Raw genomic sequence first — 144,179 nt, 5'->3', positions numbered from 1 at the left:
GCGTCGCTGTTTCGCTGGCGGTGTTGAAACTGCTGACACCTCGTGTTTGACTCAGGGCGAGCCTCGAAGCCGCTTGCCAGAGTGCTCAGAGCGAGTCATAACACTCTCCCCCTGGTTGGATTAAGAGGCTGTCCTCAGCCTAGTTCAAGAGGACACTGGTAACTGCATCTTGGAGCGGGACGTAGGTGTCTTGATGCATCGGCCGCGGACCCGATCTTCCTGTAGGTGCCTTCACGCTCGGAGCGCCGCGTGTCCTTTCTTCTCTCGCGGTCGGTTACGCGGATCGACTCGCATTCCTGACGTGGTGTGACAGCGAGACTTTCTATAGTTGTTATAACATTTCTATTTAGTATTCTGAGGGTACCGATTTGTGATTACATTGATTTTTTTTTTATATACAACCGATATAACATAACAAGACACAAATTAATATAATCAACGTGTTAACAACTTGATACATGTGAGTTGTATTATAAATATATCAATACAATTCATATGAACATACTCTGACTATATGTGTGGTAACCAGATTTTTTTTTTTTTTTTTTTTTTTTTTGTAATTTTACTCTATCATTGACTTATTTATTTATCCAATGTTACATTCACAGCAACACTCAAAGTGAGTCTAAACGTTGTGCACGACATACAAGACAACTACTACATACAAAATATATAAAATAAGGTGAAATAAATTATAAATACAAAAACAAAATTAAGACAAACTTATAACAAAATATACAAATTACAATACAAACCGCTTTGGACAACAAAATATACAGACACATTGATAAAGGAATGATAATAATTATATCATCTAAAAGGAACATATCTTTGACACAAATGGAATATAAAATTAAGTTTTGTATGGAGACATAAAAACAATTTCCATATAATTATGTTCTTATTTTATATATATACATACATATCCTTTTCTTTCGTATATCTAATTAATAACATTACCCTACTATCTATAGCATATGTCATCCTCCTATATTATAAGCTGTAAGTTATAATTTATTGTATTAACTATTACTAATATCATAATTTATTTTATTAAACTACTCCTCATATCCGAAATCTCAGTAAGTTATTGACATGGACACTTATCTACAATATTTATACCATTATTTTATTTTACAAAAACGGGTCGACCCTTAACTCTTGTCCACTGTAGCGCTACATAACGTGAACTCCCGGGAGTGAAAATTGGTACCATGGGGAGGGAATTTTATAGGATAAGGATTTATTAACTATTTTACTATTTTACCTGCACCTATATAGGTGCTTTTTTCTTCATATATACTTGTACCTTGGCTGCTGGTTGGAACGGGTTTGCGGCCGTCTTGTTGTATTCTTATACTTACCTACTCTTATATATATATATTTTTCCGAATACACACACGCTTAAGTACAAAAGCTAGGCATATTGTTACTGACGACACTGACTGCAAACATGCTGAGTATGAATAGATGCCAAATTCCCTGAAAGAACTCCATGATTGGCTCCTCCCCCTGTAATAAAACACATGCCATAAGGTTCATACATACTCTACTATGCTATATCAGTATCCTATATATTTGTCTTGCCTTACTGTCTCATTGTTATCGTTATTCTTATTACTAGGCCGAGCATTATCACTCTGATAACAGTACGAATTGTCGGTTTATGTATGCTCGCTTTAAATGACGTGTTGACACTGTGTCGTTGATCATTTTATTACCTTTCTTCATTCTCAACACTACTGTCGCTGGCCCCAACACCTTGACAACCTGGAAAGGACCTATGTATTTAAATGATAGCGACTTATGCCGAGCTTTACGTCGAAGCCAAACGGAATCACCTTCCTTGTATGTATTGACTTTAAATTTCTTATTAAAATTGGTTTCCTGTGTTTTTTGACTGTGCATGATATTTATTTTTGCCTGCTCTCTATCACTACGCAAGTGTTTTTCCCAATCTACCGGCCGACGTGGAAATTTCCCAAGCACAGCGTGTGATGGTTGCATGGCCTCAACCCCGTGTACAAGGAAAAAGGGTGTGTATTTACTGCTGGAATTTACTGTCGTGTTATAATTAAAAATTATGTATTGGAGATATTCATCCCATCCGCGGGGGTCTTCAGCTGCCCATATTGTCAGCTGTTCTCCAATTACACGGTTAATAGATTCCACCAATCCATTACAACAGGGATTGAAACTTGTTGTCTGGAGCTTCTTGATCTGCAGTTTTTGTAAAAGTTTTGTTACTAACTCGTTATTAAATGACGTTCCTCTGTCCGTCAGCAGCCTGTCTGGACATCCAAAACGTAGAATAACGTCCTTGATAAATTCTGCACAAGTCTCGGCGTCGATTCTTGGTACTGCCTTAGCAACTACAAATCTTGACGCATATTCTGTCATAACAAGAATATACTTGTTCCCATTCCTGGTACAAGTAAGTGGACCTTTGGCATCCAGTGCCCACTGTTTAAATATTGGTAGCGGTTCAATTGGTTGCAATTGACCCGATGGTTTTTCACGCCCTTGTTTAGCTCTTTGACAAATTTCACATGATTTGACATAATTTTGTACGTCCTTACTCATTGTATCCCAATAATATGCCTGGCGTATTTTTGCAATTGTCTTAAATATGCCGAAATGGCTGCCTCCTAAAAGTGCATCATGGTGGGCTTGTATAATTTCCCGTTGAAAATTTTTAGGGACTAATGTCAGTTGAATTTCTCCTCCCGGTGTATTTAATTTATAATATATTTCCCCATTATTTTTCATTCCATAACGCCGAGCTAATTTGATGTATTTCCCCTCCGCATGTTCCGGGTCTGTAAGGGCTACTTTTAATTTTTGAATATGAGGGTCTTCACTATATTCTCCTTGGAAGGGTGATGTGTTTACAATGTCGTTCACTGAAAATAGTAAATCTTCATCTCGTTCAATACCTATATCGTACCTGGAGTTCAACACTACTGTTTCGAATACTTGTTTATTATGTTTGTTATGTTTGAGCAGCACTATTGTGTGAGTAGGCATTTTAGTTTCGAATGTTTTTTCTTGACCTGTTTCTATATCAATTATCTTAATATTTATCTGATAAATTTCCACGGCTGCGTGTAATATAGGCTCACTTAATACCTCGTCCTTACTCATGTTTATTAGTATAATTTTTTCTTTGTTCAATATAGGGCTACCCAGGTTTTCGTAAAATGTTTTGTAATCACCCCAGTTTTTGTGGATGTGTTTAGCAATGGTTGTTTGTATCTCACTTTCCTTATTCTCTTCCGGAAATATTGCGTCAGCAAGAGAGTGAAAAATTGAGTTACCTCGAGCGTGACATGCTCTTACTATATATTCCTTGTTTCCTACGCGCTTATTTATGTATTGCTCATCTGTCGTTGGCACACGTGATAGAGCGTCTGGAATTTTATTGTTCGCACCTTTCACTATTTTTGCTTCGAAGTCGAACTCAGCAACTGATGTGGCAAATTTTTGTATTCGCGTATTGTGTTCCGCCATGCTTCTTAAGTATCTCAAGCTAGCATGGTCTGTCTCAATAATAAAATGTCTGCCATATAAATATTGCTTAAACAGATGGCAGAAATATTTTATGGCGCCTAATTCTCGTTCTGTTTTTGACCAACGAGTTTCATTGGATGTCAGTTTCCTTGATGCGTAAGCTATAATGTGACGGTTTCTGCGTTCATCCTTTTGCATTAAGGTTGCACCTATTGCCGTTTGTGATGCGTCACATGCTAAAATTGTTTCTCGGTTTTCAACAAATTTTTCTAGTAGTGGTACTTCCGAGACTGCCTGTTTTAACTGTTGGAAAGCAGTTTGCTGTTTTACCCCCCAATGGACGTTCGTTTGTTTTTTTGTAAGCTCTATTAATGGTTCTGCCACTGTTGCGTAGTTTTTTTATGTATCTCCTTAAGTATGAAGTCATGCCCAGAAATGACCGTAACTGCTTAATGTTTTTTGGTTGTGTCATACGGTTTATGGCTTCCACCTTGTCTGTATCTGGTTTTATTCCATTCGGTGTTATACAATGTCCCAATATTTTTATTTCATCCTGTGCAAATTTGCACTTTGCAGGGTTGACTTTTACGTGAAACTGCCGTAACCTGTTAAATACATCCTGTAAATTTTGTAGATGTTCCTCGAATGAGTCTCCCATAACAAAAATGTGGTCCGCGTATGCTATCACAGAGTGCCACCTCAGTGGTCCTAATAAAATATCAATAAACTCTTGAAAATAACCTGGTGAGTTTGAAAGTCCCATTGGCATTCTATTGTAGTGGTATAACCCTATTTTGTCAATAGTGAAAGCTAACTTATGTCTGTCTTCCTTCCTTACGGGTATAGCGTAAAATCCTGAAAATAGGTCCAGTGATGTTATGTATCGCGAGTTCTGTAACGTCTGTAATATATCGTCCGTTCGTGGTGAAGGATATGACATTCTCTTGACGTAGTTATTTAAGAGACGAAAGTCTGTTAAGAAGCGTATTCCTCCGTTCTTCTTCTGTATCACCAGTGATGGTGCTGCGTACGCACTGTCCGACCTCTCGATAATTCCGGCTGCCTCCATTTGCTGCACCTGTGCCATCAAAGCTTCTCTAACTTTTGGCGCGATTCTGTATGGTCTTGTGTGGATCGGTTTGTCTGTTGTCAGTTCGATTTTTATGTGATAATTTTTAGTTTCTGTGATATCTTGTATTTTAAATGCAAAGCGATCTTCGTTTTCTTTAATAAGTCGTCGTAACTTTGCTTGTTCCTGCTGAGATAACTTTTTATTTATTCCTTCATATGGTGACTTCGCTTGTTCGTCCTGCATTTCCTCTACTTTACGAGTACATTCTTGAATCGAACCTGCATATGTTTGGAAGTTTTCATTTATCATTTCTATTTGAATCATTTTCTGGGATTTTGCTGTTTCCATGACAATTATACCTTCTTTCATAAATGGGACCACGTTGTAATTTTGTAGAAAGTCACACCCAAGTATTATATCTAAACTTAAATGTTCGATTACCAGGAATGTATGTGTGTATGAATATCCTTGTATACTAAATTTTAATTTCACCTGGTGTGTCGGAGTCGGGAGTGATTCTGTGGCTCCCACAAGTGTGATTTTTTCCTTCAATGGTTCTAGTGGTTGGTTGGTGACGATAGTAGACGCAATGCAACTGCGCGTACTTCCTGTGTCTATTAATGCAATTCTAGTGGCCTCTCCTATCTTGACAGCGACCTTGGGCGTTCTTCGTGTCTTGTTATTTTTTTCCCGCATGTGGTCAGCTGATTCTCTTCCTTCCTCGTCACGACCTTGTTTGTCAGCGACGCCACCTCCCCGCTTACTCTGCATTTGTAGCGGTGCACGCGCGCCTGCTGTCGCCGCGTCATCAAGTTTGCTGCGATACTTCCTGTGTGTATTGTTCTCTCTCCACGGCAAGTTGGGTTGTTTATTTTGCAAACCAAACTTACGTTGAAATTCCTTGAACCTTTCTGACACATTTGTGTGCCACTCAAAATCTTGATTGGTAAATAATGGGCATTTATCTAAATGATGTCCTGTGTAAAAACACATTGCGCATGTATCCTGGAATTTGTTTGGTCCTCTTACCTGTGCTACTTTCTTAAATCTGTCGTTCTCTGTTACATTTATTCCGACTTCTTGTTCTGTGTCTCGGTTATAAGATCCTATTTGCGCTTGACCATTAATTTCTTGACCTTCCTTATCCTTTGACTTTCTCCTTGTTGCACGTTCACAGTGTTGTTTCTCTTGTGCTGTTGACGTTCTTGAAATTTTTATTTCACACCTTGGCTCTTCGTGTTCTTTATTTTTAGGCCTCTTTTTAATAATTGCTCTATATTGGTTTCTATACAGCGAAATGCATTTATTATCAGGCATAGCATTTCGCTTGCTAACTTCGGCGTAACTACTTTTTATTCTTGATTGATTTCCGTTTATTTTTTTCTGCTTTGGGAGCGCGGGAATCACTGTTTTCACTCCCTGCAATATTCGTTTTTTGAATGTTGCTCATACGACCTGTTCTTATTTCTGTATTGCCAGTTATCCCTGTTTATGTCTCTGCTCTTGCTCCTATCATCTTCATTGTTATTCCTACATTGTCTGTCTTCGTACTGTCTTCGTTCATTGAACGTTCTCCCATTCAAACCTTCATGTCTCTTTTCAGTTCTTCGTATATTCTCAGCTTTGTCATAATTCGCACGCTGCTCTCTTCTATGACTGTTATGTTGGCTCGGCGACTGCCTGTAATGTGTCTGTCGCATAAAGTTTTGAGCATGCTGACACTGTGCGCAACTATTACTAAGAGCATACTGTGGAGGTTTGCTTCTATATCCCGATCTATTGTTTATAAATGTCCTGTCCCTGTATCTTACTTCCGTTGGCCTGTACTGTGGTTTTCTTGTTTTTTCGTGGGTGTCTTGATGCTGTATGTTTTGTTTCGTGCTAGCTTTGTTGACTGTTAAATTATGTATTTCTTCTCTTAAATTACTTATTTCCTTTTCTAATGATTCTGTATTAAGTGTTGTGTTTTCAATGTTGGCTTTGTACCTACTATTTCCTATTTCTATTTTTCTCAAGCATGATTTCATGTCATCTAACGTATGAATGTTTTGCAAAATCAACTTGTCCACGACAGATGGTAAAAGTGACTTCCACAAAATGACCAAAATCTCTTCATCCTTCATATCTGCCTTATAGCGTTTTGCTAGGTACACTATATTTTCTACATGCAAGAGACTGCTTTCGTCTGTCTGTTGTCTTCGAGAGAGCAATTCTTGTCTGCGTCTATTAATTTTGTCTGGCGGCGTAAACAAGTCTTTTAATCTTTCGACCGTCTGTTGCCACGTCCTGTTTGAGTCCTGTACTGTCTGTAAGTTTTCATACGCCCTCTTGGCTGTACCTCGCAGATATAGTCCTAACCGCTGTAGTCGGTCCTGGTCTGTCCATCCGTTGATTTCTCCAATTGTATTGTAATTGTGTAGGAACTCTTCTATATCTTCGAACGCTTTGCCTTCGAATGTACCTATAGGTATTTGTGACTCTAGGAAAACTTTAATTGGTTGCTGTGCCATGTTATTATCGTATGTGTGTGTTTCCATGTGTTTGTCCTTTATGTCTACAGTGATCCTACCGTTGTCTTCCCCAGTTGACTTTCCTGAATCTATCTGGTTAAGAACGTCGTCATACTCTATGTCAGTGTTTTGTGTTGGTTCTACTCCTTGTGAAACAAGTTTACTGAGGAATGCTCGAGTAATACGTCTCCCTGTGTGATCCAACTGTTGTACCACCTCTGGATTAGTGGTAACAAGCTGCTGTGCTCATGCGACTAACGAGTTAAAATCCTGTGTGGCATTTGTGTTTGTATCCTGACTCAGCCGTACTTGCGAGGCGCTAGCCTTGGAGCCGGGGCTTGCTGACAGTGTTTCAAACAATCGCTTGGCTGCACTTTTAATAGGTCGTGGTCCCTCGTCATTCGCCATATATTAACATTACTAACAAATTACACTCTTAATACTAGAGTTAGTATAAGCAAAGCAGCATAAAAGAGGTTAGTTTGCATGCAAATTTTATATAAGCACTATGTCTATTTAATAGGTGTGATAGGTCTGGCTACACCCGAAAAACAAAATATGACAGAAAAGGGTGGGTGGTGGGATGATAAACTCGTAGCTCGCAGCAAGAGGTGGGAAACTTAAGGTGCCTCCACCATTGTTATGATACAACCTTAAGATGATCTCAATTATTTACTATTCTAAGACAGGGTGATAGGGGGCTCAAGACTAACAATGAAAGACAGTTCAATATAGAGACTTGATTTAATGTCACGTACTATTATAGAGTTAGCGGTCACCCATTTAGACAATTATCGGGGAGCCTCGCTACCACACCTCGGCAGGTTCCTTACCCACGCTGTGCTGGGTCGCGCTCGCGGCAGGAATTCGACGACGGACTGCGGCGGCCGAGGACACGGCGCTCCGTGGTTCCGGCGTCACGACTTCAGCCGTCCAGTCGCCGGTGACCAGAAGAAGCCCCTTCTCGACGGTGGCTGTCGTTTTTATTCTTCCGTCCGCGTCCGTGTTGATGTTCCGTGTTGTCCTCTTTTCTCTCGCAGCGGCGGTCGGCCTTCGGAGACTCGCGTCGCTGTTTCGCTGGCGGTGTTGAAACTGCTGACACCTCGTGTTTGACTCAGGGCGAGCCTCGAAGCCGCTTGCCAGAGTGCTCAGAGCGAGTCATAACAGTATGAACCTAATTGCATGTTTTGTATTACAGGGGGAGGAGCCAATCTTGGAAGTGATAGCAAGGTAATAGAGGAATGGGAGAAAAAGACTTGTTCCATGATACAAACATTTATGTAGCAATACACAAGTATTAAAAACATTTATTAAGGGAAGAAATTCGACGTTAAGCCCAACTGTAATTACATATCCGTAACTAACAGACACCCGCAAAAAGAGAAAAAAATATATATAACAGTAAGTATAAGGATACAACACGACGGCCGCAAACCTGTTCCAACCTTCTAGGAAACAAGCAGCCAAGGTACAAGTCTATATTGAAGAAAAAAAAGCACCCATAGGTGCAGGTAAAATAGTTAATATCAACCTTATCCTATAAAATTCCCTCGCCATGGTACCAATTTTCACTCCCGGGAGTTCACGTTATGTAGCGCCTGTTTTGTATAATAAAATAATGGTATAAATCTTGTAGATAAGTGTCCATGTAAATAATTTTTTTTTCCCTAACCTAACTAAAACTAAGCGTATTTTGTTTGGGAGGGGTATGGGTGTCGTAGTCCCGGATATCACCCCCGTGTTGCGGGTTGCGTCGTATTCTCAGGGAGGGTTCAGGTCTCGTGGCGGGGGAAATTAACACTATCCGAGCTACAATGATGTTTCGACCGTTTGACCACAAGTATTTATTGAGCCCTTCATGTAATCTAGGTACATGGGCAATCCGCGGCACAACACCCGTCCCTCCGCGGAGTGAGGCTCGGCTGCACGTGTTTGGGTGGGGCAGGCGCCAAGTGCGGACTGCAATCCCCTGGTTCCGTGTGCGCTTGATGAACTGTCTCTGCCCCTTCCCTATGATAGCGAGAAACCAATTAATTTGGAACGCCGTCGCCGGCGACGTAAAGTCCGTCCCGTTGTGGCACGCACGTGTCCGCCGATGCGTGCAATGTCCCGCCTCAAAGAAACAAGAAAATACTTATACACAATTAAATTAGTTACAATGGCGACCGACAGCGTAACGCACGTGAACGTGAGAGTCCCGATCCCTCGGATCTAATCTCACCAGTCATGGCTCTCGTCTCACTGCCGCACTCGTCTCGCCGTGCGACCGCCTCGCTCAGCCGCCAGATGCCTACTCCGTCGTTGCCCGGCGAATCTCGTCCCAAGACACGTCTGTCCTCTCCGGCCGCCTGCCGCGCGTCGCGCCTCTCCGCCCGACCTCCCCCCCACTCCGCGACACGTGCAGCGCTCGGAGAGATTCCGGGTTTTGGCCTCGGCTTCGTCGCCCGGTGACAGTAATTAAAATAAATGTCACATAATATTTAGAAAGACATATAACAATAATGAAATTACAAAATTGACGGATAAATACTACATAAAATAATACATGACCCATTATTACATATAAAAGTACGTTCTTAATATATACAAATTAAAGTGTCACACTGCACGGCAGGGGTGGTTCAGGAGTTGGCGCAGCATAACGGACTTTATGAGCAGGGGAGACACTTGGGTCGACGTCATGGGTTAGGGAAGACTCTAGGTGCGTTCCAGGCAGAAGCCCTTACGCCTATTCATGCTGGGTTTAAGCCATGCAGAAAGGGAGGCATGCTTCGTGTGCTTTGCTCGGGGATTGGCCAGCCATGGCCGCAATTGGCGCCATGGCTAACTCCCCTATCTTAACTCTAGACTAATTACTAGATAAGTTGGGCCCAGGTAAAACCTCCATAGACAGAGGGAAAACCCTGGGCTCTTTCATGCGGGATGAAAAAAATATCATGCATTAATAACAGGCAGGTTGAGTACAGGAAAAGAAGGATGGTCCTGGAAGAAGAGTTGGACAGATAGAAAAAATTCTACTAAGCAATTTGGGAGCTTGGACCTTTTGTCCGCATTAGGTTTGGTTGGTACTGATATTTAGGGGCAAAATGTTGTTTCCACCAAGCTGCCAGTCAGCTCGCGTACCTAAACTAAAGGAAGAATGTAATATGTAGTGTACGCACGATGTTGTTAATTGCATTAATTAATCGCGAGAATTGGCACTGGGTAGTACTCTGGAACAGACATAGCTTCAGGTCGCCTGTCGCCAGCAAAAGGCAGTCGGCAGTTAGAGAAATTGCCTTATCCGTCATTGCAAAACCCTAGCCGCAACATCTACGCTATGAAGCTACGAATAATTAATTTAAATTGTGTTACCCGCAAGTTGATGAGTCGGGACACACTCTGGAGAGGACATAGCTTCAGGTCGCCTGTCGCCAGCAAAAGGCTGTCAGCAGTTATCCATGTAAATAAGTTACTGAGATATAGGATATAAGGAGTAGTTTCATAAAATAAATTATGATATTAGTAATAGCTAATACAATAAATTATAACTTATAGCTTATAATATAGGAGGATGGCATATGCTATAGATAGTAAGGAAATGTTATTAATTAGATATAAGATACAGACATATTACATATGTATGTGTATACGAATTAAAGATATATATTGTAAATACAATTAATTAAAAAGTACTAAATTATTAACTAATAAAATGCAAGTCTCTAAGAAAAAAATACTTAAAATATCTCATAATTGAAAGCCTTATGTATGCATGAGTGGGTCATTTTGAAGACTAATTTTATTGTAAACAAATGTAAGGTGATGTAGTTATTGTTTTGTTTATCCTTTACCTTGTTTTCATGTATTTCTTAAAACTCGTTTATTATAACATTTACATGTCACATACATAACTTAGTTCCTCCTTCATCAGTGTCCATCTTGAAACTGCTGTCTCCCTCAACTGTCTCTTATTACCAACCTCACAACATACACAACACCTTACCTTTACTGATATCTCATTGGTTTACAAATTTTGCGACCTACTCTGGTAACATACTCATTCAGAGGAGTGGCATGAACATTCAAATCATTATCAATGTTGTTTGGTACATTTCCTGATAACGAACTGTTATCAAAACCTTTAAAGTCTGGGGAGCTAATTTGTCCCTTTACCTTTTTCACTTTTTCCGCAAACTCACTTTTGTCAGAATTACTAATCACACACATGTCCCTGTCATCTTCAACACATTCTCTGCTTCTACTATTTGCATTATTAATCACACACATGTCCCTGTCGTCTTCCACATATTCACTGCTTCTACGATTTTCATTTACATCGCCCTTACTGAAACGATCACCACTTGGACTAGCACACTGGTCCTCTGGCAATACCTTTTGACAGGATGGCCTGAGATACTTAGTATTTCTACGCAACAGCTTGCCTGACTTGTCACTTATTATGTACGACCTGGGTGTTTCATGTTTTTTCACAATGGTGGCTGGCTCCCACACTTTATCTTTTTGAACCACGACAGGCTGACCCCTGGCATATTCTAGGGTCTTTCTCTGTGCCCTTTTATCATATTCCTGCTTGGTCTGTAACTGCTTGGAAAGTAATTTTGTCTTCACTTTTGGAAATACCTTTGGAACTAGGTTATTGGTTGCTATAGGAATTCGTGTTCTAACAAGACGACTCATTAATATCTGTGCAGGTGCATACTCTAGACCAGCAAGAGGAGTGTTACGGCATTCCATTAGAGCAAGCCAATATTCAATTCCTGCTTCTTTGCTCTTGCGTAATATGGTTTTAGCAATTCCAACACCTTTTTCAGCCATGCCATTTGACTGATGATAATGGGGACTGGATGTGCAAAACTCGAACTCATATTCACGAGCAAAGCATTTACATTAATAAGATTGAAACGGCATGTTGTCACAAACTATAGTTCTAGGTATCCCATGAGTGCAGAAGATACCTTTCAGAGCACTAATTACACTATGTGACTGCTTACTGGATAATAGCACAATTTCCAACCACTTCGAGAAATAATCATATACAACAAGGTAACTCTTGCCTTCGAACTCCAGAATATCAACTCCCACTTTTTCAAATGGTAATGTAGGGACTGGGTGTGGGATAAGTGATTCTTTCCTATTAGAGATCCTGTACTTTTCACAGACCTTGCACTCTGACATAAACCTCTCTATGTCCACACTCATACCAGGCCAATAAAACAAAGAGCGTGCTCTGGATTTGGTTTGACCAATGCCAAAGTGACCTTCATGAAGCATGTGTAACATTTTCCCTCGTAATTTTTTAGGGACAACAATTTGGTCCTCATAAAACAAGAGATTATCTTCTACATACAAGTCATTCTGAATTGGCCAATATTGATGACAACTTACAGGAGCATGCGTTTTTTTGTAAGGCCATCCCGTTTTCACTAGTTTGACTACATCCTTTAGCGCAGGGTCTTCTGCTAGTTCACGTCGAAATTCAGTTTTTTGTGTCTCACTCATTGGTAGATGTTTACTCACACTATGTACCACTTCACTCATGTCTTCATCATCTTCATCTACTCCATCCTTGATGTAACTTCGTGACAGCAGATCCGCAATGTGCATCATTTTCCCTGGTAAATAATGTACATCCAGGTGGTACTTCAGCAATTTGAGCTTCAGCCATTGGAGTCAAGAGGACATGATTTTAACCACAGATTTTTTCATTATAGGTACCAGTGGCTTGTGATCAGTTAGAATTTCCACAGTACGGCCATAAATAAAGTAATGGAATTTTGTAGTAGCAAACACAATTGCCAATAACTCTTTTTCGATTTGAGCCCAATTTTTCTCACTCTCAGTTAGGCTTCGTGACCCATATGCAATAGGCTGTCCATTTTGAAGTAGGCAGCACCCAAGGCCATTCTGCGTCGCATCACACTGTATCGTAAGAGGTTTTGCTGGATCAAATATTCCTAAGGCTGGCGCACTACTTACAGCAGATTTGATGTCAGTAACACAATCAGAGTGGCCTTTAAGCCACTGCCAGGTGACGTCAGCCTTTAGCAGTTCTCTCAGAGGTTCAGTAAGTGTTGCCATGTTTGAAATGAATGGCCGCAAGTAATTAACCATTCCGAGAAACTTCTGTAGCTCCTTCCGATTTTGTGGATCTGGTAGGTGTTGAATAGCTACAACTCTATTAGGGTCAGGTTTAATCTGGTTTGCAGAAAACACATGTCCCAGAAAACTTACTTCTGGTATCTTATATTGAAGTTTCTCAGGGTTAAATTTTATATTCATTTCTCTTGCTCTGTTTACAAGTTGCATCACAATTTTGTCATGTTCTTCTTCAGTTTCTTTTGCAACAAGAATGTCATCAAAGTAAACAACAATGCCTTTAATGTGCCAAATGCACGCTCATTTAATTTCTGAAACTTCTCAGGTGCCCACGATATTCCAAATGGTAAACGTAAGAATTTGTAACATCCCCACGGAGTCCAGAAAGCGCACAGGTCACACGAGGTCACGTCTAGTGGTATTTGCCAGAACCCATCTTTAAGATCAAAGACTGAAAACAACCTTTTTCCTGAAAGCTTTTCTGTTAGTTGCTCCAGTGTTGGTATTGGTAATACTCTCACTTTATTTCCAAGTTAAGATCTTGGGGATCAAGGCATACCCTTAAAGTTCCATCAGATTTCTCAACTATGACAAGATTGCTAACCCATGAATTTGTCTCGGCCACTTTCTGTATGATTCCTTTCTTCTCTAACACAGCTAGTGTTTCCTTCAGTTTAACTGCAATAGTTTGAGGAGGACGTCGTGGTGGGTACATTTTTGGCACTGCATTGGCTGGCACATTGATCTTACAGTCATAGGGAAATTTTCCAAGCCCTGTAAAAATGTCCTCATTATCTTTGATGAAAGTTTTCTTACTCTGTACTTCTTTCTCAGTTAATGGTAATTTTATAGATGTTTTGATGATGTTCTTCTCCATTGTATGAACCCTTTTAACTATGTTTAGTTGAGCACATGCCTGTAACCCCAATATAGGAGTTCTGTCTGCATCAGTTATTCTGAAATCCATATACTGAACTGCATGTTTGGTTTCACATCGTAGTTTAACAACTCCTATGGGTTTGACTTTGAACCCCCCATAGCACTCAAGAACTTCACTGGTATTTCTTATCTTAAATTGTTTATTGATCTTTCTGAAAATGTTTTCAGGAATGATGTTCACCTCAGAGCCTGAGTCTAGCTTAAATTTGACCTTCAAATCTTCAAGTAAAACAACTTCAAACCACATTGTTGTACCTTGTTTACCTACTTTAGCATTTTGTACATTGTCTACATTTCTTAACTCCAGACATCTCTCTATGCCGCTCACAAGATAGTATTCTTCATTTTCATCAGCAGTCATCCCTTCTTGATGACGCCTCACTATGTTTACACCATTAGTTCTACACATATTGGCAAAATGATTCAGTTTGCCACACTTAAAACATTGTTTTCCGAATGCAAAGCATTTATTTATTTCAGGCTGGAAGTTGGATTGTTTACATTTCAAGTTGCTCCCGTGCAATTGTTTACTGGTCTGTGGGGAATACTTCGGCGACTCTTTGTTCCATTTAGCCTTATTTTGCACTGTGTTAACTGCTACAGAAGCACCCCACTCGGGCGGCACAGACGAGTTTTACGTTTCTGTAGACTGAAGGCACTGAAGTTGTTGATCGCTGATTTCTGCTAGCTTCGCTAAATCACATGCTTTCTCTAAGGTTAAATGTTTGGTTCGCAGCATTTTCTTCTGCAAAGTCTTGTCCCGCACACCCATGAAAACACAGTCTCTAATAATTATTTCATCTGTTTGGGACCCAAACTCACAGCTGCGCACCAACTTCTCCAAGTCCGTGATGAACTGCTGAAATGGCTCACCTTCCTTTTGTTTTCGCGAATAGAGCACAAAACGCTCATACGGAACATTTCTTTTCTCACTAGCATACGTTTCAAATGCTGCTATCACCGCGTCGAACTGTTTTCGATCATCATCACTTAGGTTAAAAGTATTGAAGACTTCCACCGCATCTTCAACGACGAGGTTAAGAAGTATTGCAGCTTTCACTTCCGAAGGTTTTTCCGACTTCCCCGACGCCAACATATAAATATCAAAGTTCTGCCTGAACTTCCGCCAGTTTTCGCTAACATTGCCCGATAAATCCAACGCACTCGATTTATATGTGTCCGACATTGTCACTGGAATGCCACGTGGCACACTGGAATGCCACGTGAGCGAATTAGCACTGTATCCTTACCGATTATGCGGGAAATGTTAGGTCCGAGTCACTCGACTGCACCATGTTTTGTTTATCCTTTACCTTGTTTTCATGTATTTCTTAAAACACGTTTATTATAACATTTACATGTCACATACATAACTTAGTTCCTCCTTCACCAGTGTCCATCTTGAAACTGCTCTCTCCCTCAACTGTCTCTTATTACCAACCTCAAAACATACACAACAGTTATAAAATAAAGACAAATAAAGATTGAGATACTGTAGACAAAAAATCTAGTTACAATACATATAGTTCATATAAATTGTATTGATATAGTTATAATACAACTAACATGTATCAAGTTGTTAACACGTTGCTTATATTAAATTGTGTTGTGTTATGTTATGTCGGTTGTAAAGAAACAATGTAATCATAAATTGTTACCCTCAGAGTACAAAATAGAAAAGTTATAACAACTATAGAAAGTCTCGTCACACCACGTCAGGAAAGCGAGTCGATCCATGTAACCGACCGCGAGAGAAGAAATGACACGCGGCGCTCCGAGCGTAAAGGCACCTACAGGAAGATTGGGTCCGAGGCCGATGCATCAAGACACCTACATTCCCACTCCAAGATGTAGTTACCAGTGTCCTCTTGAACTAGGCTGAGGACAGCCTCTTAATCCAACCAGGGGGGGAGTGTTATGACTCGCTCTGAACACTCTGGCAAGCGGCTTCGAGGCTCACCCTGAGTCAAACACGAGGTGTCAGAAATTTCAACACCGCCAGCAAAACAGCGACGCGGGTCGCCGAAGGCCGACCGCCGCTGAGAGAGAAAAGAGGGACAACACGGAACATCAACACGGACGCGGACAGAAGGATAAAAACGACAGCCACCGTCGAGAAGGGGCTTCTTCTGGTCACCGGCGACTGGATGGCTGAAGTCGTGACATCGGAACCACGGAGTGCCGTGGTCCTCGGCCGCCGCATTCCGTCGTCGAGAATCTGCCACGAGCGCGACCCAGCACAGCGTGGGTAAGGAACCTGCCGAGGTGTGGTAGCGAGGCACCCTGATCATTGTCAGAATTAGGTGACAATTAACACTGTAATAGTACGTGACAGTAAATCAAGTCTCTATATTGAATTGTCTTTCATTCTTAGTCTTGAGCCTCCTATCACCCTGTCTTAGAATAGTCAGAATTGAGATCATCTTATAGTTGAATCATAACAATACTCATAGCTTTTAGATCAAATATGGATGCAGCTGGACCCGAGTCAACAGGCAATGCAAATCTCATGAGGTCAAACATGGCAGGTGGTACAGTCGAATGGGAACCTATAGATGCTTCATACAAACCTGTCAAAATTTATGTGGCTATGGTGTGTATTACAAGATAAAAAATATAAGGTTTAATGTGTTGAATATGCTACACCTATACCCTAACACTATTCCTAGGTCTGTAGTACTGAGACCAAGTACTTCCTCTTCTCTTCAGGTGGCGCCTGCAGCCACAGCCATCGGTTATCGGTCAGTCATTAGTCTTAGTGCCCACGTATGCCATCTGCTGGCAGTCTTGGGAACAATTGGAAAGCGCGGCTCAGGTCTATTTTTTTGTGGGTCCATACTACCTAAGGACCTATGGACAATCAGAGACTACTTCCTCTTATCTCCTAGGCATAGCACCGCCCCTTTCCCCTCCCCCCTTTCGGCATCATGAAAGGCACCTTAACTAATATAAATGATACCCAGCTGTCTCGCGGCTGTTACTTTCCATTGCGCGATCGAGCCAGTCACCGACTCTCGAACCGCGACACGGAATTCATGGTTGCGCCGAGATAGAAGCCGATCACTGCATGTGGCGAAATATAGTGGCTTTTGTGTGGTACTACTAGTCCTTTGTTGTCTTGTTTTCTTTTCTGTCTCTTATCAATTTAGCAATACCTCTCCAAGTAGTACTTATTTTCGGGCGCGTCAGCCTCGGCCATGCTAACTTATCTTATATTCTGTACTACCCACCAAATGGTAAGTGGTAAGCCTAGTTTTTTTTTTTTTTTTTTGCTTTTCTTGCATCTTTCGGCTTCTTTCTCTTTTCTTTGCCGTCTGTACTCACTATGCTTGGTGTGTCCTTTTGCATAGTGTGGGTCCAACTGTAATTCCCCCCCCCCCCCCAGCCGTGCCATGGATAAAATATTCTTGAAGAGACCGGCAGTCTTATGCGGCTGCTGATGCAGGTGCCCTCACAGCATAATTCGGACAGAGCCTCATCTTGGTGTAGCTTGCCGGCTTGGTCGATCTTCACTACGCACTTTTTCGATCATAAATTTCACAGCTGGCAAGGAGACAATTTTATAAGAAAAACTAAGACATTCTAGCTCCTATGACCACCTATGTATTTGGTTTAGATAATATTATAAAAATGAAGACTTAATGTCACTGCAGCCAGCCGACAGCTTTATTTAACACAATAGTTCTAGCTTTTTGTAAATTTCACTTCGTAGCTCACGTGTGTAATGTCAAGTTTAATTTTATCGCCAACTCATGGCAATATTTCTGTTCAAGATAATTTGAACTCATATATGATGTACTTGCTGTAAAACTGCCACAAGAAAAAAAGAATAATATTGGTAATAATCAATAATATAATAAACCTTTGATTATATCTAAACATTTGGTTGTTGTCACATAATTACCTCTCCCAATGGGTTACACCTAAAGAAGTTTATTCCTGTATTCTATTTCCTCTTAAAAAAGCATATACCAAACCAGTTAGTCTAAGATCCACGGTAACTCTGCAGCTAATGCTTGTAGGAATTGAGGTAAATTTATTTGTCACTCACTCCACTCTGGCTCTAGGTTTTCTGCACATAAGCTTCCAGGCCTTGTTTGTTGTCAACGATAAGTTAGATTTAATTACACCCAGTGCGGATGGTTAAGGCCAAGTAAATGTATAAATGGCTTACAACATCCACTAAAATGCATTGAAATCAGTTCTTAGCCTCATGTAGGGCACAGTTAATAAAATGGTTGCTTTTTCGTTACCTAACAGGATTTGGGTTTGGACATGTTCTCGAATACAGTTTGCGAGTTAGGTTACATTTGTATTCCAACAATGTAGTGCATATTCGCTACTACACCCGAATGTCTTAGAATAAGTGCTCTCACAGAGAAACGAAAAGAGCAAGACACCAGAATGCAATAAAATACAAAGCTACAATTTGAAATTAATTCCAAGCCACAGAAAGTCGCAAATGCAATCATACCTGCGAGTGTGATTCGCCTCGACGGGACATGGTATGGCACACAAATTAATATTATGGTGCAGCACAGCAACATGTTATGCACATGAATTTAAATGGTGATGGCTGAAAATAATAATTTAGAATAAGGCTGAGTGGGCGGACGGACGAACGGACGGACTATGTATTCCATCACGAACTTGACATTAAAATCATTCCGTAACAACGTACCACCACTGGCAGGCCTTCACTCCGCGGCATCATTTAATTGCTAACTTCACTTTTCAAGTCATAACCGACACACTCAAGTTACATCAGTGTGTAGGGCCGTGTTCCAGCATGGTAAAATAAAGCGCTGGGTGCTGTTGCAGTATCATGTAGAGTGACTGTTATATAATTAACCCATACTGTGTTACATCTATTCTGTTCACATTTAATTGCCATCTTCAGCTGTGTAGCCAAGAACCCCCGTGAGAGCTTGTGGGGCATAACTTTCACATATTCTTATCTAGAGACAGGCCTGATAGCGATTTAAAGCACCCAACTAGTGTGGCTAGCAATTCGCAAAATACAATTTTTCAAAATTCAGTGGCAAATTTCAAAATTTGCATAATTTTCCAAGTTCGAAAAATCGCGCAAAGAAGGGTGCAGTGCAAGAGCGAAAGTCAGAGCGCCACACTCTCACACACTTAAGGCCAGATGACCACATCTTCATTCAGACTGATGCCAGTCATGATTGCACGAGAGCAGTCGTGGAATATGCTAGCACAAAATTCGGGCCTGACGAGTGATGATACCACATCAACAAGCGGTGCGGAGTACTGGAGTGCTGGAGGTTCTCACTTCAAACCGACAACCAGTGTTTGATGTAGCTAGACTCGGCACAAGGGCAAAAATACAAAATCACAAGGTGTTCTCTCACCCTCCATAGCTTTTACTTTAATGAAGAGCACATGCCAGGCAAAAGAACCAGTTAGCCATTGAAATGTCACACCATCTACACTCGACAGTTGCCTACCATGACGAACACAGCTTGGGAGAATCTACTATCTTCGTCGGGTTACACCACCCTATGTCCTCATGTCCAGCCCCGGCCAAGTTGCAAAAGCTGTGCAGCGGGGCTACCCCTGGCGACACAACTGTCCCTGACATCCTGTCCGGACTTATTCAGGAGGTACGACATACCCAATTGTCAGATGAGGTGAAGCCAACCGAAGTAAAGACCTGCAGTAAGCGGGTACAGACATACCAGCGCTTATTGAATGGGGTACTCCAAACTAAGGTTCCAGGAGCCAGGGAAACCTGACACACCTATGAGCTCTCTGGGGTGCAGCACGCAGTCCTTCATTTCTATCATGACTGCGAACTGGTCGATCACCCAAGGGCAAACCAGACTCATAGAGACCTCTGCCGGGCATTCCACTGGCCAGGGATTATCTAAGATGTGCGGGATTACGTCATGCAATGCCCTCAGTGCCAACAGAGGAAGTCACAGAAGGCAGATGGAGTGGAGCAACAGTCCTATCGTCGGCCTCGCAACCCATTACACTTTTTAGCACTAGACAGCATGAGGCTATACGCCCAGATGACACTGGGAAAATCTTTTTGTAGTTGTCACAGACATTTTCACATGCTGGCCTTCCTGGTGCCCAATGTCTGGACCGGTACGACTTCTGCACTGCTGGATTGGGAGGTAGACTTTAGTTTTGGGTATCCCTGGTTACTCTTGATGGATAACAGTTGTCAGTTCTCGGGCAAGCTAAGGGGTCCCAGTGGGGTGTCGACCATCACACCACACCCACATTCTATCCAAAAACAAATCCTCCTGAGCAGAGGAACCAGGAGAATAAGGTTCAGCTCCGACTCTGCTTGGGAGAAGATCATACAAAATGGAACATCCATATCTCCAAAATTACTGTAAGTTTTGAGGTGCTGGACCAATGTTGTTGTAGACCATGCCCTTGCTGAGTTATTACTCGCGCAGGACCAGGACCTGCTAGGAGAGTGCCAGGCTTGCTTAGGGGTCACTGGTGCCTTTGGGGGCCAATTGCTAGACCCATGCTCCCAGATGCGCGAGCAAGTTAAGCAGTGGCAGACTCAATTATTGACTAACCGTATGCCACAAACTGATCACCCATCCCTTCCCTTGGAACCAGGTCAGTTCGTCCGTGTGAGTCTACAGCAACTCTACCAAAGCCTGAAACATCTCCACAGGCCTAGTGCCCATGTGGTTGCCACCACGGGAGGTTCTGTGGAAATTGGGGCCTATGTTCTATGCCGTGCAGCTGCCTATAGCCAGTCAGCCAAAGTACACAGGGATGACTTACGCCTCACATCGATTTACGTTAAGGGCACCAATTAATTAGCTCAGGCTCAATCACCACTTTTCTATTAGCCTCTGATTGCAAATGCCACTCACGAGGACACTGACCCCAAGGTTGGGCCAGATCCCGACTCAACAGACCTGCCCGGACAGACACCAGCCAACTCACGAACCGCAGGACAAAAACATTGATCATGGGGATGAATCAGCCCTTCACCCAACAGGGAAACAACAGGGGAAGGGATTTAGTAGTGCCTGCATTGCTAGCACCACTCTGGACATGGGACATTAGTCTGACGGACAGCAATTTATGGTAACCATGAAATAGCCAGAGGACGAGTGAACAAAACCATAGGTACCCGCCTTGGCCGAACCTTTGTGGCCCCTTGACATCAGCCTGGAGAATGACAGATTTAAAACTATAATAGAAAAGTCAAGAGATGTGCGAAGAATAGGGGGTAGGGATTGGAGCTAACCTTATCTGCAAGCAGCGTGCATCCAAGTGCTTAGGTAATTAAGATGTGCAGAGAGCCTAGTTTGAAACCACTGTCGACAGACACAGGGAGACTGAACCCAACCAATGAAGGGAGATCTTTTCAAATAATACTTCCTTTGGGTCTGTACTGATGATGTCATTGTTAGTAGATGCATTAACAGGGACAGTGGTCTCTGACCATCCAGGCCCTCCGAGCCGAATGCACAGGGCCCGCAACCACCTCACGCTCTTTGTGCGGTACACCATTCAGCTTTGGTGACAGAACCTGGACCCCAGGCTGCATTGCAAAGCATTATGGCTGTGGCTGTATTTTTCCTGGTCCAACCATGTTCAGGCATCACCCAGACACCATACCCATTGTTCACAGGCTACCAGGTGATGCAGGAAGTTCACAGAATCATTCATATCAGCCTTGAGAAAAAAGGCATTTGATGCTGACCACTGGTTATTCTTCTGGTCGCACAGGTCACTGCACCTATTTCACTCCGCAAACAACATGACACAGGGCAGCCTTGTGCAGCATAGTGCAGCGAGGAGAACGACCACGAGATCAAAGAGTCGATAGCCATACGGGTGGCTGTCTGTGTCGATGTGTTCCTCCATCATGCCAGGTGGATATCAATCCACTAAATATAGTTTCCACACTTTTTAATGTTTTGCTTTAATTGTTAATTATTAGGAAATTAAAAGCTCACCATTACTTGTCTTTCTTAGTATAATTAAAGATTATATTAACTGTGCGATTAGGTCACATAGTTCAGCCCGGATTATTTCTGAGCACTTGTGCTTCGCCCATGCATCTTTGGCGGCGCGGAGCCACCAGAGGCACACCAGTCATCACTTCGCCGAGATCAGAGACCGGATGTGTCATGTTCTCCATGAGATCCTCAATATTTTGCATTCACCGTCTTTCTCAGTCTTAGCATAAGTTTTATGAGTCTGTATCTGGCCTCACCTAGGTGCTGCTTTAAAGAACTTACCGTTTAACCTAATAATTTTCTTTCGCAACCACACGTTCGCGAGTTTTAGCTTAACTACCCTTGTAGTCGATGGGCCACATGCAAGCACATCTCGGGCAGAAAGCTGCATTTGTGAACTGTTTGACTTTCGCTGGCTCTGGGCTGTCCACAGACGAAATGTGCAGATGCTTTCCTAAAATAATTTAATTTGCTTTTATTCTTTTTGTTGGAATTTTGCTGTAGGCTGCGTCTCCACATGAGGAACGTGAATGTAGGAGTCTTTGCCCATGCCATACCTTCTACATGCTTAGTATTCTAAATAACATCGTCACAGTGGAGATTCATATGTAAACGAACTGAATTCTATTCTCTGCGAGATGCAGCAGACATCCGGTTTCCGAGCATATTCTTAGGTACACTGTACATATGTTCTTTTATTGTTTGAAATATTACATCATTTGTGTTGTTTCATCTTAAATGCTCTGCCATGTAAAAGTGTTCACCATGTATTCTGTCATAAACTTGACATGCAAATTCATCCATAACCATGCATCGCCACGGGTGTGCCTTCACTTTGTGGCATCGATGAACTGCTAACTTCGCATACCGAATCATAACTGACACTCTCGTGTTTCACCTGTGCTCTGCCACCGACGCTTCAACCCAACGCACGGGTCGGACAGCCGCGGATCGCGCATGGACAAGAGGCCGGACATAGCCATCACCATGGAGAGCTATTGCGTTGGGTGCGGCAAGCCGCACACCACCAGCCACAGCACCGGTGAGTACCCCCACCTGTACTGCACCTGCGAAACGGTACGCGTCAAGACGGAGGGGCAGCCCAGAACCCAAGCAGGTCCCCAGTGCGCCGCTGTCCACTGTCCCGGTTACCGAGGTGAGGTAGCGAAATGCCAGCAGTGCGGAACAATTAAACACTGCGCATGTGCAGACGCGCTGGAATGCGTATATTTCCCGGGACGGACATTTTCTGTGTGGGGGGTGCGAGCGACACGCACGAGGGCACCCAGGGTGTCAGCTAGCTACCACGTCCTGGCTCCCCCCCCCCCCCGGGCCTATTACCCTCCCGGAGTTCGCGGGCCTCAACCACGAGGATCCGCGCGTGTTTTTGCGAGCATGCGAGGTGAGGCTCGTGCGACACCAGATACCACGGGAAGAGCGGGCAGAACGCGTGAGTGCGTAGCTGCGCAGGGAGGCGCGCGAGTGCTGGGCCCAGGCGGGCAGCTACGACGCAGACTGGGAGAACTTCAACCGCCAGCTGGAGGCGCGCTTCAATGACACCCGAGCCCTGAACACATGTCGGAGTGAGACGTTCAGCCAATGCCAAGGGGACGGGGAGGCGGTGGAGACGTTTGTTTATAACAAACTCAGACTATACCGCCGCCTAACACCTGGGGGTAAAAACCAGCGACATACTTCCCTTCATAGTGGAGCTAGTGTCCCCCGAACTTCACCCATTCTTGCGTGAAGCAGTGACTCGCGGGCTGGACATTTTTCTCGCACGAGCACAAGCTGTAGAGCAAGAGCTCAAATCAGCTCGCACCGCCAAGGGCGTCGCGACGCCCCGGTCAGCCCTGTCCACCAATAGGGCACGCGCGCAGAGGACGAACGAGCTGTAGTGCCGTACACGGGCCCACCGCCGCCGAGGGGCAACTACACTACCGGCCCACAGACCCATCCACGATGGGGGAGGGGATGCTCCTACCGGGCCCTCCACACCGTGTCGCGGTACAGACGCGTCGCGACGATCACCACGGGGGAACACAGGGCGCCCAGGACAGCCAGCCACCCTGCTGCCGCTACTGCGCGACAGAGCAGTACCACTGGCACACAGTGTGCCCGACCCGCCAGGCAGTCAGGCGAATGCGAGAGGGCGAGGTGAAGCTCCCGGGAAACTCCGTCTAGAAAGCGGAGATGCAGCTGGCCACCACCCCCCAATTAGCCGCCCAGCTCCGTCGATAGACACACACCGGCGCCGTGGAACCACCCAGCCGCCGCCCCGCCCACCTATCACAGTTGGGGGGGGCACGCCTCACCTGTTCGCAATGTTCGCGGCCAGCCCCAAGTCGCCGGCGAACGACGCCGTTCACCTGACGTCGGCGCCACCCCCGAACGCTGCTGCGAGGGCCAAGCAGTTGCCAACCCACCCACCTGGCACGGGTGGGGGCGGCCCACTTCACCCGTTCGCGGCCTGCCCCAGGTCGCCGGCGAGCAATACCGCCCACCTGGTGTTGGCGCCGCCTACCACACGCTGCTGCGGGGGCCGCTCAGCAGCCGTCTCACCCACCTGGCGCGGGTGGGGGCAGCCCGCCTCACCCATTCCTGGCCTGCCCAGATCGCCTGCGAGCAATGTCTCCAACATGACGTCGACGCCGCCCCTGCCCACTGCTGCGGGGGCCACGCAGCTGCCGCCTCACCCACCCGGCGCGGGTGGGGGCGGCTCGCCTCACACGTTCGTGGTCTGCCCCAGGTCGCTGGCGAGCAACACCGCCCACCTGGTGATGGCGCTGCCCCCGCACACTACTGCAGGGACTTCCCATCCGTCGACCTACCCACTTGATGCTGGTGGGGGCGGCTCGCCTCACCCGTTCGCGGCCTTCCTCAGGTCGCCGGCGAGCGACGCCGCCTACCTGGCGATGGTGCCGCCCCCGCACGCTGCTGCAGGGGCCACCCAGGGGTGTTGGCCCAAGCTGGGCCGAGTGAGGCCCCAGGCTGTTGCGCTGATCCACATCCTGGTGGAGCTGAACGGCCAGCCCATCACTGGGCTGGTGGACACCGCAGCCACGCATACCTACATCGCTGCCCAACTCATCCCTGAGGCGGACCTGGTGCGGGAAATCGACATCATCCAGCTGGCCACGACTGGGGCCAGCACTTTCACGACGGGGCGTGCCCAGGTAAGGGTCGGCATAAGGGATTTTGTGAGTAGCACTAGTGCCCTAGTGGCGCACGATCTTCGCGACGACCTGATCCTGGGGCTGCCCTGGTTGGAGCAGGAGGATGCCATGGTCGAGGTCCGGGGGAAGCGGGTCCATGTGGGGATCAGGGACCGATGGACAGTATATGGACTCAACTACAGGACCCCGCAACCGCGGGACGAGCCCCTCCACCTGGTGGACCTCCGCCATGGTGTACCCCCCGTACATGTGCCCATGTTTGATGCGGTCTTGGGGCAGCAGCCCCAGGTGTTTGCCGCCGCGGACCTACTGCGCTGCACCACTATCACAATACATTGCATACCAACCATACCACTCCGGCCCCCTTTCGAGAAGCCATTTGGGTTTGGACCTTGCAAGCGGCTCGCTATCCGGGATCAAATCAAAGAGATGTTAGAGGATGGCATCATCGAGCCAACAGAATCCCCATACAACTGCCGGATCGTCATGGCTAGCAAAAAGGACGAATCTCTCTGTTTTTGCATTAACTTCAAGCCCTTCAACGACATAACCATCCCAGCACCACCACCCCTCATTAACATCACTGAGACACTCGCCGGACTGGGGGACGCCCGCATCTTTTCGTCTCTTGAACTCAAGTTGGGGTACTGGCAAGTCCCAGTACGTCACGAGGACCGCCCCAAGACAGCGTTCACGGCCCCCGATGGGCGGTGCATCCAGTTCTGTGCAATGCCGTTCGGGCTGATGGACGCCCCCGCGACATTCCAGACCATGATGGTCCGCGTCCTGGACGGGTACATCGGCGAGTTTGCCACCGCGTACCTGGACGATGTGATCATCTGGTCACGGACATGGGAGGACCATGCCCACCATCTCGCGCTGGTCCTCGAACGGCTCGCCACACACAGACTCACGTGCTCGCCGCCCAAGTGTCACATCAGTGCCGCTGAGCTGGAAATCTTGGGGCATATTGTCAGCGCCGAGGGATGCCGGCCCATTCCTGCCCAGCTGGACCTCATCGACAGCAAACAGGCACCTCGCACCAGGAAGCAGCTCAAGAAACTGATGGGGCTGCTCAACTGGTTGCAGTCGTTCATACCCCATTTCGCCACTATCATAGCACCCATGACCGACCTCCTATCGCCCAAGTCAAAGTTCCAGTGGACGACCGCCGCCGAGCAGGTCCTGACCGCGGTCAAGCAGCGATTCAGAGAGTGCCACACCCTATCGCGCCTGGACCCAGATGAACCCATCTTCGTCCAGATGGACGCCAGCCAATAGGGCATGGAGGCAGTGCTCTACCAGGAAGGGGGATACGGGGAGCGGCGAGTGGCCGAGTATGCCAGCGCCAAGTTCGGCCCTGCAGAACGCCGCTATCATGCAAACGAGCAGGAGTGCCTTGCGGTGGTGTGGGCCCTAGGGCGCTATCGGCACCACCTCGTGGGGAGGCCGTTCACCCTGCGCACTGATAGCCAGTGTCTGCAGTGGCTGGACTCCGCCTGGGGGGCGGAAGTCTAAATTTACCCGCTGGGCGCTCATGCTCCAGGGCTTCGCATTCTGCGTAGAACATGTCCCTGGGTGGGAGAACCAGCTAAGAGACCAGCTGTCCCGTCACCCTGACCCCACTACTGTCTTCCAGGACCCCCAGGGCTGGGAGGAACTCCTGCCACCACCTCACCCGCCAGCCAGCGGCACCATGGCATCCGCGCCAGCGGCCCTCTACGCCATCCAGTGGGTGAACCATACCACCCAACCAGACACACCAGCCACCCTACTCGCCTTAATGGAGCATGTGAGGCAGGCCCAGGTCGACGACCCCGACACGCAGCGCGACCTGGCCGCGTGTGGAGAAGGGGTTCACCCCCATCATCGTAGTCTGGACCAGGTTTTGCAGAATCGAGCCTCAGGTGATATGGACAGCTGGCAGATCCATGTGCCCCCTGCGGCGAGGCAAAGGGTCCTTCAATTTTTTCACGACCATGATCTGGCTGGCCACCCAGGGGCTGAAAAGACCAAACATGCACTCCGAAAGCTGTTCCACTGGTCAGGGGTAGAGCCGGATGCCCGCTTGCATGTGCGCAGCTGCCAACCGTGTCAGCAATTCAAGGCGCGCCTTTGGGGACAGGATAGAAAAGCAGCGCCCCCGACGACCGAAGGAGCCCTTCCATACTGTGGCCCTCGACGTCATGGGGCCCTACCCCCACACAACCCGGGGAAAGCGCTTCCTCGTTGTGACCACCGACGTATTCACGCGATGGTCAGAGGCATTCGCTGTGTCCAACACACACGCAGGGACGATAGTGGCCCTCCTGGACAGCGAGGTGTTCCCCCGCTACGAGTACCCAAAGATGCTACTCACAGGCAACGGTACCCAGTTCACAGGGAGACGCTGGGAGGCAGACTGCCGCCGCTGGGGAGTTGAGCATCACACTACCCCGACATACCACCCGAGGGCGAACCCAATGGAGCAACGCAACCAGGACATCAAAGTTCAGTTGCACGTCTGCCTGGGGGATGATTACTCGAAATGGGATATACACCTGCCCAAGTTGCTCTATTGCCTGCGCCGGCAAGTCAATGCCGTTACCGGCCATTCCCCCGCAGAACTGCTCCATGGTCAGAACCTCGCCCTATCGGGCGAGCTGTGGGTCGCCGAGGCAGCAGGGGCAGTCACCCACCCACCAGCCATTGACCTAAGGGAAGAGGAACGACGGCACCATGACCAGTTCCTGGACACCCGAACCCTGCAGTCAGCCACTCCCCAAACACCACTGGAGCCAGGGCAGATGGTCTATGCCCGGTGTCACCACCTGTCGTCCAGCGGGAAGAACTACTGTGCGGGGCTGAGCCCCAAGTGGGCGGCCCCCCGGAAGGTCTTGCAACGCCTAGGCCCCACCACATACCTCATCAGACTCCCAAATGGTAGGGCCACAAAAATCCACAGGGACGACCTGCGTCTCGTTTCCACCGCCGAGGATCCCTCTGAGGGTAGGGAGTGCCCAAGGGCCCCCCCCCTCCAAATGCACCAGCCTCACGTGCCATGTCACTAGTCGGCCAATCACCCTACCAGCAACCCACCACCATGGACACCACATCGCCGACATCACCACCCCCGTCACCAGCTCCCCATCCTACGCCACCAGCCATGCCACCAGCCACACCACCACCCACCACCTCACCCGCCGACACGCAGGACGTGTGCCGCACACCATCATAGCTGATGCACCATCACCGCTGTCACCGTTCGCATCACCAATCACATGCCCCACGTCACTGACCATGTCACCTGTCACGACTTCCCGCCATCTTAGCCAAAGTGCGAGGAGCGAGCTAAGGAGCATTGGGCGTCTAATTGACAGGTTGGACCCAGGGGGCGAATGCCCCAGCGGGCCAACTACCATGACCACTCAGCCATGCCCTGAGGTATTTTACCCCCCCGATCAGCCTGAGGTCAGGCAGTCCCACCGAGCGCGCAGGGCGCCGACGAGAGGATGCTGCGAGGCCAGCAGCCAAGAGGTACCCATTGCTCCTCCCGGCAGGGGGGAGGGTGGTGACCAGACAGCCCCCGGAGTGGGAGGGGGAACGTTAGTGCCGAGGGACCACGACAGTCCACCCGAGTCCGCCAAAATCCGGGGCACCTCAGGGAGTTAATTTGGCGCCCATTACGTCCACCAGTAGACCGGAAACCACACCCCGACGTACCCCGCCTCTGTGTCATGTCTCTGCTTCCTCCGTTCGCCTAAAACCCAGCAGCCCCGGGACCAATTCCCCAAAGCAGTGTCGACCTCAATGCAACGAGGCAATAAGTGTGATCGGGGCGTCGATGACCATAGCGGCCTTTGACGCCAACCATTAGTACTCCTCGAATCCGCACCGACCGCTATGGCGCATCGCCGCCTCGCCCCGAGCGTGTGCGATGTGAACGCACCTGGGTGCAGGGTGGTGCAACGCCTCGAACATAAGCTGCCCCGCCTAATCAACTGTCGCCCGCGCGAAAGTCGACCATGGGGGTACTTTTAGGTGACCTGATTATCTGAACTTTGAAATTAACTTTCAGCGCTCTTAAAAACAATATTATTTGAGTAATGGCTATGTTTAAATATTATTTGTAATTCTGGACTTTAGCGCGATCAGGCGGCGTGCATGGCCCGGGATTACTTTTGCACACGACACGTTTTCGCGGGAGCGAGGCTGGGGAGTCGTGCGGATGTCACAGCCATCGCCTTTTGATCACCGCCCTCCAAGGAGACTAGTCGCTAGTCGCCCGCGGAGCCTCTCGACCTCCGCCCTTGCCATCTCTACCGGAATTGCGTGAGTTTTCAACCCATCAGAAACGTGGCTTGTAGAGCGCGGCTCCCAGTAAGCGGGCCATGCACGACACAGCCCATTAATAGCGTGCCTGACAATAAAACACTTTAAATTGAGCCTCCGTGTATCTGTTACAACGTCCGTAGCATAGCGTCCCTGGTGGCTAAAACAGCCGGGGGTAACTCTGTCGGAACGACCCTTACAGCCTGCCGGCCACGTGGCGACGTCACGCCCTGAGTCAAGAGTCTCGGCTACGCACTAGCATGTAGTTAATATTGCTAGTTGGCGCCCAAAAGCAACTCCACACCCTTAACATCACCTCGGCAGAAGACAGAAGGCATCAATGTAATAGGCTGGGTGCTGTGTCATCACCATGTACTGCCGTCGTCTGGGTTCTCGTGTTCGAGATCCGGCGTAGTTCCTAGCGGGAAGGCTGGTTTTTTACTGAAAATGTGTCCGGGAGGGCGCCAGGCTAGCTCTGTGGCTAACCACGAGGTGGGTCGTTGGGTGCGAATGCCCCTGCGTGGCCCGCTAGGAACGGCTGTGGTGGTCGTGGTGTGAGGGATCCCTGGTTATTGATACACTACTAGCCCTACACAGCATAGCACACTGATCTCTAACTTGATTGGGGAAGTTCACAAAAAAACATACACGAGTCTGGTTTGCACTGTCGTATACACGTCGCGCACAGAGTGTGCGGAGTGGACGTTTAATTGAAATTGGCAGTTACACTTGCAGTTACAGTTACACTATTTTTCCCTACACAAATTACACTATGTTGGCACTGGGCGCTCTGATGCGCCGTCACTAATATTAAGTCCTCACGCCAGTCGAGGTTGAAGGGGGAAGTTCGATTGGAGTCGGTCAATCCCGTAAATTGTGAACGGTGACGTCCGGGCCCACCTATGTGGACCGCGGCTCGCTATGAAATTCGTTAAAAGTCTTTAAGTCACTGTGGCCGGTGCCTGTGCACTTCGGCGATTAACCAAACATCTGTGATTGCGGAAGTCGGCCCGCGCTGTATGCTGCACTGCCCCGCGTAATGCCTTGTTCGGGGAGTTTACGTTTAAGCGGCTGGGATAGGCCCTACACCGTAAAAGGACCGGGTGCACACGGGGAGTTAATTATAAAAAGGTTTTGGAGAGTGACTATAATTACCCGGAATGAAATCGGTGAAGACGATGGTTGAAGGTTCCCCGTGGGACGCACGTCCGTCTAGGTCCGCGAGTCGCTCGGTACTAGTGTCTGGCCCTGTCGCGAGGGGAGGGCTCAGCATCGTCTCGCGCTCAAAGTTTTTAAAGGTCCGTTATTCGGAAATTATTAAATTAATAAGAGATTGAAAGTGGCTCTAAATTCACACATTAAATAATAAGAATTAATCTAATACACAGATACGATTTAAGAATTGGATTCAACAAGTTTACATTAATTACGTTTAATTAATGTGAGTCACACTGGAGACTGTTCGTCACTTGTTGACTGCTCCAGTGGCGAATGATACACAAAAATTGGGGCGGTTATAATTAAGTCACACACTTCTTTATTTAATTTTGGCTAAAGGCCGCAAGGGTAGCACTCACAAATGTATTAATAAAAATCCACACATTAGTGACCCGGGCACTCCTACGTCGCAATACCCTTGTACGGTTTTTTTTATTTAAAAGTAATGTTACCATTAAATTATGTTGAATTATTAATGTACGGGAATCGTGGTGTCTGGTTGATTAGGGCATGGTCTTTAAATCTACCTTTTGTTCCGGTGCTCGCCTGACTCGTGTTGGACATGGATAGGGGTGCGTTCTGTTAGCGGGGTCGGATACTGGCGGTTGCATATCGGGCTTTAGGGAGGCATGCGGTCGGACGACGTCAGTACCAGTGACTTTTATGTAATAAATACATAACATTTTGCAGTCCATCCTGTTCTTATTTAATGCCCGCCTTCAGCCACATGACCGAAAAAACCCCTGAGAGATCGCAGGCCATAAAATTCGCGAATCCTTATCTAAATACAGCTCAAACGTCGATAACACTATGCATGTGTAACCATAAGAAATGTGCATCTGCACTGACATGACCTGGGTTGGGTGCTGCAGTTGCACCAATTATATTGCAAGTCCATTTTGTATTAAACCAGAACCTCTTCAGAATTAAGTTTATTAATTTTTAATGAGTAGGTATCTATAGACTCAAGCCACGAGGCATAATTCCCCTTCAGAATTCACTGGGTATTGACATATGCTAGTCTCTACTTAGAAACATCCCACATGGTGGCAAAGTCTTTAAAGTTTGTCAATCTATTGTTGCCAATTTACTGTCATTTTATTAGTGTTTCATGTATTCGTATATGAACAACCGCTATACACACAGCTGTCTCCTAGATAACACCAAACTGCCTGTGTAATGCTGTTACCACATCAGTGCTCCTGGCATGTTTGACTCCTGTAGTAATCATATGCCAATTAGCAAGTTATAGTGCGACGGGATTAGCTCACAGCTCCCATACGAGGAAGCTATGCATGAAGACGATTCATGTATAGGGCTATATCTGTAATAATAATGATTTATTCTTCATTTTATGACTAAACAGCATCGCGAGGGTCTATGCTGAGCTTCTCATCTGCTGCATTTTAGCCACGTGGCCTGGTATCCTCCTCAGAGAACCTTATCACACAAATAAACTTGCTAGTTAGCACTCAGGTCAAAGCACATCATCAGCTCATCGGTTTAAGCTTCCGGGATGAGGGATGACATCAATTGTATTTAAAAAACTATGGCTGACAGTATTTTTGATAAATACTAAGTAATTATTCATAATTTGCCCTTGTAATTAATTGAGTCTGTCTTGAGCAGTATGGTCTTTCAAAACAAACGTAAAGAAAGCACTAAGGGACAGCTGTTGTCCGCACAAGTGATCGCATCAAGTTCTCTCCGACAGCTGCTTCGTGCGGGGAACAGTTCTTGGACCCGACTACTGTTACCGTGATTCAACTACTGCTGAATGCAGTATGACGCCTCCAATTTTTTTTAAATTTTGTATTACTTTCGGTACTGATACAAAATACTGGAAAGTGGTATTTCACAATAACTATTTTTTTTTTTTTAAATGGCGACGGTTACTTGAGTGTTTTTTTTTTTTTTTTTTTTAGGTAAGGAACTTTAGTGGACTAAAAATGTTAGTTTGTGGTGTTGAATAATTCACAGTATTAGAAAAGTTTTAATTGGTTAGTGGGAAAGAACAGTCATGCATATACTATTTGTGTTCGATAGTAATTTAAGGTGTTGCTGGAATGCTAACTTAAATAAAATGTTGACAGAGTTTTACTTACGGATGACAGTGAAGCTTCCTGTGTGCGTGTGTGTTATTATGTGAAGTAAATTGTCAGAGTAGAATGCATCCCGTGAGGCGACGCAAGAAAAGGCCCAACTATGGCATCCGGACGGTGGAGGTGAGTCGCGGTTCTAACGGGTTCGGGTTCACGATCTCGGGCCAGCAGCCGTGCATCCTTAGCTGCATCGTGGCGGGTAGCCCTGCGGAGCGCGCGGGGCTCAGACCGGGGGACTGCCTGGTGTCTGTCAACAGCCAGAGCGTGAGTAAGGTCCCGCACGACGATGTGGTACGCCTGATCGGGGCCTCGAGCAGTGCGCTGCGCCTGCAGATCGCCGACAACTACTACTCTGACAGTTCTGAAGACGACGCCCCCGCGGCGCGCGCCAAACCGCGCTGTCTGCACCGCCTCAGAGTGCATGCCCAGCAGGGCCGTGCTGCCAAGGTGGTGCGCGACTTGCGCACGGGCGCCATGTTTGAGGAGCCACCGTGCGAAGACAGCCCCGCCCCCAGCCCCCCGCCGCCCCGCCCTGCCCCCGTCCTAGCTCCCTCCCCCGCCCCAGCTCCTGTTCCCGAGCATCGAGCGCTCGTCGGCTACCTGGGCACCATAGAGATGCCGCGAGAGCTGCAGCCAGGCTCACGCCTGCAGGTGGTGCGAGGTTGTATCCGCAGACTGCGAGCCGAGAAGCGCGCGCACACACTGGTGCTGATGAGCGTACGCAGCCGCAGTCTGCTGCTATCCAACTGTCACGGTGCTGTGCTGGCAGAGTACCCTGCCGAGCGTGTGGCCTTCTGCGGGCCCGGTCTGGATGACGAACGTCGCTTCTTCGGGCTGGTGACCATGGCCGTGCCGCACGCGGACGAGGCGCCCAGCAGCTCGTGCCACGTGTTTGCGGTGGAGCCCAGCCTCCATGGAGCACATGCCACCCACGCATTCAAGGCGGAGGCCTTCAAGCTGCGTTGCAGCCTAGATCCGGTGCATGGCTCGTGTCGAGAGTTCCCTGGGCGCGCGGATGAGCCCGTGGCCGCGGTGAGGCGGCTGTATGACGACCAGCCCCCCCTGGCCCACTCCCCTCGCCCGAGCAGCACACCTACCACCGCCTCCAGCAACAGCGACTCTGGGATCGGCTTCCGTGATGACTGCGGCAACCAGTCTGATGGGATCCTGGTGGTGGACTTGCAAGAGCGGCGGCCGCACGTGCTCGCGGAGAACCCAGCCGGGCGGCTGACAGTGCGCGCCATGCCTGACCCGGTGGTGAGCAGTCGTAGCCGGTCACCACTGTGTGGCTCATCGAGTGACGGGCCATGCGGGGGCAGTTCCCAGGACGCACTGCTGTCCTACAAGCTGAGTCCCAAGGTGTTTGGTGTTGCACGACCCGTCACACACAGCCTGGAAGACCTGCCAGGGGGCGGGACCTCGCATGTTCACCAGTGGGGCAGCCTGCAGGAGTTGCGCAGCTTCGAGAACACGCCTCAAGCTCAGGTGAGTCTTCTGTCATGTGGTACGTGCTCGTGTGCCAGTTGAACGAGAGTAGTGGTGGTAGTGCTTGTTGCAGAATACTGATTTTTGCAAATTCGGTACAGTTTTTTGATGCATAAATAAAAATCCATCTCAAGCTAGAAAGAATTCATTTTTAATTGTTTAGAATATTTACATAATATACTAAAAAGGAGTTCTAAAATTTCTGTATTTTAAATGTTTTTTTTTTTAACTTTTTCCTTGAGTGTGTTACTGAGTTCTCCCTACATCCTAAGAATTTATGGTGTGGTAGGTCATAGTGTAATTTAATTATATTTGTTGAAAAAAATTACATAAATTGTGTTTCTGATCTTTACTAATGTTGTATAGTTGTTTCAAAAATGTGTATTGATTCATTCTTTTTTAAAAATTTGTTTTTCATTTTTAATTGAAACTCTACGTCATTCTGTTACTGGGATTATAGCTAGTGCAGAGAGAGCACGCATCTACATGCAGGGTTTTATTCTGTAATTCAAATAAATAATTGTCTGTGAACACAGTAATGAAATGGATGTGCACTACAAACATAGGTACTCAAGGAAGCAAAATGGTAGGAGTAAATCCGATAAACTCGCAATTGGGCAAGGCCATTGAAGTCAAGATGAATTGTGAGGTAAATGTCATTAAAACATGAAAATTTATTAATTATAAAAATTTTAAAATTGTTGTAACAAGAAATTTACAGCAAAAGTAAAAAATTTTACATCATATTTACTTATTTTTTACTTACCAAACCAAACAATCTTTGTTTTTGAATGGCTGTTCTCCACTACCAAGTCTTCTAGTATTTATTTGAAACAAAAACACTATCTTCAGGCAGTTTTTCCTTTTATTTAAAATTTAAAAGGTTTTTCAATGTTGCTGTTCTAACCTTACCAACTTTTATTTATTTTTATTACCTCAACCAGCAGAGACCTGAGAAAGAAAGTTATAATCTATCTTTGAAATAATTTTTCCTGTCTTCTAAAACTTTACATGTACAAAAATCCTTTCTCTTATGGCAGTAAATGAAATACAAAAACCTTAATTCCCATCATCAAAACCCTTAAAATAAACTAATCACAACACTTATACTGGCTGTATTATTACAGTTATTATGAATTTTTCAAATGTTTTATATTCATTTGCTTGTGGGCTTTCACCCGGTGGCATAAGTCCTCCCCGCGTCACTCCCTCCCCTTAAGCACCTTAATACAGTTGTAGAAAATATGAGACTAGCAAACTGTACCTTGCACCTCTAAAGCAGACTAAGCAAACCACTCCATTTTACTTGCCTCGTTTTAACTACATTTAACCTGGTACATAGTTTCACCAGTATGCTTCTTCTTTGATGGCAACAAAACCTCTCACCGTCATGTCCTATTTCTGTAGTCGATTACAGTTATTACAAGTTACTTCTGAGTTAGTATGCCGGTATCCAGTAAATACTACAATAAATCACAGAAATAATTGTCATTGAGCTTTGCAAACTCACAAGTATCTAATGAACAGCCTCTGCTTAGTAGACTACTTCTTGACCTTGAAGCCATACCAAAACCAAATAATTAACACAAGGAAAGTCTTCTCATTAAGAACTAAACACAAGAAATAAACAGTCATAGGTACTGCATATGTACCCAATTGGACCAGAGTTTGCATCAATCAAAAAGGCTGTAAATAAATAAGTTATATTTATTACTTCTACTACATTTCCACACAGTTTGCACGACTGCTTTTTGAATTTAACTTAAGAAAACTTACTGCTATTTATTTATTGCTTTCAATATGACACCTACCAAAAACAAACTTAAACATTGCCTTTGTACAAGCAGTCACATTGAGGTGAATAAATACAGCAATACTGTATTACGAATCATGGATGGTAACATCTTAGTCTTGGAGGGAGCAATTTCGTGAATGTGATGGAAGTCGAGGCACTGTAATGTGTAACAACCTCGGTGCTGCCATATGTGACGGATGGTGGGGACCAAAGTTCACAAAGACAAAGCAAAAATTTATATAGTATTAACTGGTTAATGAATTTTAACAAGATGGGCAGTATTTTCATTAAAATTCCTTGTCAGAAATCAAATCTGAAGGTGGGGTTTAGTATTTTATCAGGTCTTTTATGCTTTTATTGAAGTTGTTTTATTATAATAGTTTAAAATTTCGATCTGCTTAACAAATGATTCAATACCGGTAGTCAACATAGATGCTCCAGCAGTGAATTCTAGCTGCATGTGCGAACTCTGTGTGATTCGTGTTCAGAAATCTGGTTGAAAATACAATTTGGATATATTTATCAAGCTTGATATTATTTTTAAAGGCTTGTATTACATTAAATTGTGTGTTTTTGCAATGTTATAACACATGAATTTGCTCATTAAGTACCAAGGTTTTGATATTACACATCACTTGTGAGTACTGAAAGTCTCACTCTCATTTTTTTGAGAAGTCTGTCTCCTTCAGTATTTAGAATGTAGCCTTCTTGCCTTCTGAGTGAAGCCAAGTCCTTGTTGATGATGTGCCGACACTTGGGCAAGCCTTGTTGCAGCCGCTCTCAGGGGCTACTTGTGTCGGGCCATCATCCACAAGAACATGGACTCAACCCAGAAGCCTGAATGTAGGTGGTCATTTAGTATCATCAAACTAACTTTTGCAGGGCATTGAAAACCCAAGTTGCAGTTCTTAATGCAATTTTCAGTTTTTTTTGTATATTATATTGATTAAGCTATGTCCTGGGTGCAATAAGTTCCTTCTAGAAAATGGTATAAAAATAAATGTTTCTGGTGTATACAGAAAGGTGTAGGAACAAACAAAGTGGGTTACAAGTAGTACAACTGGCACAAGGAAGGGGAGATGATCTCTAATGTTCAAGGAATAACTGTAATAGTTAATCATATTATAATATACAGCCAATCCATTTGTAACGGATGCTACATTCCCACTACTTGTAACAGTGATATATTATGAAAAATTAAAATATTGTGTAATTGTGAAGACTTTAATTTTACGGAATATATTCTTTTTTAAAGAGCTGTAACGGATGCTACCTCCACACAATTCAGAATAGCAGTTTGAGACACATTCCTCTAAAGTTTAGCTTCTGCATCAGAGACAGCAGTGTAACTTTATTTCTCCTGATAAAAGAAGGATATAAGATTGTTCTTGTTATATTTAAATACTAGTATCACAATTATAAAGTTTATTGTAATGATTACAAAAACATAACGGATTCTACACAGTTCCTGTAACGGATTCTACAAGTGAATGTAACATGTATTCCTAAACTTCTACGTTACTGTAAAAAAACAGTCACTGGTGTAATGAATGTAACAAATTTTATTTTACAAGTTTAACATTTTTACAAACAAGTAGGCTCTGCTTATTCAAGAATAGTTTGATGAAATTATTAGTTGCCTTTGGTTACAAAACATCTTAAACAGTAACAACATACTTTCAAAACACTTACCCATTTACTTACATGGTGATAAACTATTAAGATATTATAGGCATAATTTTTTGTTTTACATAAACACAGTTACTATAGTTCTTGATAAACATTTACTTGAAAGTGTACTCATACATTTGAGGCTGATTTTAAAATAATCCATTTGGAAACACAACTAATTAACATCAAGTGCATTTTGAAACTGATATACCAGCCTGAGTCCTTGAAATGTAACACTAGGAACGTGTAAAATTTTGCTAACTTGCTCAAAGCGTATATATTTTTCATCACTTTCATCGGTAATGAATAGTTTGTTATTTCCATATTGTTTCAAAAACATTACCCGCAATTCCTCTTCTTCATCACAAGCGGTCTGACATATTGCTGCATATTTGAAATGGTGGTTTTTTGTAGATTCAAAATTTACTATTACGAAGGTGCCGGGTTTAATGTTCTTCTTCCTTATTTCACTTTCAGTTTGAGAATTTGATTGTGATTCATTAGAAGGTTGCAAAAATGATGCGCAGTGTCGCGGTTGGTCCAGTGGTTGAGGCTGATCGTCTAATGACTCATCAGAGTAGACTTCATTGAATTTCAAAAGTTTCTTTTCACACAGTTCATCTTTTGGAGATATGTCAATCACTTTCTTCTCTGAATAAGCAGTCAGACCTACTAATATACTAGTTCTATTCAACATTTTGAAGAAATGATAATCCCTTATTCCTGGAACTTCTCTAATGTTCTCCCAGCGTTTAGCCAGAAGATTTTGAGCAGTCTCGTCAACATCTTGTTTGGAAACATACAGAACTTGTGTTTTGTTACAGGTTTTTTCTGCACTTAGATAGAAGTCATAGGACGAAGTGATCTCAGTGGCTCTAGATTTCACACTCAGCCACACATTTCTCTTAATTTTTCCACCTATTGCATCTACTGCACCCTTTCCATGTCCAGGTGCAAATGTATTCCATTCTACAGTAGACACATTCAGGTCATCAGCAAGGTGCAGCATATTGAAAGCAGTATACCTGCTTCTGAACTGCCCTGAACAGTTGTCTGAAAATATATAAATGTTGTCTAAACCTTTACAAAACCTGTCTTCAAAATCTGACACAATACTTTTCAAAAATACCCATGCAGATTGTTTTGAATGTGAAAGATCATCACTCACTACAACATATGACTTAACCTGATCATTTCCATACCAAATACAGCATGTGAATACAGTTGTTTGTGAGTGCTGCCAGTGTGCACTCTGAATTTCATCTTGCGGAGTGTGGCTATAGTTTTCCGCATAGTCCACCTGAATAACAGCCTCACATTTTCCAAGATTCTGTTTCTTTTTATCAAAGTACTCAAACTGTTGAGATTTTACAAACGTGTGTTTCTTGAAGGATTTAAGTGTGTCGTTCATTTCCTGAACAACAACAGCAAGAGTGGAAATGTTCTTCAAGACTTTCAAACTACCATCTTCAGATTTTCCCCATTTCTTCCATGTTACTTTCTGCTGGGAGTCACATTATAGTTTTAGAAGTACAGACACATCATAATGACAATTTTCACACTTACTAGTCATGCATTTTTCACTGTTAGGATCACAGCACATGGCATCAATAATGGATTTGTGGGTAAAGGATTCAGTTGAGAAACTGGAAAATACTTCAGTCAGAAAAATAAAGTTTGCGTGTACTATACACAAACAAACATTGTGTGGGGTCTCTTTGAAAGGAAGGATGTTCTGTGGACGTAGTTGATAAAATTTAGATCTACTTACAGCATCATTGCACTTTTCTTTAAAAAGTGCATGAGCCTCATCTACTTTCATCAGCATGTAGCGCTTCTGTTCTTGCACTTTTTCTCCTGTTTCTACATTTTTTATTAATTTGTAGTCTCTTTTACCAGGTGCTTGCCAACTTATTCCATCACTGTTATAAAAGTCTCTAACCTTTTTCTCTGTCTCTGGTTTTAGTGCTCTCAATGTTGGAGATTTCTCAGTTGCACACAATGTTTGACCGGCTTTACTGAAAATGTCCTTCACTAACTGACGAACTACAGCTCTTTTCTTGGTAGGACTGGAAGGAAGAGCTGACTGTAATTTCTTAACTGCTTTTCTTAATGTACTTGTGCATTTGTAGGAACCTAAAGCTGTTTCCGGTTTTTTCCCGTTTGTACTGCACTTCTCTGCTTTCTTTGTTCTGTATCTTCTCATAGCTTCACGTTTCTTCTGTTTTAAATTAGCATCAATTACACTATCCTTCTTTCGTTTCATTTTAAGCTCATCTCGTTTCTTCTTATTTCGTTCTTTATCTTTTTTTAAGTACTCCTTCCACCATTCTGGATCTTGTTTTTTCTTCTCTCGGCATTTGGCCATTCGATTTTTACTGCTTACTGGAGCCATGGTTCTGGAACAAGTAAAGAAAAACATAAAGAATTAAATTATGATCACAAATATAATACTGGTAAACTTGTATTTTTTTTTAATATTTTTAACATGCTAAAATGTATTAAGGCTTTCAAGTATTTTTACTAAGATTCAAGTTACTTATAGTAACATAATTTTTGTAAAACAGAAATATATGCCTGCAGTCATTTTTTAAACTTTATTGAATGGTTAGTGTTTTGAGGTTAGGCTATCATAAACTGAATAATGACAATTGTTTGTAACATTTGTGTTCATCAAAAGTTATAAAACCATTTAATATATACTGTCACTCTAAATGATAATAAATTCAAAGTTTACATTCATTAATTACTGAAAAAAAAAGAAATTGTACAGGTTATGTATATTTTTAAAACAAAACAAAAATTTAGTTTTAAGAATTTTACATGTAGAACACATTCACAGAAATGTGGCATCCTTTACAGTGTAGCAGCCGTTACATTTTATTTTAATAATATTAAGTTAATAGAATGTTTTAATAATGACAACAACCTGGTAATAGGTCAGACATCACTTTTGAATACTTATTTATTGTTTCCCAAAACTACAACAGTTTACAAAACAAAGAAATTAGTTATATTTGTAACGGATGCTACACAACAAACATCACTTACGAAATAGTATTATAAATGTAATTCAGTGCTTACCTTTTACACCGAAAGTATGTTCAGCAATTACACACATTTCAGCCATGTTCTGCACCAAATATGGTTGCTATTTAATGCTTAGATAAGTTATTCCAGGGTTGCCAATTTGTGTCAGTTCAAGCCAGATTTGTGTGTATGCTACTGACTGACCAAAAAAATGTTAAAAACTTTGTTTGGAAGTAACAACAAAAATTTTTTTTAAGTAATTTCTGTAAGTATAATGTTTGTACAATACACCAAAAACTAACATAACTTAATTACTAATGTTTTACAATATATCAAAACATTCCCACTTTTCATGGATTGGCTGTATAGGAATATGTAATACATTATTGTGAATAATTATTTTAATTTTATGATCAGATTATATATTTGGTTATGTTTCTGGTATAATGTAAATCGCAGCTGTTGATCCATTTGAGAGGTATCACACAAATTTGTGTGTAAGTAGTTCTGAAAGTTTACTTAATTAAATTTTGTGAAGCTGTTGAAAGAAATTTGTATGCATTTTTTGCTTGTTGGTTAAGTTTGAATGTAGGTATATTCATATATTTTCTAGGCATCATTTGGAATTTTTTTTTCTGGAAGCAGGCTGAGAGAAATGTTTCTTTAACCCTTTAACTCCGGTCGACTTGTGTAGCAGTTGGGAAGTTCCATGAGTAACGGAATGACAGTTTTGAATCATCTTTACATTGTAAACACCGATTTGAACCACTAGAAAATTAAAGTGAGGATAGTTATTTACTAGTTTCTCAACGGAAGTGGAAAACTTAATTATTAAGCATTTTACAATTTAGCCTATTAGTTATTAGCAGAACTGTGGATATATACAAAACAGTCACAGGTAACTGAATGTCATCATTTTGGACATGCATTTTGTTCTCCCATACAATACAGTAATAATTCAGCTCACTAACTGGATAAAAACTCATACAATAATTAAATAATAGAAATAAAAGAAAGAGGAACAAAATTACATATTCATTAAATGTTTCACACCCTTATTCACAGTATACAAAAAAAAACAGTACCTAACGGAAGGACACTATTTGGTAACGGAATGGCAACTTCATTCTGCTGTAGTGACAGGGCAAGCAAAATGGTATTTATTATTCTGATCGATAGTAGGTGACAGAAGTTTTATAACAATTTGGTCTGCTTTTACCCAAAATTTATCTTCTTTAGCTGTAAATGCAAAGATGTTCCCAAATTCATCACTTTTTCTTAGAAATGAGATTTCATATATTTCTGTATAAGTATCAGTAACTTGGCCCACAAAAAAACAAGTGCTTCATTTTCCAGCATAGGATACCAAAGCAAAATCTCCTTGAAATAGCTCTGGATGTTTTTCAGGTTCCTGTGCAATATTCCGATTTGTTAAAGATTTCTTTTTGAAATGATGAATCAATTTCTGGGTTGATAATGAATAGTGCGGATGTGTAATTATGTATGGAGCAATGGGTATCACAGCATGGATATTTTTGGTCTGTTCTACTGGAATTATTTCAGTCCACATATGATCCAAGTCATTATTATGCGCAGATATTTTAGGGCTAGAAACATACAATTATATGTATTCCATGACATCGTTCACGTGCAATGCTTGCAAAGTACTCTGCATTCTTGACTGCATATTGACCAGCTTTGCAGGCTGTCCATACTGCACGTTTAATGGTTCCACCAATCCCTTCGACAACTCCTTTGCCATGGGAGATGGCAAAGAAGTGCCAAGAGACTGTTAACCCATCGTGTTCTCTAAAAAATGTCAAATTGCATAATAGGAAACACTGCTTAAATTGACTGGCAGCGCCATCACTCATGAATCACTAACAACAACAATGGAGTATCCACTATTTTCTGAGTTCCAAAGATATGCTGTAAAGATTGTGATTTCTGCCTTTTACCAATGAGCACTCTGAACTTCATTCTGCTGCTGACAGTGTAGTTTTCTGCAATGTCCACTTGCACTAAAATGTCCCTTTCACTTGCCGAATTCTTCTTTTGCTAAAAATATTTTGACTGCTGTTGTTTAATTAACGTATATTGTAAGAAATGGGGTAGCAAATTGGAGAGAACATCAAGACTCTGATCAACCGTTCTAGTTTTTCAATTAAAGTTACGTGTTGATTCATGATCTTTCAGTGATCCCACTTAACCACTTGCTGTAGCAATTCTTCATCTAAAGAGTACTTATCTTTAAGAAGTATATTTGCACATTTCTCACACTTCGACAACATACAGTCTTATTCTCCTGACTACACACTACAGTGTTTATTAAATCATGATATGTAATACCAACTTGTGGAAGTTTCTCACTTATTGCTCTTAAAAGCAACTTCACATTCTCGTGATAACGGCACAGACAAACATTTTGTGGTGTTTCTTGTACGGTACACACAAACTGGGGTCGCAAAGCACAAAACTTAGCCCGTTGCACTGGCATCTTTGGAAACTCTCCTTCATATAAGGCATAATGTCATGATCATGAACCTCTTCTGAACTTTACTTTTTTCACCAGTTTTAGGTTTAACAATCATATAAGTAATCTTTCATTCCTGGAGATTGCCATGAAATGTCATTTCAAACATAAAATGCAGTAACAGATTCTTCTGTACCTGGTTGTAAACGCTCAATTTTATTTCTTCCGTAAGATGTGTTAATCAAAAGTCCATGAGCAACTGCAAGCTCGGAGACAACTTTTTTGCACTTACTTGGACTATAAGGTAAATGAGTAGACACACGTTTATTAGCTTTCTGTAATGTTGCCCGTGATTTATAAGGACTGGTAGCACTACTGTTGTAGGGATCATTAATAGTTTCTTGAACTATGTTTCCCAGCTGGCTTCTACATTTCTTCTGATAAATTCTCTTTTTTTCTTTCCTTATCTTTTATCTTCATTTCATCACCCAAGCCTTTCTCCTTCAACCATTGCCGGTACCGCTTCATCTTCTCAGCTGCTGTGAGAGGCATGGCACCCTCTGAAACAAGGAAATAAAGTTTATTAGGCTACTTGAAAATAAATATTGAGGTTATGTGGCAATTACCAGTAAACGAAAAGAATTTCCTGCTTTCAGAATAAGTAAATGAGCTTTATATTTGCTTATTCATTGAAATGAAAGTAAATACTTACTTGCTTCCTCTGAATTCTCTCTAGGTTCAGAGTGCTAAAGCTGGGTTTACGATTGATTTCCTTAAGAATTAAAACTTATCATCGAGTACACAATTAAGTCAAAACTACATTTTCCAGTTTATGATTGACATAGAAGTCGTTAATTCCAACCAATCACAGCACAAAACACATGGTCGGCCATTTTTCGAAATGGAGAAGCAGTTTTGAAATAGGTTATTGACAAATGGGATATCTATTTTTCTTCTATCATTACATCATCTACTGAAATGTAAAATTCTGTTGCATTAGAATGTTCACTCATGTCTAAATTAATTCGTAATTACAAATATACGAATTCTAATCAAAAATACTGCCTCGCTCGGTTCAATACCAAGACATAAACTTCCGGCTGAAAGGTTCTGGTTTGTTGTGATTGGTCGCTTAACTTAAGTCTTAACGAAAAATATAAAATATAACCATTTCTGTTAAGTCTTAAGTCATCATATGGTTCGCACACGACCCGTCAAAATTCACACACGACAATCATAAACCATTCCACTAGTTTACATAGAGTCATATGGTAAGTACACGACTAAGTCTTATTTCTTAATTATTAATTTTCAATCGTAAACCCACCTTAAGTACCTAGCTAATTGTTTGTAAAGTTTTCTTGTTAAAACTGTTTTCTTGCCTTTTCTTTGAACATTAGGTATATTTACCGTATCTAACATTGGTACCAGTAGAGAAACAAATACTTCTCAAACAATTAACTATATAACAAACAACAAAATAAAATTATAACAAAGTAGTAGACCTATGGTCATTTCGTTACCATTTTATGTCATTGTTACCATTTTATGACATTCCGTTACCATATTAAAAATGTGCTTTTGAAATGAATATCTAAGTAGGTATTTGCTATAGGTATGTTTCTTTATACACTAAACTAAGTATATGTACTTGCCTATTTTTAACTTTGCAAAAAAATTCTGTTGGTTTTCATGGGTAAAAAAATGTTTTTTTCTGGTAACGGAACGACAGAATGCAGTCATTTTAAATATAAGTATTTTAGAAACATTATTCATTAAAAAAAATTTGTTTTCATCCATTGGCTTGTGTTGAATTAAGATAATTGTAATGTTTCTCATAAATATTTAATCTTTGTATGGACCTTTAATTAATTATTTTGAATAGTTAAAAATCTGCATGTTTCAGACTTAAAAATTTTTTTTTTCTGTGATTCTATATGAATTTTTTTTTAATTCCAGCATTTTTATAAAAATAAAAGTGATGTTGAATTTAAAAGTACAGAGTTTTAGTTTTCAAAATTGGTTATAAGTTTGTTAGTAACTACATTTTTAATTTTTTTCCACCATTTCCACATTCTAGTGGAACTTCCCAATTGAGACCTGGCTGGTCCTGTTGACCGGTGAACTGCTGTAGCGATCTGTGCTCGCCCGGCGGGTGACTGCTACAGCAGTCGGGCCACGGAGAAGAGCTTGATACTATCTAGTAGTGGATGTCTCATGAGTCTTTTGTAACTACTGGAGCCACTAGATAGCAGTGGTTTACAGTTTTACTACTGCCTTTTCTGAGCATATTTTACGAGCTGGCACATCACAGGTTCTTGAAAAACCACTTTGGCAATTGCCTGTGCTACCCTTTTTCGCATTCCTTTCCATTACCCTTACATCCAGTTATTCTAGTTTCTTGGGTGTTTTGAAACTCGTCTTTTCTGTGTGTTTTGAGAGCTGTGCGGTTGTATGTGTAAGTGCATCGCAGATAATAAAAATATATTAATATTTATTTTTTAATCTTTATTTAAAATATAAAAAAAAATACCTTGTAGATGAGGCTCTTGAACTGATCCTTAATAGGTAGTGATTTTGATAGTGTAACCAGTAAAGATGAATCACCATCAGAATCTGAAGAAACTTCTGCAGCACAGTCTACTGCAGACATACCGACTTCTTTAGACAGTCATGCTACTTCAGCAAAAATGTCTTCCAGCATTTCCTTCCACATCAGGTACATCTTTTGCAACAGCTACACGTTCTGCCTCAGTAATAGATGAATCCTCAGTGGAAAGCACCAGGAAATCATTAAAGTGGTACTGAAAGCTGTTTTTTCATATTATTGATATAACTATTTTGAGACTGTTTTGTTTATACAATAAATTTTCCAAAAACGTTGTATGCTAATTTTCAATTGAAAATAATATAATTTTTTTTTTTGTAAAAGTACAACATAGAAGGAAGAAAATTGGACGGAGGAAGATTAGACTTTACATCGAGACTGACAGCAGGACCTCATCTTCCCGATGAAGTGCATACAGGAAATGTGTTGTGTGCGAAGAGCACAATAAGAGAAAGCAAACTAAAGTTTGTTGCAAAGAATGCAATGAACACTAAGAGCCATTCCATGCTTCAAAATTTATCACACTAAAAACGGTTTTTAAAATAGTCTACGATCTAAAATAGTGATGGTATAATAACTGTATTCATTATGTATTTCATGTAAATTATATTGTTACGACCTATGTGGGAAGAACTGGGTCCGTAAGTGATAGCCCAATTCAGATTTATTTCTGTTCTATTAATTACTAATGTTTACATTAATAATAAATAATTGTACTTAAAAATGTCCTATTACAAATCACTGGCACTTAAAAATATTTATTCTCAAGTCACTCAATGTCTGTCAATTTCCACAGCTCGTACTCCTCACTGGAGCAAATCTCAACAGTGGTTCGCCCCTTATCTCGTGCCTGTCCATACACACAATCTTGTGAGCCATTCCATTTCAATTCAGGCAGGATAATATCAGGTCTCCATCTCGGATTTGCTTTAAAAAAATTCCAGCAGTTACAACCAGTGGAGGCAAGAAGTGTGCTAAAAGGATTTTGCCCCAAAATTTTTTTTACCCATTTTTACCCTTTTGAAGTTGGTTCAGATAAAAAAAAGGTGGAAAAAAGTGTAATTTTAAATGAGGCATTTCAAAACTATGTAACGGATTCCATGTATTTTTTTCTTATTTTGTAGCTATTATATTGAACTACAGATTGGTATAGTTCCAATGAGTCCCATGACTATATCTTTAGGGGGGGGGGGGGGGGGGGGGGAAACTCAAAAATTTGACAAAAAATTTTATTTTTTTCGGATTTTCAAAAAAAAATTTATTGCTGATAATTTTAGTCTAATAATTTCTAGTTTGTTTAAAAAAAATAAACATACAAAGTGGTTTACTTTATAGGTAATAAAATGTGGTTTTGTAAGAGCTAATGTTTATTTTAATATTAATTTTGCCTTATGAATAGTTGGTAACACTTATCTGATATACCTACATTTGTACGGTAAGTTTTGTGATCTGGACATTTTTAAAATTAGTTTATGTAGTTACCTTTTGAAGTAAATTGCAGGTTTATTAATTAGGTATGTAGGTATATATGCATGAACTAACTCATTACTGCCCCAAATGTAAGTATTGGTCCACACCTAAGGTTCAAAACTGGTAAAGTACATGTAATCAATCTAATGTAAAATGGTTATGTTATTTAACTAATAATATTTTGTATTGCAAATAGAATTCATTTTAATTTGAGATCTGTTAGTTTTATGTGATTTCTTTCGTTAAATCATTTAATTAGTTCAGAGTTAGTTTTGTACTTAAACTGAAGCTTAAGCTAGTTTTTAAAAAATAGCTAAAACAAGGGTACAATGAGAAGGCTTTAATACCAGCAGCTGAATGAACTTGAATTTAATGGTTATTACATCACATTCATGGTGTCAAATATTTAACTTCATTTGTCTTTGTTGCAAATAGTTTTATTTGTGTCATCTATGGGGTGGACTGCTGTTGTAAGCAGTATGAGAGGAGCAAACACACAAACTGATGCTATATCAGTCAGCAATCTTTAGTTTCAGCTAGTGTAGAATAACATAATTTATTGGATTTCATCTACTTTTGACATAATTGTGTGATTTTTTTTTTTTAAAAGTTTTTATGAGTTGTTACTTTAGTAATACAGATCATTCCAGCTGATGTGTTTTAGAGATATAAAATTTCCAGGTATTTAAAAAAGTCTATGCACTTTTTTATAATTTTTTTTTGTATAAATACTACAAGAAATGCTTGTGAATTGGGCAGGAAATCATGTAAATAGTATGGAAAATTGAGAATGAATTTTCTAAGAACTTGGAAATAGCCAGAAAATCTAACTTATTGTTATGAGCATACTTGGGGCGATGAGGGGGGTTAGCAGTCAGCTGACCCAAGGGCACCCGAGTGAGGCGCAGCGCATTACGTAGCGCAAACCTCGTCAGCCCAGCCTTGGTACGCTCCTTCCCCTGCTGGCTCCGTCCTCGGCGCTTTGCCATCGATACCTCAGCCTCTGGAGGATTCTGTGGGCTCCCGGACAGCATAGCATGGATCGTGGTATCTTGAAGTGGCGTGCCTTTGTTCTGGGAGCTTTGGGTGTCAAGTCGACCCTGATGCTGCGACACAAAGGGATGCGAGACCATTCCAGAAGGGGGCTGAAGGGTATAAAATCGGCGACGCCAGCCTCCTAGGCGGTGAAGTGAAGAGGGCGAATGACCTGTTGGTGAGCGATAACCGGATGTCAAGTGACGGGCTTTGTGTGCGGAGACTGGTGTGTTGGGACTGTGTCTTGGCGCAGACGAGTGAGAAGTGCACGACACTGTTGTTGCGAACTACTACCCTAAGTAGCTCCACAAAGTTTTCAAGGGTGCAGGCAAGACCTAAATGACTTCCTACTCAACCCACATACTACGGCTTATTATCTTTGCAAATATTAACGAATAGGTTATCCTTGATTATTAAGAATTCTGTGCACAAAATATCTTCTCAATACTAAGAAACATTAAAACAAAAATAATCAGTTACTGTTACTCTCTTGGTTCACTTAAAAATATGAAGTTTATCTCGTTCACTCATGACTCAAACAGTAAGCAAATGTGCTTATGTTCACGTAATAATCAATACTCGACATCGCCTACTAGTGCACCTGATGGGTCAGGTCCCTGTATGGAGAGACCAATGTAAATAGATTCCGCCCGAGACATTGGCAGTTGTGTGTGGTGTTTTCGTCGTGGGATGTCCCTGCTGCGTCTCCACGGCACGCTCGTCCTGGTGACGTCAGGATCCCGGGGGCGTGTCCCCACGAGCCCCTCAGATGTCTAGCCCTCCAGTCCACTCCGCTATTGGGGCCAACTCGCTGTCCGGACCTCCGTGCACTCGCTCGCCGCTGATGCTCTCAGCAGATCCTGGGTGGTAGCTGCGCCTCGCCCCAGTCAGATGCAACTTGTTCCTGCTCGTCGCTGCTTGGTCGCTTCGGCGATGGTGCTGACGTTCACATACGTCGTTACATAACCACGTAACGTATGCTCGTAGTGTCGTGATGTCACACTGATGCAAAGTAGATGGTCGTCTTGCAGCGGGCGGTCGATGACAGCGTAACTGCGTGCGTGTCCGTGTGAGCGCCTGCCCCACTATACAAACCCTGGCTGGCTCACTGTTCCATTCCGATCTAAACAAAAAAGAAGGTTCTTTACATGCATGGGTAGGTGCCACAGTCACATACCCTCACTCAGACACACAGTGGTCAGACCACGGTCATATAGATAGGTCTGGCAACTTCATATCCTTTGCCTTGGCGTATCTTGTCTTTTTATCGAAGTTCGCGGCGGCCTGGGAACTGACGGCGCTAGTATTAGTGGAACACATCGATTAACACTGTGTTAAGCCCGCCGCACACGGTACAATATTCCTTACAATATTGTAAGCTAGGAGTCGTACTGGCTCTACTACTAGTTTCTTCACTCAAATTAAAACTGGATACTAGTAGCTGTACGAGCTGGGCTACTGGTTTTGCGTAATAGACTGCGTCCTATTTTCGTTGCTTGGTGTGTTTCAATATTTAAGGAGTGGCCAATCAGAACTCACGAAAACAGCATGAGGGGTTGTTTACACTTTTAAGCGCGCATGTTGTGATAAACATGGACGGAAAGAAGTGGAATAGTGACCAACTCCTCGTTTTAATCAATGTATACAAAGAAGAGCCTTGTTTGTGTGCAGTAAAAAATGTGAATTATCATAATAAAAATTTGTTGTGGAGAATATTCTCTTAAAAAAACTAGTAAGGCAGCTAGAATCGTGTGCAGCAGAAACTTGTAGCGCACCTAGTGTTTCAGCTTGAAGCCTACACAGTACAGAAACCAGTAAGCATTCTAGTAAGCAAACTGGTAGAAAATATTGTACCGTGTGCGGTGGGCTTCAAATGGGAGTTTCATTTAAGGTATGATATTATTCCTGATTCCGTCTCAGTTTTTGAAATTCTTTCCAAGATTACTTTTTTTTTTCTTTGCTTCATCTATTCCAGTGGCTTAAATTTTTTTTTGCTCTCGTATTGCACTTAGCTGTAATGAAGGTTAACGGCTTAAATCTGTAAAAAATTTTCGTTCATGTACCTACCCGGCTAAAAGAAGAAGAAAAATGGCAAGTCATGTTTCTTGTGATAATATAGAAAAAACAGAGTAGTTAATTATTTGCTAGAATTTTCGTAATTTTTTTTATTTAAAACCTCACCTAATTGTGTAATTTATCCATTTAGACTTATTTAAAAACCTTTAATTAATAGTTAAATATTGTGAGAAATAAAAAATAAATAAAGGTAAAAAAAAACTACCAGTGGGTGTCAAACACGAGCTGGCAGATGATTGGCAGGCCAAGCATTTGACCACTGCGCCATGCCGCTTTCTTGAAATTCATTGGAAAAAACATTGGGTGAAGTGAAGTGCTACAGTGTGGAAACAGTTTTAAATGACTTTTTTTTTTATGAACGGGACTGTTTTTAATGACGGAGATTCTAATTCATACTTACTAACCATCATCAGACATGGTCAAGCGCCATTTCCGAAATGTTTTGGGCATATACAATATGGTGATGGCGAGGTTAAAAAGTGACTTCACCTACGTCACAGCATGCCGTCTTCTGGCAATTTCTAACTCCATGTCAGACGTAACGTTGAACAAAACCGTTGCAGTGTGTTGGGACGGAGGAGCCCAGTAAGACACAAGTAATGAGAGCTCCAGTCGAGTCGAGCTCCAGTGGGGAGAGTAAACTTTGGAATTGACGAAGGAGTAATTAATTTGTGGACAGACATTTTAAGTGTTGTAATTTAATTAAATTAAAGTATAGTTTATTAACTCGGCTCACTTTTCAAACCTGTTTTCTGTCTTCTATCAGTTGTTGTGAGAAGTATGGAGGGACCCAAATAATAGATTAAGTATTTACTATTAAAATTAAAAATATACTTAAGGAAATTCAGCTAATCAAAAATTAAAATTAGTGTTAAGAACTAGTTAGTTTTGAGTGTGATAAAGTTAGTATTAGTTTTTCTATAAGTTAGCTAGGTAATAGGTTAAAATTGTGTATAGTTAATAGAACATAAGTGACAGTCATTGTGTATGTGGACGAGGAAGATGGCTGCCGACGAACTTAAGAATTAAATGGCTTTTTTTAGCCGAGATGAAAAATAAATGGAATGGAGAGCAGCCTAAGGGAAATGAATAAAATGGAAAGTAACCAGTAGGATATGAATAAACTTGAGTGTCACCAGAATGAATTGAGTGGCCAGAAAGATATGAATGAAATGAAGAGTTTCGGACCAGAAGAACTATGCTGTACTAGTTGAAGCAGTTGAGCTTAGGTATGGCGACCGGCAAATGGGCAGGCTTAGAAGACACGCCAACAGCGATCCTCAGAAACCCTTCAGGAGTTCGAGGCTGACATGGAGCGGTTCATGCACCTCGCCTACCCAGAGGCTTCTGCAGAATTTCGACAGCAGCTAGCTACTAGCGTATTTAAAGATGGACTCAGGGATGCTGAGGTCCAGCAAACCCTCGTCTGGCCCGCCACAAGAAGAGCTGCGATGCTCTTGTTCAAGTCCTGGGAACTGAATGTTCCAAGAAACATAAGTATCAGGGCGAGGCAGCCTACCTCGAAGGGAATGCCAGTTTCAGTACGAACAAAGGACATTCTCGGGGCATTAAGAGAGCTGCCGACTGGTTCACAGCCTCGGATGCCTAATTCGGTGCTTCGCCTGTCAAGAACAAGGGCATGTCCAACGTGACCGCCCGAATCCTGGGAGGAAGCCCGAGAAAGTGTGCTAACAAGATTGAACTCGTAACATTATCATGTGAATATACATCCTAATTACACTACAGGAGGGTTGTGATGGTATAATACAAGATGATGATCATATAATTCAATATGGTGTACTACAAGATAGTAATAATGACATCATAAAAGATGGTGGCGATGAATCATAGTTCAAAGGTATATAATACAAAATGCTGATGAAAATTAGAAGGTCAAAGTGAGGATGTCAGAGGTCCCATCTCGGAAGTCCTGAAAACAATTGGTTCAGACTTGCTAAAACTAAACTTATCTACTAATTGGAGGACTGTATTTTTTTTTAGTTTAATGTTTATTGTACTGCCATAATAGTTTTTGTTTCTTCGTCGTTAAATATTATTTTTGACATTCTACAAAGGAAATTTACTGTGTTTTTTTTTTTTTTTTTTTCATTTTGTCTTTATAGAGTTCAACCGATTTTAATGATTTGAGTCGTTCCAATATTGTTCGCACATAGGTACATACTGTATTTCTCAGAGATACCGCGACCAGAGTTTTTTTTTTTTTTTTTTACATTTTCAATTGGTTTATTTTTTAGTGAACTTAATAGTATTTTCATTTTTGTACGTACCAAAAATACGAGATTTTACTTTAATAAAGTGCTTTATAAAATGCTTTATAAAATGACTGGCCCGATACTTGGGCGGTACTGCAAAGCTAGCAGCCAGCAGCTAGCAGCCAGCAGTGTAGCGACCCTGTTGCCCTCATCAACATGACCTTGTCGCTTCGTCAGCGCTGTTAGCTGGCCCCATCACACCGTCACACACGCACGCACGCGCATATCAATCCTTATTTTACTGTGGAACTCAGATTCTTACACTGAAAATTCTCGTTTGACTGATTAATCAAACAGTATCGGCATTCATCGATAAATAATAACCGCTTCCGAAACTCCTGGAGTTTGTAACATACTATATTTTAAAAGCAGACCCCATTTTCTTGTTCTTGTTCATCCAGTTTGTACGGCCCACTAAGTCCAGCTCTGTATGGCTCCTGTCTCCCTGGGAATGCTTCTGTAAGGCGAAACACAGTTTTGCCACGTCGGTACAAACGAACTAGCTCGGTGTCTAGATAATACTAGCCTCTGTTGTTCGTGGTATTGCTGCATTGTCAGCAATATCTTGTAAGTTGTTGATTAAATTTTTCTCTTTAAACTAGGTTTTTTTTACATCGCCCTATCCATTAAACCTGTAGGTGGATATTCATCGCAGACACTCAAGTTAACACTAAATCACTGTCCAAATAGCTTATTGCCAATATTTTACACACATATTGAAATTGGTTAATGAAGTGGCCGAATATTACTGAATTTCTGTTTCTGGCACTATTATTTGCGCAGTCAAATGCAGCAATATAGATGTCTAATATGAAACGTATTGTAGATCAATGATGTATATTTTATTGATTCTACCTCAAGCTCGTGGTTAAATACTGGCTTAGAGTTAAATACTGACCACTCGCTGGCTGAACAAGGGCAGGTGTGATCTTGAAGGTAGCAAGCCCACAGCTCAGTGGAAGCACTTACCACTCAGTAGGCTTAATAAGGGTTTTTCTGTTTCTTGAAATTCAATAACCTATCGGCTTTTTAAAATCCCCAGCGTGAATATATTAGGCCGTCCAGCAAACAGCAACATACCTAGAAGAATATTCATTATATGTAGTCCATGTTTTTGAAATTTTATGAAAACTTTACATAAGCATTAAAAATATTTTATTCAACATATAGGAATAATTGGTTCCTATGTATAAAATTAATATTTTCTTGATAACTTGATTGCTGTGTACGCCAACTTGTCTCGAGGAGTAGCGTATTTCGCCGTGACTCGTGCTAGTCTGTGTAAGTACGTTGTTCCAGCGAGCAGGCTTACGTTACGAAGTAGCAAGGTCATGCAGTGCATCACCTACATGCACTATTATCAAGTCCAACTATTGTTCTTATCTTAGGTTTCTGTCCCAGAGGCAGATGGTAGGAGCTATTAGGGAGTTTCATTCCCTCATGAGTCCCTCTGCCTCACGGTGGAGCAAATGACCTATTCTCCTGGACGAAACCTAAAAAATTAAAGTAAATATTCTCACTAACAGGGTTTGTACGCTTCCTTAATATATTTAAAAAGTCCTTAATTAGTCCTTAATTTGTCTTTAAATGAATAAGGGCTCTTAGTGTCCTTTAATTTCACTTAGAATCCATAAGAACTCCTCAACATAGACTGATTGCAAGTAATGGATAGATTCGGGCATTTAAATGTTATTTTGTTTCTGACTTGGCAGGAAAAATCGTTTGCGCATGAGCAGTACAATTGGCGAATTTCGGGCTACACGATTAGAAGTTATAGATAAAAAATGTTTTGAATCAATTTTGTGTATTTTCTATTTCACCTTTAAACTAAAAATGTGTATTTTTACTACCTTTAATTTGAACTTTTTAAGTAAATGTAATAAGTGATCAAATTAAGTGGTAAGGCTGCAAATTGAACTAACCAACAAAATTATTTTCATTTGCATGGACTATTCAACATTGATTTATTCTTGAGGGATTTTGTGCTATACAAACAGTTTTCTACCTTTGATGGTGGTGAGGGCGGTGAAGTAAAGGGGTCCTGGGAAACTCCTTAGTTGTTGATTGGACGTGAGGTCACGAACCATGTTTAAATTGTAAATGTTGGTGGTATGTAATCTCCAGGGAAACGGAACATGCTTACCTGTGAAGTCCCAAAGTGGCTCTATTATGGGATTCCATACTTTTGCCTTTATAATCATATTCCCACGCTTGTTAGCGGCGCAAAACTACAATGATAATATTTGGGCACTAAACAACTGTTTATTCTGATGTAGATGATACATTTATATATAAATTGGGCTACAAATGTTATTTTCTATGTAAGGTCGAGTTATGCATACATATTCGTACGTTCTTATACGTACAAAATTTTCCTCACTTGGCCCAACTTTATTTTTGGTACTGACATATTCAGAAATCATTTCTTTATAACAACCTCGTGCCACTTCGGCGGGATAGAGCGTCTCTCAGCGAAGCACATGGCGAACAGGAGGTTCGACCTGTTTGGACATGTTGTTCTAGAGAAAGCAGTGCTGCTAGTAGCAAATGGCAGGTATTCAAGGCAGGGTACGTTGCATGTAGTGGACTACAAGGGGACCACCAAGTATGGTACAAACGGATTTTAATGGGTCTTATATATGTTGTGGAGGGAGGCCCCCAGAGCACTAAGGTAAAAGGGTTTTGTCCAATGCGCCTTAGTTTTCGCGAAAATGGCGGTTAAAGTTTTGTACGAACGTTTAGACCGGTACATTTTCCGTCGCACCAGGCGAGCCAGCCTAGCCTAGTTGGTAAGGCTCTTGCCTAGCAGCCGGCCGGTCAGGGTTCGCTTCCTGCTTATAGAAAATTTACTTTTTGATTATGTCATAATTTTATAATAATTCTTATTTTAACGCTAGCGACGATGTATTAAATTCGTACTAGAAGTGTATTAAAATCACATTGAATAGCATTAAATATAACAATGAGTAAATGATGTGTTATAGTTCATTACTTCCTGACCATTTATTTCGTTCCCCTTTAAAAGATTAGAAACCTTAATTACAGCATAATAGCGATTATTAAAAGAAAGGTTGGGAACGGCAAAATCAGGTAGCAATCGTTGCCCAAGTATGATTGAAAAAAATACATCACGCAAAAATACAATATTTTTTGACTATTTATTTTAGTGTTAAAATAAAATTATTATAAAATTATGAAATGATCAAAAAATTAAATTTCTATGAGCAGGAAGCGAACCCTGACCGACTGCTAGGCAATAGCCTTATCAACTAGACTAGGCTGGCTCGCCTGGCGTCACGGAAAAAGTACCGGTCTAAAACGTTCGTACAAAACCCTTTTAGCTTAGTACTCTGGGGGCCTCCTTCCACAAAATATAAAAGTTTGTACCATACTTGGTGGTCCCCTTGTTAGTTTCGCAGATATGTCGGTCACATTCACTTATTGTAAGAGATACAATTTTCTCTTGGAGAAAGAAAGTGATACGTGAAAGCAGGGGCGTAACCAGGGGGGGGGGGTTAGGGGTTCTAACACCCGCCCCCCCTTAGCCCCTATTTTTTTTCTTATCTGAAAGCAGGTTAGCTAAAAGCCTGGGTGTCTTACTGCTATCACCGGCCACAGGAAAAAATAAAAAAAAAAATAAAAAAATGCACTGGAAGGGAAGAGTAAGCGAGCGCTACCGATTCTCCTTCCCTTCCCCTACCCCTGTCACGAGCAGAAGCTATAAGGTTGTGACGCCGTGACGAGTCCCAAGTTTTCAAACATCTTACACCTATTGTATTTAACCAGCGCGGTAATTATAAGCAGGTGGTGACTGGGTAATTCTTCAAGATAAAGCTAATTGTTTCCAGGAATAGGCCAGTTCTGCCGAAACCCAACCATTTTTATTCTTTTTTTTTTTTTTGTATTGTCGAGCTTCGAGCATGATTTATGATTTTGAGTGGACGTGGACAAGGCATTTGGATTGATTAAAATATCTTTAATAATTTTCTTACTTCATCACTCAAACAGTATTTTTATTTAAAAAATAATATTATTTTTACCATTACAATATTTAAAGTTAAGTACCGAAAACTGCTCAAATAGCACTATTTTACACCTTAAAATCCAAATTTTTCCGGGGGAGAGCCCCCGTACCCCCCGCTTTATTAGGGGTACGACGACCAACCTTCTTGACCCCCCCCCCCCCCCCCATACACAAATCCTGGCTACGCCACTGCGTGAAAGCCCCGCTCAGCTCGAGTCATGTTCTGCCGTAGTTCATGCACGCTGCTGTCTTCCTCTAGACTACACGTCACCACACTGCACCCTGTCCGCTAGCAGGACAGCCTGGATGCGACACAGTTCAAACAAAAAACACTTCCCTTTTAGCTACAGTTGTATTCACAAAACCTAGCAAACAACATTTTACAATTATGACACTGTCATTTACATATATTGGTTTTCAAAGTAATTACCGTGTATTTTTTTAATTTTTAGCAAAATTCAAAAGTAAAAATATTGCAGTTGGTTCCTGTTTACATACCTAGCTGCAATAGATCTTTAAAGTGGTCGACATAAGCATATTTAACCCATTGTGGATTTTCGTTACGTTACACTTCCAAGAAGATGAGCCTCCGTGCACTAGTAAACACGGGAAGGAGGGAGGGGAGTGGTGACGTCATGGTGTTGGCGTGACGGGCAGCGCCGCTAGCGCCAGGCGGTAGTGCGGGAGTGCGAGAAGACAGCTGGAGGCCGATGGGCGTGTTCCCCTGGCGGACAGTGAGTACCTGTCTCTTGTGCAGCATGCGAGGGCAGTTGTTTGATGGCTATACCAGCTGTAGAGCCCCTCTCCGTGGCAAGTAGACCACCGTGCCGTGACGTCACTTCCGTTAAGGTGCTCTCTCACTTTCACGTCTTCCATCAGATTAGACTTGTACACTGAAACGTCATTACTTCTTCACTGGATCAATCAAATTCATTTAATGTTTGGATTTAGAACATGCATGAAATAATTTTTTATGTCGTGGGTTCAACCAATTATGCTATTTCAGCTGCTTCACATTTGTTTGAAACTAATTTACAATGAAAATACATAGCTATTTCAACATGAAATTGATATTTTACATGGGAATCTTGCATTTCAAGTTGATATGTATTGCTACGCATACATATCAATATTCTTACAGAATACTGATTAATATATTTATAAATACCAAATGTATTCTTTAATAGTAAGTATGCTTTTAAAAGTTTACAAATTTAAGTTTATGTGGTGTTATAAAGTAATGAAAATTTGAGTGAAAATACATTTATATAATGCTGAGCTCATTGGGAGTAGTCTATATCGCGGTACCGTAACAACATTTATGACGTTATTAACATGGTGGTACTCACTCAATACCACCTCTACATTCTTACTGGATAAGCGTGGCAATATGGGGTTTCAGGCGAGGAACATTCACATGTTTATTTTGTGCAAAATGTGTTTCTCAATAAAATTATCTTTTGGGTCGCATTATGTACTACAGCCCTACCCACTGATACTTTTTGCCCTGAGTTGCTCGGATGCAAACGTCTGCAGGCTGGGTGAGGTGTAGCAACTTGAGTGTTATCCAAAATTGATCTGGTGGATGACCAGAACTGAGCTGTGTGGTGGGGACACCACCAACCACAATCTCTTCCCGCCACCAGACCTCAGCTTCCTGCAGCGTTGTAGCACTGCGTGCTATTGGGTCACTAGAGGTGGCAACACGACCCAGACACTGGTCTGTGTTTATGAACATCCCAGCATTTGCTTGGAGGGCAGCCCGGCTGTTCTGGAATGCTTGCCCAGTGTCTTAACCCTGCATCACCTTGTATGTGTATATATACGTGCATATATCTCTAAAGCCAGCCCCACATGATACCTATGTTTTGTTTCCACAACAACAACGCTTAAATCATCAGAGGGCAGTGTACTGTGTGCCAGTCACTTTTTTTTAAAAGGCCATTATTTTTTATAACAAAACTTTGAATAACATTTCTTATTGACTACTTTGGCGTATCACTTTTAAGCGTGGCCAGCTTCTTAGCCTGGAACAAAACCAATCAATATTGATTATGCACTGTTTTACAACAAACACTAAAAGAATGGTGACTAAACAGCTGCTAACCCAAGACCGCTAACACACCCATTGACTGGCGTGGTAATCTTTCAGAGTTGCTGGCATCATCGTGCACTGAATTGTTTTACGATGACATGCTTCTGACGACGACTAGCAATGGCGACTTCTTCCAAGCTGTAGCAGACTACTAGACAGTACCTGTAGTGTTGGATGCTGCGATGTACCCATAAGTCGCTGGCAATATGGCGTTCTCGCGTGTGTGGCTGCATACACCTGTATATGTTCTAGTTTCTGAACATTAGGAAAAATACCAAAAGTATTGGTGTGACAAATAAAACTTTTTCATAGTGAAATTATCTTGGAATATGTTTTGGAAACTTAAATAATTCTAACACAAAAAAAAAAAACATAACTTTAAGAATTCGTGATTAAACTAGCTTTATTAGATTTATGAGGTAATGTCTCAAAATTTCAGGTTATTTGTTTTTTGTAACAACAGTAAAGTGCATGGTGCCAATAAACGAAACATGAAGGCCAACAATTTGTGTTTCAAACCCTGTCATTGCATTTTATATTTTAATTTTTATATACTTTATTATTGTATTTATATATTTTACCTTAAGCAAAAATGTTATTAGTTGTATTTATTTCTTTAATTGTTGTAATAAATTTTAATTCATATTTCTGCCCATTTGTTCTATTATTTGATACTAGTTATACCCACAGAAATGTTAAAAATTTCATTTTAAAATAATAAAAACAAAAGTAGTTTTTAAAAATTTATAATTTTATATAAATTTTCTAACTGAAAGAAATTTACAAAGAAGTGAATGCCCATATATTATTTATGTTCAAATGAACAATTGATAGGAATGCAAGGTGGTTTTCTTTCACTTAGGATTTGTTTGATGAGGACTTCACTTATCTTTAACTTTCTTGTTTCTAGGTTATAACTTTTAAAAATAATGGTTTATTACAATTACTCAAAAAGCTTAATAAGTTATAATACAACATATAAATAAACTAACAAAATAACATTTAAAGGTTATGACTTTTTGGTAATTTGAACTTTTAAGGTGAACACATTTTTTATTTTGGACGTGGACTATCTATATGAATTAAATGTATGTTATTTTACAATTAGGTATATATCACAAATTTCCTACATTAAATATAACCCAAATTCTCTTGGATACTCCTTTATATAATATTAGATAAATATATTTTTAAATTAGCCCATCAAGAAGGAAACTTGTATCTAATTTATTCCAGAACTAGACAGAATGTTTTTCAATCAATGACATATAAGTTGTATTATTTTTTTGCAAGTGATGTACAAAAAATATATATATAAAAAAAATCAGTTCTGTCAGTAACATTCTTTTAAAAACAATGGCTTAATAATTTTTGTGTATTTTGAGTATTTTGTTAAATTGACAGCAATTTCTATACCCAGATATACAGCCACTATACAGCAAGTTTACCAAGGGGGAAAAAATGTATATAAACATCAAACATTATTTTTTCTCACTTTGGCTTTGGTTTCATAATAACTTCAGTGCAAGTAAAATTATAATTTCTGTGACAAAGTGAGGTTTTATGTAAATATATATATATATATATATATATATATATATATATATATATATGAGTAAGGTTTTATATATATATATATAAAAATAAATATATATATATGTATATATAAAAGATTTTATCCTTGTGAAGCTCAACACGTGGTACAATATTAATGAATGAAATGTTGCAGTGCACACTTCAGCAATGATGTCTTCATTGTTTTAAGAACTAAATAAAATATTTCGTAATTTAAACTAATTAGATTTATTATTTTACAAATTATTTCATTTGTGCTATACTACCTATGCAAAAATTAATTACACAAAGTAAAATAAGTCTAATAAAAGGAATTACTCACCATATTCCATAAGCATATATCATTTTTTTATTTAAGTTAAGCTGCCTTACACTATGTTTAATTTGTCATATTGTCTGTCATCCCCATAGGTATAGAATTCGGCATGACAATTTGTACATCATTAGAGAAGAATGAATTCGGTTCTTCACACACACAATACATAATGTGCCAACAGAAAAACAGCCTCCATAGATGCCAATCGAAGCATATACGAGTAGAAATAAACACATTGCTGTAATTTGACCAAATACTGAATGGACGCGAACATTTGAGTTGTGGAATTTAAAATTATGTAACCTAGGGAATGGATGTTTATTTTTTTTTTCTATAACTCACTTGCTTAAAATGCAACAAAGATGGCATAATGTATAAAAAATATTCTTGCCATTTTTGACTTAATTAAATTGAATTTTTCTGTTAATGAAATTGAATTTTTCTGTATATTGTGAAAATCTAATAAAATTAAATACAAAGAATATTATGGAAATGGGGTCTGATTTATTGTACTTTTTTTAGTTATAAATTTAACATTACACACAGTTAGTAACTTTATCGAGATAATTTTCAGTAATGTTTGTGCTCATTTAACATTATGAGTTCAAAATGCTACCAGTTTTTTTTATTATTATTAAATACGTACTTATCAAATTAGTTTGAGAAATTATAAAAAATGTATCCCACCAACCGAGACAACGGATTCAGTACATTTGAACATAATAGTAACACCCATTATTATTAAATTCTTAGTGAAATAAAACCAGCTCGCTTTTTCATTTATCAGGGGCGCAGTTCTTAAAAATAATTTGTTTATCATGAATAATTAATGAAAACTTATTTACAGATGTAGGTGTGTTCAATTGTAATGTTGCTTTTTTGTTCAATGTTGTTGTGCCTATGTTATTTATTTTTACTATAAGTAAAAAAAAAAATTTACGTAGTATGAAATAACTGGACCAACAGACTGAGCTATGTATTAAAAGTTATTACAGCAATGAGATACAGGAAAAAAAATAATAAATAATTTTTGCTTGCAGTAGAATTTATATATACTGTAATATTCATTTATATAAAAAAACTTTTCCGGTGATGGCATTTGACTGCATTCAAAAGGAACTCATTATAATTAGTAGTCGCACACTTTACCACTGCACTATGAAAGAACGGTGTGAATTGCAAAGAGATTGTTGGTAATTAATATATAAGTGTTAGATTTAAAATGTAATTTTAAAGTATTTGGCACAGCAATACGATTGGTGCATCCCCCAATTTTTACTAATTGAGATATACATAAGTTTATGTGGCAAAACTTGGGTCGACTTCGCTTCAGCGGTAGCGATGACTGGTTCTCCCGCCTGTGGGCTTCATTGTGGTATTCTCAAATACTGACACAATGTACTGGCGGGAGTTCCACCGCAGCTTGTCGCTCATAACAGCAGTTTTCATTTCCAAGCTCCTGTGCATGAGGTTACAATTACTGGCTACATGATTGAACTAGTCGACCGCAGGCACTGTCATTAATGTGGGCATAGCCTCGCAACTGGGGAGCTTGTAAGCTCTCTGTCTGTATAGAGCACCCGTGGCTTTTCGTTAGTATTTTAGAATGCCACGACCCGCCCCGCAGGCGGGGAGCCCGACAACAGTTACGCCTGCCGCCTACTCGTAGTGCACATTTCAGAACCGAGCCTCAGGTCACTCCACTGTTCTGTATAGTGATGCATGTTGGGTAGCAAAGCACACCAATGGAGCTGTAATAAGTCAGCTCTCTCCACCCAAGTGGACCAAAACCATCTTTTGTTTTTCATCAGCATCCAGATATACAAACACTACTGTAGTTTCAGTAAAACCTGGCCTCCAACAGAGTGTGTGTGTACACTGAGTGACAGTTACACTTGAGGTCTTCAATTCTTTATTCAGAAAAAAAAATAATAAAAGGAGGTAAGTGAATGTAATTGCATTTGATAATTTATTTAACCTAAGGGATTTAATATCAAGTAATCAAATAAAAGTTTGTAATTTTTAGATAAAAACATTAGGTAGTGTAATAGTGTGACTTTGGTGTTCTATGTGGTGAATTCTTACATTATTATATTATGAATTGCCTTTATAATATAAAATTTTGATTCATTCCATGTTCGAGTGAAATGATGTTTGATAAAACTTAAAAATATGAAAACTTAATTTTTTGATAAAATAATACTGCTTTATTGCTACACCAATGTTTGTTCACCAAATATTGTGATCATTACCGTGACAATTAAAATAAAATTTATGTTCATAATTTTTATATTTTCATGAAGTTTTTAATGTTAGAAAATTCTCCAAATGATAATTTTTTCAAGCAATTTCTGTAGTTATAAATTAATTTAAACCACGTGGAAGTTAGCATGTTGTTTGTTTTACAGTTATTTTAATTTTACAATTTTCTTGTATTGTAATGTTTAATTTACATATTTTTTAAAATATTATGGACAAATTTAAATTGTGTTTTTTTTTATTTTAATAAAAAAATTTTTATAACCTTTTTGAAATGGTTTTCTTTTGCCAAGTTACACATGTAACATATCACGATGTAGCTCTTTTCAAAAGATTTTAATTTAATTCTTCTGGAGCTTTCTAGGTGTAATGGTTGGAAAAAAAGTGAACCAATAATGACCAAAAAATAGCAGAATTATCTAATTCTAAATAATTTATTAAATAACCATCCACTCAAAAAATTAAGAATATACATAGTACCAAAAATCATTGAAATATAAAATATTGAGGTTAAAAATTTATATATATATATATATATATTTTTTTTTTGTTGAAAAATTGGCAACACTTATCAGGAAATCAGTGTGTGTGTATGTGTGTGTGTATGTATGTATGTATAATATATATATGTATATATATATAAACTGGCAGGTAATTATCACCAGTATTAGGCAACTTATAAATGACTAAAAACATGAAAACCTTCAATCAGTCAAAGTGCTGAAATTGACCAATTTATCACCATAGCCAACATCCTCCAATACAAGAAACGATACATTCAAGAAGCAAAGACCTTAACCAACCAAAAGAAAAGAGGCTACTGATTGACTCCAACCAATCACTGAAGCCCATCTTGGATTGGCCAAACCACCTAGCTAACTGAGATCTGTTTTTAAAATAGCTCCCTTGCTTGTTGATGTTTTTCTGCTTACAACTGTCCTCCAACACTCTTGTCACTGCTACTTCCTGCACGCTGTATCACAAACATTGTGTCAGGTCTTCGTCTCTTCAGCTGCTGAGCCTCCCTGACACCCACACAATCTTTTCTTTGCCTCGGAATCACGGTCATCGTCAGCATTCACACTCGGGTATCGCTGAACCAAGTTGGCTAACATTATTTTGTAGCAGGTAGATTTGGATGATGATGTATCTCCTAGTTTTCAGACTGAGTTGTAAACAAATTTCCTTTAGTTGCAGCCTTGTAATTGTTAGAGAGTTTTTGATGTTGAATTTTATTGCATTTAAGGTTATGTGCCCAGGCTGGAAGCAGCCAGTAATGAGGGTACACACAGCAGGGTACAGCATTTCAGACACATATGGCTTTACGCATGGCGGGTACTTAATGCAAGGTCTGCCTGTAGAGTAGGCTGGTTATATCTGGAAATTTAATTTGGAAAAAAATGTAAATCAGAGTTAATATAAATGGAATAAGTTTTAGTAAATATACAGCCCTACAGGTGCAAAATCTTTTTCAATGTACATACAATCATTGATAAATGGCAGTAGTTAACCCGTCATTGGTCGCATTGTTAAATGTTACACCAGAGGTCGCGCATGAGCATTTTGCTCACAGACTTAATTTTATGATTAGAGTCGTGCTTACCCACTTTTAAAAGGCCAAATATTTTTACTTATTGCAAATGAAACAACTCTGCTTGTTTAAATAATAATTAATATTATTATCACTTTTTTTTTTTTAACATAAATAATAATCACAATAAACTATTTGGCTGTACACTGAGTTTCCTTTGTCCAGCCTACGAATACATCAACAATAAATGCAGCAGTATTGGAAGCAACAGAAAATCACACATTATTCACAACTTCATTATTTTCTAGCACAAAAATTATTAAATCTACTGAGTCTTTTGAGGGCACACTAATTTATGTTATACGTTTGAGACTATGACTAATAGAACACACATTATGCAATAGAGAATTTCTACATCAAAATTAACAGCTTTCATGGAAATTTACATTTTATAACACCTAACTTTATTAGGATTTTTCAACATTATCTTGGTCAAAATTTTGATCATTGGCGGCTGCTTGGTTTTCAGGTGGTAAACTCTCGAGCAACCATGGTGGAACTTCTGTAATTACAAAGCACAGAATATATATATTACATTACTGAAAATTCTAGTCAAAAATAAAATAGAAACATAAAACTATGGAAAGACTACAATTACATATCTTCCTCTGGAATTCCTAAGTGCTTTTCCAAAATTATAAAATCTTGTCTTACTTCTATCCAAATTCAGCTTTTCAGCTTCTGTATTCAAAAGTAATTTCTTATTTTGATACGAAAATCAACAATTTTGTGACAAAATGTTAATGTTTACTATCATTGATGTTAATTGATGTTTTATGTAATATATGTATTTATTTTATTTTTTTGTATTTTCATTCAAAATATTGACAATTATAAGATAACTTACATGTTCTGGAACATTCAGCGATTTCTTGAAGAGCCAAAGCCACAATTTTCTTCCCCCGATTCATTTCAATAAGTAATACCATGAATCATTAGATTTATATTAAACAAAATGTGTGCATGCCTGTAAGCGATATCTTATATCCAGTGTTGTTAAAAGTACTCGGAAAAAGTAATTGGGCTCAATTACAATTACTGTGGTGATAATGTAACTAATTACAAGTAAAAATTACTTTACACAGAAGTAATCAGTAAAATTACAATTACAATTACAATTACTTTCCGCTGCCATTTTAAAACTGACCTACGATTCAATTTTTTTACACTTTGTTACATTAATATACATACATATATGTTTTGTTAAAAAATTGATTTCATGTAATTATTAAATTTATTATCTTTAATTAAATTAATAATAGTTGAGGACAAACCTGCTTGCGTAACATCAAAAGACTTTATACAAGTAGTGGAATTGACCTTACAAAACAATTGCATTTTAAAGTTCTCATCAGACAGATTCCCTCTCTTGATGGCAAAAACATATTTGTCCAACACTAAAAAGACGCTCAACGGGAGCACTTGACAGCAGCGATGTGTTAAATTTTTAAAATGCAGATTTTAGGAAAGGGTAATTTTGGAGACACTGCAAGTCACTATGGCTCTTCATTTTTGATCATAGATTTTGTGCATACGATCGTAGCACTACAAGCGTAAAATTATAAACTTTACTAATACAAAAGTGTATCATCTTCTTGCTCTTAATTGTATTCATTATACGTTCCGAGAATAAAAGTAACGGCAAGTAAATATAAAGTATCTATTACCTTAATGTATCGATTACAATTAATGTTACGTATTCCGATTACAAGTACGAATTACATTTTTTAAATGTAATTCGTTACAAGTATAAATTACTTGAAAAGTAATCGTTACAAGTAATCCGATTACTTGTAATTCGTTACTTAACAACACTGCTTATATCAAGGCCAAGTATCGGTTACATCCTGTCAGCCACCTAGTGACTTGATAAGGAAGGTTCAAAACTCAGCTAGAAAAAAGGACACCTCCACGCAGCAATAAAAAAAATAACAGTAAAACAATATTTCTGAGGGTGAGCAAAATGCTCATAGCGTGACCAATGACGAGTTAAGCACTATCTATTGTACATACTGATTGAGCAGACATGTCATTTCATTAATAGTTTACATATTGCATGTTAATTTATCCTCGTCCACTCTGTTCATTAAGAATTAGTTAGAGAATTAATTAGGATAAAATAGAAATTAGCCTTAATATTCACAAAATTAACAAAAAGGCACAAAACAAAAGCAAAGTAAAAAATATTTTTTAAAGTGTTGTGTCTGGAATACAACACTAGAATCTGGAGACGAGCAGATAAGACATGATATGTTAAGGTATAGAGATATTAATACAGGTGACATAATTGTATAAGGCTTTTATAATTTTTTTAACATTAACTGTTAATTCTGTTGAAACTTAATTGTTATCATCTATTTTGGATGGAATGCTAATACAAAGAAAATGTTTGAATGGCCATTGTGGGTAAATGTGCCGGGAAGTGCATGTTTTCTAATGACTCTGTGTAAGAGTATGTCACCTAAGTGTAGATGTTGACACAATAAGTGTGGATATCAGAAACTAACGCTCGATTCTATCTCAAATAATAGAGCTGAAATTGTTCGACATTCATATACATAATGAATATTTCAGTGGTCATTTACTAGCAATATAACTGAACTTTCTTTTTTTCAGTTAAATAAGGATCCTAAATTATATGCGGTTGATTCTAACCGTTGCTCGTTTATGACCAGATCTGAAAGTGTGTTGTTATTCGATAAAATTCAAAATGTAAGATTCAAATGAACTGTTATATGTTTATGTTTAACATTCTAATATTTATCCTCTACTAGAACTCAGTATAGCCAGAGCGGTACTTCTGATTTTAAAACTTAAGTTTAATTAGCACAAAACCTTAGCAAGTGTGTATCCAATTTACTGTGTGAATATTATTTTGCAATGAAGTTCAAATATGTACTTAACTTACCATTAGAATATTCATTTGGAATAAAGCTCAAATAATCACTTAACTTTGGAGCAACAGTATGAATCAAACATATCTTGATCTAATCTAAGGTTTACCAAAAGCATAATTATTTGATTATAAAATATTCTCGATAATTTAGTTCAATGCAGAGCGACTGATACAAAATATAAATGACACAATTAAGTAGTTCTGTCGAGGACAGTAACACAAATCCCTTGTATTCTCACTTGATTTTCACTAACGTAATTTAGTATACGTGACTGGTTCTCGTTCTGCGGTAACTCGTGGATGAATCTTGGGAAGAGTCGTGGTCGTTTGCTTGGTCCGATACCTTGAGTCTGCCAAGAGAAGACTCTGGGTAGTAATCGGTGTGGCTGAACTGCAACTATGGTATTGGCAGCACATAACTTCCTTCCATTCATGACGATTGGTTTTAAAATACTGGTGTATGTACGTAGACACGTAGTTATCCCTTGGTATTATTGCTTCTAGTCTTTGGAAGGTTTGACTCACACTCTTTGTTCCATTCGAAGCTTTTTTCTGTTGATAGTCTTCGATGAACAAAACTTATTACCTTCAGTAAAACTTAAGTAGATTGTTTTATGCTTAGCACTATTTGCTTTTGACCAATTACCATTTAAGTTACTATTTTTTATCAGTTTTACAATATTTGATTTAGCAATGATAAAACATTTATATGAGCTCTAAAAAAACAAAACCATTGAATTAGCAAACACTTAATACATACCTTCATGTTCCATAGACAATATAATAAGTATATTAATTTCATAAACTGAATAATTGTTCTGTGGATGCGTTGTTTTATTATTTGTAGTGCGGACGTCAAGGTACTGATATAACAGCAGCCATGTACATAACAAGCTTGTACAGTACAATGCGCTGTACAAACTGATGGATGAAACTGTGTGTACGTTCCCAAAACTGTGGAAGCTTCTAGAAGCCAAAGTGCCTTGAAATCCAAGCATGTGACTTGCGGAACTTTGATTGGGCTAGCGAAGGGAAGCCAAGAGGACTATTGTCAAGCCCTTGTAAATGAATACCTCTTTTTCTTTTTTTGTTCCGCACGTACAATGCACATATACACACTTTTATCTATTCACTAAAATGTTTTAACCGGTTTAGTTTTATAAAAACCTTGTAATCATTTAAGATAGGAATAAATTTTATTTGTAGAATATCATGAAAATGTGTGTGTTTGGACTTGTAAATATTGTATGTAATTTAGTGAATAGTGTTTGGAAACATTTGAATTTTGAACTTCCCGCGCTGCTTGCTAGCAGCGCCAAGTTTTTCAAGTTGGCTACCTGTCAAGGTGGATAGCCCTGCAGCTTCCGGCAACGAAGCAACAGTTGTTGTTGAACCATCATGGCGGTAAGTTGTGCTATCGTGCACGCTTGCTGCCAATCGAGTTGTTTGCGAGTGCATCATAATTAATTGTGTTGTTTTTATCTGGATTTTACAGTGTTGTACATCTCTAGACAAAACATTTGTAACTGCCCGCCTTGAAATGTCCCATTTCAACAATCGTACGTTAGCGGGCAGAGCTTCACCACAGGACGCTTCAAAGTTTCACTAGAAGTCTGGATAGTAGCCACTCTGGCAATACCATCTTTCCCAGGATAGAGCTCCACGATGCGCCCCAAGCGCCACTGTAGAGGTGGGAATCTGTCTTCTTTCAGAAGCACAAGTTGGTTGGCAGTGGGACTAACTCCCTGCTCATGCCATTTCTGCCGCTGCTGGAGCGTTTGTAGGTAATCCCTGTGCCAACGATGCCAAATGTCCTGTTGGAGGCGTTCCACAAGTTGCCAACATTGAAGGCGGTTTAGCTGTACATCCCTCAAATTAGTCTCTGGTAATGTGACCAGTGGCTCCAGGGTTAAGAAATGGCCAGGGGTTAGAGCACTGATGTCATTGGAATCAGAACTCAAAGGGCACAGGGGTCTCGAGTTTAACGTAGCTTCCACCTGCACTAGAAGGGTGTAAAGCTCTTCAAATGTGAGCACGTGTTCACCAATAGCTTTACTTAAGTGAGTCTTGAAAGACTTTACCCCGGCCTCCCACAAACCACCAAAATGGGGAGCAGCAGGAGGGTTGAAGTGCCACCTGACACCGGGCTGGGACAACGCATCAGTGACAGCCTGCTGGTGTGGTGCCGACGACAGAAGTTGCTGAAGTTCCTTAAGACTATTGTGATTTCCGACAAAGTTGGTCCCACAATCACTGTAGATATAAGATGTTCTCCCACGCCTGGCAAGAAAACATTTGTAGGCTCCAATAAAGGTCTCAGTGGACAAGTCTGAAGCTAGTTCTGCATGAACGGCCTTTGTCGTACAGCAGACGAAAATACAAAGGTAAGCCTTCAAAACCTTTGCCCCACGGACCCGACCAAGTTTAACCATAAAAGGACCAGCATAGTCAACTCCTACCTTGGCAAATGGTTGAACCTGTTGCACTCTCATAGCGGGACGTTCGCCCATTAGAGGCGTGCTTGCTATTGGTCTTTGCTTGAAATATGGAACACAGTGACGTAAGCAGCGAGAGATAGCACCCTTATCTGCAAGAATCCAGAATTGTTCTCTAAGAATTCCTCTAAGAGTTTGAACTCCAGGATGATGATTCTTTTCATGATAGTGGTTAATAATGAGATCAGTCAAATGGTGATATTTTGGAAGCAGCACCGGGTGCTTCTGCTCAAAAGGAACATTGGAGTGAGCTAAACGACCACCTACCCTTATCAGGCCACTTTCATCAAGAAAGGGTACTAGTTTGCGAATCTGAGGGGAAATGCACTGTCCCTTCTTCAAAGCACTTATATCCTCTTTGAAATGATGTGATTGTACCCATGTAGCCTCTTGTGTTAAACACTCGAGGGGAACAAGGAGTAGGAATGGAACAGAGTGTGGCGAAAAGTCATCTAAAGAAATTACAACTGTAGGGTAACAACGCATTTATTATTGATTATACATGAAATTATTCATAATGACAAAAACGTAAACAGTTGATATTTGCGGCGTGGCTCTGATTCAAAAGTCTGCGAACAGAAACATTTAAGAATTATTGCAACATGAGACACGTGAATACAGCTTAACAAATCCACTTCACAATTGCCCGTGCTCTCATACTTGGCACGCCGCTTGGCGCTGGGTACACCGTCAAAAGAAAAGCTAAGTTACAAACAATTAACGTACATAAATTCCCAGAGTGCAAATGAAAATAACTAACAAAACCTCTCAACTTATGGAATATTATTGACCTCTGTCAGCATAATCATTACTATCAATTAACTAAAATACTACTATTTATACACAAGATGGCTAATACATAAAGCACCACTATACATGTTTTTACGAGGGTACGCAGACCTCTAATTATTAATATAACAGGACGTCGACTTCGATTACTCTTGTCGACACGTATTTCTGCGGGCAAGTTCTTATTCGTCGATGCAGGGGTTACCATTGACTATCTCTCCAAACTATCATAGCAGGAGAAATGCTCATCGGTGTGGGCACTGGCATTATTCTTCACGTGTCACTGCCGGGTATCGCACCTAAGTGTTGTATGTCCAGTCAGTTGTCAAGTCTTTCATCGGGATTCACAAGCTCACACCGCCGTCTCCAAGCCTTGCCTCCGTCACCACTGCCCCTCTTCTCACTCTAAGTTTTCTACCCACTCGGTCTATAAGTGTCTACGACGAAACAGTACTTTACCAAGTGGTAGCTTCTTCCAACGGGCAGCGTGACGGCAGACCGGCGAGACGTGTTGATGGTGTAGCTTCCTTCGGCAGGGATGGCCAGCAGGGCCTCCGGCTGTTGTCGCTGGTGGTCGCGACGAGTCTCCTCCCTCAACGCAAAATGGGACCCCTTTTATACTCTGCGAACTGCTCGTATCAAACATGGCAGATTGTTCTCGGTCGGGGCAACCGGAACCGGCGCCTGCGGCGATGTCCGGTTGGCAGCCCGCCAAAACGAGCCTCGCCGAGGGCTCCCGAGCGGCTCCGAACGTCATGCGCGCAGCGCGCGAACACTTGGCTTGTGCTGGTTGCATCGGCGCGCAGTTAGGCGCCGCACAACATATCTTGATGTCCGTATGCGGAGCACACGCAACACCCAGAAGAGCCAAAAATGTAAAGCCTTATTCAGCTCATTAGGAGACATATTGTCAGTCTTGCGCTCTTTCAGTGACACGTGACAATTGTGGGCAAAGCGCAATAAACAGCACGTGACATGCAGAAGCCTGGTTAGTCGACTGAATCGCATTGCCAACTGGCCAAGATCATCAGAGGACATTACAGTGGTCAAAGTGACAGTCTTCTTCTCCATCACGGCGGGATCCACTTCCGCTGCATCTGGTGACTGGGAAGGCCACTGTCCAGGTGACTATTAACCACGGTGGGCCAGTCCACCACAAGTGATGATCCAATAGTTGAAGAGGGAAGAGACCTCGAGAGGCACAGTCAGCAGGATTGAACTCAGACGGTACGTGTTTCCACCAACTGGGACGGGTAAACTCTTGGAGTTCGCTTACCTGGTTAGCTACAAAAGTCTTTAACTGATGAGGAGATGAGTTAATCCATGCTAAAACCACTTGTGAGTCTGTCCAGGCTGTGATGGAAGATACAGGCAAAACTTCTTGGTAAGTCTCAATCACATGGTTGAGCACACGAGCCAACAGTAGTGCTCCACAAAGCTCCAGACGAGGTAAGGTTTGGCTTTTGACAGGTGCAACCTTGGATTTACTTATCAGCAGACGAATGATGGTTCGATCATCCGGGAACACTATGCGCAAGTACACCACGGCCGCGTAACCAATCTCAGAACAATCTCAGAAACCATGCAGTTGATAGGTAGAGCCTTCTGGACCCTTAATGAACCGAGCGACAGCAATGGAGGACAAACGAGGGAGCTCCCGGCTAAAATGATCCCACTGAGAAACAAGATCAGGGGGTAGGTGATCATCCCAGTCAATGGACCGGACCCACAACAGTTGCAATAGATGCTTTGCAAACATTAACAGTGGAGTAAGCCATCCTAGAGAATCAAATATTCTGGCTACGTTGGCAAGGATGCTCCTCTTCGTAACAAGACTCGAGTGGCCTCGGATTACATAGGAGAAGGTGTCCGAGACTGGGTTCCATTGAAGTCCTAAGACCTTGACCACAACTTGACTCTCAGGATCCAGATCAAATGATTGGGGCATATCAACATCTTCAGGCAGAAGCCAGTCTATGAGCGCTGAATGGTTGCTCATGAACTTCCTCAACTTGAAGCCCCCTTTGGCAAGAAGAGCTCGATGGTCATTTTGGATGGCCAGAGCAGATTCAAGAGAGTGAGAACCGGTAACCACATCATCGACATACACACCGGATTGCAAAACTCTCGAGGCAGCTGGTCTTTCTCATCGACTGCCAGTTGTTGAAGAGTTCGAAGTGCCAAGAACGGAGCTGAGGAAACGCCATACGTCACTGTCTTCAATCTATAATCCTGCACAGGTTCCGAATCACAGAAGCGCCAAACAATGCGTTGGTAGACCTGGTGCTGGGGCAGAACAGATATTTGACGGTACATTTGTTATCTGCCGTAAACACAAAGGGATGTAGCCGAAAGTTCAACAGTAGGTCAAAAATGTCTCTCTGCAGCTTGGGGCCGGTTAGCAATGTGTCATTCAATGAGACACCGGATGAGCTCTTAGCAGACCCTTCAAACACTACCCGCAGCTTTGTGGTTGAGCTCTCTGGCTTCACGACACAATGGTGGGGGATATAATATGCTGGAGTCACATTAATCTGATCATCTGGAACCTTTTCCATGTGACCCTTGGCAAGATAGTCTTCCATAAACTCTTGAGTACATCAGTTTGAACTTTGAGTCACCTTTCAAGCATCTCTCTAGGCGCATCAACCTATTTATAGCTTGGGGTCTAGAGGTGCCCAACTCAGGTCTTGAGTAGCGAAATGGCAGGGACACACTATATCGGCCTTCTTCATTTCGGACATGAGTTTCGGCAAACATGGTTTCGCAACAAACATCCTCAGGAGACTTGTGTTCTACACGTGGGAATTCTTCAATTTCCCAGAACTTTCGTACATCATCTAATGGAGGGTAAGAAGAAAACAATGTGACACAATGCGATTCCAGGCGGGATGGTGGAAGTTTGGCGTCCACCTTTCCCATGAGAATCCATCCCAAAACAGAGTCGAGAGCCACTGGAGACCCTTCAATCTTGCCTCCAGTTAGGAGAAGAGGAAATAGGTCAGCACCAATAAGCAGGTTAACAGGACCAGGGGTGTCGAAAGAAGGATCAGCAAGCTTCAGATGAGCCACTGATCAACGCACATCCGATGAAAGTTTACTTTACTTTTATCCTTTTTTGTCAAAGTATCACTAAACTGTCCGAACAAGGTATCCTTGTTCTCTTTAATTTTTTTTCATTATGTACTGCCAATTTCAAATCTTTTGCTACTCGTGCACTCTCCATTTTTCATGTAAACAACTTGTGAATAAAACAGGTGACTTGTGAAAATTTGATACAAGCTAACCAACTTCTACAAGTTACGAGACTTTTTTTATGAAACACATTTCCCAGAACTTGTGACTTGTGAACTTGTGACTTGTAGCTTGTAAGTTTGTAACATGTAATGTTTATGAAATAGGGCCCAGTAGATGTTTACCATGTAGCTGCAAAATTGCATGATGCAGCAGGGATGCCTCAAGTCGTAGGCATAGTTGATGGAACATTAATTGAAATTGATGCACCTTATGAAAATGAAGCAGCATTTGTGGACAGACATGGAAGACATTCCATAAATTGCATGGTGGTCTATGGACCAGATCTCATGTTTTACTACGTAAGTGCCAACTGGCCTGGTAGTGTACATGATGCAAGGGATTTGAGAAACAGCACATTTTGTCACCGAATGGATGGTGGAGATTCAAGATACCCTTTGAAGGAATGGCTTATTACTCCTTTTGCAAACGTCACAAATGATCCCATAATTAATCGCTTCAATAGGGCTCACAAATCAACTAGAAGGTATGTAGAATGTTCCTTGGGCATACTAAAAGAAAAATTTCCTTGCCTTAATTACTTACGAGTTAGTCCAACATTTGCAGCCAACATTTTTAAGTGTTGTACTACATTGTGCAATGTATCAAGCAAACACTGATGAAGGAGCAGGCAATCAGTTACAAGATGAAGATGAAGTTGAATATGGTGCTAATGAAGAACATCCTGCTCCACGAATTGGGGCACAGTTAAGGTTACAACAGTTAATAAAACAATTTCCCTAGATGGCTATGGGAGCTTTTTGGAAGGAAAATTTTTTTTTCATCTGTTTCATGGAAAGGTATTTAAAAAATGGTAACAGGCTGAGATACATTTGAATGCAGATAAACTATACAGACTTAATAAATGCAGAACAATTTTGGTATGATTATTCATTCATAAGATTCGACAGTTTGTAAATCAAATTTCCATATTTTGCAACACTAATTTTTATATGGTGAAGTAAAGTTGCTTACAATTACAAGTAAAAAGATTGTGTTTACAGATAAACAAAAGTATGATTCACACATTTTCATCAACAACAGTGTTCCCATTAATTATAACTGCATTTTCCAACAACTCTGCAAGTTATTGGTAATGCGTGGTAACACAAATACATGCAGGGCAAACTGATTATCTGGATTGCCCACTGGGGAGATGACAACTGATGTGGAGGATTTAGCCACATTCACAGGTGTACTGGACAAACCATGTATTGGAAGATGGGCCTGTCTGCGAACCAGCCGGAGCTTTTGTAGGCACTGTTCGGTGATAAAGCTGACTTGACTGGCAGTGTCTAGCAAAGCACGTACAACACAAGGCACACCAGAACAATCAAAAATCTGTACTTTAGCAGTTGACAACAATATTGTTGTTGTTGAAGTAGGTTTAGCAGCAGTTACTGCAACAGTGGCAGGATTAGAGCCAGATGATGGTGGTTCCTTGTCTGAGTTTGATGGGATGGAGTCTTCATCTGATCGCTGACCCCCAAAATGCAGCATGGAATGGTGACGTTCCTTACAATGATGACATGATGACTTAGATGGACACCAATTTGATGGATGTGATGGGGAAAGACAATTCAGACACAACTTATGCTCCTTTACTATTGCATATCGTCTCTTGGGACTACCCTGCGAGAAGATAGGGCATGACCTAACCACATGAATGTCACTACACAAGAGACAACTTTGTGACTGTGGAGAACGTACTAATGTGTGTACAGACTGACCTCGAGACTGCCTCCAGCTGTTTTGGTACCCTTGAGCCATCTGTTTGGGAACCTGATTTCCCGAACTCCTAGAACGGGAAGCTATCACAGCCTCATGAGCACGACAATGTTTTTCAAGAAACGAAGTGAAACTACTAAGAGTGGGAAACTCGTCTGTTAATGTCATTTCCCATTGTATTTGTAAGGCAGTATCCAAACGTTTGCATAGAATGGGCAGCAGCATCAGATCCCACTGGTCTACAGGGACAGACAGGGCCTTAAGAGCAGACACATTCTCTGTAACAGTGTTCAACAGTTGGTGCAATGCCTTGGGAGAGTCAGCTGATGCAGAGGGTGCTTGAAGTAAAGCCTCCACATGCACAGACACAATGAGCCTCTTGTTCTCGTACCTACCAACAAGTAGTTTCCAAGCCACATCAAAGTTTACTTCAGACATGGGCAAGGCCTGAATCATGCTGAGGGGTTCACCACTGAGAGCAGTTTTCAGATAAGTCAGTTTCTCAACAGATGAAAGGTCACTATTGTTAGCAACGAGAGTGCAAAATAGGTTGGAGAAGTTAGGCCAATCTTTAATGCTACCCTCAAAACTTGGAAGCGTAATTTTTGGTAAAGCCACCCTAGAATTGCTCACCTTGGGCCTTGACGATGTTGAGCTCTCCATCGAACACCCCTCCAGGGCACTTACCGTCGCCATGACTTCAAAATATTTCTCTTCGAAATCGTCCATACGTGCCGTCAGTTCTGAGAGATTGATGTCAGAATTTTGTGTTGCCCCAAGAACCACAAAATCCGCCTCAAACTTATCACGGACTTGGGGTAGATCACGATCTGTGGCCCGAAACAATCCTTGCTTAGAAGCATTGTCAACAACACTTTGAGACAGGTCGACAGCACGTTTTAGCCGAGCCTCTGCTAGTTGGATACGCACGAGTGCCGAGCCTATATCTGCCATGGTCACACACAGAAGCAAAGGACGAAATAACCAAAAAGGCACAACAAAGAAATAAACACAACGAAGACCAATATAACCAAGGTTAGACGCAGCAAATCAAAATTTATATCCAGCAAAAACACCTAACGCAACTAAAAACATGAGCAGACGCCGATAAATAATACAACATTACCCCAACACGAAATATATTCCACGAAAACAAAGAAAATATACCAGTTTCTTAGATTGCTAAATCTCTGCGAATTTCTTCTAAAACACGTTGCCGAAGAGATATTGACCATGAAAATACTCTAAATAACGAAAGTATAGTGCACGAAATAACATGAACCAAGTGTGATTGTTTACCACGTGCACACGAATCACGTTTCAAACAACACCAGAAAAAACCGGAACTTACCGGCCCGGAGGACCAAATGTTTTGTCTAGCGACGTACAAGACTGTAAAATCCAGATAAAAATGACACAATTAATTATGATGCACTCGCAAACAACTCGATTGGCATCAAGCGTGCACGATAGCACAACTTACCGCCATGATGGTTCAACATCAACTGTTGCTTCGTTGCCGGAAGCTGCAGGGCTACCCACCTTGGCAGGCAGCCAACTTGAAAAACTTGGCGCTGCTAGTAAGCAGCGCGGGAAGTTCAAAATTCAAATGTTTCCAAACACTATTCACTAAATTACACACAATATTTACAAGTCCAAACAGTGTGGTTAGGTAATTTTTGTGTCAACATTATTTTCACTAATTCAAAAGTTGAAGTCTGTAAAGTAACGTAAATGTGAAATGCATTTAGGAATTACATTTAATAATTTCTGCCAAAAAATGAGTATGGTATAATGTGTGTATGTTCAAAAGCATAGCTAAGAATATGTTTTGGGTGAAAGAACTATAAAGTTTAAATTTGTAATAGTATTTATTCTTGCTTAAGTTGTGTCCTCAAAATTACACACTTTTTGGGTTGTTGGTAGCTAAGAGAGAGTGTAATCAGATTGCTGTGTACTGAGGGTGGTTGTGCGTGGTGTTGTAGCACACGGACCAACATCAGCCCCGGGCAGCAGGAGAGGACGATGCCAGCAACCGGCAGCCCACGGATGGGGGTGTTGCCGGCTGGGCCAGCTCCTTGGAGAGGCTGCTGGACGACCCAGCGGGACTTCACACCTTTGCGGTAACTTTGGCCATTTACCTCCTGTTACTCACAGTGCAGGGACCAAGCTGTTGTTTGCAACATAAATTATTTGCTGTGGTCTCTTGTGTGTGTTCATATAAAAGCATTTACTATTTTTACCAATCTAAAAAACATACTTTTATAAAATCTGTGAGATAGTGTCATATGGAAATGATATTCCAGTTATATAAATATCTGTTTATTAACTTACTTAATTTTTAAACATTATTTTGTAAATTGTGACCAGTTTAGTGTCCAAGTACAGAAACTAATTTTATCACCATGTACACCCAGCACTGGAGCTCGTCTACATAGTGACTCACTCTACCAATATTCTCTTTCCTCGCATTTCAGTTCTCAAACACACCTTCGACCTCGTACCTGCATGACGTGCTGTAACACTATTGCGAATTCCTTTATACATTGCCCAACTGGCTTGCTATTAGCTCTCAAGGGTATCGCTACCAAAGAGACGCGTCCTTGCTTGCCCACTGATTCTCTGCTACTCCGACTGCCCTCGCCCAGACCCTCGCTTGTCCAAACTTTCACTGTCGTGATCTCGACTCGCTGGCATCGTCCACTGTCTCGTCCTCTCGCTTGTTCGCCCCATCTTCTCAGCTGGACTCATCTCTATTAACTTTAATTTTCGATGCAGGTTGGCTTCGCCTTGTATACCTGCAAAGGGTGGCTTGAGAATGTTCTCACAACCTTCATCTTAGTCGGGAAGCTTCCAAGGTTACAGCTCTTTCAGGATTCTCTCAAAGAGTTACCTACTGAGGTTATTACAAGTTCTCCTGCTTTTTTAATACTCTTGCCTGAGAGGGGATTGTTTCCTCGATTGGCTGCAGCGTGAGTCAATCACAGCCTTCCTTTCATCTGGTTGGCCTGTTGGTTTGGCCAATTGGAGCTGAGCTTCTTTGATTGGCTGGGGGTGCTGGCAAATCAGTGGCCAACCAGGGCCCTGTTGCATAAAATATACAAGTCTACAATTTACAAGTCAATCACTTGTAGCTTGTGAAAATTACTATAATTCTGTTTCATAAAAGTAGAAGTTACAAACTACAAAGTACAAGTGTTTTTAACAATTTACAAGTGTTTTCTACAAGCGAAAAATTTATAGCATTTCATAAACCAAATTTCACAAGTAAATACTTGTAGCAAACCCCTAAGTTTCTACAAGCATTCTGAGTTTTGTAAATCTAACTTCGAGTTGAAAGTAGAGGTTAAAAACCTTTCTGCTGAATGTGAATCTCTTTTGAATTATGTAGTACTTTTGTTAGTACAAACAATGGACATTGTTTTTACTGACTCAGATGAAGAAATAGAAGTTGAGGTTAGAAGGCAAAGGACTTTCAAGGAGAGAATAAATATGAACTTTGTCACATACTATGAATACAATGAATGTTTTAGGATGAGTTTACAAAAATTAGAAGAACTTCTGCAAGAAATTGGTCATTTATTGCAGCATCCGACAAAAAGAAATAAAGCATTAACTTTTTATACATTAATTAAACTAACCTGGCCCAGCTAACCTAAAAAGGCAAACCACAATTTACTAAAATTAATTTCCACAAAGTTTCGACAATTTATATACTGTAAAAACCTACTCAACCTAACTTAATTGGGGTAGGGAATTTGTTTAACAAAACTAACCTAACCTAAATGAGCATTGACCAACGTAAGCTAAACTATCATAAATAAACTAATTTTTTTACCTAATGTACCTCCCACATATAAAAAAACATATTTCATTAACAAATATTCCATCTAAGCCTAACAGTTCTGTCATTCTGCATGAGTAACTTATATCCACAATTACCATCCTATGTTGTGTGCGAGGTATGCTAGGTTTTAAAAAAGAGGTTGGTTAGGTTAGGTTTGTTTAAAAACGTCCTTTCCTGGGTATGTTTGATTAGGTTATGTTTTGACAATTTTAAAGTGTTTAAATTTTGGTAAATAGTTTGCAATACATTATGTTTTTTCATAAGTTATTTTGGGTTAGTTAAATCCAAAAGTAGTGATTCTCTACATTAAATAATAATAGTATTAAATATTTAGTTATACAATTAATTTTTTTTATTATTTAATCTACTTACAGATGCCTTTTTCCATTTTTTTTTAGAGATTTGTGTTATTGAAGTATGTATGACAATCATCGCCACACTGTTCATCTCCTTGAGCAGTGAAACTTTTTCCTCTGATACATTTGTGAATGCATTGCTCCATGTTTCAGGTACACCCAAACTTGTTATAGTTGGCGAGTCTTTCCCAATTATGTCAAGAACAATGTCAATGTCATTGTACTTGGCATGTGTTCCACCTGCTGCCCCAGTTTGTTTCGCATTATCTACTTTGTTCTGGAAATAAAATATTTTAAACAAATGATATATAAATATGGCAAGAATTTACTGTAACTCACCATAGTTGCTCGTCTCAAATTTGGCCAAAACGTGTCTCTTAAATATTCCTAACCCTTTTCTTTTTTTTACTGTTCCAATACTAACCGCAAAATCAAATATTTGCTTCCACGCATTACTTTTATCCTTTTTTGTCAAAGTATCACTAAACTGTCCGAACAAGGTATCCTTGTTCTCTTTAATTTTTTTTCATTATGTACTGCCAATTTCAAATCTTTTGCTACTCGTGCACTCTCCATTTTTCATGTAAACAACTTGTGAATAAAACAGGTGACTTGTGAAAATTTGATACAAGCTAACCAACTTCTACAAGTTACGAGACTTTTTTTATGAAACACATTTCCCAGAACTTGTGACTTGTGAACTTGTGACTTGTAGCTTGTAAGTTTATAACATGTAATGTTTATGAAATAGGGCCCAGTAGATGTTTACCATTTAGCTGCAAAATTGCATGATGCAGCAGGGATGCCTCAAGTCGTAGGCATAGTTGATGGAACATTAATTGAAATTGATGCACCTCATGAAAATGAAGCAGCATTTGTGGACAGACATGGAAGACATTCCATAAATTGCATGGTGGTCTATGGACCAGATCTCATGTTTTACTACGTAAGTGCCAACTGGCCTGGTAGTGTACATGATGCAAGGGATTTGAGAAACGGCACATTTTGTCACCGAATGGATGGTGGAGATTCAAGATACCCTTTGAAGGAATGGCTTATTACTCCTTTTGCAAACGTCACAAATGATCCCATAATTAATCGCTTCAATAGGGCTCACAAATCAACTAGAAGGTATGTAGAATGTTCCTTGGGCATACTAAAAGAAAAATTTCCTTGCCTTAATTACTTACGAGTTAGTCCAACATTTGCAGCCAACATTTTTAAGTGTTGTACTACATTGTGCAATGTATCAAGCAAACACTGATGAAGGAGCAGGCAATCAGTTACAAGATGAAGATGAAGTTGAATATGGTGCTAATGAAGAACATCCTGCTCCACGAATTGGGGCACAGTTAAGGTTACAACAGTTAATAAAACAATTTCCCTAGATGGCTATGGGAGCTTTTTGGAAGGAAAATTTTTTTTTCATCTGTTTCATGGAAAGGTATTTAAAAAATGGTAACAGGCTGAGATACATTTGAATGCAGATAAACTATACAGACTTAATAAATGCAGAACAATTTTGGTATGATTATTCATTCATAAGATTCGACAGTTTGTAAATCAAATTTCCATATTTTGCAACACTAATTTTTATATGGTGAAGTAAAGTTGCTTACAATTACAAGTAAAAAGATTGTGTTTACAGATAAACAAAAGTATGATTCACACATTTTCATCAACAACAGTGTTCCCATTAATTATAACTGCATTTTCCAACAACTTCGCACAATGTGTAATTTGGAAGAATACCAAGTTTTTTTTTTTTCAAGTTTTAGTATCTCCACTTTCAGTTTTTCATTTAACAATTTCATGTTCTGAACTTGCTGTTCATACTTCTCGTTCATGTTTGTAGTGGGCTGCAACTGAAAGAAAAAAAGTGTAACTGCAGCAGAAAAATAATTATATTTGTGTTCATTGTTAGTAAACTTCTTTGTCTTAAGAATATTGTACTAGTAGATTTTAAATACCTAAAGATATTTCAATAGTAGGCCTGACATTTAATTATTTAATGAAGTTTTTCATTAGTTTACTTGTTTATGTTATGTGCTATGTAAAAGTCATATCAATGTCAGCAAATGGCATGACTACTCAACAACTTTAAATTGCAAAAACATTTAGAGATAGTAAAACAAAATGTTATGAAAATGATCTCCGCCTAATTTTTTCTCTCATGCCCTCAATATTTTACTTACATTCAAATAATCAATTTATTTTATCAAACACAGGGGCTATTGAAATGTTCAGACATTGTTTGCATGTTTCTAAAATACCATGTGTGCATTTTCTTAAACTGTACTGAAATTTAACCTAATCAATAGATCACTAAAAAAAAACTTGCAAAGGAAGTCAATAATAGCACTAATTCTGGTATTTAGGTACTTATGGACTTATAACTGTTATACATTAATTAAACTAACCTGGCCCAGCTAACCTAAAAAGGCAAACCACATATTACTAAAATTAATTTCCACAAAGTTTCGACAATTTATATACTGTAAAAACCTACTCAACCTAACTTAATTGGGGTAGGGAATTTGTTTAACAAAACTAACCTAACCTAAATGGGCATTTACCAACGTAAGCTAAACTATCATAAATAAACTAATTTTTTTACGTAATGTACCTCCCACATATAAAAACATATTTCATTAACAAATCTTTCATCTAAGCCTAACAGTTCTGTCATTCTGCATGAGTAACTTATATCCACAATTACCGTCCTATGTTGTGTGCGAGGTACACTAGGTTTAAAAAAAAGAGGTTTGTTAGGTTAGGTTTGTTTAAAAACATCCTTTCCTGAGTATGTTTGATTAGGTTATGTTTTGACAATTTTAAAGTGTTTAAATTTTAGTTAAATAGTTTGCAATACATTATGTTTTTCCATAGGTTATTTTGGGTTAGTTGAATCCAAAAGTAGTGATTCTCTACATTACCCATAATAGTTTCAAAAATTTAGTTATACAATTAAATTTTTTTATTATATAATGTTGTACTTACAGATGCCTTTTTCAGTTTTTTTTGAGAATTGTGTTATTGAAGTATGACAATCATCATCACACTATTCATCTCCTTGAGCAGTTGAAACGTTTTTCCTCTGATACATTTGTGGATGCATTGCTCCATGTTTCAGGTACACCCAAACTTGTTATAGTTGGCGAGTCTTTCCCAATTATGTCAAGAACAATGTCAATGTCATTGTACTTGGCATGTATTCCACCTGCTGCCCCAGTTTGTTTCGCATTATCTACTTTGTTCTGGAAATAAAATATTTTAAACAAATGATAGTAATTTAAATCTCTTCAGTTTTCATTTCACTGTATAAATATGGCAAGAATTTACTGTAACTCACCATAGTTGCTTGTCTCAAAGTTGGCCAAAAGTTTCTCTCAAATATTCCCAACCCTTTTCTTTTTTTACTGCTCCAATACTAACCGCAAAATCAAATATTTGCTTCCACGCATCACTTTTATCCTTTTTTGTCAAAGTATCACTAAACTGTCCGTACAAGGTATCCTTGTTCTCTTTAATTTTTTTTCATTATGTACTGCCAATTTCAAATCTTTTGCTACTCATGCACTCTCCATTTTCATGTAAACAACTTGTGAATAAAACAGGTGACTTGTGAAAATTTGATACAAGCAAACCAACTTCTACAAGTTACGAGACTTTTTTTTATGAATCACATTTCCCAGAACTTGTGACTTGTGAACTTGTGACTTGTAACTTGTAAGTTTGTAACTTGTAATGTTTATGAAATAGTTGCCCAGTGGCGACCTGTCTTTTGTTAGATGCAGAGCTAGGTTTTGAGGTTTTACTAAGAGTGGATTTCCATATTTTGCTTAATTTGTAGCCATCTTCTCTATTTATGTTTACTGGGTGTTTTAATATTTCTAATGATTCTGGAATGTATCTTTTCTCATATTGTCTGATGTTGGCTATGGTGTGGAATTGGTCGAAATCATTGCAGTATCTGCTATCCTGTGAGAAAGAATACATCAGACCAGAAGAAATTTGCATTTTAATTCAAAGGAGCTTTTCAACCTGCACCTGATACTTGCCAGTCAACTATCACCTGCAACTTTGGATACTCTGGACAGAATAACAGCACAACAAGCCTATACTGTACAACCCTGTGCCATTCCACAACACACTCTGTAAAAAGATTTCACTTGCTTTGGACAAAAACAGAGTTGCTGTCTATCTCTGAAACAAACATCTGGATTAAGCTTGTGTTTCTCGTTTAGCCAAAGGCATGAACTTCGCAGACGCGCCTAAGGCAATTCCCACAGAAGATATTATTTCTGGAGTAGAAGATGCCATCAGTTGCCTGCCTCCAGCCACAGCAGGCAAGACACGCTCAGAGACAACAAGAGTACTACGCAGTGCCAAGCCTCCCACACAACACATCAGCAGGGAAGAATGAAGGGCACTGAAAGGACTCCGCAGTGACAAAGATGTTGTGATTCTGAAGGCAGACAAAGGAAATGCGACAGTGGTCATGAATACTTCAGACTATGAAGCAAAGATCCACAGCCTTCTTGCCGAACCTACATATGCAACAGTCAAGAAAAATCCACTAAAACAAATAAAATCAGTCACAAAGAAATTGGTGATAGAGTTTCACCTTGAGTAACTCCTGAGTTAGCTTTATAATATGCAGAATTACAATTGTCAATAAATATTGCCCAAGCAAGCATGATGTAATGCTACTTAACATGGCAAAAGTGCAAAGCACAGAGATGCTCAAAGAGAAAACTCTGTTACTAAACAACACATAACCAGTGTTATGCCAAACAAACATTTAAGCAGTGATTTAAACATTAAGAATGAGTTCCAATAATTACGCAATGCTGAACTTTACATTAATAGGTAGGCCACTCCTACAACACTATTACAAACAATCATCACTTAATGTTGCCATGCGTTGTTGTTCAATCACATCGCCTATCCCTAACCAGACATAACTCTGAGTCCTAAAACACAAATGAATGCTAAAATGTGAATGAGACCTACAGCAGGGGGTGATGTTCATTTATGCTCTGCACGCACACACCGCGCACAGGCACATTGGCGCAAGAGGGGAAAGCTGAAAACCCTAACATAGCGGGGAAGGATTGGGAGGGGGAAAGAGGGGTGATAAACAGTACACCTGGGAACTTCAAAATGTGAGTTGATGAAGTCCCTTCATAGGGATGAATATGTGAATAGGTGTTTGTTCTTTAGTGGTCATAGTTAATTTCCATTGGCATAAATGACATACGTAACATGGCAGAGTATTATAATTATGTTAGTTTTTTTTGCTTTGTTTCCAGTATTTTCCTATATAATTCTCCTGCTGGATGTAAAATTCTAGTTCTTGCTGCTAGTAATATAGTTTTTGCTTACTGCGTACTTTATAAATGCTTTTGAAAACATTTTGAACTGTATTTGTGCAACATTGCACCAGATCCCGGGGCTGAGCAAAAAGCATTAAATATAACCAAACATGAAAAACTGTTAAATTAGCTTTAGAGACCCAGCGAGTCCATTTGAAAAAACTAATCTCAAACAAAAGTTGAGCAGGGGAAATTCAAGGTTAAAGTAAAAAAAGTATATGCAAGTCATCATAAACTGCAAAAAATACAATCAGGTGCATCATTAATAAATAAATAATCATCCATGGTTACATGTGTGTGCTCAGCATGGAACAGGAGAAATATAAATTAATTAAGAATGCAAACACACCAAATAAGCACAAAATTGCAGTTGACTATTTGCACCAGACCCAAACTATTGGTGAACAAACTCCAGTTGAAATAAAGAAATACTGTTTCCACCTTGTTCGCAAGTGCTAGGAAATCCTTAAAATAGGTGAATATATCAAAATTGACATTGTAAGTAAAATACTGATACAGTATTGCAGTGCCTTCTAAAAGGTAAGACCCCAATTAATGAACTGCACATGCTATGAAATTCTCTGTACACACAATTTCATATTCACAATAAATTATGCAAGCACCAGAAATATTCTTGTACAAAAAAAGATTTCTCTGCCAATGTACTAATAAGTTCTCAAGAAAATGTACTTACCCAAATTAATAACTCATACAAAAATATTTTTTGTGCATTTTTTACATTGAATAACCATGGCCACTTGGTTGTTGATGGGTGGTGAGTTATGGATGTGTGAAACGACTGTGGGTTGGTGCCAGATCAGTGAGAGCATGTTTGACTGACAGGAGTTCCTGAAGAAGGAGTTCAGTCACGAGAACATCTACTTCTGGGTGGCGTGCGAGCGCTATCGTGGCTTGAATGACCCTCTGATGCGCAAGAAGGTAGCACACCAGATATTCGACCAACACATGTGCCTGGGTGCGCTGGAGCCTGTAAATGTCGACTCTCATGCCAGGCAAGTGCTGCATGTGGCTCCATTTTTTCACTTTTCTCATGTTGTTATCATTATTTTATTGGTTATCATAAGTAAAAATTAATTTACTTTTAGTTGTAAACTAGAACAAGATATTAATATGAATTGCATTAAAGAAGTAGCAGCCTGCTTGAATCCAAAGTTCAAACAGACTACAAATTCACGAAAAGTAGTGTGCAAGATGGGCGTGCACAAAATAAATAAGTATTCCCCTTCAATTAGGGAAAATGACAGAGAGCTAAAGTGTTTTTGAGATATTAATCATGTAAGCAAAAGTATCCTTTTATTTATATAAAGCAAAGTTCAACAAGCATGCCAGTAAACAGGGCAGTATCTTATAGCTGATGACAACCAAACGCTTAAAACAAATGCTTGAGTATACATAAATAAATGATAAGGCGGGACATAAACACCGTGACAAAAAACTTAAATAAGGTAATCAAGCCACAAGGCAGCATAGTTTACCAAGGTTTACAAATACCAAATTAGGCATAGAAGTTTTTTTATAATCTAAATTTTGACGCCCTAAAATATCGGTACAACGATTATGCGATAAAACAGGGTAAGTGAACAAACAGACGCGGATAGTGACTTTGTTTTACACAATCTAGGGATAGGAAAAAATTTCAGAAAGTTTAAATTTTAATTTTTTTTTCTCAAAAAAAGAGGCTTTTTCATCAGACATACCATTTATTTTTACAATTGAGTTTTTAGGGTAAAGAATGCAAAATTTAAGGACATTAAAGACAAAAAATCATTTGATACTTAATTTTAGAGCCAACGTCAATTTTTACACAGATTTTTCGCAATGTGTTACGTTTTATTACAAACGTTTTGCAACATTTTTGCCTTATTTTAACACTGCTTTTCGTAAGTTTTATGTACCGTTTTTTGGGGTCCCTAGTAATGAGAAATGTGGAAATACATTTCCTTGTATTTAATCTTGAGCATCATCTGATCTGATCGACATCATCTTGTTTGTACCAAAATTTTTATTTAATTTTACATTAAAAATGTTGCTCCGTTTGACCCTAGCACATAATTAATGGAATGCTTTGTCATTAATAGTGACTGACTGCTACAAATAGTTTTTCTGTGAAATAATGATTTGTTGAGTAAATAATTTTTTTATTTTAGAATGTATAAAATAGAGTTAGTCCATTGAAATGTTACAATTGAAGGACCGAATATTGCATTTTTTAGAGGATGCAATTTTATTTTTGGGACATGTGTTGGGGGTCAATATAAGCTTAACCTCAAATTTGTGGGGTCGCCACCCTTGTCCTCCGGCCGCCATCTTCGAAAAAGGGGTGAAAACACTTTTTTCGCGATATCTCGGAAACTATACGTCTTACAAAAAATTTGTAAAGTCATAATTTGTAGCAAATTGTTACATCCACCAATGTTTAAAGCACAAGACCATTTACCATATAGCCACATGAAGTCACAAGGACGAGGAACAATCTTTTTGGCTGGTGATGTGATATTTTCGATTAATGAAACATTTATTTTACCCAATCCAATTGTTTTGCCTTTTGAGTAGGACGCAAGAGGAACTAACCCTAAAGTAGATTTAGCTGAAGCTGGTATTCTTTTGGAGACACGTGGTAAACTGGTATCAGCTTCAATACTATCATACGGTGTAATACTTTGAATTCCACCCATCGCATGGAAAGTATTTTTACCATCAATTGTGTTGCTGTTAAAATCGGCATTGTCAAAAACAAATTGCGAGAAGGCATGAGGTAAAATATTACGCGCTGGACGAAATGCACAGGAATCTTCGTACAATGAAATAGAATTATAAGACGCAGAGAAACCTAATGTTGAAAGAACATTGATGAGATTACTGGAACCATATTTTTTATATAAAAAAGATCCAACCCCAAGTAGTAGCGGTGAAATAATGAAGCAGGTCGAGTTTCTCCAATGATGGAGTGAGCAATTGATGTACATTTTCTTTGTGCTGCAACCAACGACTTACGTTTTGATTGACAGATGATTCCAGAAAGTAGAACTGGTAAAGATTCAGGAATTAAAGAATTAACTTCTTTTAAAAAATTATCTGAAGGTGGATACTGATTCGTTTCATAGCGCCGTGAACGGATGTCTCCCAAAATAATTGCAGCTGCATCTCTGACTTTCTGCAATTTCTCCTCTTGAGGATCATTTTTTTTATGAGATGATCTTTTCGATATAACTTTGTATATAAAACCTTTAAAGCAGATAATGATGTCTTGTTTACCTTCGTTAAAGATTACAATGGCATCCTTGTACTTTGCTTTTAATCGTTCAATGACCGTACGCTTCTCTGGAATGTAGTCTCCTTTAATGGATTTCATTAAATTCGCAAGTCAAAATTGGCATTCTTCACTATTCTCATGCAAGTAAGCAAAAACATCCTCCATAGCATTGTCAATGTTATTTTTGCGCTCATCATGTCTTATTTCGTCACTCCATTTTTTGGAGTACAATTGCTTGCTGCAATCCTTGTTATACCTAGTTCCAACATTGACTAAGCTAGAAACATTAGCTATGCGATCAGCTATGCTCTTTGCCTTGTCATCAGAACGTTTGAGAACAAGGTCCAAAATGCTTTTTTTTGTACCTTCATGACATACATTACATATTTTCCTCTGACGGCTTTGACGCAAGTCACTCTGATCCTGGAATAATTTGCCGCAAATAAAGCAATAGTTTGAGAAATCTAAATCAGTATCTAGGTTTTCTGATACTGAAGATGATGAACTGCTACAGCTGAGACGACGAACAACATTATCTGTTCGACTATCACTATAATAATGATAGCAGGGAATATGAACAGTTACTTCAGAAACACTTTGTAAAAATAATTCATTATCCACATTGTTTTTGAATTTTGCTAGCTCAAGCAAAGTTTTCACTCCTCTAGCTTTTACAGTTCAAACTTTAATGTCCCCAAAAGGTTTTTACATATAAAACAATCACTCATGATTCACACTTTAAAAAAGTCGCAATGTTTATAACTATATGAAAATTTCACCACACAAAACTCACAGTTTGATTGAACTGAAAATAATATCCACAATTTTCAATACGTCTACACGTGGCAAAATATGTAGCACAACTAAGAGAATAAAATGAGGTAGAAGAAACAGCTGGTAAGTTCTATGGTAAAGAAAAGAGATAGGAATGAATAAGTAAAGTTGTACCAATTTAACAAAAATTTTGTAAGAAATTATTTACAATAAAAAAAATAATCAAAAATAAGTTAAACATTTTGTTTTCACCGGATTCTCATGAGCATTGACGAACCCGGTCAATTTTGGAGCACTGTAACAGCGTTTTAAATGAATGAAATAAAAAAAAATTATAGGGAAAAAATTTCCTCAAAAGATCATCTATAAGATTGGTCTGAGCTAATTTTTTTGTAAAATGTATAAAAAAAAGTTATAGAGCAAAAACAAAAATCTTTATAAACATTTTCTCACTTTTTTGCTTATAACTTCTTTAATTTTTCATTTAGGACAAAAAGTTATATAAACATATTTGTAGGAAAAACAATTTGCTACAAATTATGACTTTACAAATTTTTTGTAAGACGCTTAGTTTCCGAGATATCGCGAAAAAAGTGTTTTCACACCTTTTTCCAAGATGGCGGCCGGGTGACAAGGGTGGCGACCCCACAAACTTGAGGTTAAGCTTCTATTGACCCCCCACACATGTCCTAAAAATAAAATTGCATCCTCTAAAAAATGCAAAGCTCATGTAACATTTAAATGGACTAAGTTAAAATATTCTATTTTATGGTCTTAAAAAAAAGGGTAAAATTAAAAATTATTGAAACTTATAATTTTTGAAAGTAAACAAAATAATAATTTTAATGTTTACAAGCCGGGTAGTATAAATCTGTCAACGTTGGATCCCAACCTCAATATAAACATGAGACACTTCAGCAGTACAGCATCCAGTCCTCTACCTGTGTTATGATATGGAGAGTACAATGTGATGGTCGCCGAGATTGGCTCTGGTGGCCTGCACACGGGTGGCGGCGGCCGGCACGTGGGTGGTGGTGACTTTTCAAAGTTCTCTCACGTGGGCGTGCTGGGTGTTTTGTGTGTGTGCAGGCAGGAGACACAGGAGGGTCTCGACGAGGCAGCCCCCTCGCTGTTCCTTCAGGCGCAGAAGCAAATATTCAACCTAATGAAGTTTGACTCATATCCTCGTTTCATCAAGTCTGAGCTGTACAAGGAGGTTCTTATGCGGGACTTGTCTGGCGAGGTCCTGCCGTACCGCGGCCTGGACTTGGCTCTGGAGGCCATTGACGCGCCCGAACCCTCTCGACCCACTCACAAGGTGTGTATTTCATTTTCTAATTTTTTAAAAGTAAAGTCAAAGCTTTTTTTGCATGTTATTGTAGACCATTTTCTGATGACTTAATTAGGACATAAATGGAATTTTTTTTTGTCGCAGAATTCAGACCGTGATGGTGGGAATGGCCATGTTGGTGACAGTCAGTTAAATGTAGACACTTGGAAACTTAGTGTGGATCTTTTTTTTGGGACCAAATCAAACATATTAAAACACATGTTCTTCTATTTATTTTTGTTTAAAAAATGGGGAATATTTTATAGAATTTTTGAATTTAGTCTTCTTTTTTTTCTGAAATACTATTGAATAACTTACTTGGCTACTTCCACCTTTAAAGGGTCTGGTAAACTGTGGCCAAATCTGTTGATGGGGTGGAAATTTTTTAGTGTTGCACATTCCTTTGCTACACATACAGCATGTTTACAAAATTGGCCATTGCCATTCATATTATCTACAAACTTTTATATTCGGACCAGAAATAAACAGTAAGGGTGCTATTGAATGTGTAGCTTTTTATTTTGTTAAGTTTGTGAAGAAATTGTTGTAAAAATAAAATAAAAATTTTTTCTTGGATTGAATTTTGTTGCTAAAGAAAATAATTCGAAAGATTGTGTGTATAGTTTTGCTTAAATTTTTTTTACATCATGACATTAACTTACGTAATTGTGTAAACACTGTGTATTACTTTCATATCATTTCTGTTTGGTTTTATGGCTCATTTTGCTGTTATTTCAGTTTTATCAAAATTCACTGTAAAATCTGGTCTCTTATAAAATTTACAGAAATGTTAGTTTCTATAGAGCGTTCCACTCTTAAATTGCAGTGTGAAAGTAAATTAACTCTTTCTCTCTCTTTCTAAGACATGCGGACTGCTGTTGTGCTTTCCTTGTTTCTGCATGTGCTGTTGTCATATATCATACAAATTTAAAATAGTATTTTTTGGACAAAACGTTTTTGCATTATATAGCATTTCAAAATGCATCTGTCAATATATATTTTTGCATTCTTAATGGTATTTCAAGGGGCCAAAAAAAATTTTAAAACATAACTTCTTACTGGGAACTATTTTGAAGTATTCTAAAAAGTATCACATCAAAAAAAAAATCTACAGGTGAGTTCAGTTCAGATTGTTTGTGTTAATATATTAATGTTTTAGAATGCCACCGAATTAATCTCAAGACAAAAACTCTTCATGTTTCCTTATATAATTTTTTTTAATCTTAAAAGGTATTTCTTCAAAAACTGATACAGCAATAACTGGATAAGTGGCAAACTTTTTGCTGTTAAATTTAGATAGGGGTCGAAAGCGTGAAAGATGTTCACAATTAATGGAATTTATTTTTAAAAGCAACACCATCTCAATTACTCCTTTAAGTGTTATTTGTAAATATTTAAACATAACTGTGTAGCTTATATAACCATATGTTGTCATGTGATTCTTCTATGAATTCTTGATTTTAACTTGAACCTGTCTTTTCATTTATATGCTGTATATCAAAAGGGCTCTTTCAATTTTCTCTTGGGTCCTAAGTTTCGGTTAAACCATAAATTTTAGATTACATAATACCTAGTAATAAATGGGAATCTTTTTGTAATAAATCTATGTTATGACCCTTATATAAATCCATCCGTAAAGTAATCACCACATGTGTTAATTTCATTACTACCATTACTTGGGAAAAACTTTCACAGCAATCATATGTGAAAGTGAAAAAATATCTGATATCTGAAGTGAGTGAGGTGTGTTTCGGTCAGCAGCTGAAGAAGAGTCGCAGCGATGCAGAGGACCGGCGCCGCAAGTCCCTGCTCCCCTGGCACCGCAGGAATCGCTCCCAGTCGAAGGACCGTGGTGACTGGGAAAACGGCGTACAAGATGCAGATGTGGCATCGATGCGCAGCGATTTCACCAGCAGCAGGTCGTCTCTGGCATCCTGGGACAGAGCGCTACGAGGTTCTTTCTCACGCCAGTCCTTGTCATCGTCAAGTGGGGAGTGCGCGTTATGCCGGGTGTGTCTGCCCGATGGGGCCACGACGGTGGTACAGATCCGCCCCAGAGAGACTGTGTGCAACCTGGTTCTGCGTCAGTTGGACAAGCGTGGCCTACGCTTCTCTGCCTTCGACGTGTTCTACGCTCCTTCCCACCAGGTACATCTGTGGCCTAATTCATGACTAAATATTATTTTTAGATCACCCACTTAATGAGTGCTCACTATAAAGTAATAGAACATGTTCAATTACATTTGCTAAATAATTACAAATTGGCTTGTAAAGAAAATTTATTGATATACGGGTTGTGAAATACAAGAGGAGAGGCGTGTAATGTGAAGTGAGACTGAGGCGATTGTTACAGTTGGTGGGCCTGGATGAAGACAGCTCTGTGCTAGCAAGGTGTGAAGTGCAAGTGGAGAGGCGTGTGGTGTTCCGACTAGACCTACCAAACAGGAAGACTGTAGGTGTGAAGGCGCGACCGGATAAGGCTCTTGCTTGTGTGCTGCGACCTATTCTACACAAGTACAACTACCGCCTTCAGTGTGTCACCCTATGCTTGGTATGGTGCTTCTCATGTGGTTTTCGTGTTACAATCTACTTAAGTTTTATCTTTTATTAGCTTTTTTTCTTCTAGTTTTTTTTCGTAATAATAGAGTTTTGATCTATCATACTGATTTTACATATTTATGTTTGTTTGATAAGTTTAGTAAAACATGTATATTTCATTATCTAATAGTGGGACCAAAAACATCATGCGACAATTACGCGAGAGGTATTTTTATCCAAATTTTGACGCCCTAAAATATAGGTGCGACGATTATGCGAGTGCGTAGATTATGCGATAAAAGAGGGTACATACCTACATACCAACACCCAATATATATATATGATCAGAAAAATATATTTAAAATAAGACATAGTTAAAAATGTATAAAAAACCACTTTAAATTTAACTCTATTATTAATTTTAATTTCAAATATTCTATGTATTTTGTTCAGCCATTATACAGTTTTTATAAATATGATGTGAATCTTGAATGCTTTGAATCTTAAACTTTATTTGGTTCATATATATATATATATATATATATATGTAAAATTAAAAGTACATTTTATTTCCTTAACTGTTTTTGAAATTCATATCTAGAAACACGTAAACTCAATTGAAATTAATGGATGGGATGCCTACCGTAAAATCATTTGAAATCTGGAGAACCAGAGGATACAAACGAACTAGAGGATAAATGTAGAACTGGAGGATACACATAGAACCGGTGGTATGGAGAACTCACTATATCACACAAAAATGCAGTGTTACTCACAAATAAAAAAAACACATTATTGCAGCACTGAGTTTTTACGTTAAGAGGAGTTAGAATTTAAATAATGATGGATTTCACTTACCCATTATGTGGGCTTGGATTATATTCTCAAGACATAGAAGAAAAGTTGAAAAGAAAAATAGGAAAACACAAAGCTGCCATGTTGGTGCATAGCACAAAAGAAACACGCAGGGAGGGAAATTAGCTAGCCGACCGATAATAACACTATTGTTGAGTTCGAAGGATTCTTTTGGAAATAAAATATCTTCTTAGTTGACTACATCGTACATAAAAATTGTTCAACAGACTGCTGAAAACTTGAAACAACAACGAGCACAGAGTGTTTGACTGACTGCAGCGATGGCAAAACAGTTTTCATGGCGTCTTTGCAGGAGCCAGAGGATTCGGAACATGAAAAAAGTCTTCCCACTGGGGAATGGAAGTAGGGCTGAATGTTGTGCGATTAAAAATCTGTAGTTTAAGGCCAGAGGGGGTTAAAATGCCCAGTAGGAAATAAATATGTCAAAAATGAGTAGAGCACTACAAGTGGCTAAGCCGGGACGCTGCCAAATTGCGGTAAAGTATGTAGGCACGGGAAGAACACAGTCCAATCTGCGTTGACGTTAAATTCGCGGGATTGTGGCATGATGCTGAGGCCAGGGGATGACTGAAGATGCTAATGCAATGCAGTAACGAGCAACAAAGCTGCCAACACCTAGCAAGGGTGCACAAGAATTTTCAGGCTGGATAATAATGGAATACCCTAAAACTAAAATCCCATAAAATAATTTCAAAATTGATAAAAAATCTCTAAATACCATAAACATTACAAATAAGTAACTCATAATGTGGCTACTGTATGCTGATGGCAGTATGCTCTGAAGTGGCAGCAAGCATGGAGTCAGTTGCAGCTCAGGGAAGAGTAGAGAGGGTTTAGCTGTATGTAATGCAACTTATTTATGCATGATAACAGTACGCTATAGAGTGGCAGCTGGGAGAATTTGGGTTGAATCTTAGTGGAAGGTAAGAATGGGTTTAGCGGGTTGTAATTTTAATAATTATTATTGTTATTGTTGTTGTTGTGAAATGCACACCATCATTGAAGAGACTGAAGGGGTTGAATGACATAACAAAGAACAGTAGCATAACTAAATAAGAGTACTAAACACAATGGACAAGGACACAAATGAACATTAAAATCTTCAGGAAAAGATAATTGAGAATAACATAAATTATTTAGTATATAAGTGACTACATACATACCTATTGAGTAAGTATTAATGTATTAAGATAAAAATATTTTGGTAAAAAGATAAAATCGCTATTGTAACGAATAAATAAGTTACTGGAAACAGAACAAAGACTATTAATTAACTTTATTTATAAGTAAATGTGGGCTAACACTCCCAAGGAGTGAAAGACCACCTTACTAACACTTGCTCTGATATAAAATTAAAGGGCGAAGTATTCAGAATCACTAAAATAAACTTTGCATGCAAATTACCAAGAGTAAACAAAATTAATGGGCTCCATTAAAAGTGTTGGGCTAAACATAAAAGTTATAAAAAAGTAGAGTTGATAAATATCATACAAACAAAACACCTGAAGCTTCGGTAATTAGACATTTTTATTAAATGTTGCAAAATACAGCACAGTATGAGAAATCTCAAATAATACATAGTATTATGGCGGTTGCTTGCACACTATTTGTTTTACCTTATTAACTTCACTCTTATATAATTAAACAACAAATGCTCATTTCTGAAAGATGCCTAAAACATTTATAAATAAATATATATCCTGAAATGTACATTACCTAACACAGTGGCAAACTATACGTAAACCTAAGCACTTGAGACTAGAAAAAATCCACTAAGCCTTAACAATCCACTAATGGGCCCAAGTAGTTTGTAGCTTGGGGATGCATTAAAAGTTGCCATCATTATAAACATTGTCTTCTTAACATTGGTGAAATGTCAATACGTAAAATGTTATGTTAACCTTAAGTTTGGCAGACACGTGAACTATCATGACGACGCAATTTTTTGTTGTACTCAGTCAAATAACCTCGTTACTACTATCACATTGTACTCCAACGACTCACCAACAGCTTGCCAAGTTACAGAAATGTCATAAAATGGCAAAAGAGGGTAATGAAAGCAATTATCCGTATAGACGTAACATATATCCGATAACTTTTGGTGACAACACAAAATGCACTAACTCTAAATGTCTAAAAGGGCAGAAGTAAACTGATAATTCCGCCCAAATGTCTAACGGACATTACAAATGCTTACGTTATGTAAATGTCCCCCTCGTTATTCACACAGCACTTGTGTGTTACCGAAGGCATCTTTCACGTTGGCCACTGCAGGTAATATGAACAAAATATTACCTTGCAATATTTATACGACCAACAGCACTCCAGGTCTGTTCGTAAATGCACAACACCTAAACCTCCAGGAATTTTGGCATGCCTCAAGCATACCCACCCTCTTCCGGGTAGAAGCCAATACGTCATGTGCGGGTGGCTAGCAGCTCCGTCAGCGCACAATCACTCACGTCTTCTTCCACCTCGCTGCGCTCGAGCGCTGTCCTTGGTTTCTTACGTCTATGCGAAGCACTCCGCGCCCGCGCGGCCACCGCATGCAAAAATAGTTCGTCGAGAGATTAAAACTAAAAATAACTAAACTAAAAGGTAAACAACTGAATTAACATTAATTAGCCAAATTAAATAAAATTAGTCACCATACCAACTGTTACCAAAAATTACTAGTGTTAAAGTGGCCTAATGGCCACATTCATCAAATCTATTGTAGTTATTTGTTAGTCTAAAAATAATATCATTGTTTCTGTTAAGGGACGTTAGCTAGATGTTAAATGACTATGGAATTGTGTAACTCTTAAACCAATATAATCCAGAACATATTTACAATTAATTTTGGAACTCTAACAGTTTTGAATAGAGTGAGTCTAGATAGACCTGCCGGTCAGAGAGAGAAGTTAATTTAAGGGAAGGAAATTGTTTTAAAATAAAAATTTTTATATTTTTAATATTCTCAATTTTGTCATTATCAGAAGTATTAATATTATTCCACATTGCTGGACCATATTTCAACCTAATTAGAGATAAAAAAAAGAGATAAAATAGAATCAAAATTTATAGCATAATACCTGATGTATATAATTAGGGATGGTGTTCTTAGGGAACTAGAGGTTAAATAATCTACATGTAATTGGTAAAATAATTAAGAATCTAAAATTGTGCTATGGATTAGGAGAGGGATGATATGGGTTGCAGCGCTTTAGAAGGGTGAAGATGGTTTAGCTAGTCTTGCAACGTAATGTGTTCTTGATAACGGAGTGGCAGAGGGATGATGTGGGTACATTTGCGGATGGGTGGAGAGTTGTAGGTACTGGAGTATGGAGTGTAGATGTTATGAGGCAGACTAGATGATGGTGTTTTCTTGTTAATGCAGATGAGCGAGAGCGAAGTGGTGGAGATGGAGACTCCTGCAAGTGCTGTCGACAACAAGAGGTTGCAGGTTTTGACGCGCAACACCGACGGTTAGTTGGCCTCTCTCTCTCTCTCTCTCTCTCTCTGTCTCTGTCTCTGTCTCTCTGTCTCTTTCTCTGTCTCTCTCTCTCTGTCTGTTTCTGTCTGTCTCTCTCTGTCTCTCTCTCTGTCTCTCTCTCTTTCTCTCTTTCTCTGTCTCTGTCTCTCTCTTGTCTGTCTATGTCTCTCTCTCTCTCTATATATATATATATATATATATATATATATATATATATATATATATATATATATATATATATATATATATATATATATATATATATATATATATATATATATATATATATATATACACACACACACACACACACACACACACACACACACACACACACACATACATACACACATATAATTATATACGTACATATACATACAGATACATATGTTTCGTTGACTAACATTCTTATGAATTTTTTTGTTTTATTATTAATTTCTGAATAAAAATTGAAATTATATTTAAACTTGGTTTTTCTCACATTTAATTCCAATTTTTTTTTTTTTCAGTGCTTGTGTTATATTATTGTGTTAATTTTAATTATTAGCTGTACAAGCAAGTTATTAATTTCCTAGATATAAACTTGCACATTAATCTGAGTTATTACATTAGGAACGCCTTTACACTAGTTTCTATGTAGATCTGGGCCAATTGCACCTACAAATCTCTATGTAAGTCTGAGAAAACTGAAAATTCCATGCAGCGAGATTTGATCCAGTGTTTATGTGTTTTTTAAACAATTATGCTGCTGAGTGAGCTATGAGTTTGTTTGAGTAGAGAATAACATTCTGTATAAATATTGGTACAAAGTACTGAAACATTGTTTATTTATGTTTTTACTGCTGCTAAATTACCATTTTGGGAAAAAATATTTTTGTTTGTTTACATTTTGATAACATATCCACAGTGATACTTTTTGTTTTTGACCTTATTTATTTATTGTTTTAAGACTCTTGAGAACAACTTTTTTGCATTACATAACATGGTGTTATGTATTTTCGGACGATTTAGAACTCTAACAGCATTTTCAGTCGGCATGATGTGATTTGAGTGCTGCCTCAGTGGCACGACATTCAACAATTTAAATAATTTGATTGTTTGGTTCTTTTGAGTGTCCTTCCCTTTGCATCATAGGAATCGGAAAGCTGGAGAGAGTTTGGTTCATGTCTGGTATGTTTAATCATCACCTGTGCCAGATGTGATTCTACCTGGCCTGAATTACAGTGGAAAAGTTGCAATGGCATTAATTAATGTGCAAACGATGTACTGTGTAGCTATGTCAAGTCATTTTGTGCTGCAAAACTACGTGAGTACCGTATATACTCGTGTATAGCGCATCCTTTTTTCCCCTCAAGTAAAGGAAAAAAAATAAGGATGCGCGCTATACACGGGGAAAAAAAAGTGAGGGGTGACGGGGAGGAGGAGTGGAAGTCGTTAACTGCCGGTGACAGGTGACATTTCTGGCCAGCCCCCACACATACGCACAAGCAACGAGGCCTCTCTTTCACACACACACAACCTGGTCTCTCACACACACGCTCACAGCACACACAGACACACACGCTCACAGCACACACACACACACACACACACACGCTCACAGCACACACACACACACACACACACACACACACACACACACACACACACACACGTGCGCGCGCAAGCTCGCAATCATGGTCTCTTGTTTATTTTTAGACCTCCCCCTATACAGAAAGCCAGCGCAGCAGCTAGTAAAATAAAAGAGAGAGAGAGAGAGAGAGAGAATGTTGTCACCAGTCCCCCTCCCACTTCCTTCGCTTCCTCGTCCCAGCGGCTACTGGTGAGTCATCTAGTCCTCCGCGCCAGCTTAGCAACGTAGCGTGGCACGCTTCATTTTGCGGGTCCCTAAAAATGTGTTAACTATCAGTTGAAATATCTATGTAGAAGCTACGTGACGGGAGTGGTGGTGTTTAGTCCTGTCAACTGTCAACGTTACTTGATGGTCATAGTCCCGTTCCTTCCTGCCCTCCGACCACGTACCAGTTGTGACGATACAGAGCTTCATTATCTTCCGTCCACACAGCAGAGTTTAAGTATTTTTCTGATGCATCACCACACATCAATTTAAATTATCATTTGTTTCATAAGTAATTACTTAACAGGTACCACAAAATGTTAGTAACATTTATTTATGGAAAAAAAAATTTTAGGAAAAAAAATTTTAATTTTTTTTCTTTGGAATTTGTTTGCAAAAATCGTGGTGCGCGCTATACACGAGGGCGCGCTATACACAAGTAAATACGGTAATTAGATGGTCCATATCAGCAGCATCTTCAGGTAGGTCATGTTGAAAATTCATTCTACTCTGTCAGTTCACAAAATTCAGTGAAGCCAATGCGATTTTGTGTATGTATTATGTATTAAGTGTTTTTAATCTTAATTCTGCGTGTAATAAATACATCATGTTTTTATTTTATATTACTAATTATAATATTCACTTGAAATTATTACACCGTATTTACCTGCAGAAGGGTTGCCCCTGCATATGGGTCGCACCTTTAATTTTTTGATTTTGGGGGGCGTGGGGGGGGGGGGGGGTTGCACCATATAGCTTTGTGTTCCATCTCAGCAGGAGGGTGGGCTCTGTTGCAGGCACGAAGGGTACACTTGTAAATGAAGGATATGAGCGGAAGTGAGGATTCGGACAGAGTGAACAGGAGGGTGGGCTGTGTTGCAGGCATGAAGGGCAAGGCGACGCCCTCACTGGAGGAGATTGCTAACCGCGTGTTCGAGGAGGTCCTGCAGGGCAAGTGTGACTCTCTGCCCTCGGACCGGGGCTCAGACGACTGGGGCTCCGAACACTCGTACGGACTGTTCGGGCGCGCAGGTGCGCACGGCTCCGCAAGTGCCACCAGCACTGCCAGCTGCCAGGTTTCTGTCCTTTGTCCACTCCTTTTGGTCGGTTATGAAGAACCATATAAACTAGTGATGGGTCGATTCCGATTCCGGAATTGGCCGGTTCCACCGATTCCAACATAATCGCGGGATTCAGAATACAGTGGTTTTGGAATCGACCATGACCAATTCCTGTATTGTTTTTGTAAGTTTGCAAAATACATCTCCTACGCAACGTAAGAAAATATTAAAATGTATGCAAATTTAATTTTTAAACTACATAATAAAATCTTTTTTACGGAACTGAGATTTACGAATTTCGGTGATTAACGTATTTATTTACTTGCACCGCCATTTTCCCTACAGTACAAATGCAGTATCTACTTTCCCGCTTTAAGCGAAAGCATTTTTCGGAAATTACGTTACAGCAGCACTGCATTTAATAGAATAGTAAACCTTCAAAAAAAATTAGACAAAACCATCTATGTTTAAAGAAAATAATGTAAATTTTATTTACTAAACGTTAAGTATTTGATCATGGCAGCTATGTTTGCCATTGTAAACAACCTAATTTCTTTTGTTTTCTGTTTGTGCTACCTGCCATGGTAAACCATACAGCCATGAACCAAATCTTTGGTGACGTGAACGTGAAAATTAAGATGTTTCACATCTCTGCACTTTAAACTTTAAAGAATTATAAAAAAGTACTTTTTTAACAAGATTTTACCAAAATTCACAATGGATTACTGCGACCATATTAAAATAAGTTTAAAAGCAACATAACCAAATTGCTGTAAATCGGCGTTCTTGTGCATGTTTAGCGATGCTCATTTTACATTAAAAATATTTTGGAAAGGCAGTTGGCAAATCTGAATTTCCGAACATTTCTGCTGAAACGTTCGTAAATTTTTATTACTAAACATTAACAATCTTTTGAAAGTAGTTGTGTTAATTTAGAGAAATTGTTTCCGATAAATTTCTGAAATGACTTAAATGTTAACACGAGATTATTTGAAGAGTTTAAATATTTTGTGTAAGAAAATCTCACCATAAAATGTGGAAATTTTGAGATGCTTAAACATGCACATATCTTTTTTACTCAAGAACAAAAAATTAATTTTCTCTTTACGGTTGTGAAAAACTGCAATACTGGATAGATTTATTCTTTTCACCAAGTGAGATAATTAAGTTTTAGTTAATATATTAAAAAGTAAGCATCGCTGTTATTTTATTTTAGTGTGGTGCATATTTGTTTCCATCATAATGAGATAAAGAAATTTTATTTTTCCCTTGTTTTATTTTTTTTTGCGCTGGTCCCTTGAAATATGTAAAAACGAGGTTATATTGTCATTTTATTTGGATAATTATTTAGTTGTGCTTGAAAATAAAATTCTTAACCTAACCGTACAAACCCTCTTTTTTTACAATAAATAAATTGAGTTGATAATGTAAGGTATCTAAAGTTGGTTAAGTTATACGTAACATTATTTACAATTTACGTCATAAGACATCTTTGATTATTGGCAGTGTTTGAACACGTGTTTCGTCTAACTATATGCAAGATTAAAAGGCCAAATTGTGCTAGAATTTCAAGGTAGCCTAACTTGAGGGTAATGAAAATGCTTTTTAACACTATATAAGCTGTATATAATGTTAATGTATGCACAGAAAATGAAACACAATGCAATTACATTTTTAAAATCATAAACAATTTTTTTTCTGAGTATATTACTCTGTTGAACATTGTCCGAAAAAATTAAAGAATCGGAATCGGATTCGAAGAATCAACCCTTTAATTTAAGAATCGAAAATGGAATCGGAATCTGTATATTTTAGGAATTGGTGCAACACTAATAAAAACATTCAAAAATGTTTTAAAATTAGCCATCATCACCAACTACTGAATCATTTTACTCTTTACAGTTGACGTCTGATGTAAATTATTCTTAACAAATGCCTATATTTAACTATCAGTTAATTACTTAATCACATTTTATAGAACTCCAATGCACAAGCTTTACAATTTCTGATTTCATAATTCTCATTTACTCCCTGTTTTTATCAGTGAAAATTCATTGTGAGTAAGGTGTTCTCTACGAAACAAGGTATTACTTAAACCAGGCCTCCCATACAAAAACTTTGAGTTTCTTTGGTATTAAAATATTTTAACAGTGTTATTTAATATTTTCTGAATAAATGATATAACATAACTACATTTTGATGTAGTTATGATCACCTAGACTCCCGTAAGCAAAAAATTAATGCAACAGACAGAATTTAAATAATTGAGAATACACTACACATTTTTAAAAAATTCAAATCCTTAAGCATGGCTCAGCATTGTTCATGCACACATTTACATTCATAAAAAAAAAATTATTTTGAACCATTGTTACACCTTGTCAGTTTCTCCTGATGACTGGGGGTAACTCGTGGATCTTTTGGTTTCAGCAGGCAAAATAATGATTTTTTTTCCAGACAAAAGTCCCTCTGTTTAATTTTACTTTTGGTTATTTTCCAATTTCCATTATATAATATAAGTTAATTAACAGAAAACATATACAACATGGATTTAAGATCACATTATTGAAAGAATGGGCCAGCCCTTATTAGATAGTTAACACAATTTGAATAACGTTTGTGACAATAAACATGTTAAAGAGTCGTAGGAAGCTTCTGGTGGATTTCTGATCGCAGAAACATCGTGGTTGGATGCTAGTCTGAAAAAGTTTTAAAAACTGAAGGGCTGGCGGTTTGAAGATTGCTAGGTGAAGTGGAACAGCTGTCGGGATGTCAGGGGGCCTTAGTCATCCGGTCCGTGGAGACTGATCTTGTCCTTGGAGAAGTACCCCGTACTTGTACCCTGGTACTTGGTACCTGTCTGTGAACAGATCCGAAACACATATGTTCAGGACTGATTGACAGACAGTTGGTGAAATAGGCAGAAAATGCCTTCTAGTCACGATGATGGTCGAGGAGTGATGGTAGTAAAAACTCACCAAACAGGGTGATGTCTTCTAGGGTCTGTCCGATTGTTGAGCACACGGACCCGTCGCGAATGTTTCATGATTTAAGAAAAAAAATTAATTAATTATGATGACTAATACATGACTACTTTTATGAGCTAAATCTATACGGACTAACGAACACCTAAACACTACTGTGGAAATCATCCCTTGTCTAGTTTGATCACATCTTAAAAGAAAAATGGGGAGCCGCCCCGATAATGTAGATACAATGCAGTCAGTCCCGAATCACAGCGCGCAGTAAGTTTGGGGCGGCCGAGACTCGTAATTAAAAGGTGACGTTGAAGGAAGAAAGGGGGGAAGGCTTCGGCTTTCAGACCAAAAGGTTCTGAAGATTACCGAGGTTCTTGTTGAGAAAGGCAGACTTTGATATCTCGATGTTGGTGGAACTGCCCGATGTCAGCGCGACCTACTGAGGTGTGGCTGAACCGAGTAGAGGTCGACTCACACAAGGTAGCTGGTAGCAGCATTGAGCTTATAGGGCGCACTAGGCCCGCACCCCGGTGGCCTGGGAAGGAACTACGGGGTACTGGTTACTGCGGGAGATGCCAGAGGGCAGGCATTCCATGGGCGTTCAAACTCCCAGGGGAAGTGATTCGCAAAACTACCACCAGGTGGCATAAGCATGTACATTTGGGACTAGTGTGGTGGCCTTGGGGAGAGGCTGACCCTGACCGGGGTTAGTGGCCGGTCATCGTCCTGGGCCAGTGTTCCCAGGAAAACTTGGAGAGGTGGGGGGTGTGGGGACTGCTGATAACAGTGGTAAAGATGCTCTACAGGACCCGTAGGTGTGACTATACAGGTACTTCGGCGAAGATGATTCGCGATCATGTCAAGAAGTGCTCGCGTTAGGCAAGGTCTTGGAAGTGGCCTGCCCTAAGAGCTTGCAAGTCATAGCAGTTCTCGTCACGGATTGGAGGCGAATTACAGGCGACGTCCGTGCGCCAAGGCGGGGATAAAGCGATACTGAGTCTGACTGGCAATCGACTCGGCAAAATTTGGATATAGGGTTGGGAAAAATTGGGGAGAGAGGTCTAACAAAGGTTGAATGGGAGTGTACACGAAGAGGAACAAGTTTAAGTTCTTGCAGCAGAGGAATGACTGGTGACATTATTTAATTTAAAAAAAAAAATTGAAATTTAAAATTGTGCCAAAAATACTAGTTGGCGGCACACCATTTATTCCAATTTTATATATTTATGTGTGTGTGTATATATATATATATATATATATATATATATATATATATATATATATATATATATATATATATATATATATATATATATATATATATATATATATATATATATATATATATATATATATATATATATATATATATATATATATATATATATATATATATGGCATATTTATAAATAACTGCTCTGTTAAACCATTGTGATACATCTCTGGGTCCGAGGGGAGAGCTATCAAACTATGGGGATCTGCCAAGTATAAATATTATTTTAAAAACCAACTCGCAGAACAAACAAAAAAAAAAGAATTGTGTCATTTCCACCAAACACCCCAGACTTCATCTGCTGAGCTCACCTATTGCCTCACAGCTTGTAAACTTAAAATCCTGAAGATTTTTTAGAGTCAATTTAGATAGTTAAGTTTAAATTGAAATGCTTGAATTCAAACCAAACAGTTCATATTTATTTAACAGCTTACACAAAAGAGCAGTATTTAGGGACAATGTACTTAGCCTAAAACTATTACCACAGTTGACAAAGGAATTTTTTAAGTAATAAATAAGGGAAATATTAAAAAATTGCCAAAACAAGTTAAAGGAAATATATATACACACACAAACACCCACACACACCCACACACACACACACACCCACACACACACACACACCCACACACACCCACACACACCCTCACACACCCTCACACACCCTCACACACCCTCACACACCCTCACACACCCTCACACACCCTCACACACCCTCACACACCCTCACACACCCTCACATACCCTCACATACCCACACACCCACACACACCCTCACACCTGCACACCTAATATTTCTACATGGCTCATTGAGCTAAAAGCTGTGCCACCCACTATTAAACCAAATAAATGGTTACAAAGTAGAGCTGGGTGTATATTTCCAAAAATGTCACGTGGAAAATTACTTTTTCTCATTTCCCAATTTTATTCCAGTAGTATACACTTGTTAACAAACTGTTGTCAAAGATAGTACTGCACTAAAACCGAATTCAATACATGCATGCAATTGAAAACACTCCATTATTAGCATTTTAAATTCAAACTATTAACAGTGGTGTGAAAAATAAAGTCTCAGGCATGATCATATCCAAGCATTTTATGTAGCATTTAAAACATGCACAAAATAATCAAAGTTATTTCACTAGTATTGCGAAATGGTAGCGGAACGATTTTTGTACGTAATTGAAAACATGAACATCAAACATTTTCGTATCATGTACTGGTATACCTAAATAAAAAACAAATTGGCGTCAACCAGTACTACATCATCAAAACACATAGAAACAAAAAAAAATAGCCAGAATTTGTATGTGCACGGTTTGTGCAATCTTATCCTGAGCAGTGTTGAGTTAACTTTCCCTCTTCCGCCACTTTAAATGACAGTGAACTACCAACATAATATGTTAAGTCAATCTTCACTGTCTTTATCACCACAGGTTTTCATAACGCCAACAATATATTTTTCTCATGATATTTATTTCCTAAGATTTTAATTGCAACATTTCATGACTGCAGCTATGGCTCTGCAAGATGCACTTATTTTGCTGCATTTATCTTTGATTTATCTTTGATTTATGAAAATGTTGTTAGCTCTATTAAAATCAATCCTCTGATAATTGGTGTATTGAAGTGCTTCTTGTATATTCCTCCATCGTGGCACAAGTTTCCCTTCATGCTAGTTTTATGAAAGCCGCTGAGAGGTAAAAAAATAAAATTTAAAGAAGGGTTCGCGGAAGGGGGGATGGAGAGAGAGAGGATTGGGTGATTGCCACCTCTCCAGCACTCAGTGAAAAACTGTATGGCAACACATTGCCATATTGTTTGCGTCCCAATCAGCCAAGACACAGTACATAAAGACTTCACTTATGCTCAGAATTATACTGAAGACAGATATATGGTGCGACCCAAATTCCAAATTCGAAAGCAGCCTAAAAGAAAAAGGAAGATCTCTGTGCATGGTTGAATGTTTCGCAGAGCAGTAGCGGAAAAAAATGTGTGTATGATTCAAAACACTATTTACAATGTTTCAAACTTTGGGGGGGTGGGACATTATTTTTATTTGTTTCATCAAATTAACCAGTATTGGAAAAATATAAAAACATTAACCACCATAGATTACAATACAAAACATAGACACTTCATTGCGATGATCTTCAAAAGAAGTGAACGTGATTACATATCTGGCTGCCATTAACAATTGGAACATGTGATTAACTATAGTTAAAATATGTAAATATGAGCTCATATGATCACTAATATTTTGCAAATAACGCATTTAAAAAAAATCACATTTTTGTTAAATAGATTGGGTTTTTTCTTTGCAAAAATTTTCTTCATCAATATGTAGAGTAGCTTGATCAGGAAAACAAGATAAGTAATAACTCAAGTGTGAGGTTGTTGGTTTAGATTAGCTGCATAAAGACCTTTCTTTTTCCTCCAGAAGCCACTACACTAAAAATTTACCTTTCTTCTTTCTTATATAATTGTTACGTGATGTAAAAAATTTATTGTGGAATCCATTTCTTTCGTTTATATCTGAATTTTGTATTGAAAAATAATTTGCTACTCCTATTTGCATTCAATTCAAACTAAAAATTTGTTCTTTGCACATGCCTAATGGTTCGTTATGCATTTGATACTGCCTGTAATAAGGCCTTACTAAAGCCCTAATGTTCCATATCACTAGAGACCCCGAAAAATGGTGAAGCGCGAAATTCACGAAATAACGCGAAAATTTGATACTTTAAACAAATTTTGCGACTTTCCTATGATTTCGACATAGTCGCGAAATTCACGAATTTCCGCACGAAATTTACGCATTTTCGCGTGAAATTCACGCTTTTTTTGCACAAAATAATGTCCTTATGTCGCAAGTTCTATTTATTTACGCCATCATAAACATAGGCGTTAAATAAACATAGACTGAAAGACTAGTGCTGTGATATTATCTTCGTTTTGACACGTTACTGAAATACACGTATTTTTATTAGGCTGGGTTCACAATTAAAAAAATTAAGCGAGTGCATTGCAAGCCATTCACACGACCTGTGCGAACTGCGAAATCGGTTCACAATTGAATTCTTACTGTTAAATTTCAGCCAATGAAATTTCGCGAACTATGCGACATCTGTTAGCAGTGTTAGTAAATAAACATATTAACTTTCAAAATAACGATGATACTTTTATTATCTCGACATTTTCTTACCACAATGTGGTTAATAAATATAAACATATTTCTAGTCCCACCAAAAAAGCACCCTGCTCTACTCTCATTGGCTGTTGTGCCATGCGTACGCGACCGTAATAAAATATATTCATTTCACTCCTATGCGCACGACCTCGCTCCCATGCACACGACCAACTTTCTGCTATTGTGAATCGTTAGGTTAGGAAACATGGCGTTCATATCCTATGCACACGACCTACTGTTACTGTTACTGTTATTTTTTTCAATTGTGAACCCAGCCTTACTCTGTTTACAAGCAGTAAATATTGCTATCGCAAATGAAAACAAAATGTAACAAATGTCAACAATCGATATGTGCACACTACCAACATAACAAAATTGACTCCACAGTTTTCGTGTTGTGAATAATGGTCATTTCTGCCGCAAGGCGCACTGGTGTCGATTTTTCTAACCTAATTTAATCGCATGGAACTAAGATGGCAGTCATTTTTGCGTGCACATATCTATGAGTGTTTACAAATACCGTCCACATTTTGTAAGTTTTGTGATACAATTGAATTTATGGCTAAGATGCCGTAAACTTCGACAATGTTTGATCGCGAAAGAGAGATGAAATCGGATGGATTTTATATTTTTGATCTGCGGGACAAAACTATGATGTGCAAGTTCTGCTACGTGCAGTTGATTGGACATGCAAAGACACGTGCAAAAAGCATGTGGCAAATGACACACAAAACAAAACAGAAAAGACAATTATTTTGTCAAGAAAATTCTACCGTGTCTAAACAAATCTCGATAGGCGACAGCGTGAATAAAGCAAACAAGCTTGAAAGTGCAGAAAACAAGAATTTGTTTCTGATTTTGTTAATATGATGCTGTAGGTTAACATTTCTTTGGAAAAAGCTGATCATCCAGCTATGAGGGAATGGTTTAACACCCATGTTGAAGGTTAGCCTTATTTATTTAGAAATGTTTTCCCCCTCTAATAAAAGTTCATAAGCATATTTAGGCCTACAATATTATCAATTATTAACTTACCTTTAGGCCCAACTTACCTTTACTTCAAATAAATATGCAAGTACCTCAGACTAACAAACACATAAATAGGATGGATTGCATTGTGAAATGGTGAGCACACCACAAGATATTTTTGACTGATTGATTGATGGTTTGTCTCTGTAATCCAGCAGTAATCTTTAAAAGGTTAGGTAAGGTTTGGCTTGGCTTAGAATTGTTTTGAGTAAATTAGCCCATTAATATTTTCAGCGATAACCTTATAAATGCTACCTATTTATAAGTATATTGTAAGTTATGTATACCTTTAAGGTGCAGGGGATTTGCCATCAGCCAACACTCTTGGAGAAACTTATGTCCCAAAAATTGGCCAGGCAAATAAGGAAGCAGTAAGGCACGCTGTAGAAGACAAACAGATTGTATTCTTGTGTGATGAAACGACAGACAAAGTGGGCCGATGTAAGGCAGAGTCTGCTACTTTGTAGTGCCTATCCGCTATGAGGTTTTTTTTACACCGCCAATGGCATAATTTTTTCGCCATTATTTGGGGTCTCTACCGATTGCTTATTTTTACACCGATTTTTTGCACCGCTTGCTTATTTTGACACCAATTTTTTGCACTGCTTTTGTCATTTTTTTACACCGAAATGAGCCAGTTTTATTTACCATTTTCTGGGGTCCCTACATATCACTTACGAATTGAACTGAAAAAGCCACGAGCATCATAAAAATAGTGTAATTCAAAACTATGACAATCACGCAAATAGGAGACATTCGACCGATGGCAACAGAACAATGAAACAGACTAACCAAAATGAAAATAAGTTAAGCCGAAATATGAATTTCGAAGGACAGTTACAACCAAAACTTTGAAAAAAACCCAGTGTTCAACATGGCACTAATAGTAGAATAATATAAATAAACTTCTTGATAACATATTTCTTAAGTAATGAACATTTTGCAATATTGCAGAGTAACCAATGTTAATTCAAAAAAATAAAAATAAAATACCATTTTCACATATTTTCTTAAACAAGTTTGCTCAAAATTTTCTAGCCGTAAGACTAGGGTCAAGTCAAGTACTTCACTCAACGAATTTTAAATATCGAAAACTCATGCAGCCCTTCTTTTAATATAAATAATTATGTCAAATTATTTAATTTTTTGATTTGTAGATTTCAAGGTACTGATTTGCCTTTATAGAACCAAAATTTATCCTTTTTTACCCCTGAGTAATATAATTTCAGAAAGTGGTAAATATGAATTACATTTATGTTTGGATTATATACACCTCATCAATTTTCCCCCCTCCCTAATGATTATATTTTTTGAAATTATTTTGTTATTATATAGGGGTTGTCCATTAATCACGTGATGTTTTCTTAGCAAATTTTTAACCCCCCCTCCCCCCTAGTGATTTGTGGTGAGGTTTCAGACTAACCCCCCCCCCCCCCCCCCAATAATTCACTTTTTTTTTTGTACGAAATATTTTTAAAAATTTCAGAATATTATATTTAAATATAGGTATGAGGTATGATCTAATTTAATTCTGGAAAATTAAGCACAGTGATAAAAATGTCCAGACACACATTAAGGTTGCAGGTTTATTCTCACTGGCATAAAAATAATAAAGGAAAGGCTTATATGTGATTTACGCATGTATTCGGCGCCAAAATCACATTCTTACTGGCGACTGGCAAGCCGAGCTGGGTGGTTCTTGTTGTGGCGGGCGGGGTAATTGTTGCCTGGCTACGGCGAGTCAGGTCACGCGTCGCTTTTCGGTTTAGTAGAAATTGCACGAAAAAATAAATACACGTGATATCTCTCTACACCCCCCCTCCCACCTTGTGATATTTCGTGATTTTTCCCGACCCCCTCCCCCCCCCTTTCGAGCCTCACGTGATTAATGGACGATCCCATAACTAAACAATCTTTGAATGTCTTTACATTAGTATTTTTTTTGTACAGTTACATACATGTATATATAATCATCAACTTGAATAGTTAGTGTTACTACAATTCCATTTATTTGCTGGTCCTGCTATTCACCACCCGACACCTCTAGGCCAAATTTGATCAAAGTTGCACCTCATGTTTCACTGCTGGTTTTTTCTGCGGCTGCACTCCTAACAAAGCTTGGAAATGCTGACATTGTCCCGGGCTGCACCCTTCTGAGCCCGATGTGCCACCACCTCCCCCCTTACACGCCGCACCTGTTATTATTTTCGGAGCATTTTAGTGATACAGGGGGAAATGGGCCTTGTCACACACGGGCTACGTCACGGCCCTGAGAACAAAGTAGGGGGGTCCACATTCCCATTATATATGTGGTTGCGCCCTAAGCTTCGACGAACACTTCAACCCCCATTGAGATAGCAATGCAAGCCACTTCACTTTGTCCCAGCCACATATGGAAACAACATAATTTTAAGTCTTTCTTAATAAAGCAGCAGCCATAATGCAAAAAAAAAATGTTTGATCTGTTTAGTGTGCCTCCAACAATGTCAACTTCTAAACAATCAAATTTCTTAACTAAGATCACAAATTTTTGTGAAATATATTTTGAATGATTTTTTTTTGTAATAAAGTTAATTTGTTTGTTAAAAGCTGCTTCAGATTTTAATTTTTAAATGATAATTCTATAAATATAAAAATAGTGTTTAATCAAATAATAATAATAAAAATAATAATAATAATAATAATGTAATACCGCACACAAATTGTTTGTATATTCTGAGACTTGACAAACCTGCATATATATTACTGAACAACTAAAAGTCTGATTAAATTTAAAATTACAAAACTTAATAAAAAAATCTGTTTTATTATTTAAAAATATAACAGCATGATGGAGTAGTAATTGTTTTATTGTGGATTTGTAGTATTCCATTTGGTAACCATAGCAAATTTTGTGATAGATGCTAGAAATAAATGTATACCCTTAAAAAAATTCTTTAGAGTATACAACAAAAAAGTTTACCATTATTCATTTTCATGAAAAATAAAACTTCTTGCTAGAAGAAACCAAAGAGGGACATTTTATGCAGGAAACACGGACCAAGAGCAAGAAGAACCCTGTAGGCAGCAAACTGGGCCTCCAGCCCCCTCTCATCACCAAGCTGAAGGTGGGCGTCAAGCTGCAGGGACGCTCCGACAGTGATGGTACGTCTCTATCTTCCTCTCTTGTATGTCACGATACAGCTAGTTAGCAACATAGTCCCTCTCATCACCAAGCTGAAGGTGAGCGTCAAGCGTCAGTGACGCTCTGACAGTGATGGTACTGGGGATCAATGCAGCGATACATGCAGCAGCTTACAGCTACATTCCCCCTTCGGTGCAAATTGATAGATAATAGACGTGTAGAGGACCAGGCACATGGACCTAGGCGTATTAATAAGGCTGTATTGCAACTAATATAAGCAATATTGAGTTATAATACAAACAAACTTTCAATCATAGTGAAAAGTAGTGTAATAATGACCTACTGCCCCAACATCAACCACCTTACAATTTTGAGCCAATTACATACTTTTTAAATACATATAGCACTAAACCAAAATATCTTGAAACATTGGACATGTTACAGTAAAATATATTTAGCTTCGTTGAGTTACTTTTTTATATAATAGGCTCATGCACACTCGTCATACTTAGTGAATTCCACCATTTAAGAGTCGTGGTATCCTCCCACATTACAAACAAAGCCAGATGAGATACAAGCAGTACACCACCTCTAATTACAATAAAAAAATGATTACACCTAATTTGAATGCAACAGACCCCGAGAATAAGATGCTAATCATCACAAATGCAGCCTACTTTAAATGAATCATGAAAGCTGTGACTGGATAATTCAGGCAGGCTGTGCAACCTATAAATGGTCAACATCCAGACGTGACCCTTATCTGGACGATAACTACTCAACAGCCAAAACATAAGCCGGTGCAAGATAGTGAAGTAGGCCATAACTTAACAACTTTGAAAGCCCTCTTTTGAAGTTAAGAGCCCTGGCCAGAGACACTTACAACACAAGCGTTCAGAAACATATTAAACTAAGCAGGCAAGGAAGAAACGTGACTAGCAAGACAGCTGTAAATAAGTTAAGACAAAAGTTATTTTCCAGGGCGGTTCCGAAACAAAATATAGACAAAGGCTGCAAAGTTAAGAGAACTAGACAAATACCTGAATGGTTCTCACCAGCCCCGCCACATACTAACAAACTGCAATTCTCAGTTATGTTTTCTATCCTTGATACACTTTATTGCATCTCAGATATTACTCCTTGTTTCATTTGTGATTCGTTCTGACCAGTTTCCTCACTCTCCAGCGTGATGTCCTGTGCAATTTCTGGATTAAATTGATCCTAATTATTCTGCTAAGGTGTGTCTGAAACATTGTAATATTTCTTTATGCAAAATTTCTTAACATTTGAATCCCTAAGTTTAGTCTTTTAGTGATTTAAGGAAAACAAACCTTCTTGTTGTTGTTATCTGTATTGGTATTTATGTTGGCAAATATCACAAAATAAGTTTTTCAAACTAAATTTACAGAAATAACAGTACTCAATTATAGACAATAACCTCACTAATTCAAGCAGTGCTAGACCAACTTCATATAAGTTAAAACAAATATGTGATACACAACAATTCACAGTTCTGTGATGAATTCTACAATGTTACTTGATGTTTAAATGTTTATGTGAATGATGTTCTTCACTTTGTTAATGTTCACCATTTTTTGTCTTACTGCATCTTCTCAGTGCATAGAAATCTCACAGAAAACACCCGTACTTCTCCTGATGTGTAGAATACATTTTCTTGATGATTTTTATTGTTACCAGGTCATTCATAAACTCGAAATGCCCCATGTTGGGCAATACATGAAAAAAAATTTGAAACAAATTTGGTTCCTGTGGTCGAAAAAAGTAATTTTAGTTTATGTTAACTGTTAAAGAACAATGTGCTTGAAACTTTCATGTAATTTATTACCTACATCAGCGGTTCCCAAACGGTGGGTCGCGACCCACTAGTGGGTCGCTGAAGGATTACATGTGGGTCGCGACTCGATCCTAAAACAATCAGAAACCATCGTATAAACTATCAGAAAAAAATAAGAAAAATAGAAACAAATCGAATTGTGTGTAAACACATATCTATTGTTAAATAAATAACTGTTTTGCTAAATAGTGCTTATATTTTGTCAACCATTTTCAAATCAGAACACAAATTGTTCATCAATAATCAATGGGTATCTTGACAACAAACATATATATTCAATATTTGGTGGTAAATTATATATACATAAGGAGGGATACAATACACATAAGGTTTTTTACTCCACCATGGACCGATAGACCGTAGAGGTATTCCTATAAGGAAATGTGGGTCGCCAGCTGAAAAAGTTTGGGAATCCCTGATTTACATGAACACTTTCACCATACATTTCATGAAGTTACAAAATAACACATGTTACGCTGTCCCCTTCTTTCCCTTCAGGGGTACTAACACCCAAATTACCAAAAACATAAAAATTCAATAAATATAGCAAAAGTGCTTTTCAAATGGGGGTTATCAAAAATAACAGAGGTCATGTTCAAACCTATTCAGGGTTAACATGAATTCTTTCGGCATTTTATTAACATATTTTTTAAGTACTGAAAAATTATGTACAGCAGTGTACACGCACATTAGATTTATCATAATATTGACTACAGTCTTAAGAACTAAACTTAAAGTCCTGTATCAGAGTTTATGGTTATACTTAGATGTCACTGACTTAGTGGTTATTACTTATGCGGAAATGTGTCTCGGGACGACTTGTTAACGAAAAGAAAAGAAAAAATCTTATTGAAGGAAACTCCACACTCATAGAGAGAGAGAGTGTGTGTATGTGTGGTTTTTTTTCTCTTTCTTTTAGTTTCAGTTTCAGGGGGAAGCTTGAAGCAATGTTCGTAACTTTACTGTAGTTCAGGGCAAAATTATTAAGTACAAAAATCTTAACTTCACCAACTATTCTGGCAATGTGCGGCCAGTGTAGCACTCCCAAAAGCGCCACACACCCACCTCCTTCACACTTTCAGACCAGCAGGTGTCCGCAGTAGGAGTTACACTGCGCACGTGGCCTACATAGTTTAATGCGCAAGGCTCATCACTGGGTTGCTGCCACATGCCAGGGCGCACTTACTTGCATGCACAATCTCACACACTGATCGCCACAAATTGTCTCGTGGTGGAGGCACAAGGAAAAGTAATAAAAGTTATTTAAATTTGTGAATTCTTATAAACTAAACTGTGAATAAATGCTGATGTGCATAGTTAGCAACAAGTCCAAAAAATCTCTTTCAAAAACATTTCGGAAAAATTCGAAAGTAATGTTCCGTGTTTCAGCACTAATGAAGCTGGAAGCACAGCTAATTGTTATTTCAAAACTTAAAAGCACCGCAGCCTGGCTTGACAAAATTTGGGGCATAATACTGAGCCATTTTTACTTTGATAGTTGCGGGTCTCGCAGCGTGTCCAGGTGGCGGTAACAATCTCGTAGTCGTGCTGGCTCTCTCAGACCTTGAGTCCAGTGGTGACTCTAGTGTCTCGGAGCTCGACTCCCAGACGTCTTGTAGCTAGCAGGTGCCACGACAAACTCTCTCGTGCCCCACTGCGAAAACTCAGCCTCATTTGCGCGTCCCAATAGAACACACTGAAATTGTATGAGTCACAGTACTGGGTGGCATACCAACACACCCACACATGCACAGTAGTGGAAATTATGGTATGTTATTCCCTAAATGGTAGCATACCAACAACAAACCAAAGTATTTGAAAAAGGGTTCTTGCTAAAATAACATTTAGTTTTAAGAAGTAAGAAAGCATAGTATATATTATTTTTAACAAAGAATAATTTCACTTTAATTTACAACATGCTAAAGGCTTATACCAACATGAAAATTACTAGGAGAAATTAAAATATATTGGTACAATACAAGCCTAGAGGTGTGCCTAATGCCTCACACAAACTAAAAATTCATTCTTTGACTATTGAATAACAGAGCAACACGTTGCCTGGCTGCCTGGGACAATGAGTTACAAAGAACTGAAGGATGATATAAGTGACGTCCACCCACCAGTTAGAACACTGTTCACATAATTCAAACAATCACAATACATTTTGTTACAGAAAATGTTCAGAGTTCTAGGGATTCCCAATAATATAATTCTTCCTCTATTTCATCTCTGCCTTTCACATACTGATAAACTTTCATGAGAACAGCATTCCCTTATCAGAAACCATCAAATATTATCTAAACACAAACCAAAAAATTAAAATATCTAAAACACTAAACTGCTTTACCCTGATGCATAAACTGCGAACAGTATACACAGGTGGCTGTATCACACAATCACCTAGTCCCTTAAGAAAAAAAAAATGGTCTGACTGTTACAAACATGTAAACACTTAAAGAATTATCTGGGTTCAAAAATAATTTTCAAGTTTCATAAAAATGTTATTATAAATTATTTATGACAAATAAAGTCTCTCAACAACATTTATTTCATTTCAACTTATTTTAATTTTTCTTGACTAATATTTAACAGAGCTCTAGGCTGTTGTCACCATAACAATATTCCAGATCATTCACAAAACAGTATCGCTGCTTCTGAAACAACCTTTTTTTTTAAACAACACTAAAAGGTCAGATGAAAAGGGTTTATTATGGCTGGTATTAAAATTGTGCTGTCGCTTGCGATGCCCAGTACAGCAAAGAACATTGTCGTCTGAATTACGACCAAACGACTTTTCTTCATTGTTGGGCTCACATTAAAGACTTTAGTCAACGAATACTAAATATAATATCCAAAATTGTTGATAAATTTGTGCTACCTGGACCACAGTGGCAATATTTAAATCTTATACATTAATTATTTATAAACCAAGCTGTCGCCTCACTGTGACATTTCGGTACCATGAGCACACGTAGACTACCGAATGACCTTACTACCTCCATCCAGGAAGGAGGTCACATGACTCCCACAACCAATCACACACGAGCTTTAAACATACTTTTAAAAAATCGGCCTATTAGGGCACAAGTTGTTCTTTTTTAATTCTGATTATACATATGGCCTTGAGTTCCCACGCTTGGCGGGAAACAACCATTTGCTCTTTTTGGCATTTCAGGACATCACCTCCCTCTCTCTTAGCAACAACTCTTTAGCAAATACAAATGATGACACTAGCTATCTAATGAAATATAATAAAAAAAATACAACAAACTTGCATTCAGCTATCTATTAACCTAGCCTACCTGCTGAATGGCAAAACTTTACTTTCAAAGGCTCTTACCAAAATGTGTTAATTAATAATGAAAAATATTTTAAAAGTCAACTAAGGATAATTATAAGATCAAAACACTTTCCTAATGCATAAGTACTGAATCAGATCATGAAACATTATTTATATTAAGGTTTTTTTATGTTGAGTGGGTATGGCCTGCAATGCTACACACTCATTTAAAACTTTTTAAAATGTGAATAACACAATGTGTGTAAAGTCTTAATATAATACATACAGTGGTAAGGATGAGGTAAACCGAATGCTGAGAATGTCTTGTTTACAGAGCTGTGCAAGGGTCTGGAGAGAGCGCAACGCAGTCGTCTAGAGGACCAGCGTGGCACAGAGATCAACTTTGAGCTGCCTGACTTTCTGAAGGTTGGTACCTCTATGGCAGTTAATTTAATCATGTGCCTTCACGCAACCAAAGCAGATACAGTAGAACAATTATGTAACTGATCTGAAGGGACTTAATAGTGTATATGTAATAGAGAAGTTCTTTATAAAGAGATAGAACAGATGTGAGTATTAGGTCTACGATTCCACATTTACAGTACTAAAATGTGTTGGCGATAGAATCTGTAATTCATTTGTCAAAGCTACTGGTTTCTGGAAAAAATAGAAACTATAACTACAACAATCAGGGAACAGGTGATGAAGTTAGTCAGTTGTGCTCCGTTCAGCCCAAGTGGTAAGTCTGAGTTGACAGTGGTTCACCTGTTGCCCAGGAAGCCACGGAGACCAGGTTACTACCCCTAATCCTCCTCCTTATTACGGCCCGTTGGCAAGTCAGAATTGTCGACGTTGGTTCACCACCGAGGTAGCTTGGGATTGGAATGCGGGGGAAACTCGGTGGTCGACCAGCACTGGTAGCAGCCGAGCCTCCGATGAGAATTAATAACTTAAATATTCTGCCACCCTCTTTACCTCAACCTGGCCAAATACCAAGGAGGCACAGAGGTCAACAGTGAAAGCATGGGGAACGGGCTCAATGGTGCCTTGTTAGGCGTGTAGAAAATCATGAGAACCTTGAGCCGACTGGGGAGGCCATATTACAGGATAAAATAGTTAAATATATACTAGTCAAAATTAATACAAGCAGTGGTCTTAGTTAAATGAATACAACAATATAGTTTCTCTGTTCCTTATATTTTCTTTTCTTTAAATTCTTTTACTTTAAATAATAACAATAACAAGTTTAATATCAATTAATGAGTATACAGTCATACTGATAGTAAAAGTAAATGTTAAGATAAGGGGCCCCTTTAGATACTTAAGTTAAACACATTGATTTTGATGTTAAGAATTACATAGGTTAAAAATTACATAGGTTAAGTCAAAAAAAATTAATTATTAGTCCAAAACAATGCCGAAAATGCTAGGTTAAAATTTTCTCTTTTGATATGTGGTGACTCATGGTTGCTCTTCTGCATGAAGAAAGTAACAAAGAAGATCTTTCCTGATTAGACGAGCTGCATCAGGCACTGAGGAGCACCATGACTCAGGTGACGAAGAAGTTGTGTGTCACGAAGTAATCGCGCCCATGGCCACCCACGCCTTCCGCACACACACACTTGCGGTGTACGGTGAATTAATTAAGACATTGATGTCAACAGATTAAGAAACGGCCGAAGCTAGGAACAGTTACGTCATGGCCGACATGCTTCAAAAAGAAAGACGTATTATTTTGTGCAACTGAAGAAGGCCATAAAGTTGAGACATGAAAGACTGCACATGTAAAACAAATAGAGTTACACTATAGTGCGATTTCCCAAATCAACATTCATTATGGACAAAAGTAAATTTTTTTGTTGTAAAACTAATATAAAAATTTTAACACAGAAACTTGTGCTTTTATAAATATAAATTATGCTGAAATTTTTGGTTACAAGATAATTTACAAATTCAAGAATATAAAAAAATTATGGCTCCCAGTTTGCTATACAAAATAAAATAAAAACAAGAACTATAAAATAGATAAAGTGAGCATGCGCATTACTACAAATGTGCAATGGCACAATATCACACAAAAACTTAAAAGAGAAAAATAAAAAGTAGTTGTGTGTAAAACATATAACATAACAAATTTATGGCACATACTGTTTCGTCCATGGCAATAATATAATTTGGTTAATTTTGATGCTATTCAAGGAAAACATTTGCAGTAAACTTTCTAAATAAATACTATGGCCTTTAGATAAAGAAAATATACATCATAGCTCCAATTCAAAGGAATTTTTGGAAATTCTGCATGATTCTACTCTTCATAATTGACAAACATAAGGAAAACTTCAGAGAAAACCACATCAAAAGAGTTGCAACTTTTGCCTGCCTCAAAGATACTCTTACACTGACGTGATATTAGGAGCAAAACAAGGTTTACTTTGGAAAATGGGTTTGGGCGTGACCCACTGTTCTTTTTATGTGCTCATCTATTACATGCCTGACTTCCATCTTACAAATAATCAAGAAAACTAACAAATATTATCTGGGAAAAATTTAGAAATTTAAAAACTATAGTTTGGTAGACATCCTGTGTGTTTGGTGAGCTTTGACTACACATTCTTGCTGTTGCCTTTTCAGCTTAATCCTTGTTGCAAGTGTCTTGGTAAGCGTTGGCTGTGGATAGGTAGTTACAAGTGGCTACTGGTTACAATTGGTTTCTGGGATGTAACAATTGAAAAAAAAAAAATATATATTTCAGTAGGTAATTATATATTTTTTTAATTATAATTAATTTCAAAAATTCCTCAAATATATAAATGTTCATGTTTAATTTGGTTGAATTATCTTTGTAACACATTTATTTGTAAAGTCAATTTCTCTATGAGCAACTGTCACATCATCACAATATAATTTATGTTTAAAAATTGCATTTATTAAACATGAAAAAAATGACTGCAGACTGAAAAAAATTCTTAGTTTGGAATGTTTAGTTGAAAGGTTTAGTTAGATATGAAAAGATTTATTGGTGAGCAGTGTAATAAAGACATTTTAAAGCTTAATTACATCTAAAACCACCAGACTGTTCAAGGTTATGGACTAATGGTATGATATTAGAAGACTTTTGAGCTGGACTAAACTCTTAAAACATTTTGTTTTGTTGCTATTTATTCAACGAGTGCAAAACTTACCTAACCTATGAAGATGAAGCATTTTTACAGTATCTGACCCGTAACTCTCAAGCTCACCGCTTCCTTTTCCACAGTACAGTCATGTAACCAACTTTAGTATCATAATATTTATAGCACATTACGTTCATTTAATTTTTCCCAATTTATATTTAAATTAAATAAATATTTTTGTATTATCCATTGGGGAAGTTTCCCCGTGGCAGTAAGCTACTGGCATTGCCTCTGATCTGGGCAGTCAGGGGATTGGCTTGTGTTTAAGATTTCACACTGTGTTGATGCCAGGTGGTTGCTACTTGGTTTCATTTCAGTATTTTTTTTAGCATTCTGGAGTTAGAATTATGGTTAAATAACTGACCTGTTCTAGTTGCTAGAATCAGGTTTTTTAAAGAACATGTTGACTTACGTAGACTCATATATTTACTATCAAATTAAAGACAATTAAAATAAAAAGTTTTTATAAGGAAAGTATTTTGAGCTGAGTGAATTTAATGTAATATAGCTGATGGCTGTGAAAGCGAGTCGGTGAGGGGCGGGGGGTGGCTTGCAGGACAAGGAGAACGCACCACAGGGCAAGAAGCTGCGCAAGGCGGTGTGCATGGAGGAGGCACGAAGGCGAGATAGCGACCCTCCTCCGCCACTACCGCCCAAGCCCAAACACCTGCCCTCTCCCGCGCCCTGGCAGCCGCAGCCTCGCGGAGTGTTCCGTGCACCTGCCGAGATCACCAACAGTGGGCGCCTCGCGGGGTCGCGGCGTGCCGTCTACCTGGAGGAGCCGAGCAGCAGCTTCGTGTGACGTTCCCCAACACCCATTCATTTTCCTGTTATTACTCATTGGCCTTTGAGGATTCAAGTAGCCTAAACATTGTTTTACAATTTGAAAGTCTGGATGTTGATGTACTAAATTATAAAAATTACCAACTACACACAACCTTTGTGGTTTCAGATAATATACTTAGAGTGCAGTGTTGACTTTGAGGTAGGTCATTGCAATTTTTCACATGTTGATGTGTATTTAATAGTTGGTGTTGATAAAAGTTTTTTTTTAACACGAGGCAGGATTTACGGCTGGCTGGAAGTATATTTTATTGCAGGACTTCTATAAATCTGTGTTCAAGAACATCTATATGGAACAAAATAATGAATGTTCAAGGTATGTTGCTACCAACTTAACACAAACTGTGTAAAAGTGCGGTTGTATTTACCGTTACATGTTTGTCATTGGCTCTGGGGCTAGCGATGTGCTAGTGCACTTGAGGCCCGTGCAGCCGATGGGCATCCTTGTTGCAATCGCAGAGCCCTCGAGTTCTGTTCACTTGCATCGCTGGCTTAGTCACTTGTAAACCCACACTCAGCATGTTCCCTCCCTCGCTGGTTCGGGGATACGGAAGGCAGGGGCAGTGTTATTACTCCAGTACGTGCCTTGTATGTAGACTAATAACTGTCAAGATTCTGGTTTAATGAATTTAATGAACATTTGTTACTTTCACAAATGACTTTCATTTATTTATTTTTAATACAGACTGTTCAAAGTTGAATCTAAGAACTTTAAGTATTTTATCACACCTTCTTTACTGCATTCTACAAAATCACCACCTCGCAAGACCGTACTAACTTTTTTGAAATTTAGAAATGTTTTTAAAATAGTGTAAAACAAGTGCAATTTTTTTACTGCACATTTTCTGAATCCATGAATGTTTTTATTATATTTTTCCAGTTTGAATTTTTTTTTTTAATTTAATAGTTAAAGTTACATGAACATTAAATAACTCTAGATAAAGCTTCAGAAAATAATAGTAAACGAAACTTACCAAATGATGCTCTGGGACAATGTGGTCGTGGACAGCAGGAAGTGTTCGAGCTACAGACAAGCACCAAGCAAATGGCATCAAGCATGTAGCTGCTGAGATATCATCACACTATTAGGGATTCAGTTTGAAAATTTATAATGGAAATAAAAATCTTGATATTTTTATGTAATCAGTAAACTATATACTATAATAAGTACTAACAACAGTTTTTTGATGTTTTACATGGTATTTTTGTGTGTGCTTACTGAGATAATGTGACATGAGGCTTAATTTTTTAGAGTAAGAAAGAGTTATAAATAAATTATCAATATTTATTAAGAAAAAATATATATGTTATGTAAGTTCTAAGTACAGATTTCATTTTTATTGAATTTTAAAATTTAAAATGCTTTGCTGCTTTAATTAAAAGTAAAGTATTTTATGTAATAATTTGAAATTCACATAGAGAATGCTTGTATTTACATTTCAGGAACTATGTCTTAGGAGCAGGCCACTCAAAATTGTTCAATTATACTGGAAGACTGTAGTCCAAACGTCAAGCCATGTTTGTTAGTGGGAGTGCTGTCATTATGTTCTATCTCCCTCCTCCCCCCCCCCCTCTCTCTCTCTCTCTCTCTCTCTCTCTCTCTCTCTCTCTCTCTCTCTCTCTCCCCCCCCCCCCTCCCCCCACCATATTTGTGTGTACACACACCTACATACAGAATGAGTCTGAATTTTATCAACAAATGTCGGCTGCAGGTACATCACGACAAAATAAGTTGAAAACAAGTGCTTCCCAAGTGTGGTAGTGTGTCTGCCCAGGCGCGTGGTTCAGTGAGCCGCCGGGGCGTCTTTAAAGTGGAGGCTTAGCAACATTTTTATTGTAAATAGTTATTAATAATATTATAACATATATTATTAATGAAACAGAGCATTTGTATACTGTTCAATTAGATGAGTTATGCAAACACCACAAGTTTTGTGGATATAAAAAAATTATTTTATTGGCAAAAATGTGGAAAATAAAGGTGATACTCCCAATTATTTCAATGAAATAATTTTGTTACTGCCACAAAATTAGTATTGGTTCTATAACTACATTCAATCAAACAGAATCCAGACGCCCATTGTTCCCTTTGAATACTTGATTATTTACAATAAAATTGTTTGTAAACTCCATCTTCAAAGACTTATACCAGCTTTGGGAAGCACTTTAGACCATGAGTAGGTTTTCAACTCATTTTCTAATGATGAACCAGCAGCTGAAGTTTGTTGTTTGAATTTAGATTCATCCTGTATATACATATACATTAATATAATGAAATTGTTAATGGTAAGATATCACAAGGGCCACGATTATATGGTGAATCGCAAAATCGCGAAATTTTCTGCGAATTTATATGGAAAAATGTGAAAAAAGCGATTTTTAAGAAAAACCTTAAATAACACCGAAATCACACAATACAAGTCTGTTATACTTTAATGTGAAAAGCTTGATAGTCAAGACTTGCCCGGGCCCTGGTTGATAAGCTGGAAGAATATCCTGCCTTGCATTTATACGTGCTTCCTCTAATCAGCGTTAGGGCGCTGTCTGGTCAGCGTGTGTGTTAGTGAAGCGGGATGATAAGAGCGACGCTCAATGGTAGTTCTAGCGCGGCTCTGAACTGACGCGCAGTCATCTCGTTCCCGTCAGATAATTGTGAAATTTGAGCGGTGACCGTAACATTATATGGCGGAAAAATAAAGATAAATGTGTAATGCATTTCCCTCTGATACTTTCAAGAAATTTGTAACGTGTTTTTTACACCTAAAACTTCGAAGACATATCTTTTAGCCATTTTATCTCCTCTAAATCCTCTTAATCCGATATCAAAAGAACCAGTTGGGCATTAACAAATTCTTAAATGCTTTTCGTAAACAGACTCCAGTCGGATATCTAGTGTAGTTTGGAAATCGCGTAGGTTTTTTGTGGCTGTGCGCGGATCACGATGTAGTTGCCATTAGTCACGCGCCGAGAATGTTGTCCGGCAGGAAGGGAGAGTATACTTCATTTGGGGTAAAAATGAATACTTTTATGCCCTGCTAAATTTTTCCATTAAAGAAATTTTGAAGTTTCAGTGATTTTCCAGCAGAAATAATGTGTAACTAACAAACAAATTGTATCAAAACAATTAACGGTAAATGGCTGTCATGGGGGCCCCTAAAAATTTTTCATTTAACCAGAAATGGACTATACAAACCTGGCTTTCGTCGTACGCAGTTTGGGGAAGGGGAGGAAGGATGTTGACAGTTTCACATGCCAAAGGATGTTGAAGGAGGAGGGGGAGAGAGACACGATGGTTTGAATGCCTGGGAGGGATGAACCTTGAAGTCTAGTCAAGGGAAGAGGTAAGCCGTATGACGTCATGCATCCACCCCCTGTGCTGCCACCAGCCTGTCTAGACGAGATTCCCGCGCTCCCACTTATGTTGCACAAGCTACTGCTGCCGTATTTTTAAGCAGAATGTCCTTTTTTTTCTCTCTTATACGAACATTAGTACGATTATTATAAACCCACACACAATATATGCTGCGTGTTAAATAATGGCTTTTTAATAACTTTTATTGTGAGTTTTACAATTTTTTCCCCAATTATTTTTGTATTGGTGCCAAAATATCAGATTTTTTTGACGGTTCCTGAGAATGTATGGTACTTTTTAAGAGAAAATGTTTAACCATAACTTTAAAATGTTGATTACATGTGATTCTAAACAACACAATAGGCCCAACTGCTATTTTTTTAGTCACAATCGTGAAATATATTGTGTAAGTACCATGAAAACCTAAAAAAGCCATATTTTTTCAAAAGACGAAATAACGACAAAATGTGTGGTTTTAAATGACGAAATCAGGTTCAAAATAAAACCATATAATCTTGGCTCTAGATATCACGTAACTGTAAGCTAAATAATATAGTTTACATATCTCTAGTGCCTTGCAAAATTGTAACAATAAATAAATTACAACTAGGTACCTGGTTATTTTATATTGTAAATTTTCTTGCCAGCATATCAGCAATTTAAATTCAGTTTTGTATGTAAAATAGCTAATTATTGAATACTTATTAGTATGTATTGTTTTAGGTATTTAAAAATAACATATAAAATAGACATTTGCTTATCCAGAAATAATCATCCGAGAAGCGCATGCACCCCGCAGGTCTGTCACGGCAACCTGCCGCCCAGTCCATCGCCCACAACCAACGCGTTCTGATGTCTACCTATCCCACCTCATAATGTGATTATTAGGCCTGTGCGAATATCAGTTTTTTAGTTCGAAATTAATATGAATATCAAATTATTTGCGAATATGAATTACACAAATAATTTCTAAGTCAAAGTTTGGTTAAAATATGTCAGTTACATTAATTATGTTAAAAATTAGTATAATTAGTTAAATTATAAAATAATCAGTTTTTTTAATTATGCAGCTAACCTAACTAACCTACCTACCTACCTAACTACCTACCTACCTACCTACCTACCTACCTACCTACCTACCTACCTACCTACCTACCTACCTACCTACCTACCTACCTACCTACCTACCTACCTACCTACCTACCTACCTACCTACCTACCTACCTACCTATCTACCTTACCTTACCTACCTTACCTTACATTACCTACCTACCCACCTTACCTACCTTATCTTACCTTACCTACCTACCCACCTTACCATACCTACCTTACCTTACCTACCTACCCACCTTACCTTACCTACTTTACCTTACCTACCAGTGGCGAGGCGTGAGGTTTACATGAGAGAAAGCAACAACTCCGTTCACCTCAAAAATGGGGGGGGGGGGGGGGGGGGGTGTTTCCGGAGGCCCTCCCCCGGGAAAATATGGATTTCAAGGCACTTGAGTAGTTTTCTTAACTGAACATTGACTATTCCACAGGTAGAAAAATTGACTTTTTTTTAAATTATAAATTATTTTGAAAAATAATAATGTTTGACTTACATTATTCTGATCGTAAAATACCTACTCTACATTATTTATATACTAAGTGGGAGTGTAGTATCATCGATATCTGGTACAAAAAATATAAACAGACAACACATGGCAAACTAAGTACTTAAAATAAAGAGAAGAACCTCATAAAAATGTACTAGAATAGTAAAAATTATATCTTGGTATTTTTCGTACCAACACAAAAGAAATTATCTTCATACGTGATCAGAAACTCTGTTAACTGATATGTGTACCAATAAACTGGCACGTCAATCATTCCATTCCTGAAACGCCACCTCGCCACCTGCCATGCTGAACTGTAGCAGACATAGCCGAAGCAGTCTGCGGAAGAATTCCACCGTCTGCTTCGGCCATGTTCGCTTCAGTTCGGGAAGAAAGCGTTACCTTCGTAGCTTCTACCACGTATTTTTACAGCCAATCCCCTCCTCGAACCTTTGTACCATGCCACCTCCCTTCCGAAAGGAAACTACTGCGGAAGCCTTCCTGCTGAAAGCGGTCTTACCAGCGCTTCTAAAACTAGCAACGCTTCTAAAACAGCATGTTTTGTGTATTGTGTGTCAACGAGTTCTTTTCTTATAGCGCACAGCGCACAGTACTGGGTCCCAAGAAGATAGTGTAAAAAATACATACACCTAACGGCACGAGCCAAACTAAAATACTATTCTGAATAAAATATTTATTTAAAAAATACAATGTCTGGAAACTGCCTGGGCAAGCACTGCTTGCCTTGCTTGCCCTGACGAGACGCCACTGCACTCGAGAAACCAGAAGATTAAGAAGTGAAGCTCGGAACAAGGGAGAGGAATACACGACCAAAACAGGAAGAATTGTGGTACAAAGAAAGTCATCTTATATAGGTTCTTGTAGGATGAAGTGTGATGAAAGAATATCATCAAATGATGTTAAGGAACTCTTTAAAGATTACTGGGCATTTGGTAATGCTCGTGACAGGGCAATGTACATTGCAGGTCTGCTTGAATTACAAAGAACAGCAGCTCATAGACCAAGATCTGAAGATCCAGATAAGTGTCATTATCGACAGATCACAGTTAAATACAGTGTACAAATTAATGGTCAAAACACAGCAATTTGTAAGAAATGCTTTCTAAGTGTGTTTGGAGAGACCAAGAAATTCATTGAAATGGTATTGGTCAAGAAAAGAGCCTCAGTTAGTGGTTTGTTTGAAGGAGACGGAAGAGGAACTTCAGTTCCTCCAAATAAAATATCTGAGGAACGCATGCAACTGGTACAAAACCATTTATTATCTTTTCCAGCTTATGAGAGTCATTACTCTCGAAGAGATTCAAAAAAGAAATATTTACCACCTCATTTAACATTAGCTACCATGTATGATGAATATAAGAAAGTATATGGCAATGAATCAGTTTCAAGAAAAGTGTATGAGAAAGTGTTTCACGATTTGAAGCTATCCATTAAAAAACCCAACAAAGACACATGCCAGCGTTGTGACCGTCTGAAAATGTCTATAGCTATGAGCAAAAATAATGAGGAGAAGATAAAATTAGAAACATGTTTTGTGTGTCGAGTTATTTTATTATAGCGCACAGCGCACAGTATTAGGTCCCAAGAAGATAGTGTAAAAAAATACATACACCTAATTGCATGAGCCAAAGTAAAATACTATTCTGAATAAAATATTTATTTAAAAAATACATTGTCTGGAAACTGCCTGGGCAAGCACTGCTTGCCTTGCTTGCCCTGACGAGACGCCACTGTTACCTACCTACCCACCTTACCTTACCTACCTACCCACCTTACCTTACCTACCTTACCTACCTACCCACCTTACCTTACTAACCTTACCTACCTATCCAAGATACCTTACCCACCTTACCTACCTTACCCACCTTACCTTACCTACCCACCTTACCTAAATTACCCACCTTACCTACCTACCCACCTTACCTACCTTACCTTACCTACCTACCTTACCTGCCTACCCACCTTACCTACCTTACCTACCTACCTACCTTACCAACCTTTCCTACCTTACCTTACCTACCTTACCAACCTTACCTCTGTACCTTACCAACCTTACCAACCTTACCTACGCACCTTACCAAGTTTACCTACCTACCCAACCTAATTGGTCCGAAAATAGGCCGACCCCTTCTACAGCACACTCAAAATCAGGGAAAAATAAATTTTAACTAACTAAAATTATTATCAGCAGCATATTATCTCAGTAACACTTCAAATAAGTTAGTATTTATTGAACTGACAAATTGTGTTATTCTTACTTACCAAAATATATAAATATACATAATATATAAGCTGTGTTTCCGTTTATCTTCATATTCTTTTGTAGTGGTGCCAACATTTTATACGGCAATGGCTACATTTCGGCAATGGCTACATTTTCTAAGTTCATAGAAATTGCGACGTAAAAACATTTACCGGTATGTTTAACTTTGACGTAAAAAAAACCAAAATGGTTTCATGTAAAACGTGTATGAATCAACGATAAAACAGCCAATATTGCAAATAGGTTTTATTGTTCTTGTTACTGTTGGTATGTACCGGTATTTGTTTATTCATGTCGCAACTACAAGTTGCCAACACTGGTGCCATTTTGTTTTTCCTGTGGTAGAAGAGTAAATAAAACATACTACGGTAAATAACCTTACTGCAAAATTGCTGTTTTTACTAATTGTTTTTTGTAAATACCACATTTTACAAGAAAATAAAATTACCGCAGCCTGTTAAATACAGTTCAAAAATAACCAGACCGAGCTTTTAAAAGCTATGTGCTACAAGTGACCACATCTGTGTACTTAACTTAAAATATGATACATTATTGGGGTTAAGTGTGTTTACTAAATTTCTAAGTTGGAAAAATTACTAATTCCACGTAAGTATGGTGTAATTTTAGGTCAATGAATTGTATATCTGATATCATTTTTATGCCATAAGTGATTCTCCTTGAAATGTATGTGTTTAATCATACTATTTTGGCTAGTGCCCCATTATAGGCCGACTCTAGATTTCAAGGTTGACAAAACTGGCAAAAAAGGTCGGCCTATCTTCGGACGAATACAGTACCTACCTACCTATTCAGTTTCTATTCACCTCATTTTCCACAACCTGCTACTCTACATATTGATCCATAAAATTTTCCAAAGCATAAAATATTGTGAAATCCATTACAAACTTTTTTTATGTAAAAATGTGATTTTTTTTTTTAAATACTGTACCACAATTATTGATTGAATGAAATAGTACTTGGGTGGTTCTGAAATTAAAGGGAATTTGAGGAGGTGAAAAAAAAAATATAAATAAATAAAAAATTGAAATTTTACTCTTAGAATGTTATTTACATGTATAATAATATAGCACTTCAGAAAAAGGTCAAGGAAACATATTTAAAATAAAACAACAGTTTTCTCATTTTCCTGAACATGGAGGTTACATTTCAAGCCACGGAGGTTACAAGCGACACTTTAAATGATAATATAGCAGTATTAAATGAAACAAAATAAGTAACTTAAAACTGTAACAAAGTCATATTCAAGTTAAAAGATAATTGCATATGAATAAATTTTTATAAGCCTATTAAACACGAGAAATGTCTATTTTTAAAGTACTATTTATATTTTGCTAAATTTCAGGAAACTTATAACGACATCTCTTGTTCAGAATTTTTGTTACAATTATAAAATTATCGATTTTATTACAACATTAAAAACATCATATTTTGGTGGAAACATAAATCTATATCTTGTCCAAATTTCCTTAAAAAACTAATAGTACACTCTTGTTCAACAGAAGATTAAACAATGCCAACATAATGCCTTAGGTATTTGTAGTTTTACAAAATTTCACACAAACAAGATTATTTTCTATGTAGTATTCTTTAGAGCTTTATTCCATGTCACTGTCTGAAGAGTAGACATCACTGTATCTTAATTTTGGCTGAGATTTTTTTGATACTGAAAATAATAAATTAAGGAAAATATTTAGTCAATGATATCATAAACACAATTTAATGAATTTGTTTTATCTTTAATTGAAAGTACAACCTAAATTAAAAATTATTTTATCTTAGTGAGTTACCTCTAATAGCCTTTACAGAGGTAACTGACTAAAAAATAAATGAAAAAATAATTGGAAATGATAGTTGAAAAGGATACATTCACTGGTGTTTACGACAGGCACAGGATTGTAGGATCCCAGGTGATAATGTTGACACTTATCATCAGGTCTACATTTAAAGCAACTAAGTCTGCGCATATTTAGTGCCTTAGATTTGCTTACGCATGTCACTTGGTGACACTTCATTGTTCCAAGAAAGGGTGTAAGGGGTAGATTCAGCATTTTGTCCATTTTTTTAATCTCATCTATCACAACTGTAAATAGTTGGATTTTTGTCTTCTCTTTTAAAACATTAAACAGACTCTTGAAATCAGCAAGGTCTTGTCCCTCTGCTACGAGACGATCTACTGTTCGTTTCATTGAGCCACCAACACCATCTGGTGCTCCCTTACCATGACCATAGGCGTGCGCACGGTAGGTGCCACAGGTGCCTTGGCACCACCATTAGGGTTAACGTTATTTTGTTTTTTACAAGCAGAAATAATACATACTTACAAAAATCCGTATTATTTCAAAAAAAATATGTTTTCCAATCGTGTCGAGTTACAGATATGTGCTCATAACACTATCAGTATATCAATTATGAATAGAACCAACTATACACTCGGAAACAAGCCAGGTGCAATAAATTACTTGTGTTGTACACGCGGGCCGCGGCTACGAAACTTTTGAAATGTAAATACTTCTCCTACTTCTCCTCGAATTACATAGAATGCACGCTCGGTGTCCACTGTTCATTCCACTCGGCAGGCGCACGGAATAATAGCCGCCGTCCGCTAGGTAGCACTACTGTAGTGTTTACTCTTACTGTTTACTGTTTACTGTTCTAATGAGTACACGAGTACAGCCTGTGTTTGTTAAGTGGATCACTCATTAATTAATTATTTTATTTTCACTAGTTGACAGTTGTTATGGTTCGTTAATTGCTGTATATATCTGTCTGTATGATGTATAAATGGGTGATTAAAATTAAAAAGTTGGGACCCGAAAAGGATTACTCAATGACTTATATGCATTCGCCGACAAACATTTTTGTTGTATTCCAAAAGTTAAAACTTTTGCCCACTCTTATTTGTGTATTTTTATTATTTTAATATTTGACATATTTGAGGTATGTTACAAAAACTCCCTTGACTTGTTGATTTTAAAACTTAACATTTGAGAATGTTTTTTCTAGCATTTATTTGGCGTCTTCAGAAAACATGTAAGTACGGTTTTTCAAAGCCACCAGCATGAATTCCGTGCAAACAATTTGTGCAATTTACTTTATGGCTCAACAAAGCTTAAAACTGTAAATAGTTTAGTAGTTTTCCTGGCGATTAAAACGTTCAAAGCCATAATTTGTCATAAAAAATGTTAAAATTTTAACATCTGTATATTTAATGCTTTTGTTCGGAAACACCTTAAATAGCACCATTTAGCGCTTTCAAATCCAAATTTTTCCGGGGGAGAACCCCCCCCCCCCCACCCCCCGCTTTAGGCTCGGGTATGTGAATGATAGGGCTGTTGTGTAATCTGGCACCACCACTACTGAAGTCCTGCGCACGCCTATGACCATGACCACTCTCGGAGTAATTCCATGTGAGGCTTTCAAGGCAAAATTTGCTCAGATACACTTTCATTAAATAGAACATACATTTGTTCCTGTACTGAGTTGCAGGACTGTCACTAAAAAAATGTAAATTATTAATGTTGGGAAAATAGCTTCTTTTGATGTACGACATGATTTTTTCAATGTGTGTTGCAATAGCAGAAGCATCATGTCTAAGACTTTCTGACAGAGAACAAACAGGAATGGTTTTCAGGTCAGAATCTTTTTGTTTCAAGTACACTACTCCTGTGTGCAAAGTAATTTGCTGGTGAGAGCCTCCAAAATGCACACTTTGAATTTCTTGAAAATATTTGCATTCATAGTTCTCACTAAAATCTATGTGTATCAGCACGTCATTGTCTTTCAGCTTTTTTTTTTCAAATTGCAAATAGTTTGATACTGATGAATTACGCGAACAACATTATTCATATACTCTGCTTTCATGTCTAAAAGCATTTCAACTGCATTCTTAATTGATGTTTTAATATATTTTTTTTGTTATTTTTCTTATACATTTTTTTCTTTTCCTTTCACCAATATGTTTTCTTTTTTCCAAACCCATTGTTCAATTTCAATTTCTTTGTCTTGGAGTAACTGTATTTTAATTTTGTTGTGTCTGCATTCCTTGCATTTTCTCTCTAGACAGATTTCCTTTGTTTTTTCACCTTCACAACATAGTGACTTAATTAATTGATCACTATCTATGGCTTCGATTACTTTTAAATTCTTCAACTTCTTAAAAACCAACTCAAAATGTTCATGCTTCACACATAAACAAGTCTTTCTGTACTTAATTTTTCGCAAGTATGACCCAAAAGGGCTGAAAAAAACAAAATGTTGAACAAGATATGTTATACCCAAACTCTACCTCAAATTTTTTGTGGAGACTTTTTAAATTTCCTGTTAATATTCTCTTTTGTTTTTTCACCTTTCGTTTTGTAATGCAATCTTTTTTTCCAGGTTCAAGTCTACTTACATCATCCTGTTCAAAAAATTTAATTACATCTGATTTAACTTTTATTTGATTTGTGGTCCTGTATGTTAATGTTGTTTTTAAACTTTCGTGAATATTTTTCCCTTTATTAACATGTTGAATTCTCTTGTAGTAAGATTGTACACAATCTTTCATTTTTCTTACGGACTTGTATTTTTTAATAATTTTGCCTGATAACACTAAAGCTTTAAGGGATTTCCGAGAATGTTTGTTTTTATCAAACTTTTCTTGAATTTGGGTTGTAAGCGCAGAAGAAAATTCTAGACTTTTTCTCACTTTGGATGATACATTTCCTCCTCTAAGAAGTGTTCTTACTTTCATCCTTGGGCTATTTTTATTGCTTACTTTACCTTTAAAGGGGAAGAACTTTTTTTTGTATCCATCCCCACGTCTTCTTGATTTTTCTAGTTTCTCCTTGAGCTTTTTTTGTTCTTTATAAAATTTTGATCTGTTCCTTTTTTTTCAATCTTTTACCACTTTCCTCTCTGCTCGTTCCCGCCCGACCAATATTAGGTTCATAAAGAATTACATTCTCATCCATCATTATGTTAGCTGTATTGCTGTCATTGTTGCTGGGAGGAGGTGTATGCTGTTCCAAAGTTTGGTATAGTTCTGTATCTTTTTTCTTCTTTTCTCTGTGCCTTTTTACTTTTTCCCGTACAGCTTTTCTCTGCACACGTTTTTCTCTGTCATTCATCTGGGAAACTTTTTTAATCTTTCCACATTCAGTTCTCGCCTTTCTCTTTCTTTCCTTTTATGCTCTTCATATAATGCAGGATCTTCTTTAATTCTATCCCTTCTTTGTTCGGACACTCTTTTCATCTGTCGTATCGTTTCTGTTTGAGCATCTTTTATTTTACCACGTATTTTCTTATTTGCATTTCTACTTTTCATAGCAGCTGAAGCTGTACTAAGATCTTTCTTCCTCTCTTTTTTTCTTGCAGCCATTTCAAACTGCACCTAATGAATGAATTAAATCAATAATTTCATGTAGTCATAGACCTAACTGTAGCAACCAGGTATGGGCCCCGGGGAAGGAAGGAGGGCAAGGGTCATTGCTGGTAAATGGACATTTACATTTTACAATTTTAAATTTAAACGTTATATTTTTCATCTTGGAACGAGCCATGACTCATTTCCCGCTCCCTGGGCACACACCTGACAGTAATTAGTTTAAACATATGTCTACAGTGGCTATTAAAGTAAGAATATCAAAACAGTTTATCTGCAGTTTTACTGCAATTTTTATATAAAAAACTGATTGATAAATTAGATTATAAATCTATAAATAATTAGGCCTATAACATAACTTTCTGTAACCTCCATTGTTAACTGTAACCTCCATTGTTAACTGTAACCTCCATTGTTAACACAACCCATGGAGGTTACTTCCATGGAGGTTACAAATAAGTAGCATTGCCATGCTTAAAACCTAACCTAAAAGATTGAGAATTAACTGCCTTGGTTTTTAGAGAGAAAAATAGCTATTTAATAAGAGTTAATTAAAAAAGTATGTTTAATACTATAAGGAATAATGTTAGTAAACACATGGAGGTTACAAGAACAAAAATAACTCACTTGGTTTTCAAGAATTGAAAGGCTTTTTCACAAACAAAATAAAACTACACACATCCAACATCATCACCAGACAAAATGGCTGATGTGAGCTTCACTTCAGCTCTGATAAAGAAGACACTGCTGCTATCTAGTGGGATTTAAATCAAGTTTAAGTTATTCCACAGCAGTTACCTCAGCACTCCGTGGACAACTTTAATGTTTAAAATTAAGCAATTAAATAAACTAAAATTGTTATTTCTTTGTGAATAGTAAATTAGTTATACAATAAATAAATGTTTAATCAAGAGTTTTACACAAAAACATTATTAATCAGGTTTATTTCTTTAGTTAACACAAAAAAAATGTGGGTGTGGACATTCCATGAAGGTTACATTTCCCATATATTGCATTTTTTTTTAAATATAAAATTAAATAAATATGTGAAATAAAAACTGCAAACATTACATATCAACTTTTTCCTACTTAATACCAGCTTCCTCATTTAAAATATTAATTGTTAAGCCAATAATATCCCAGGGACAAAAAAAATCACCTTAATTTCAGAACCACCCATTTACATATCTAAACATCTAAACCCTAGCCATTCACAAGTTTTCATTGTTAACTGCAGCCAGGTAAATTGTATTTTAGTTAAGTAATATTATAAAACACAATTTTTTCTAGTATCATCTAAAATCTTAAACCATTATTAATTTTGTTTACATATACTGTATATATATATTTTTCTGAGTCACAATGTCTGTTTCATTTTAGATACATACAGCAAGTAAGCTGCTACTATATCACATGGTGTTAGATTGGTTGTGACTATCAATTTATACACCGTTGAAACTATGATGATTTCTTCTATTAATACCCATCTCAATGGAGTATTCAGTTTTGAGGTGTGGTAGTCCGTGTTTGTTTGTTTTTTTCCCACTTATGGTGCGAGTGATGAAAATAATACAAATATATTTTGTTTTCAAGTTTGAAAAGAATATGTAGTCTCCACCATTCCTATGCCAGACCCAAACTTGTGCAACAAAAATGAGAAGTAAAGCAGAACCTTGGCTACGCCATTTTGTAGTGTGTATAACTATGCACTAAAACAGTATAAAAATATTCCTGTACACTCTACAGTCTGGGTGATGGCAGATTGAAGCATTAACTTTTTCCTTTAAATTAGTACCACTGATTAATTTCCATAACTTTTCCAGGATTTCAAGCAAGTTCCCTGACTTCTCCTGACCAATTCCAACTCCCCTGACTTTCCAGAATGTACACACCCTGACAGTAGGATAGAGTGGGGGAATTCCGATCATCGGGGTAATTCCGACCACTATTGATCTCTGAAATACCGATTTATTTGAGTCGTTTGTATGATGCTATGCTCTTCAGGAGGATAAATGAAGCTCGTTCATATAGTTGGCGCGATTCTGCCTGCGTAGAGACAGCCGCAAGAGTATTTTGTTTATTTCGTCGATAATTCTTGTAAGAAATTTGGATCATATTATGTAAGGTAGGTAATAAAGTAGCCATAAGTAAAATCTGCAATTATTTGTACACAAGTAAACAGGATTAATATGAATAATAATGAACTTACAAATTTTTTTAACTTACCGTAAGTTACAGAAGATGCGAGTTTGTTTACACATGGTAATTCGGGGGAATTCCGATCAGCACTGATTACCCCAAATAGCATTTTAATCAATAAATTTTAATAATATAAAATATTTTAATAACAATTACGTAATACACTGTTCACAGATGCCTCGACATAGAGTACGAACAACACAAAAAGCATCATGGAATGCTGAAGATTATGAAGACAGATGGTCCCCCAGGTTCTTTGTATCAGTGTTCGAAGTCAGGCTGGATAAATAAGGAACTATTTTTAGCATGGCTAAAACATTTCAGTGCCTTTTGTAAACCAGATCCTAACAATCCAGTATTGCTTGTTCTGGACAACCATTCCAGCCACATATCTCACGAGTCATATGAATTTTGTCGTCACAATGGAATAATCATGCTGTCTCTGCCTCCACACACATCCCATAGAATGCAGCCTTTGGATGTTGCTTTCTATGCACTGCTGAAGAAGGCCTATCACGAAGCATGCAGAAGATGGATGGTAAATCATCCCTACGAAAAACTCATTCCAGATGAACTTTCCGGACTCTTTAACATTGCGTTTATGAAGGTAGCAACAATTGAGAAGGCAGTCAATGGTTTTCGGAAATCTTAAATTTGCCCTCTAGATCCAGATATTTTTTCTGAAGAGGAATTCTTTCCCAGTTACCTGGAAGAGGTGTATAGGTCTATCATAGAAGGAGGAATTGAAAATGTTACCACTGTCACTTCTCCTTTTATTTCAAGTTCAACTACTGGGAACAGAATTGTCTCGCCCAATATGGATTTTACACATTCCAGTTGTGCTAGTCAATCAAGTTCTTTCATGTGGCTCCAGTGCCAAAAATAATTTCTCGGGTCGCAATAGAGTCAAAGACAAGGCCTAGAAGAAAAAATTGCATTCTCAGATCCTAACTTCAACTCCGCAAAAGAAATGTCTTGAAGATGCTAGGGTAAAAAAGTCTGTTGCAAAAAAAAAAAGTAAGTTCGAATAAGAAAGAAGAAAGGACTTCATGGAGAATTAGGCCCAGATTCCCGGCCAAAAAAGAAACAAAGTCATAAAAAGATACTTCCAGTTAGTTCCTCAGAAGATGATGCAGTTGCTGATCCTTGTGATGACATAGAACCAACAATAAGCAATGCCAAAGACTTTTGCATTCTTTGTAGAGATGGACATGACAATGAACTTTGGTATAGGTCCACTTCGTGTTCAGAGTGGGCTCATGCAGAGTGCACTGGTTTTGATACACCAGACAATTATATTTGTGACTATTGGAAGTCATAAATACCAATCACTTAAGAGTTGATTTTATCAGCTATAATTTACATAATTTTTATTTTGTCTCAACAATTTTTTTTTCCACACAAAATATTTTAATTCATTTGCTTGTAGTGTGCTATGCATTTATTTGTGCTTAAGTATTAGTTAAGTGACAGCCATATGTCCAAAATAATTTAAATATATTGGTGAATATAAATGATCGGAATTACCCAAATGTCGGGGTAATTCCGACTATTAAAAAAAAAATTTTCCCAAACCAATAACAATTTCTTTATTTCTAATACCCACAAGTCAAGTCATAATATAGGAGAATATATATTCTGTTTTACACCTCCATTCTGTAACAAATTGTCATAATATGGACAATCTTGCTTAAGTGATCGGAATTCCCCCACTCTACCGTATTCATTTTATTATCCATCACAGCAAAAATTAAAATAAAATGCACTTTTTCAGTCACAGTATCATATAATTTGGTGTAAAAAAAAATGCTTTTAATTTTAAAACAACAAATTTTTTAAAATTTAGTACTGTCATCAATTGTCCTATTAACTTTTCACGTATTGATTTGAGTTCTATGATGATATGTGTCCTTGCTTTGTCACACCTTTTTCATTTTATCTCCTACAGAAAAAGTTTTACGTTTCTGCAAATCAGCAATATGAAATTAAGTATGATAATATGCAGACAACTAACTGTATTAAACTGCAGCTAAACTGTTTGTGTAGCAGAACAAGATTATACCAAGTGCATGTAAGTGTTAAAATCTTTTGGTTCATTTATTCTGTACATGCATACAGCAGGAGAGAGAGAGCGAGCATGATTCTACATACCAAATTTTAAAACTACCTATGTTTAATGAATGTTAAATGCTATACAGTTAACTTATAAAAAGAAAAATTACTGACATAGTGTTTCATAATTTGCACAACCTGTTTTCAAGATATTTGAAAATATGCTTGGTTATATGCAATAATTGTAATTTGTTCACAATTCAAATGTACTTCATAAGTTAATCTTGCTATTACATACACAATTTTTTGTTTTAAAATTTAAGCATTTTATTTACAAGTAGAGACAGTTGGATAACTTGTTAAATGATTCCTACATTGTTATTATTCAGTGTGTGGTATACAAGATATGCTGATTAAACACCTTACTCAAGCACTCAGAGTTGTATCTATGGAATCTATCTTAGTATGACCAAATATTAAATGATCTTGGCTTTGTCTTCAGTGAAGACTAAATCATTTTCTTCAACCTAAATTTAAATTGAAATATAGTCTTCACACACAGAACAACTACGGAAACTTCCAAATGAATGTCCTTGGTTTAAGTGCTGGCACCAGAAATTTCTTGGTTAGTTAGTTATGGTCAGAGTGCACCACCTCGCGCTGAGACCTACCACCCCTCAGCTGCTCTGATTTCGCCACCTTCGCAGGTAAACATGTGGAAGGAGATGTGATGTTACTTGGAAATAATGACTGTATGTTGGTTCCTAGAAACTGTAGGTTATTGAATCATGTTTTGGTTTGGCAAGGCTTTAAGTTTTTTTTTTTTACCATTATAAATTATTTAAATATTTGTTTGTACTTCGACTAAGTTAACCAGTTTGTCTGCAACTTGTACTACGTACCCATTGTCAGTTGTGGCTTGACATTGTGTGATGTTTGTAACTTTGTGGAAAGGAAGTGGGAAATATTTGTTTTATGCAAAAGTATTATTAGTTGTAAAACTATTGTATTATATTTTGTAATAAAATCAGTATCAATATGCAGAACTGAGCTTATAATTTGCCATAAGGAGAAGCACCAGAGGGCAGCCTCCTAGCTCCTGCTTGACCTTGGACAGCAGAGTGCCACAAACTGCCACAGACTGCACGGCATGCTCCAGTGAAGCACCATGCCGTGCAGCTGCCGTGGAGCTGCCGTGGGTCGGAGTTCATCTTGCCTGCTGCATCTCCGGATCATCCATTATGCCCACTCTTCAAACACTTCGCTCGAAATCTGTTTGCATTATGTAGTTTCTTCCAGGAATAAAAGTAGGTGTGTTTGTGTGTATGCACACATACACACACTTCTTAGAAATAGATTTTATACCCATTTGGCATTTTTCTTGCTACGAAACAGATCACTTCTTATTTAAATTAGTAAGGGGAGAGGAATGATGTGACCGCGTGTGTGTCATAATTATGGTACTTGAGGAGGATATTATGGTATGTATAGTGTAAGATGTAATTGAGGTTCAATGAAAAATAAAGCCAAGATACCTTTCACAGGTGACCCCTCCCTGTTGTTGGAAACCGAGTGCTGTAGCATGCTTAGTCTGTGTCTTGCGTGGTAAGACGTCTCAAAGCAATACATTTACTAGAAATGAAGGGTTTGTAGCCCACTATGCACATCGTGGTGGTCCGGTGCTGTGTGGAAGTTGATCAACTAACAGTCCTGTGTGTGATGTTACAAGTGTTACCATTCAGAAGACCATTATAACGTTAAAACAAAATTGTTATGACCTTTGATAAAAATGTACATTTTTTTCCAATTAAAGAGAGAACCCAACAAAAAAAATAGACTCTTAAGGGGCCCGCCTACATGCAGTGCAAAGTGAGCTGCAGAGGTTTAACAATTAGTTGTTTTTATCGAAACTATATGACATGCGATTACCGATTTCGGATATAAAGGATATTAAGGTACCGGGCATGATCCTAAAGTTGTTTAAGATGTCTCAGACATATAGTCAATTAGTAAATGCATGCCGAATAAGCCTAATTAGCGTATTTTCAGAGGCACGCCAAGCTCACAGTTTTCATTACTGTTGCGTAAAACCACTTTTGGATAGTGCACCAATCCTTTCTCTTTCGCTGCGTATATAATTTGCACTAGGTCACAATGGAAAATTTTGAGAAAAACCGTGATTTCTACGACGTCTTTTGCGTGAATGTTCTCCCCGACTTGTGGCACCGCCACGGCCGCGCGATCCTAGCGAAGGGTGGGCGGGGGAGGTATGTCCGCGCTGCCTCTTCTTGCCGTCTTCTTTCACTCGTGTTTCGCTCGACCAGACTAGCCAGCCGGTGGAAGGGGGGAGGGGGGGCGTGGCCACGACACCCGCAAGCATCTCTCTGCGGGCTGGCTGATCGCGATACAGTCTGTTGTGCTGTGGCCAAACGGCATGAACATTCACCGTGACTATAGGCGGGGACACAAGGCAAAGTTACTGTTGAATACCACAGTACTACTCATATTTTCCTGAATGTATAAAAATTAATGCATTGATTTGTTGTAACGATGGCTAAGCCCCAGCATAAGCTAGGATGATTTTGCTTGAGAGCTAAAGTTTAATCCAAATTTTGGATATATTTAGGGCTAAATGTTTTACTACCAATATTGTGTTTAAGCGTGTTAATTAAAGGGAACTATTAGCCTTTTGGTGTTATGAAGCATCTGTACAAGGTGTGATTTGTCAGTAATAAATGTGAATAGCGATGGCAGAAAACAGGGTATAATTCACAAGAGTTTAACAAGGCACAGCCCACGGAAAATTTGCAAACAAAACCTCCTACGTAAACAAAATTCAGTTTCAAAGTGGCGTAAAAGACGTGATCAGAAACCTAGAATACGAAGAAGCAAACGTTTGGTAATGAGTGGCCCAGACTGTCATTACGGCATTTTTTATCTTTTCTTTATTTTCGTACAGACCATACAATGAGCTCAGCTTACACAAAAGTTGTTGATAATTTTATTCATGGATAATGTTTTTTTTTACTCATTTATTAGTTTTAATTTATTTCCAAACTATTTTGTTTTATTAGCTTAAGCAAGCATCTTTCAAATAAATTTTTTTGTAGCTTCCAAACACTTTTAGTACCTAACCTATATATTATTCTAATGATTATCGTAATTTAGTGAGTTTGGATTATTGTTATGTCTTTCCTGGTATGTTAGGTCTTTTGAGATCTAGGCGGTGTTTTTACACCTTGAGTAATTGAGCTTGTGTTTCTGGTAGTGCATGTTTCACAGTTTTCAATGAACAGCTTCTTCAAAATGTAAACAAAGCTGACAATGGAAATCGGTAAACATAATTTCCATAGAATCGTTTTGCTTTGGTTTTGTTTATACTGTATTTTACAGAAGGCGGTTAAAATGAATATGATTATGTGAATTAAAAATTAGTTTACTAATGTACTGTCTAGTTATGCTGCTATGTCATAATTAGCAACTGCGTAGTATTGTCACTGAGACAATTTTCTATGACATCAATAGAAAACAAATATTCATCTAGATTTGTAGAACAGCAAGTTACTATTGTGGGATCATTAATATAATTTTTATTATTATAAACTCTGTACACATGAAGTGCATTTTTTATAATAGATAATATATAGAAGTAACAAAAATTAGCTCCTCCGCATTTATATACTTGAATGCAGTAGTAGTTACTTATTTTGTAGCCACAAAGATTTGTAGCTGGGATTTCTATGTTTTCCAGCCAATGCTCTGTCAGACAGGTTTCTCATACATAATATCTAGATACATAGGCCGTTTAACTTATTTTTAGGCACTAGAATTTTTAACGAATTAAAGAAAATAGTTTGTAATGTTTAGAACAACCAGTAATATCCCGTTGCTTGTATTTATTGCAATCAGTTGTTTTCAATAGCATATTTATAGATACTGATTTTCGGAAAACTTATCTAAATTTATAATCCAAGCATGAGTATATTAACTATTGCAAATATTCACATATTATACAAAATTAAAAGATACACAAAAAACCAAAGAAGCCATAAATATAAAACAGAAATTGTTTGGCGTAAACATGTTAATTTTTCCCCACCATATCTTCTTTAGAATATTAGCAAAGTTGTATTTCTCACACAGTAAAGCTGTGAAATGAATCGTCAAAAAAATTTTTGTTGGGAAAAAACTTATAGGGGAGGTCCGTGTAATTTGGACCACTTAAATTTAGATGCTTGTAAAAATTATAATATAATTTCAAAACTCTTCAAAATTTAGGGGCCGATGAACCATAACAAGATTTAACAAATCCTTTTAAGTAAAATCCCATTTACTTTAATATAAAAAAGAAAATTAAAGATCTTCTAATATTTAGGTTACCGTGTAATTTGGGCCAAAGGCGTGTAATTTGAGCTTCATAGGTGTGTAATTTGGTCCAACCGAAAAAAGAAGAAAAATGAAATAGAAAACATTCTGCACTTCAAATGTATTATTAGTTACTCTTTCATGTATTTTAAAATGTAAAACAAAAAAATCTTCAAAATGAGAAATAAGCCTTTTGGCCTAAGGAATGAAATGAAATTCTTAGCATTTCACACAATCATCACAAAAGTAACAAAGTGCATCTCTTAAATCTGCACACTCCTCGTGTGACCAAAGTTTACAAGATTTGCACTGGATCCAATCTGTGTCATAAGTGTCACCACAGTTGATGCACATTGTATCCGAACTTTTTGCAATAAACACTTTCTTCTTCTTCTTTTGGAATTTTGGCTTTCCGTTAGTAAATAATTATTTCATCTTCATTGAAGCAGTAGTCTTGGTTGAGGAACATGGACTCCTATTAGGTGTAAGCGATTCCTTATGAGGCGTTGATGTCAGCACTATGCCTGAAACCTCCCGTCTTCGTCTTTTCTTTTGCTGTGGTGAAAATGAGCATGAAGGGAGAGGGCTTATTTCCTCTGCAGACACGTAACTCGTTACAGGTGAACCAAGAACATCACTTGAACCATAACTAATGTCTTTGGAAGTTGTAGGCACATTTATTTCTGGTGGATGACAAACTTTAGACAGTCGTACTTCTTCAGCATGCTCCATTTGCTCAGTAATCATCACATCTAGGGTAACAGGAGTAGGCTCAATTGGCTGTTCTTGCTCCTTGCTAGCTGGTTTTTGAAATGGACGATCAGTGACCGATGAAGCAGCAAAGTCAGCATCTGTAAACACGTGGCGATCAACTGGCCACAGCCCAGATTTCCTAAAGCCATTTATTGCAGTGTCCATGGAAGCAGCTCTAGGAAACGCAGCTCCAACTAAAGAGGCAATATGCTCAACAGTAAGTCGTTTTCCTGGAGACGTTCTGAGCTTTGTTGCAATTGCGGAGTCATAGTAGGTGTTCAGTGGCTTAAAAAAAGCCAAATCGAGTGGTTGCAAACGGTGTGTGCAATGCGATGGCAATGAAAGCATAATAACACCATTTTTTCGAGCCAGATCAATCGCATGTAAGCTCTGGGTGTGACTGCTGTGTCCATCTAAAATGAGAAGAACCTTTTCTGTAACGCTAGGTTTTACGTTCCGAATGAAGTGCGACATCCATTCCGTAAACACATCTGCAGTCATGCAACCTTTGTCCTGACAACTGAAAATTGTCCCAGAGGGAGCACCAAACGCTAGAGAATCCTTCATTCTTTTTTTCGCATAGATTAGCATTGGAGGGATAAATAACCCAACAGCATTCATAACGTATACTCCTGTCACATTTTGTCCTCTTTCGCAAGCTGTTATGCCGCCAACTTGGTGCTTCCCTCTTTGTGCAATAACTTTTTCCGGGCGTTGAACTACAGTATGCGAAGTTTCGTCCATATTAAAAATCCTGGCTGCTGTAATCTTTTCCTGGTCTACGTTTTTTTCCAACTCATCGAAGAATTTGTTGACAACC

The 144,179-nt window shown here is 38.7% G+C and overlaps 2 protein-coding genes and 1 long non-coding RNA gene across 9 annotated transcripts in view; 1 reads left to right on the top strand and 2 right to left on the bottom strand.

The window, feature by feature from the left end:
• The first annotated feature begins 32,502 nt into the window (after positions 1–32,502).
• Positions 32,503–140,494, top strand: LOC134541626 (regulator of G-protein signaling loco). Of its 4 annotated transcripts, none has more exons than XM_063385192.1 (11): positions 32,503–34,389; positions 77,868–78,005; positions 86,307–86,480; positions 90,605–90,829; positions 92,600–92,989; positions 93,195–93,392; positions 97,635–97,722; positions 100,450–100,643; positions 112,128–112,242; positions 117,692–117,783; positions 139,311–140,494. In XM_063385192.1, exons 1-11 carry the CDS (start codon positions 32,971–32,973, stop codon positions 139,335–139,337), a joined length of 3,060 nt encoding a protein of 1,019 aa, XP_063241262.1. In that variant the 5' UTR covers positions 32,503–32,970; the 3' UTR covers positions 139,338–140,494. The 4 variants fall into 4 exon arrangements, with proteins under 4 accessions (XP_063241262.1, XP_063241263.1, XP_063241261.1 ...); XM_063385193.1 differs by having other exon boundaries at positions 92,603–92,989; positions 139,311–140,491; XM_063385191.1 differs by lacking the exon at positions 139,311–140,494 and adding an exon at positions 121,087–139,287 and having other exon boundaries at positions 92,603–92,989.
• LOC134541629 (uncharacterized) lies at positions 47,781–57,448 on the bottom strand. The gene is made up of 2 exons (XR_010076669.1): positions 57,343–57,448; positions 47,781–49,594 (listed from the first exon to the last, which is right to left on the bottom strand). It is a non-coding gene; the product is annotated as an uncharacterized LOC134541629 (long non-coding RNA).
• A 2,223-nt stretch (positions 140,495–142,717) lies between the features above and the next one.
• LOC134541628 (tigger transposable element-derived protein 6-like) overlaps positions 142,718–144,179 on the bottom strand; it is an 8,404-nt gene continuing 6,942 nt past the window's right edge. For all 4 annotated transcript variants that reach the window (XM_063385195.1, XM_063385196.1, XM_063385194.1 and 1 more), the window contains one exon: positions 142,718–144,179. This exon is cut by the window's right edge. In XM_063385195.1, the coding sequence (XP_063241265.1) occupies positions 143,033–144,179 (1,147 nt within the window). In that variant the 3' untranslated portion in view covers positions 142,718–143,032.

The sequence above is a fragment of the Bacillus rossius genome, assembly GCF_032445375.1.
Source record: "Bacillus rossius redtenbacheri isolate Brsri chromosome 4 unlocalized genomic scaffold, Brsri_v3 Brsri_v3_scf4_1, whole genome shotgun sequence".
NCBI lineage: Eukaryota > Metazoa > Arthropoda > Insecta > Phasmatodea > Bacillidae > Bacillus > Bacillus rossius.
The sequence above is the reverse complement of the archived record's forward strand: the minus strand, read 5'-3'. Positions and strand labels throughout refer to the sequence as shown.

Coding starts and splice junctions, on each gene's coding strand:
- LOC134541626 (XM_063385190.1), top strand. CDS start 32,971: ATGCATCCCGTGAGGCGACGCAAGAAAAGGCCCAACTATGGCATCCGG. Junction 90,830..92,599: donor CCTCTCGACCCACTCACAAG/GTGTGTATTTCA, acceptor TGTTTCGGTCAG/CAGCTGAAGAAGAGTCGCAG. Junction 93,393..97,634: donor AGTGTGTCACCCTATGCTTG/GTATGGTGCTTC, acceptor TTGTTAATGCAG/ATGAGCGAGAGCGAAGTGGT.